This window comes from Bubalus kerabau, chromosome 23 (assembly GCF_029407905.1).
Source record: "Bubalus kerabau isolate K-KA32 ecotype Philippines breed swamp buffalo chromosome 23, PCC_UOA_SB_1v2, whole genome shotgun sequence".
In the NCBI taxonomy this organism is placed as follows: Eukaryota; Metazoa; Chordata; class Mammalia; order Artiodactyla; family Bovidae; genus Bubalus; species Bubalus kerabau.
This window is the reverse complement of record NC_073646.1, coordinates 19,197,668-19,341,846: the sequence shown is the minus strand read 5'-3', so window position 1 is coordinate 19,341,846 and position 144,179 is coordinate 19,197,668. Positions and strand designations below refer to the sequence as shown.

General features: G+C 40.6%; 1 protein-coding gene, 1 long non-coding RNA gene and 1 other non-coding gene across 4 annotated transcripts; 1 reads left to right on the top strand and 2 right to left on the bottom strand.

The window, feature by feature from the left end:
* Positions 1-18,506: 18,506 nt before the first annotated feature.
* Positions 18,507-20,856, bottom strand: LOC129638096 (uncharacterized). The gene is made up of 3 exons (XR_008707700.1): positions 20,766-20,856; positions 19,283-19,354; positions 18,507-19,133 (listed from the first exon to the last, which is right to left on the bottom strand). It is a non-coding gene; the product is annotated as an uncharacterized LOC129638096 (long non-coding RNA).
* A 17,813-nt stretch (positions 20,857-38,669) lies between these two features.
* Positions 38,670-126,014, bottom strand: ACSM1 (acyl-CoA synthetase medium chain family member 1). Of its 2 annotated transcripts, none has more exons than XM_055561541.1 (14): positions 125,917-126,014; positions 94,495-94,737; positions 60,080-60,290; positions 57,035-57,242; positions 54,555-54,695; positions 53,643-53,802; positions 51,685-51,764; positions 49,351-49,474; positions 46,864-46,944; positions 46,221-46,322; positions 43,376-43,503; positions 42,359-42,458; positions 40,405-40,524; positions 38,670-38,966 (listed from the first exon to the last, which is right to left on the bottom strand). In XM_055561541.1, exons 2-14 carry the CDS (start codon positions 94,684-94,686, stop codon positions 38,880-38,882), a joined length of 1,734 nt encoding a protein of 577 aa, XP_055417516.1. In that variant the 5' UTR covers positions 94,687-94,737; positions 125,917-126,014; the 3' UTR covers positions 38,670-38,879. The 2 variants fall into 2 exon arrangements, with proteins under 2 accessions (XP_055417516.1, XP_055417517.1); XM_055561542.1 differs by having other exon boundaries at positions 94,495-94,698; positions 125,917-125,999.
* TRNAG-UCC (transfer RNA glycine (anticodon UCC)) lies at positions 42,888-42,960 on the top strand. The gene has a single exon. It is a non-coding gene; the product is annotated as a tRNA-Gly (tRNA).
* Positions 126,015-144,179: the final 18,165 nt, after the last annotated feature.

The window sequence follows — 144,179 nt, the reverse complement described above, 5'->3', positions numbered from 1 at the left end:
CCCATGGGCTATACAATCCATGGAATTCTCCAGGCCAGAATACTGGAGTAGGTAACCTTTCCCTTCTCCAGGGGATCTTCCCAACTCAGGGATCGAACCTGGGTCTCCTGCATTGTAGGCAGATTCTTTACCAGAGCCACAAGAGAAGCTCAAGAATACTGTAGTGGGTAGCCTATCCTTTCTCCAGCGGGTCTTCCAGACCCAGGAATTGAACTAACTTGTGTCTCCTATATTGTAGGTGGATTCTTTACCAACTGAGTTATCAGGGAAAAGGGGAAATCCCTATCATATGTGGTTGCATTGCCAAAGGCCACAACACCGCATTTCTTTCTCAGGTCTCTTCTTGGGATTGGCAGAGCAGTAAGCAAGCAAAGCTCAGGGAGGGAGGACAGAGTCATGAGGACACAGATTCCCCAAAATACCCAAGACATTTGCATTATTCAAAATCCCCAACCAACCAATTGAGAGGATCCCAGTGCAGACTACATGCTCATGCAGAGCACTTTGAACAGATACAGGGTAAACCCTGGGAAAACCACAGAGGAAGCAATGCATATATGTGTTGTACAGATAAGGAAATGGAGATTTGTAGCGGCATATAAATAAATAAGTTCATGATTTCCCAATTATTTAGATAGCTTCTTCTTTTTTATCCCAATATTTTTCTAGGTTTTTTGTTTGTTTCGGATATTTTCCACTAACTGTATTAAAGCTTAAAAATTAAACCTTCTAGGAGTCCAACCTACCCAAGTTCTCTTTTGAGTTCTTCAGCTCAAATATAATTTAGGATATCTGCTCTCAAATGTTCAATTGATTTTTAATAAATTGGCATTCTATACGAAAATTATTTTTTATTTCTACTAATTTCATTTTTAAAATCTTTATATAGTGTTTGTTTTGAATTCCTTTTAATCTAACTCCAACATGTTAATCTATATGAGTCTTCTTTTTTTTTTAATTTTTCTTTTATTGATCATAGTTCTTGCACTTTGCACAGGATTGTATTTTTGATTGTGCGTCAAACATTCTGTTACGCTAGTCACTAAGGAAAAAGATCACAGATACACAGGGTGGTTTGTGGCTGGGTGATGGACATGCATGTATATGACTGACTGTACCTTGTCTCCATTTTATCCCTCTACCCCATGCCTCCCTCTCTCAATGTGATGTTCTGTGTAGATGCCGAGGTGTCAGATCATAATCGACACCCACACCTGCACTGTCAGGCAACTAAATTGACAGTGTCTGTGTGTATCTTGTGATCTGTGTATTTGATATGTTGCTTGGTAATGTGTGCACAGGTTTTTAGCTTTTTTATGATCAGAAGCAGATGCTCATTTCAGGATGGGTGTATGTGATGAGGGACTGGTAATGGAGAAAAGCATTGTAAACTTACTCAGCTTGTTCTAGAGAGTTGAAGTACCTGCATCTCTGCAGAAATGACACTGCTTTTTTCACCACTTTCCCATTCGAAACAGCAATTCATTGTAAGTGTTATGTCTTATTTGTCATGGAATAAACCAATGCAGTGCTTTATATTTCATAAAATTACTTATATTTTAAATATTGGTCATATGCATATTGGATTGAGGGGTTTTCCTATTATTTATGATGATACATGACTTAACACTAGTAGGGAGCCAATTTCCTGAGACAATGGTGCCTTATCAAGTCTTCCTTGAAACTTCACAGGAATGTTTATGTTCCAAAGGGACATTAAACTATTAACCTAAATTTCACTAAGATGATGATGTGGACCAGAAACACAGTTGACCTTCTGCAAATATGCAGTTTGTGAGAGAACTAAACCTTCATGCGGGAAGCCACTGAGAATCTGAATCACAAGTGAACACACTATAACCATGTCTGTCCTGAGTGATGCATGACTTAATGTCTTTGGAGGAGAAATTTTCCAATATAGAATCAACCATCTTCCTCAAAACCTCAGGGAGAGGTCATAGGAAGAGGATTGTAAAAGGTAGAATCCTTCTCCAAGGTAGACCTTGGTTCAAGGCAAAGTTATAGTACCCCCTCCCATGAGACCTTGGGAAATTCACAGCCCCTCTGTGTTGCCTCATCCACAAAATGGGTTATTGAGAGTTATGTAAATGCAACAGTGCACTTAATTTGGTCAATTTGCACATTATAGTGCTCAGTGTGAATCCACGATACATTTTATTTGATACTACTCAGTAATTTATTGGTGGTCCCAGCTCCTTAGGGTTGGAAGGAATTCCGGTTGACTGACAGTAAAGTGAAAGCAAAGTCGCTCAGTGGTGTCTGACCCTTTGCGACCCCATGAACCGTGTAGCCCACCAGGCTCCTCCATCCATGGAATTTTCCGGACAAGAATACTGGAGTGGGTTTCCATTTCCTTCTCCAGGGGATCTTCCTGACCCAGGGATTGAACCCAGGTGTGCTGCACTGCGGGCAGACGCTTTACCACCTGAGCCACCAGGGAAGCTGGTTGACAGTAAGAGACCCAGTATCTTTGAAGCCTGATAACCTCAGGAGGGATTCAATTCCATCCTTGCTAGTTCCAGGCTATGGATAGTGGGGCCAGCACATTGCCTCAAGTCAGGTTTTGAACAATGGAGGCCCAGCTGGTGCTGTGGGAAATGCAACATGACTAGGTATATGAGGAGTCAGGGTCAACTCCCACAAGCTAGACTCTAGGATTTATTGCTAAAAGGAAATTCTACTCCTGAAAGCTAATCCTTTGGAACCAGCAATCCCAAACAAAATGGAAGGTACAAATCTTTCCAAGTGTGATGATCCCTAGGAAGCTCAGCTTCAGGAAGGATGCAGCATCAGAACTCCAGAAACTGTGATGCCTAGGAATCTTGCCTTTTCTGCCTCCTCCACTCTCGGTCTTTTCACAGAGTGGCTTCAACTCTGGTCCATCATTCCCCACCACATACACTGGACTGGCCCACTCCTTCCTTTTTGCTTCCTCTCATCTCTGCTTCTCTCTACAATTGTTCCCTTCTGGCACTTTCTGTCACTCTCTGGGACTTGACTCTTACCCCTCTCTCTCAATCACTGTTTCTCTCCCTGCTTCTCCCTTCCTCTATCTCTCTCTCCGCAGGCCCTCAGGCACGCTGCTCCAGTCCATCACTATCGAGGCCCACAGGGCACCAATTCTCCCAGTCCTCCTACCCTCATTGGCAAGATTTGGCCCAGGCTCTGCTCATAGTGGGCGAGAATCTGTTTTAGAGACTGCTCATACTGATATTATCTGCTGCCCTGGGGCTCCCAGCTATTCCTGGGCAGCCCAGTCACACTTTGGACCTGTTGGTGGCCCAGCCCTGACCCCAGAGCTGCTGAAGGACTTTGGTGCCTCTGCCACCTGGAAGGAGGGGGGACCCTGCAGGCTCCAAGGGCTACTGGGGCAGGATGGGTTGGATTGGGGGACTTGAAGGGAGATAGATATTTCTACCCAACATCTTCTTCTAGACACTGATGGGGGTCTCAACCATCACTGCACATTTGCCAATAAAGAGATTGTGGGAGGCTTAAAGGAGCTCATGGGACTTACTAAGGAAACTTTTGCCATTACTCACCCCACTCAGAGCCACCTGGATTTGTGCTATTAGGGACAGCCGGCAGGGTGGGGGAAGAAGAGTACAAAGCCTGGATTAGTCAGGACCCCCGCATTGGACTCCCTCAGCCACTCCTGGCAAATCCTCCATTCCTCACAATAAGAAATGGCCACTTCGTGGGGACAGATGCCTGTCTCTCTGATGACCAGACACCCCTGTGACTGACAGGATCCGTGCACTCAGTGAGTATTTATAGACTGAATAAACACAACCATCCCTAGGTCCAGACATAGGATGTGTCCAGCACCCTGGAAGGATCTATTGGGCCCCCTTGCACTCAACACCACCTCTGCGGATGCCCCTGCTTCTGCCCCATTGCTGTAGGTCCTGCCTGTTTGTGACCTGGGTGTCAATGAACCACACCCCGTGTACACAATGGGTGTGACTCTTGGTCCTCCAGGAAGCACACACTGACACAGAGATAGAACTGTGGAAGGTTTATTAGGGCTGACAATGGAAGAGACAGTAGCGGAAGGGGCAGGGAAACATTCGGGCCAGAATGTAGACCTGACACCTTCTTTAAATATACAATTACCACAGTCTGCTTGTCATGGCTCAAAATCCTCTTCAAATTTAAACTGGTTCTCCTGTAAGGGAAAGACATTCAGATTTATTTCAATGTAATCTGATTTTTCCCTACACGCATTTTGCCTTCTCTAATATATCTGTGATCTCTGATGAACACTTTACTCTGTGGCTGCATCTATGACTCTATACGTAGTGAAAACAATTCTTGTCAGATCTCTGAATGTACACACACTCTTACTTTCTTTTTTAACGAGTGGGACATGAATTGTTATGGGGAAAGAGTGTCTTTGCCTTGTATTTTAAAGCACAGATTGCTAAGCTCTAGGCCTCAGGGCTTATATCCTTAGGTTAATTTAATGTATTTTCCAGGATATCTTTGATGATTCTGTGGGTAGACATTTTCTTTTAAACTACAAGAGCAGTGAGCGACAAACATGTCTCAGCCAGTCTGCAAAATTCTATATGTACTTGATCTCATCTTTCTCACGATGACATCAGAAATCAATATTATCCCTGTTTTAATGATAAAAAGCTCACACTCTGTCTAGGTCCCACTGAGTATTAGGGACTGAACAACAGGTATACAAGCAAAGAATCATGTACAATATACTGTGAGGAAAATGCGGGAGATGCAAAGCTGACAGTCAGGGGTGGAGACTAGAGGATGCAAGGATGTGGTGACAGGGGTCCTGCAGGAGTGGCCCTGGATCAACCTTGAATTCCCTGGGAAGAGCCTGCCTTATGCTGAAGGCTAGATCCTGACTGCATTTTCAAATCACCGGACCAAAAAAAAAAAAAAAAAACCTTCAGCCACACAAAATATTCTGAAAGAACCAAGTTAAACATCCCTGTTCCCCTGATATCCAGAGCCTTCTTTCAGCCATAATCAGAACTTTCAGAAATCCAATGAAAACAATAATCCTAATGAGACATTATTATCTAAGGGCTTTACGGCAACAATGGCGTCTAAAGGGGATAATGCATTGCCAGAACTGTGTCATTTCAACACACAGCGGCCCCGTGTGGACATCTTACTGCCTTCAGAGTTCCTGCCCAAACTGTTTGCCCTGCTGGGAATGGCCTTCTAGTTCCATCTAAGTGACACCACCTCACTTTTTACTTTTTCTTCTAAAACATCCCATGTTCCTGTGTGACTCACAGATTCCTCTTTTGCACTCTAGGGCCTTGAACTGGTGCTTCTGTTACGATGATCACAAATTCTGGGTCACTTATGTATCATTTATCTCTCTCTCTGCTTCTCTCGGGATATTTTAATTCTTGAAATTAGGCATGTGTCTTATGTTTCACAGAACCCAACAAGTGGTTTCTGTATGAGGCGAATCTGCAAAACTGGTATTTCTCTCATTCTCTAAAAAGCCTCTTTTCTTCTCTGCAAGGAACACCTGATGCCCAGCTCAGTTTGGGTGACCAGCCCATCAGTACATGTGAAGACCAGTCCATCATATGTATGTCCTGAGAAACTTGAGGAATAAATGTTACAATGACCTCAGTCAGGTTTGTCTTTGCATTACAAAGCCATCAGTATACATATCTGCATTGCCTCTAAAAACTCAAAAGAAAAATAAATGAACATGCTTCGCAAGTTAGCATACTCTTCAGATCATCTTACCATCTTAAAGATATGGAGGCATTGGGTGGGGTCCCAGAGGAAGCCAGGGTGGAGGAGGTGGAAGAGGCCCACAGCCCTTGAGTGGTGATAAAGGGCAGCCCATGGGGTAGGGCATGCAGCAGGGTGGTCATGGGAAAGGAAAGCGCCCTCTTGCATCCACACTGACCTGTAGAACAGAAGTTTAAAATATGTTGATATGACAGACAAAAGCCCCAATATCAACAAAAGCTGAAACCCAATGAAGCAGGTCCCAGCACCTGGTACCCTCCCCTCTTCCAGGTTCCAAGAGAGCAGCCTAATGCCAGAGAACTCCACACATCTTTCTAGGTCCTGCCCACAGCATTGGTTAAAAGGGTATAAAACACTGTTAACACATACTAATGCCTGCATCTGTAAATGTATAAAGTCAAGGGTCCTAGCTCAGAGGATTAACAGAGGAAATACCAAAGTGCTAAAGTAGCATATTCCTGACAGGAAGGCCTCCATGTGCAGAAGAACCCTCCACCACTCCTTCACTACCACCAAAGAAACTTGTTCTTTGTACACTAAAAAGAGAGAGAATGAAAGGAAATGAAAAGCCCATTCTCTGCACATGGAATCATAGCTACTCTTAGGAAAAGCTCTGCCTGCAAGATCATGCCCACATCCTCTGTGTTTCCTTAATGACAAAGGAGACCTAATCTCCTTGGACGTGCTGCCCGTGGGCACAAAGATGTCTAGGGAGATGGGGATTCCTGGAGTCCTGCAGGGGAGCCATGCATCTGTTTTAAGATTTCAGGGAATCCTAAACCGATAAACAGACAGGCCCAGTTTCATTTATCTTAATACATAGGAAATTCTGAACTTTAACTACCCTATGGGAAATGCATACTATGGAAAAAAAAGAGTTGAGCACTGTAAATAACAGAACTAAGTCAAATGTGTTTTGATTTCAGGTATATAAATCCTGTGATGTAAGATGAGAGAGGTGTCAGCTCTAACAGCTTAAAGGGCACGACACAACCTGCTCACATGAACACAATGTAAGGGCTTGTTGGAAATCACCCCAGCAGGTTATTATTGACCTTCACTACTCTGTTTAGTGTACATGTTCCACTAAAAATATAATATTTCTGAAAACTGAGATTTTTAAACCTAGTTGTCACTAGAATGATTCTGTTTAGCATATTTTCCAACAGAGATGGGGTAGCAATGAATTACAAAATTTATATTATCCAAGAAAGTTATGACCAACCTAGACAGCATATTAAACAGCAGGGACATTACTTTGCCAACAAAGGTCCATCTAGTCAAGGCTATGGTTTTTCCAGTGGTCATGTATGGATGTGAAAGTTGGACGGTGAAGAAAGCTGAGTGCCGAAGAATTGATGCTTTTGAACTGTGGTGTTGGAGAAGACTCTTGAGAATTCCTTGGACTGCAAGGAGATCCAACCAGTCCATCCTAAAGGAGATCAGTCCTGGGTGTTCATTGGAAGGACTGATGTTGAAGCTGAAATTCCAGTACTTTGGCCACCTCATGCGAAGAGTTGACTCATTGGAAAAGACCCTAATGCTGGGAAGGATTGCGGGCAGGAGGAGAAGGGGATGACAGAGGATGAGATGGCTGGATGGCATCATCGACTTGATGGACATGGGTTTGGGTAAACTCCGGGAGTTGGTGATAGACAGGGAGGCCTGGAGTGCTGTGATTCATGTGGTTGCAAAGAGTCGGACACGACTGAGCAACTGAACTGAAGTGAAGTACGTTAAATTTTCACAGAACACACAAAGGTACAAAATAACAATAGTAATATCACATTTCAGTAATCTAGTAACATTCCCAAATAAAGGAGATCAGGAGGGAGTCAACTGTGCCAGGAGACCTAAGTATGGAGCTATCTGTCATCCTCCTCACATTATTTCCAGGAACACACAGTGGGCAGGCCTCAGGAACACACAGTAGAAAGTTGGGCAGGCCTCAGTCTCTAAGCACTTATGGTTCTGGTTGTTGTTGTTGAGTCATTCAGTTGTGTCTGACACCTTGGGACACCATGGACTGCAGCACGCCATGCTTCCATGTCCTACACTACCCCCCAGAATTTGCTCAAACTCATGTCTATTGAGTCAATATTGCCATCCAACCATCTCATCCTCTGTCACCCCCTTCTCCTCCCACCCTCAATCTTTCCCACCATCAGGGTCTTTTACAATGAGTTGACTCTTCACATCAGGTGGCCAAAGTACTGGAGCTTCATCTTCAGCCTCAGTCCTTCCAATGAATACTCAGGGTTGACTTCCTTTAGGATTGACTGGTTTGATTTCTGCTGTCCAAGGGACTTTCAAAGTCTTCTCTAGCACCACAGTTCAAAAGCATCAATTCTTTGACAATCAGCCTCCTTTATGTCCAACTTTCACATCCAGTACATGACTACTGGAAAAATAATACTTTGACTATATGGACCTTTCTTGGCAAAGTAATATCTCTGCTTTTTAATACACTGTCTAGATTTGTCTTTTCTTCCAAGGAGCAGGCATTTTAATTTCACGGCTGCATTCACCATCTGCAGTGATTCCAGAGCCCACTGGGCCATGCTCAGTAAATCTTTAATCCGATTTTCTGCTGATGGGTAGGGTTGTGCTCCCTATCTCTAGTTTGGCCTTTCACCACCTGACTGGGTGAGTTTCATCCAGTTTTCACATCCCCAACTGGGTGTCATTTCTGCTTTGGCTCAGCCTCTTCATTCCTTCTGGAGCTATTTCTCCACTGTTCTCCAGTAGCATATTGGGCAACTACCTGCCCGGGGGGTTCATCTTTCAGTGTCACATATTTTTGCCTTTTTATACTGTTTATGGGTTTCTCAAGGCAAGAGTGCTGAAGTGGTTTGCCATTGCCTTCTCCAGTGGACCATGTTTTGTCAGAACTCTCCACTATGACCCATCCGTCTTGGATGGGCCTCCACAGCATGGCTCATAGTTTCACTGAGTTACACAAGGCTGTGATCTATTTGATCATTTTGGTTAGTTTTCTGTGATTGTGGTTTTCATTCTGTCTGCCCTCTGATGGTTGTGGATAAGAGACTTGTGCAAGCTTCCTGATGGGCAGGACTCTCTGTGGGGAAAACAGAATCTTGCTCTGGTTGGCAGGGCCATGCTAGTAAATCTTTAACTAATTTTCTGCTGATGGGTGGGGTTGTGCTCTCTCCCTCTATGGTTTGGCCTGAGGCGGCCCAGTCCTAAGGTCTGTAGTCTCTAAGGAAGGGCTATAGTCTTTGTGGTAAGCCTAATGGCAACCTCCTCTAGGAGGACTTATGCCAACATGCCATGCTTCTTAGGAATGCTGCTGCCGGTGCCCCTGACCTCATGACAGACTGCTGTCAACCCATGCTTATGCCGGTTCTGGGAGTGATACCAAATGTGACTAGCTGAAAACAGAGAAGCCCGTAGATTCTTGGGGAGGAGTTTGCTTTCCCAAGTAAAAATGACATGGTAGATATAGCAAAATCAACCACACAATCTAGAGATGAAGTCAAGAAAGGGTGTTGTATAAAAAGAAGTTTCCAGAAATAGTTGCAACCATAAATGACCACAGCATTTACCTGGCCCTTTTGTACATCCTTAGTAGGGAAAGATTGCTCTTTCTCATGGGAGCCATGCCAGGTCCTGTATCTGATAAAGGAGAAGTGATTGGAAGTTTATTCAAATTTATACAGATTTTGAGAAAGAAAAACAATCCTACGTACTTTCTTCCACCACCTTACAGTCTTTTCCACTCTCAGGTCCATTACCAGAGGTCAAGGGTTTCCCCTATGCCTCAAGTGATCCCCAGGAGGTGAGCAAGACCCTGACTTTTGAGGAAGACCACAGGGCCAGAGTTCATGTATTTTCATAACTAATCAACCAACTGTGGACGGTCTCAACTAGCTGGAAATCAACACTGAAGCAACCGTTTCCCAATATATGTCAGAGGAAATCCCAATTTAATCTCAGATTAGAAACTGAAATGAGAATATCCTTGGATAGGCAGAATATCAACAAACCCTCAACATGAACAGGAGTTCTTTTTTTGGGCCACAGGGGGATTTTTCAATTTTCCTGTCTCTGTATAAGTTGTCTTCTATATGTGACCAGGTATTACATAAATATTCATAAAGGGAAATAGACTAATTTTATAGTAATGAGAAAAGTAAAGCTGTGGAGATTCATCAGTGAAAGTGTCAGGTCATGGCGATGATGTTAGAGGAGTAAAATTACATAGAAATTTAATTTTTGAGTGGACTACCTAACCCATTGTAAAATAATAAAACAAATAGAATAAAGGAACCTCCAAAAACAGTAAATGAATGCCTATTTTGCTAATAAAAAGAATAAATTCTCTCCCATATTTTCAAGGTGGGGAAGCAAGCTTGGATCCACTTGCCCTCCAGGCTCTCTCTTTAGTTAGAGGAACCAAGGTTGGGGGCTAAGGGGATGGGGAGGGTCCTCGGTAAGTGGTGGGGCCTTAGCTCCACCAATCACAGGGCACAGGCCCAGAAAGTCATTCTGACTGAGGAATCTGAAGAAAACATATTCTGTCACTCCTTGAGACAACTTCTTGTCTTCAGTAAGCACTGGTTATTGTTCCCGGGCAACACGATCATCATTCACAGGAGAAAGAATGACATGGTGCGGTCTTGCAGCAGGAGTTAAGTTGCTGCACTTCACAATGTGCTCCCTACCTCTCCCTGGGAGTTTCTGTGTCTCAGGTCTTCCCAGCACCAGTTTCAGCATCCCGTGTTTCTCTTGCAGCCCCTTTTTTCAATTATTGCCAATCTTGAATATAGAAAAAGAATGGACTTCAGTGAGAATTCCAACACCAGTCCTTGACTAAACACTAATGGCTTAGCCCTAATACCTCAAAGACACCCTTAAAAACTGTACAGGAAATCCCATACTTGTGTCTCAAGTAGGCGGCTTCCCTGCTCTGCTCTGCCATCTCTCTCTCCAAAATCCGACCCTTGATCTGTGGGAGCAAAAGCACACCCAAGTTCATTTGTGGCAATGACAACATGAAAGAGAGAAAGAAAAAAAAACACTTACCCAGTTGTCCTGAGCCTTCTTCTCAAGAAGAGAAATCTGAAAAAGGCAACACATCAATAACCCCCGCCCAGGATTGGGAATCTAAGGACCCCTCTTCAGCAGCCTGAGGTGCTCAGTAACTTGGGTGGAGGCAGGTCACCTGGTGTCTAAAGCTGATCCTCCTCCTGCTGCAGTTCTTCTTGCATTTGTTCAATCTGTTGCCTGTGAGTTATGATACAATTGCTTTCATCACATAAAGCTTAACACTGAGCAGATTTTAATACTTGCCCAAGTTCCTGTTATCCTCATCTCTATCTCCAAATATAATTTAGGAATACATATAAAGCACTTTTCACATGATTAGAAAGTAACAGTAAGAACAAACCTACCATTAACATCCTTTGCTTATTTATTATTTTAGATAATGCCTACAGGCTTCTGAGTTGATATAATTCCCATACATTTCCAAAATTTCTCTCATTATTGTGTGATGAGTGACTGATCATAAAGCTTTTATTCTCTTTTTACTTATATTCTTACCATAATTTCCAGGGTTGCCAAAACTAGGTCCATTAGTGGCACTACTGTATTAGTGGATGCAGTTCTTCCTAAAACAAGGTTCATTCTCAAGTAACTTCAACTAAGTCTCCATACAGTCTGGCCAGCTTTGGGGATCAGTATATTTTTAGTGACTTAAATGGTTTGTTCTTTGTAATACTTATCTTTTCCCCATACATTCTCTATGTATATTTCTTCTGAACCTTTGGGCTAATTGTACAAACATTGTACAAAAGTTAAAATCAAAAACTCAAAAGTAATGTCATGAACCACTGGTATTTAGTATTTAGTATTTAACCTTACTTGTAATTGTGTGCTTCTGCTGAAACTAATTTCAAATTTCCCTCTGCAGCTGACAGCTGATTCTCCTTTTCCACCCACTCGCATTGTTTTTTTTTTTTCAGTTTCCTAAGATGGAAAAAGATATATACATTGTCCAGTAGCCAGTGTGAAATTCGGACTTCCTTATCTCCCAGAATTCTGAAGGTCTAGCTTCAAATGTTCCTCACCACCACCCCATCTGTGTGTAGACTGACAACATAATCCGATGAATGAACTGAAGTCCCCCATCGAGGATTAAAGTAAAACCAAACTCTGACCTGCTAGCAAGTCTCTCTGCAGTCTAAGTTTCTCTTTACAGTTCTTTACTCCTATTCATTCATCATAAAGTCTTATAAAAAACCTACTTGGTGCCTGCCCAGGGTCAGTCTTGCATTTGAGATGGTAAAGACTCAATTCGCGTCAATGTGGAAAATGATGCCTGACCAACTCATCCCAAGTAAACACATTATGATGAAGCAGGGGATCATAATTAGTTTTATGCCTCCATGGGGAGCCCTGATTCTTCATCCAGGCTGTGTATTGATGCAGACAATCAGCCAAAGAGAGTCTTCCATGATATGGCTTCATTAACACTCTCCAATAACTATCCAGAATTTCTATGGTTCAGGAGTGGAATCCCTACCTCTTTTTCTAAGGAAAAAAAAAAAAATCCTCCCCCCAAAAAAAAGATCCAAGAAGGAAAAGCAAATCTTAGTGCTGTGTTAAAATGATGTGCACCATCACACAGTCAGGGTGTAATCTCTAGGAGACAGATTTCAGATGGAAAACTAACAGCTCCAGGGTATTAACCTACTTTCATAAGACTGAGTCATTGATATTGAGAACAGTAAAGGTCAATGGCTTAACAAAGCCATTGCTGTTTTTTATCAGATTATTTTGTTCATGGTTCCAGTTCAAATGGTTTCAATCTGATATTTTTCTATGGGATCATATGCAAAATTCAAAAATTCTAGAAACAAGGATAAAAACACTAAGGAGAAAAATGTACCTGTATTTTTGTCTGGCCTCCCAGGCAATCTTTAAGCAAATGCTTTAGACTGGCTGTCATGTAGTGGTTGTATGGTAAGCTATTGAGTGCAGAATAAAGTGTGATTTGACAGAGGGTTGGGAGAACCAGACAATGTGCTGGGACTGAAACTTAAAGGACAGTGTAAATGGAACCAGAGGGGATCCAGGTATTAATTTAATTGATACTGGGACAATGCCTCTACTACCCAAAAAAACTATAAGAAAGAATGTGTGATGATCACTTAGAACAGAAAGAAAAATGTGGATTATGGAAATCAAGGTAGGATGAATGTGTTGGATGAATTTGGCAAAAATACCCTGGAACCTATTCTAAAAGAAATATGATTATCTACATCAGTTGACACATTCATTTATACAACAGTATTTGGAACATATGAACATCTTACTCTTCTGCAGCCATTTTTCTTTGTTCATAGAATTCAACAAGGAAGGCTTCCTTTCTCTTCAGCATTTTTAATTCCACTTCCTTCTCTGCTTTCACAGACCTCAGTGTATCACAGATGTCTTTTAGATTCTTTCTATCTTCTGTAAGGAAGGCATTTTCTTTGGGTGAGAAGTTGTTTGGGGTAGGGATAAAAGTGAGGCAGAACCCTGAAGACAAGAAGAATTCTGCACCTCCCCCCAGCAAACTTAATTCCATTATGTGGGGCCTTCCTCCCAACAAACAACATACCTACAAGTTGGCAGTTTTTATTCCTCAAGGCTCTCAGGTCCAAATTCTCAAGTTCAGCACTGGCATCTTGTAACTTTAAACAGACATGAAAAAAAAAAAAAAACAACACTCAAGAAGTAATGATCCACAACAATGTGAGTCTACTTAACACAGGAGGGTTGTGCACTTAAAAGGGTTAACATGGTTCATTTGATTTATGTGCATTACAGCATAATCAAAAATTGTTAAGGAAGGTATGGAAGTAAGATGGCAGAGGACAAGGACCTTGATGTCACCTCCTCTCACAAAAACATCAGAATCAAAACTAATTGCTGAATAACCATAGACAAAAATGACTGGAACCTAGCAAAAAAAAAAAAGGAAATCCACATTCAAAGACAAAGAAGAAGCCACAAGAAGACAGAATCAAGGCTGCAACTGCAAAATAATCAAGTCCCATACCCGCTGGATGCCTGCCTGCCTGCATGCATGCTCATTCATGTCCGACTCTTTGCAACTCCATGGACGGTAGCCCTCCAAGCCCCTCTGTCCATGGAATTTTCCAGGCAAGAAGACAGGAGTGGGTTGCCGTTTCCTTCTCCAGGGGATCTTCCTGACCCAGGGATTCAACCTGCATCGCTTGTGTCTCCTGCACTGGCAGGTGGATTCTTTACCAGCTGAGCCACTGGGGTGGGTGACCCTCAATCTGGAAAATAATTATATCACAGATGTTCTCCCACAGCAGTGACAGTTCTGAGACCCATGTCAGTTTCCCCAGCCTGAGGATCTGTCACTGGGATGAGGAACCCCTGGAGCATTTGGCTTAGAATGTCAGTGAGGCTTGATCACAGAAATGCCACAGGACTAGGGGAAAGAGACACTCCACGCTTGGAAGGTGCAATCAAGGTCTCATGAGCAATAGGACCCAGGGAAGAAGCAATGACTTCATAGGAGCCTGGGCCAGACCTACCTGCTGGTCTTGGAGGCGGCTCCAGGAGGTAGAGGCAGCTGTTGGCTCACTATGGGGACAGGGACACTGGTGATGGAAGTACTGTGAAATACTCACTGACATCAGCTCTCTTCGAGGCTGCCCTTTTGTCACCCAGACCTGGCCCCACTCAAGATACTGTAGGCTCCAGTGTTGGGATGCCTCAGGCCAAACAACCAGCAGGGTAGGAACACAGCCCCAGTCATCAACAGGCAGGCTGCCTAAAACCTTTCTGAGCCCAGAGCTATCTCTAAACATACTCCTTACCTTGGCACTGCATGCCAAAGGAACAAGACCCAGCTCCATCCACCAGTGGATAGGCACAAGGCGCTTACACCATGAGGCCTGCACAAGCCTCTAGACCAGCCTCACCCAGCAGAAGGCAGATTCCTGCAAGAAGAAGCAAGAGGAAGTACAAGCCTGCACCCTATGGAAAAAAGACCACAAACACAAAACGTCAGATGACAAAATGAGACAGCAGAAGAATATATTCCAGACAAAGGAATAAGTTAAAACCACAGATGAACAACTAAGTGAAGTGGAGGTGGGCAATCTACCCAAGAAAGAATTCAGAGTAATGATAGTAAACATGATCTAAGATCTCAGAAAAATAATGGAAGCACAGACCTAGAAGATACAAGAAATGTTTAACAAACAGCTAAAAGAAACAAAGAACAGAAAACAGTGCTGGAGGATACAATAACTGAAATGAAAAATACAGCAGAAAGAATCAATAGCAGAATAAATGATGCAGTAGAGTAGACAAGTAAGCAGCTGGAAGACAGAATGTTGGAAATTACTGCCATGAAACAGATTAAAAGGGCAAAAAAGAAAAGAAATGAACACAGTCTAAGAGACCTCTGGGACAACACTAAATGTACCAACATTTGCATTATGGGGGAGAGAGAGAACAGAGAGAGAAAGAGCCTGAGAAAATACTTGAACAGATAATAGCTGAAAACTTTCCTAACATGGGAAAGCAAACAGTCAGCCACATTCAGGAAGTTCAGAGAGTACCACAGAGGGTAAATTCAAGGAGGAATACACAGAGACACATATTAATCAAACTAACTAATGCTAACCCTAGCCCTAACCACCAAACCCACTTTAACATAGCAATGCCAAAGAATGCTCAAAGTACCACACAATTGCACTCATCTCACACGCTAGTAAAGTAATGCTCAAAATTCTCCAAGCCAGGCTTCAGCAATACGTGAACCGTGAAATTCTAGATGTTCAAGCTGGTTTTAGGAAAGGCAGAGGAACCAGAGATCAAATTGCAAACATCCGCTGGATCATGGAAAAAGCAAGAGTTCCAGAAAAACATCTATTTCTGCTTTATTGACTACGCCAAAGCCTTTGACTGTGTGGATCACAATAAACTGTGGAAAATTCTGAAAGAGATGGGAATACCAGACCACCTGACTGGCCTCTTGAGAAACCTATATGCAGGTCAGGAAGCAACAGTTAGAACTGGACATGGAACAATAGGCTGGTTCCAAATAGGAAAAGGAGTATGTCAAGGCTGTATGTTGTCACCCTGGTTATTCAACTTCTACTCAGAGTACATCATGAGAAATGCTGGGCTGGAGGAAGTACAAGCTGGAATCAAGATTGCAGGGAGAAATATCAATAACCTCAGATATGCAGATGACACTACCCTTATGGCAGAAAGTGAAGAGGAACTAAAAAGCCTCTTGATGAAAGTGAAAGAGGAGAGTGAAAAAGTTGGCTTAAAGCTCAACATTCAGAAAATGAAGATTATGGCATCTGGTCCCATCTCTTCATGGGAAATAGATGGGGAAACAGTGTCAGACTTTATTTTTTTGGGCTCCAAAATCACTGCAGATGGTGATTGCAGGCATGAAATTAAAAGACACTTACTCCTTGGAAGGAAAGTTATGACCAACCTAGATAGCATATTGAAAAGCAGAGACGTGTCTTTGCCAACAAAGGTCTGTCTAGTCAAGGCTATGGTTTTTCCAGTGGTCATGTATGATGTGAGAGTTGGACTGTGAAGAAGGCTGAGTGCCGAAGAATTGATGCTTTTGAACAGTGGTGTTGGAGGAGACTCTTGAGTCCCTTGGACTGCAAGGACATCCAACCAGTCCATTCTAAAGGAGATCAGTCCTGGGTGTTCTTTGGAAGAACTGATGCTAAAACTGAAACTCCAGTACTTTGGCCACCTCATGCGAAGAGTTGACTCATTGGAAAAGAGTCTGATGCTGGGAGGGATTGGGGGCAGGATGAGAAGGGGACGACAGAGGATGAGATGGCTGGATGGCATCACCGACTTGATGGACATGAGTTTGGGTGAATTCTGGGAGTTGGTGATGGACAGGGAGGCCTGGCGTGCTGCAATTCATGGGGTTGCAAAGAGTTGGACATGACTGAGCGACTGAATTGACTGAACTGATGGAGACAAAACAATCGCATTCCAAAAACTGTAAGATGCTGATGAAAGAAATCAAAGCTGACAGAAACAAATGGAAAGTTATACCATGTTTTCATATTGGAAGAATCAATATTGTCAAAATGACCATACCACTCAAGAATCAATGCAATCCTTGTTCAAATTATTAATGGTATTTTTTTTTGAAGACCTGACGAGAGAGCAAAGAGGAACTAAACAGCCTTTTGATGAAAGTGAAAGAAGAAAATGAAAAAGCTGGCTTAAAACTCAGCATTCAAAAATCAAAGATCATGCATCCAGTGCCATCACTTTTTGGCAACTATATGGGGAAATAATGGAAACAGTGACAGAATTTATTTTCTTGGTCTCCAGAATCACTGCAGATGGTGACTGCAGTCATGAAATTAAAAGACGATTGCTTCTTGGAAGAAAAGCTACAATAAACCTAGAAAGCATATTAAAAAGCAGAGACATTATTTTGCCAACAAAGGTCCGTCTAGTCAAAGTTATGGTCTTTCCAGTAGTTATGTATGGATGTGAGAGTTGGATGATAAAGAAAGCTTAGTGCCGAAGAATTGATGCTTTTGAACTGTGGTGTTGGAGAAGACTCTTGAGAGTTTCTTGGACTGCAAGGAAATCAAACCAGTCAATCCTAAAGGAAATCAGTCCTGAAAATTCACTGGAAGGACTGATGTTGAAGCTGATGCTCCAATACTCTGGCCACCTGTTGTGAAGAACTGACTTATTAGAAAAGATGCTGATGCTGGGAAAGATTGAAGGAAGGAGAAGGGGACAACAGAGGATGAGATGGTTGGATGGCATCACCGACTCAATGGATATGAGTTTGAGCAAGCTCCGGGAGTTGGTGATGGACAGGGAGGCCTGGCATGCTGCAGTCCATGGGGTCACAAAGAATCTGACACGACTGAGTGACTGAACTGAATTGAACTGACAGGGTCTAGTGAAATCCTACAACTCACAAGGAGAAACAAACAGCATTGTAAAAGTTAAACCAGAGCTGTCTTTTTGTATACAAACTGATGATGTTATTGTTTTGCTGCCTGGGATTATAAGCTGGAGCCCCCCAGACTGCAATTTGAAGTCTCACTCTTGGGGTGGAGCACCTCCCAGGATCATTTCCCAGTGGGGACTTCAGATTGTGGGGCTTCCCAGATGGTGCTAGTGGTAAAGAACCCACCTGCCAATAGTAAATGAGTGAAAGTCGCTCAGTCGTGTCTGACTCTTTGTGACCCCATGGACTATCCAGTCCATGGAATTCTCCAGGCCAGAATGCTGGAGTGGGTAGCCTTTCCCTTCTCCGGGGATCTTCCCAACCCAGGGATCAAACCTTTACAGCCAGGTCTCCCACACTGCAGGCAGATTCTTTACCAGCTGAATCACAAGGGGAGATGAAGACATGTGGGTTCTATCCCCGGGTTGAGAATCCCCTGGACAGAGGAGCCTGGAATCTCAAAGAGTCGGACATGACTGAAGCAGCTTAACATGCACACTCATACTTCAAATTGATATTAACAAAGGACTTTCCAATGTCGTTCAAGTCTGGATATAGGTCAGTCCAATTTGGTGATGTATCTGCTATTACTTTTCTCTGTTGTTTCTATTTACTATCTTTTAATGACTATATTGAAATTAGGTAAACTAATCTTCTATACAGAATCGAAACTTTATTTGTGTGTAATGAGTGGTTTATTTTGTTTGAATCCATTGAATTTAAAATGAAAGTAAAAACTTTTGGCAAAACATGCCATTTGCAGCAACATGGATGGACCTAGAGATTATCATACTAAATGTGGTAAGTCAGACAGAGAAAGACAAATATATGATATCACTTATATGTAGAATGTAAAAGAATGATACATATAAACTTATTTATAAGCCAGAAACAGATTCACAGACATAGAAAACAAACTTATGGTTACCAAAGAAGAATGGTAGGGGGATTAATTAGGAATTTAAGATTAAATATATACACACCAGTATATTTCAAATAGATAATGAGCAAGGATCTACTGCATAGCACCGGGAAATCTACTCAATATTCTCTAATAACCTATATGGGAAAAATCTGAAAAAAGGATACATGTATATGTATAACCAAATCATTTTGCTGTATATCTGGAACTAACACAACATTTTAAGTCAACTATATTCCAATATAGAATTTAAAATAATTGAAAAGGAAGTATCGATTTTTCAGTTTTCTGAATTAAACAGTCTATGGGAGTAAAACTTGTTACTTGATTCTTCTCAGTGTTGAGCTGAACATTCTGTTCATGCAGTTCTTCAGGTTTCACTTCCACTTCATTGACACAAGCTTCATTAAAGGCACTTTCACACTGAAGCAAAACATTCTCATCAATGACTTAATTCCCAAGAAAAACAATTCCAAGCAGATATCATTTTAATCTTCTAAGAAGTGAAAATCTGTTCTTTGTAAAAGCTAACTTATACAATGGAAATCCTGCAGCAAATATAGGTAGTTTACCTCTGAAATTCCGGAGGTGTTTGCTAAAATAGCATCTTTCATGTCCTCTGCAGAATTTTCTTTTTCCAGTATCTGCACATAGGATAGAAACAAGAAATATCCTGAGATGGACTGCATATCACTGAATGGACACACTCAGTGATATGCTGAAAAGTGGTAATATCAAACATAGAAACAAGAAATGTACTGAGATGGACTGTATATCACTGAATGGACACACTCATTGATATGCTGAAAAGTGGTAATATCAAACAAGCATATCCCAGGGTGATCCCTAAGTTTCATGTGATAGTAGATCCAGGGTGGGCCCAGGAAAAATGTCAAGCCCATAAAGAAATGCAGAACAAAGAAAGCCATGAAGGCACAAGTATTTCATAGCTTCATAAAATATCTTGCTCACTGAATAACAACAGAGATGACTGGATGACAAGGGTGGAAAATTGTCCATGTCAAACAGCTCATCAGTGGATGTTCTTGATGGAAAAGAAAGAAAACTTTCCCAAATTCACATTGAAAATTCTTTGTTCAGCAGAAAGAAGGGTAGGGCCCATACAACTTGGCTAGATATTTTCCTTCACCTCTCATATATTTCCTGGGATTGTCTATGCGAAGGCAGTGCCAAATAGTGAGAACACTCAGAAAATAAAAAGAAAAACAAAACTTCCTAGTCTCTGAAACTGGAAAAGTCACGGGGATATGAGTATGTGATATTCCAGATCATTGTTCAGAAGGAGGTTCAGCTCCCAAACACACACAATCTACGGTGGTGAATAGTAAGAGGAGATGGAGCCCTCAACTCACCCAATGCACAGAAAGCCTCAAAAGTTTAACTGTGATAAACTTAGCAGCCAAATTCTTACCAAGTTTGGTGTCTTGACATTCTGACCCCTCACAGATTGCAACCTAGCACAAGAACTTTGGAGGAGGTCATTCAGAGATTCAATCGTTTTGAATGTTATTCAAAACAATTGTTTTGATGTTATCTCAATTGTTTTGATGTTATCCTTTAACAAAACAAATTGAATCAGTAATAATTACTCATTACTTTTACTTCTGTTTTCAGAATGTAATCCCAGGTAGAGACGGGATTTTTAACTTAAATTTTAGTGCTTCATGAGAGAGCATCTTATTTTGTCTCCTAGTTTCTTGAAGATGTTTATTTGAGTCATTGATCTATGCAAATATGTGCAAAAGGAAATAAGCATCACAAATATTGATTACTGTGCCAGCCAAACCTATCTTTTGATTGTGAGTCCTTCTACAAATACAGAAAACAGTGCTTTACATCTATGGAGCTTGCTATGAACCTGGACTGTTTATGGAACATGAGAAATAGGATGGTAGGATGAAAGAAAACAAAGAAAAATAACTGAACTCTCAGAGGGGGAAGAAGCTGAAGGTAAAATCATGAAAAATAACAAAATAACAAAAAAAATAACAAAATAAACAAAATAACAAAAATAAAAAAATAACAAAATGATACCTTCTGTTCCATATTGGCTATATTTTCTGCAAGTTGTCTGTTGTCCTTCACAAAATTACTGATTTTCTCTGCTATCTGCTTCAAATTAACTAAAGAGAGATAAAACAATTTCTAAGATTTAGTAGAAAAACTCAGTTAAAATTGAATTATCTCAGTGTAAGCAGCAGACATATATTATCTTTTTCTTTTCTCTTTATATAACTTTTCTCTTTACTATCATGTCTAAAACAAGCAAATTTTAGCTAGCAGAATTTGAAACCTAAGAAACATTATTTCAATGAGATTCCTATGTAAAACACTTTCAAAGATGAATAAAAACATTAAATCGACTTCTAAATTCTCCTCCATCTATAAGTACCATTCTCAGAAAATTCAGTCACTTCAGCTAGCTGTGTTGTCACCAAAGATGAGTAGGAAAAAGAAAACATCCTGTCAACTTAAAATTCTTGCCTTCAATTACTAAGGTGAATATATATGTTGCTATAAGAAAAAGAAACTCCTTATTTCATCCAGCTTCAACCCACATCCAGGCCCTATTTGCAGTTCCACAGAAGGCAAGTTCGAAATGTTGACTGATAGGCTCTTGAAAGGCTTCCGATGTCTTCCTGATGCCCTGTAGATTGCCTTTCTCTTTGGAATTGAACACACTTGCATACAATGTGGGCTTCACTAAGTTGGTGCTAGAGGACCAGGATAACTCATAGTCCCTAAAAAATAGCATTTTCCTCCCAAGATGGAGATAATGTTAACATCAATTTTCAGGAAGACAGAATGCATAAAGCACCCAATCACAGGTGTATACACATGTATGAAGCCCCTGGTGGCTCAGACGGTAAAGAATCTGCCTGCAATGCAGGAGAGCCAGGTTCTATCCCTGGGTTGGGAAGATTCCCTGGAGAAGGGAATGGCAAGCCACTCCAGTATTCTTGCCTGGAAAATCCTATGGACAGAGAAGCCTGGGGGGTTAGAGTCCATGGGGTTGCTAAGAGTTGGACATAACTGAGTGACTAACACTTTCACTTTCACATGTATCAAGCTCAAGAACACAGCCTGCAGTTCCAGACTCCTCCAACAGACATTTAATTCCCTCATCGGATCACACAGTGCAAACTTATCTTCTGTTTGCCCATGGTGAAAGCTCAGATGCCGAGATCACTTTTATTACTGCCACCATTGCTGCATTCATTGTGATGAACACCAACATTTGAGGGCCTACCAAGTGCCAGCAGCCACCCTGCTCTCAACAGAAAGCCCATATAATCATCACTATCTATAAAGCACATACAGAATTCATTATCCCTATTTTGCATCATGTTCATTTCCACTCATTCTCCAGTGGCATGAATGTTTTCCTCCACTTCAGACTCATAACCCATGGCTTCATCCTTTGTTGTGACACACAATGCCTGGCAATATCTGCATTCTTCCTTAAACCTGAAGCTTCTTCACTATGGTTTTATCATCTTTACCTTTCACCAAAAACTGGGTCATGACAGGTACTCATTCCAAACTTCAGTCTCATCATCCCTTGCTTCCTAAACATTTATATGCAAAATTAAATTCATCCTATTCTCCCCACTCCCCACTCTTGTGATCTTTTCCTCATTCTTTTTTTTTTTTTAATCTCAATGAATGGCAATTCACTCTACAATAGCATTAGACTTCAACTCAGGAGGAGGAAATTTTTCAAGAGTAGCCATCAAAATATAAAGTAATATCCTCTAATTAAAAACTAAAAATAAAAATTATACTTAAAAAACAAGTCAATTAGACAAATACAAAAAGTCACTGTGTTTATTTCTAGCTGAATTAAAACTAACATCAAACACCAGTACTGAGAAAATATCACAAAGGAGTCTAAAGCTTAAACTCTTACCTTGAAATACTGGGGGCTTGACCTAGGGAAGGAAGAAACAAAATTAAATTTGATATCAAAACATATTATTTTAACAATCTATAGCTCCAGTAATTTGGCCACTTGATGCAAAGAGTCAACTCATTAGAAAAGACCCTGATGTTAGGAAAGATTGAAGGCTGGAGGAGAAGGGGGTGACAGAGTACAAGATGGTTGGATGGCATCACTCACTCAATGGACGTGAGTTTGAGCAAGAACCGGGAGATGGTGAACTACAGGGAAGCCTGGTGTGCTGCAGTCCATGGGGTTGCAAAGAGTTGGACAGGACTGAGTGACTGAACAGCAACAACAAATAGTTCCTGATAAAATATCAAAATAATAATCCCCAAAATTATAATAATTATTTTGATAGTGATAATGATTCATATGATTAAAAATAACAACAAAAAAGAATTTACTATTTAAGTCAGGCTACTTCCTACACAATTTCTGATAAGGAACACAATGGTAAATAACTTATTTTTGACCAAAAGGTCTTTTTCAGTGAGTAAGTGAGTGAAGTCACTCAGTCGTGTCCAACTCTTTGTGACCCCGTGGACTGTATCCCACCAGGCTTCTCCGTCCATGGGATTCTCCAGGCAAGAATACTGGAGTGGGTTACCATTTCCTTCTCCAGGGGATCTTCCCGACCCAGGGATTGAACCCACGTCTCCGACATTGGAGGCAGATGCTTTAACCTCTGAGCCACCAGGGAAGATAGGAATGGATAAAAGATCTTTTATATTCTACTAAATGAACACCTATCTATTTAATTTTGATAATGCCATGTATTTTGTTTTGATAATCTTTTATTTTTCATAACACAATGTTATAAATATACTAAAGCATTGTTATTTTCTTAAATGCAATATGTACATTGCAGTTCAGAACCTGGGATTATTTTAAAAGCTTCCAAAAGGAAAAGGCAAAATCTTTCTGCTGAGATATGCCTCTTATTTTTCTGAAATCTTTCAGGGAGTTGGCTGTTTGATGAATTGATATACACTGAAACATATCATGGTTTGAATTTTCCAGACCAATGAAAATAGAGGGTAATCTATGGGAAAGAAAGTGGGAGATGGCTAGAGGAAGAGCACAAGCAACAAAAGAAAGGACAATAACATTTCAAGAAAGGAGAAATGTGCTTCCCAGATATGAATTATAACCTAAGGAATTTTAGCTCAAGAAAATCCAGGCAGAGCTTCATTTTAATATTATGCAAAGATACATTTTCTTCACCTTAAAACATATTTCCTCATTCAAAATCATAAGCAATATTCAGATTGAGACTGAAAGCTTTCTGAGGCTAGCCCCAAGACTTGCCAAGATATTAGAATATCATTAACTTTACACACTGCACAGGAAAACAGTGAGCTTTACTGTCCTTTGTCACCTAATCCCCAGGCAGGGGCATGTGAAAAGAAGGATAGGGTCACCAAATACTTGATATTTATGTTTTCATCATGAAGAGAACGTTTTACAGATTGTCATTTTTCCACTGAGAATATAGTTCTTTGGCTCACTGAGTTCTTTAATAAAAAGATTAGAGTATTTTGCAAAGCATTTTCATTTCAAAGCTAATTTCTGTTAAAGTTTATACTCTAAAAGGAAATAAAGAGGAGAGTTGGACTCCTGGATTCTGGTCCAACTTGTAAGGAACTTGGAAATTGTCACTCATCCACAAACAAGACAAAAGCCAAAAGACTGGAAAAACACCAAAACTCCTTGTAGATCACTCAGAGAACTGAAGCCACAAGACAAATTCTTGCTAGAGAATTAGAGAAACTGACCTGCAGATACAGGCAATCATCACTGGAGCAGAGGCCCAAGGTCAGAATTCTCTACAGAACAGAACATCATGGGAGAGAAATCTATACTCTAATGGATGAAGTCCTGGGGGCTCTGTGTGGCCAAGTGCATGAAATTTAATAATGCCAGATTGCCCAGTGTTAGGGGATACCCTATGTTTCATCAGTTTTATCTTCGGGAATCCTAAAAGATATGTAAATATTGGGGGAAAATCTCCACATGCTGTTGACATGAGAGAGGGAAAAATAGTCATTTAAAAATAAACACTGTCTTCTTTTCTATTTTTAAATGGACAAAATATCAAACAAAAAAGGAAATTATAGGCCAGTATTACTGAAGACAAACATGCAAAAATCCTCGACAACATATTCACAAACCAAATCCAACAGTATATTAAAAGGATCATACTCTGAGATATGGGACTGATTTCAGGGATGCAAGGATGGTTCAATATCCACAAATCAATCAATGTAATACAACATATTCACAAATTGAAGAATGAAATCCCTATGATCACATCAATAGATGGAGAAAAATTCAGCACATATTTTATATATATATATATACAAAAATATACATAACTACCTCAGCATAATAAAGTCCATCCATGACAAACCCACAGCTAACATCATATTCAATAGTGAAACATTGAAAGAATTTCTTCTAAGATCAGGAACAAGACAAGGTCATCTACTCTTCACTTTTATTCAACATAGTTTTGGAAATCAGCAACAGCAATGAGAGACGAAAAAGTAAAAAGCAATCCAAATTGGAAAGGAAGAAGTAAAACTGTCACTATTTGCAGATAACATGATACAGTATATAGAAAATCCTAAAGATGCCACACAAAAACAACTTCAGTTCATTAATAAATTTTGTAAATTTGAAGCATGAAAAATTAATATACAAAAATCTGTTGGTTTTCTATATAATAACAATCAACTATCAAAAAAAGAAATTAAGGAAAAAATCTCATTTACACTTGCATTAAAAAAAAAAAATCTGTGTTCAGAAACCTATGAGTTTAAAAAAACCCCGTTCTCAGAAACCTATGAGACTGATGAAAGAAATCAAAGACATAGAAAGGTACACTGTGTCCATGGATTGGAAGAATTGATATTGTTAAAATGATCATACTACCCAAGGCAATCTATATAATCAATGCAATCCCTTATCAAAATAACAATGGCATTTCTCACGGAACACAGGAACCACCTGAAAGTGATCCCAATGTCCAAAGATGGAACTATTTGAGCAACAAAATGAAAGAGGATTGCATTATTCTAGAAAAATCAAAATACATTTCAAGAAATCCATATGGAAATATTTTCCTTAGAGGATGAATTCTGCATGATTAGGTAGATGCTCAGTTCTCCAAGATGTGAAATAGAACTCCCCACTCCTTGTGGTGTGCACACAGTAATTTCATCAGGGAGGATGTACACTGTGGCCAGCGGAGAAACATAAAAGGCACTGACTAAAGATCTTTTCTAATAATTTTAATAATACTTATAAATGGAGGAGTATACCATTTAAAAATTGTGAATCACTATGCTGTACACTTGCTGCTGCTGCTGCTGCTGCTGCTAAGTCGCTCAGTCGTGTCCGACTCTCAGTGACCCCATGGACTGCAGCCTACCAGGCTCCTCCACCCATGGGATTTTCCAGGCAAGAGTACTGGAGTGGGTTGCCATTGCCTTCTCCGAAACTTATATAATATTGTACATCAACTATACTTCAGTAAAGGAAGCCAAGCCCTCAAGAGAAACAATTTTACTAGAGTCTAAATGGGGTTTGGCCCAAAGACGAGGTGACATCGGCAAAGGGAAATGCCCAATTCCAACGCTCTCTCTCTCTCTCCTTCCTGTCTCATCTATGTTAAACTCAGCCTACCCTCTAGCCTGGTAATATAAAATCTTACATTAAAGGCCTATATATAATACCTCAGTTCCACCACAACAGGGCAAAATATGGAGCTAACAACAAATCCTTACAAGGCATACTAAAAGAAGAAATCACACAGTTTGAACTCAAAGTGCAAATATTTGAATCACACTTAATATGGAAGAGACAATCAGATCATTATCTCTGGGGATTTAAAACCTTAGAGAATGAAATCTGCATGATTATGTGATTAACATGGTAATGGATCCAATGGTAAAAAGTGGACAATATGCAAGAATAGATGAGGAAAAAGGATCCAAAGGAAAACGGAGGAATCAAGAACACTGTAACAGAAATGAGGAACATGTTTGATGGGTTTATTAACAAACTCAACATAGCTGAGAAAGAATCAATGAACTTAAAGAAACGTCAGTAGAAACTTAAACAGATGCAAAGAAAATAATAATAAAGCACAAATTACTCAAGACAGTGGGACAATTACAAAGGATCTAACCTAAACATAATAGCAATACCAGTAGAAAAAGCAAAAAAACTTTTGAAGCAATAATGACCAAGAAATTCTAAAATAATGATGATAATGATAATCACTGAGCCACAGATACAGGATGCTCACAGATTTCCAAGTGGGAATGAATACATACATATATATTTAGATGTTGTTTATATATTTATGTAACATATAAGAGAAAGAAAAACTTACGTAGAAGCCAGGTGTGGAGGGCATTGGAGTAATAATAACACCTTACCCAGGGAGCACAAAGATAGAAATACATCAGACTTCTATTCAGGAACCATGTAATCAAGAAGAAAGTGGAACGAAATATATTAAAAGTGTTAAAAGGAAAGAATCATCAACCCAGACTTCTGTAAACACTGAAATTAGCCTTCAAAGCACACTATGGAATAAAGAAAATTGTGAGAGATAATGAAGGGCATTACTTTAATGGTAAAGAGGTCAATTCTGCAAGAAGACATAACAATTCTTCATATGTATGTATTAGTAATAGTGTCAAGAATTGACAGAATTTCTAGGATAAATAGATGAACTCATTATTACAGTCAGAAATCAAAACATTTTATCAGTCATTGACAGATCCAAAATATAAAAATCTAATAAGAATATACTTGAACTGAACAACCAGCTGGGTCTAACGACATCTATAGAAGACTTCAACCAGTGACAGCAGAATACACATTCTTCTCAAACTCATACAGAGCATTCACTAGGACCATAATTCAGAGCCATAAAACACTTGACAAATTGAAAGTAATGGCATAGAAAGGATATTCTAAGACCACAATGGATCTGTAAGAAATCAATAATAGAAAGATAACTGGAAAATCACATGAAAAATGGAAATTAAACAACATACTTCTAAAGAAAACATGGGTCAAGGAGGACATCTCAACAGAAATTTGAAAATATGTCAATCCAACTGAAAATAAATACATTAAAATTTGTGGGATGCAGTGAAAGCACTGCTTGGAGGGAAATTTGTAGAACTGAATGCAAATAAAATGTCTGTGACTATAAACTTTCCCATCATGGATGATTAAAAGTACATTTATAAGGTACTTTAGTAATACTCACAGCAAGGATAGTCCTCCAGAAGAAAATGACAAACTCAGAAATTCCCAAGGAGGCAGTAACCGTTGTAAGCCTGCAAAGAACTTCATAAGCCTCAGGCCCAAGATGGAAATGGTCAAGCAGAATATGGGCCAGCTGAAATAATATTTGAGATGATAAGGAAACTTGAAGACAATTGCAGTGTATCTATCACAAAGAATCAACTTTAGAAAACATAAACCAATCTCCAGGAGGCACCTACATCCCTCTTATATATCCTCATGGAGGAGAGAGGGGACAGAAGGATTCTAAAGGAGCAGGAGGAAACTTTTAGGAGTGTTGTGTTTACAATCTTAATGTAGTAATGGTTTCATTGCTGCACACACATGTCAAATATCAACAGACTGTACTCATTAAAGAGGTGCTTGCTATCATAGATAAATTATACCACACTTTAGCTGTAGAAAAAAAGTCTGATACACAAACTGTTAGAGATTTTATTTTGCTAACAAACACATTGCAAGTATTTTAAAAACAGTCAGCAGACATTAACCTATGAATGTAGAAGACATCTTAAAATTGAAAAATAAGTGAATGCAAACAGAGTGGATGGGAAACCTATGCCTTCTGCTGTATCTTCATGAAGTACCTGGAAAAACTCCTACTGAACGTTTCCTAAAATAACTCCAAAATGTATAGAAGGATGGGGAAAATAACAAGAAAAAAGTATGTTAAAGATATAAATGAGAATAATAGAGAAATATTTATAGATATTGAAATAAGTGAGAAAGATTGGCAGCTTGTTATAATAAAACTGATTATTTTTTCAACCAAAATTAATTAAAAATTTCCATTTAGCCCAAGTTTCTAAAGACATTGAGGTTTTTTTTATGTGCACTTTGATTCTGAACCAGAGCACATAATGTCAGACTTCTGAAGTACATAATGATTTATACAATAGTATCATTTCATATATTATGATTAAAATTATAAGAATTCAATTTAGCTAAAAATACAATTCCAGTCAATAAAAAGAAGTCACTTTCAGTTTTCATAGCATTGCACCTAAACAATTAAGAGCAACCATGAAAATTAGATTATAAAAAAATCAAAGTTTCTGAATAATAAAAACAAGAAGAAAGCATATTTTCTTACAAAATCTAGCGATGTAAGTATTTTAGGAGGAAATAAACTCAATGTGATTCATACTAATCTACATACCAAGTTTCAGTTTTGTAAAAATAAAATCCCTCTACTCTAGAAAGTAGCTTCTGAAATGAACAGCATTTTCATCATCAACCCTCACAACTGAGGTCAGTAAAATGTGTGCTGTTAGGAATCATACACTGTCTTTGAGTAGACACTGTGAGAGATAAAAGGGGCTCTTAGCACAAAGGTTAAACACACAGATCGAATGCACAAAAAAAGACCAACCCCATCTGGTCAGTAACTGGTAAAACATCCTCAGGCGTGGGCACTCTTGTTCTGTATGGCAACTGCCTAAATGCTGACATCAGTAGCTGACTCCTACCTAGAATTGATCCAGTGGGGTCAATAAACTGAGGTTCTCAGAGTCAGTGGCCATGAGCAAGAGTGGAGGTGGCAAATGCAAGACAAGTTGCTTTATCTGAGTGCCCAAAGATGAGATAGGGGAAAGAGAACTTCACTAATCTATGAGAATACAGTCTCAATCCCTTTGAGGGAAAAAAAAAATTCCAACAAAGATTATCTAGACATTTCTTCCTTTGTAGGCTCAAAAGAAACAGGTGGAGGTATTCATGTCGCATGACTCTATCTCAATGCAAAGGTTGTCCCAGGTACTGGGCCTTTGCAGATCCTTCAACATCTGGTGCATGCCAAAGAGAACAAATCCATTTATCTCTTTGGGGTGTTCTCAGTTTTTATCTTTCTTTCCTGTGTGTGGAAGAACATTTTTATGGGGATGAAAACTTTCATAGTATGGTGAACCTGGCATTTCTTTATATTTGAACAATTCTAAGGACTTAAAGGACCTTTCTGTTTTGGGTAAATCAGCACTCTGTACATAGACACTTCATTAAAGAAAGGGCAATGACTCCTTCACCTTCAGGTTATGTCACTCCTAAGGAGTTCCCTGTTATAAGCATCCCAGCAGGGTGTAGCCACACTGACTGGGCTCTCAGGGCTCCCATCAATCTGGCTGGACAGAGTCCCTGAAGGCAATATTCAAAAACACAATGAAAGGGATGCCTCATAAGTTGATAAAAGTCAACAAACCAGAAAGCCCAGAGCACAAATGGCATGTCACTCTTTAGCAGACCAGTACCAACCCAGAGCTTAAATACCACAGTTTGCAGGACTGCCAAACTTCACAAATATGAAGGGTGTGCTTACAGGAAAACACACTCCACAGGGGAGGACCCTGAACTTGTGTAGCTTAAACAGGGATCTTGACAAGCTTTCCAGGGGCCAGTCTAATTTTGAGCCCAGGACTCCTAATAAATAAGAGTTCCTTACTTAAAAAAAAAAAAAACAACACTATTGAGACATAATTCATATATCATACAATTCATTCATTTTTGACATACGACTCAACAGCTTTTAGTACATTTCCACTTTCTTCTTTGACCAAATAAAGTTACTATTTCAGGTTTCATCCTGTCAAGCCTGCTATGTTTTGATTCCGGCGGCAGCGACAGGGCCAGGACAATGATGAGAACAGCTGCGGCAAGAGCTGGTTCAGGCTGGTCAAGAAACCTGCCCTGAGGACCTTGGTCTTCACGAAGGACTGAGTTCCCATTGAGGACACCAAGAAACATGCAGTTATTTAAGTTCAGTATGACAGAGCCCAATAAAAAGGAAGAAACCACTGGTGTTTGGTGTTTACTTACATGCATGTTTGGGAAAAGTGGAGACCGGAGTAGGAAGAGACAGAAAAGCAGTATCTCCATCCCCATACGCTGCTCCTCTCAGGGGCTCCGAGGTTGCCAGCTAAGATGTAGGATGGGGAGGGGAGGAGAGTGGTTGGATTTGGAGCTGGGGAAGGGATGGGGGGGTGGTGGTGTGGCAGGAAGTGGGTGTGGTTTCCTGGGAGGATTAGAAGGGGCTCCGGAAAAAGTACCAGGGGGTCAACCAAGTCCTAGAAAGGAGGAAGGAGTGTTCCGACACCTCAGTAGGCCAGCAGGTCAGGAGGCAACAAAAAACAGCTAAAGTGGAATCGCAGGAGCAGTTGGAGGGGACGACGGGGCTCCGTCTTCCTCCTAGTCTTCTCCTGTTTGGACGATGCCATAGCAACACGGATGCTTTCTACTTTCTCTCAGCCAATCACTTGCCTTAGCCTCTGATTCGTCATAGTGACATCCCTCGCGACCCCAGTTTTAGAATGCCCCTCCCCTTTCTGCTGACTCCTCAAGCGCCATTTCATCCTGGTCCTCTGGAACCTTTTCCGACCTTATGATTTCTCGTCCTCTTGAATCCAGGTTCCCTGTCCCCCACTTCTGGGTTTCCTTTGAGAACCCCCATGGGCAGTGCTAAAAACTGTATAAATCAGTTAATGACGGAAATATAAGAATGATCAAATATACAAGCAGACTGGGAGGTTTTCACACCCCTCCTCCAAAAAGTCATACAATGTGCACACAGGACATCTGTAAGGTGTAGAAGATCTATTAAGATCTTCTATTAAGTCAATCATTTTAATCATGATGGTTTCCCTGGTGGCTCAGTGGTAAAGAATCTGCCTGTCAATGCAGGAGACATAGGTTCCATCCCTGAGTTGGGAGGATCTCCTAGAGGAGGAAATGGCAACCCACTCCAATATTCCCACTCCAGTATTCTTGCTTGGGAAATCCCATGCACAGAGGAGCCTGGTGGGCTACAGTCCATGGGGTTGCATAAGAGTTGGATACGACTTAGCAACCAAACATTTTAATCATACAACTGTATCCATATATCCTTCAGTATCATATAACAACTATAAAGGAAGCATTAGTTTTAGACACATATAGCTTATTTACAAAAACTAACACTATTTATTTTGGCCACAAAGCAAATTTCAATGTATTTCAGAGGAGCAAATTCACACAGAGCATGTTTTTGGTAATGTAATTGTTCTAGAAGAGTCGAGAATGAAAGCTAACTAGTATTTCTCATGTTTGGGAATTCAGAAATACCCTTACAAATAAAATATGGGTAAAAAGCAATTTCAAAGGGAAAGATGCTACAGTTGAACTGAACTACACGGTCATGATAATATAGTAATAAAATTTTGTTTCCTTCTGGCCTGTGTATTCCACTTTGTGTGACAAGAGGGTATGGTCTGAAAATCATCCCTAAATAATTTAGACATTTTAATACCTGAAACAGGGGTAGATACATCCCCTGTTAGCATGGGCTTTAGGTTATGAACCTAAACAAGGGAAAAAAAGCCACTCTAAGTTCATCAATGTCTCTTCTGGGGGGATCTGAGGGCAACACCCAAACAGCTTGGCAATACCAGGAGTGCTGGGTGGGGAGAGCCAAGTAGGTGGGCAGGGGCCAAAGGACCCAGGTGGTTAGACAAACCCTACTGGTGATCATCTATTCTGGGCTATGCCCTGAGGTAAACTTCCTAAAGATACTTTTCTGCAGTGTTTTCCCAGTTCCTTCAGGCCCATGGCAGCTTTAAAATCGTTGCTTTAAATCTATAGCTTTTTATTATTATGGAAATTTATTGTAAACAGGAAGCATTCTATTAATGTTATAATGGAAAATCAATGCATTTTACTATAAATACAAAGAAATGATAAAGAAAAGCAAAACAAAAAACAGATCACAAAACAATAATGTTTAATTTTCTTTAGATGCATTAGCCTGCCTTCTAGGCTCCACAGTTGGGCTATCTAGTTATGAAAAGGCAGACTAGGCACAGAAGGGGGTGGGACTCAGACTAGACCAGAAGTGAATGGGAGGCCTATAAAGGACTGAGGATTCACCCTAGTTATAGCTCAAGCAAGGACGATAGAAAGAAGTGAACAGAGTTAAGGGGCCTGGAAACTGTGAGACCATTTGTGCAGCTGAGGAAGCATCTCCAAAGCCCGTTCAGCCTCTCATCCAGGAGAGCCCTCCATGGCCCCTGGAGACAGGGCCAGGAGCCTAGGGCTTGAGACCCAGCTGTGCTGCTTCCCTGTAGCGGGACCCTGGGTGGGTTTCCTTTCCTAAAATGGGAGTGTCCCCTCCTGCATCCAAAAACTGTCATGAAGATAAAGGGGGGCGATGTGCTGAGCACCTGTGCATGTTAGCATCATCGTCTCCCCAAGGGCAACTTGACAGCTTAGGAGGTGTGAAGCCTCTATAGGTCTCCCCTGTTACCAGCCTGTGCAAAGCACTGCACTTTGCAGGCATCTTTTTATGGTCCATACCATCTGTATCCTCATTGCACAGATACAAAATCAGAGTCAGAATGGTCAGGGAGATGTGTTTTACCCAGGCTGAGAAAAGGGTCAGAGGGGACTTAAGTCTAGGAGGGAATGTTGGGAGAGGAGGAAGCTGAGGCTGGAGTCTCCAGAGAAAGAAGGGGCCAGAAAAAAGCTTTACCTGTAGTCCAACTTTGCTCAGGGTCAGCCTTGCTTTGAAGATGAAGCAAACCAGGTAGCCATGGTCATACCTGACTCTTCCACCTCGGGCTGATGGTCAGCCATTGCTGTGGTGATCATAATATTATTATACAATAGTCTTGATGATGTCTTTACTATTATTGTGTTTTTGTAGAAGAGCACAGCTCACTCTGACACATAGCAGAGGTTCTGGGGAAACTCCCTTCTTTCCCTCTCTTGACCTTGGGATCTGTTAAACCCCATGCAACACTCCCACTTCAAGTGCACATTGTCCCCAGAGTATGTCCTGTTCCCAGAGCCACCCTATGCTGGCCACTCTTTGGCATCTCAGGACGTAGGCACAGTCCTCTGAAAGACCTTGCCATGGGACAGAAGCCTAGCACAGCATTTGAAGCTAGGAAAACACCTACTTCTGAGAGGGTAACAGGCAGGAAGGCTAGGGGTCCCCAAGTGCCAGACTTTTTTTTTAATCTCTCTCTTAAGTGGCAGGAGGAAACAAACTACAAGCGCCAGACTTTTTTTTCCCTTCTCTATACAAAATTAGAAAGTTTCTTTTAAAATTCTCTGCTGCCATGATGACATCTGGTTCTACCTGAACTTAACATTTCTCAAACCTTGAGCTAACCAATGTGTTTTTCTTATGGAAATATTTTTCTTAAGCTATATTAATGAACTATGTATTTGCTTGGAAATCTGCCTTTATTCAAGATTCATGTCAATTGCTTTATGGCCCAGGATGACTCACATTGTGCCAATGCTATCTGAAAAGACATGTTGTGGGTGAGGGGCCTGGTGACACTTTCTCAGTTTTGAGGCAATTCCTTTCTCAAATTAGCATCAATAAACTGTGGAAAATTCTGAAAGAGATGGGAATACCAGACTACCTGACCTGCCTCTTGAGAAACCTGTATAAAGGTCAGGAAGCAACAGTTAGAACTGGACATGGAACAACAGACTGGTTCCAAATAAGAAAAGGAGTATGTCAAGGCTGTATATTGTCAACCTACTTATTTAACTTCTATGCAGAGTACATCATGAGAAATGCCGGGCTGGTAGAAGCACAAGCAGGAATCAAGATTGCCAGGAGAAATATCAATAACCTCAGATATGCAGATGACATCACCCTTATGGCAGAAAGTGAAGAGGATCTAAAGAGCCTCTTGATGAAAGTGCAAGAGGAGAGTGAAAAAGCTGGCTTAAAGCTCAACATTCAGAAAACGAGGATCATGGCATCTGGTCCCATCACTTCATGGCAAATAGATGGGGGAACGGTGGAAACAGTGGCTGACTTTATTTTTCTGGGCTCCAAAATCACTGCAGATGGTGATTGCAGCCATGAAATTAAAAGATGCTTACTCCTTGGAAGGAAAATTATGACCAACCTAGACAGCATATTAAAAAGCAGAGATATTACTTTGTCCACAAAAGTCCATCTAGTCAAGGCTATTATTTTTCCAGTAGTCATGTACAGATATGAGAGTTGGACAATAAAGAAAGCTGAGCACAGCAGAATTGATGTTTTTGAACTGTGGTGTTGGAGAAGACTCTTGAGAGTCCCTTGGACAGCAAGGAGATCCAACCAGTCCATCCTAAAGGATATCAGTCCTGGGTGTTCATTGGAAGGACTGATGTTGAAGCTGAAACTCCAAAACTTTGGCCCCCTGATGCGAAGAATTGACTCATTTGAAAAGACCCTGATGCTGGAAAAGATTGAGGACAGGTGGAAAAGGGGATAACAGAGGATTATATGGTTGGATGGTATCACTGTCTCAATGGACATGGGTTTGTGTAGACTGGCAGTTGGTGATGGACAGGGAGGCCTGGCGTGCTGTGGTTCATGGGGGTCACAAAGAGTTGGACACAACTGAGCCACTGAACTGAACTGAACTGATAGATAAATAACTTCTTGCTACAAACTAGCAAGGGGGCACTCTTTCTGCCCCCTTCGGAGGTCTATGTCAGAAGCTTTCTCTATCTCTTTCATGCTTTAATAAAACTTTATTACACAAAAGCTCTGCGCGATCAAGCCTCATCACTGACCCCGGATCGAATTCCTCACCTCTGGAGGCCAAGAATCCTAGCATTGTTCATGGCTTGTAGCCGCAACCTTTCCTTCCATGACAGTTTGGATGGGGCAGATCATGCTGATCTCCAGAGTGCAGTGGCTTGAAGTGGGATCTTAGTTTCTTGACTGGGAATCAAACCCAGGCTGTGGCTGTGAAAGCACTGAATCTTAACCACTAGACTATGAGGGCTATTGGGCTTGAAAAAGGAGTTCGGCCCTTGTCTTCTTTGTAGAAAAAATTAAGCAACTACAGAAGATAGTGAAGCAGCTACAGCTTATTAGGAGAAAAGTACATGTGGAAAGCTAGAGTCACGTTTTAAAAGTGGCTTAAATTGCTACATGGGGGCAGTTCTCCAAGTTCCCTCTAGCCAGTCATCTTGCTTTGTTGTGCTTTTTGCCCATATTTGGCCTGACTCAGGGTTCTCCTCAATGTGCCCACACATCTTTTAACAAAGATGGATTCCAGCATGAGTGTGACTGTTATATACGTCTGCATGGATGGACCTGTATGTCTGAGTTTCTGCATCTGTGAGTATATCGATTGTGACTATGAATTTTCCATTGCACAACTATTATTGAGTGTCTCTCTGTTTTTCTCTCTATGCACTTGTGTGTTTGCATTTTTGTCACGAATTGAGTGTACATTGGTTGTGTAAATCTGTGTGTGTCTGTGACTCAGGCCTTACATATTAGATATGTGTGTATGTGTCTCAGGGCATATGTATCCTTGGAGTTGTGTTTGTATTTTATATGTATGGGAGTGTGTTGTATGTGAAGTTGCTGTTCCTTTGGATGCTCCTTTTTGTATCTGTCTGTCTTCTTCTTTGTATCTATTTGCATGTGTCTATGTTCTGTATTTGCATCTGTCTCTGCCTGCATGTCGGAGAAGGCAATGGCACCCCACTCCAGTACTCTTGTTTGGAAAATCCCATGGATGGAGGAATCTGGTAGGCTGCGGTCCATGGGGTCCCTAAGAGTCGGACACGACTGAGCGACTTCACTTTCACTTTTCACTTTCATGTATTGGAGAAGGAAATGGCAACCCACTCCAGTGTTCTTGCCTGGAGAATCCCAGGGACAGGGGAGCCTGGTGGGCTGCCGTCTATGGGGTCGCACAGAGTCGGACACGACTGATGGGACTTAGCAGCAGCAGCAGCAGCAGCTGCCGGCATGTTTGTTTTGTGCCTCCATAAAATATGTGTGGGTCTGTCCTATGCGATTATTTCCCATGGCCCTGAGTATGTGCACCTGTGTGTGTGTGCGTGTGTGTGTTCCCCTCAGAGTGTTGTTGCCTTTGTTGGTCTGCATGTAAGCCATACATGAGCCCACCACCTGAGTCCCCAGGGGAGGCTGGGGGGATTCTGTGCCTAGTGTCTCCATGTCTGTGGTGTCTGTGTATTTCCTTATGAGTCTGTATATCTGTGCACCTCAAAAGAGGGCAGCTGCAGAGGGGATCTGCCTATCGGTGACCCCCAGGAATGGGTGAGAAGGGTGACAGTGTGTGCTTTCCTCACTCCCAGATTCAACCTCTTCTTCCTCCATTCCTTCTGCCTCCCACTTGCTCCTTGAAAGAAAAGCTATGGCCAACCTACACAGCGTATTAAAAAGCAGAGACATCACTTTGCTGACAAAGGTCTGTCTTGTCAAAGCTATGGTTTTTCCAGGAGTCATGTATGGATATGAGAGTTGGACTATAAAGAAAGCTGTGTGTGAAGAATTGATGCTTTTGAACTGTGGTGTTAGAGAACTCTTGAGAGTCCTTTGGACTGAAAGGAGACCAAACCAGTCAACCCTAAAGGAAATCAGTCCTGAAGCTGATACTCCAGTACTTTGGCCATCTGATGTGAAGAGCTGACTCATTAGAAAAGACCCTGACTGGGAAAGATTGAAGGCAGGAGGAGAAGGGAATGACAGAGAATGAGATGGTCCACCAACTTGATGGACATGAGTATGAGCAAGCTCTGGGAGTTGGTGATGGACAGGGAAGCCTAGCGTGCTGTAGTCCATGGGGTTGCAAAGAGTTGGACATGACTGAGCGACTGAATTGAACTGCCTCAACTCCTTCCAGCCTCTTGGTGGTTCCGTCTCAGTCTGCATGGATGAATGGAGTGAAGGATTAGTTCACAGAATCACAGGCCAAGGGGATCAGAGGGCCCTGGATGGCATAATAAGGAGGGATGTCTGGGGAGGATTTTGGGCCCCTGGGCAGAGGCTGGGGAACAAAGCTCCTGGGTCCCTTGGAAGAGCTGGTGGAGTCCTGCAGGACTCCTGGGTCCCCAGAGGGTAGGACTCTCACTCACCTGTGCTGACCCCAGCTCAATCTGCAAGCACCAACATCAGCATTATCAGTCGGGGGAGAGGCAGCGGATCCACTGGATGGTGGCAGATGAGAAGTGTAGCCACCAAGCTGGGCTGCCCTCCCCTCTACTCCATTCCTTAGACACCACAAATGCCCTGCCTCCTGCCTCACTCTCTAGTTGGGCAGAGGCAAGCCAGACCCCTGGGGCCCCACAGATTGTCCTCCTAGACCTCCAGCTCCTGGTCATTGAATGAGTGTGAGGGGTCACCCAGAGTCTCTGGAACTAGGAGGGAGAATCAGGCCCTGGGGGCAATCTTTGATGGGGATTCTGGGAATTACAGAGGGCCAGCACTTAGCTATGGTGTTAGAGAAGACTCTTGTGAGTCCCTTGGACTGCAAGGAGATCAAACCAGTCAATCCTAAAGGAAATCAGTCCTGAATATTCATTGGAAGGACTGATGCTGAGGCTGAAGCCACCTGATGCAAAGAACTGACTCATTGAAAAAGACCCTGATGCTGGGAAAGATTGAAGGCAGGAGAAGAAGGGGATGACAGAGGATGAAATGGTTGGATGGCATCACTGACTTGATGGACATGAGTTTGAGCAAGCTCAGGGAGTTGGTGTTGGACAGGGGAGCCTGGCATGCTGCAGTCCATGGGTCGCATAGAGTGGGACATGAGTGAGTGACTGAACTGAACTGAGCATTTAGCACAAGATTTCTCAAAATAAACACACAACAGAGTCACTGTTGATGTTAACTCAAATATTTTATTTCCTTTCTGAGTGCTCACCTGGGAAATCTGAGAGGAACAGGGAACTTGAAGAAAGGATAGTGATTGATATTAATTTAAAAGTGCCAAAATGCTGGAATGTTGGCCTTCCTGGTTCTCTTTCAAGTCACCGCTCTCAACATTCCTCTCCTCATCCTCACTATCATGAGGAAACTGAGGCAGTTAGGAATTTGGCCAAGATCACAGGATGACTTCAGAGCTTATTGCCAACTACTTCTGACCAAACTCCTTCTTCCGAAGCTCACTTCTCTTTATCTTGCCAGTGATGGTTTTGGGCAGCTCTGAGACAAACTCCACCTGGATGAAGATAAAGCAAACCCATTCCAATTGAGTTCCCCTGACCCCCATCATTTTCTATCAGTTCCCAGCAGCTCTCCTCCTTTGCCCCTTCACAGACCCCCAGACAGGTGGACACCATGGGACAGTCTGGTTCCACCATTTTTGGGGTCCACCATTTTTGTCAAATTCTTCTCCTACCCTCTGAAGTTGGATGCAGCCCTTTGATGTACTTTGGCCAATGAAATATGAGTAGGAGTGAAGTATGCCACCTCTAATAAAAAAGTTGGGAATCATTGAGACAGGCCACCTTCTCTGTGCATCTCTTCTAGTACTCTGGCAGGTACCTACAAGGCAGTTGCTCCTTTATCCTGGTCCCAAGATGAGAAGATGTGGAACAAAGGCCCCAGGAAAGCCATGGTGGACAAGTGGCATGAGCAAGAAAGACATCCTCCTTGTTACAATCCACTACAAATTTGCGGCTGTTTGTTACCCACAGTAACATCTAACCCTTCTTAACTGCTGCTGCTGCTAAGTCGCTTCAGTCGTGTCCAACTCTGTGCGAACCCATAGACGGCAGCCCACCAGGTTCCCCCTTCCCTGGCATTCTCTGGGCAAGAACACTGGAGTGGGTTGCCGTTTCCTTCTCCAATGCATGAAAGTGAAAAGTGAAAATGAAGTTGTTCAGTCGTGTCCGACTCTTCATGACCCCATGGACTGCAGCCTACCAGGCTCCTCCGTCCATGGGATTTTCCAGGCAAGAGTACTGGAGTGGGTTGCCATTGCCTTCTCCAACAAATAGTATAGTATTATATATATTCTTTCATAGCCTGCATTTTTATCTCAATAATATATTGTCATGATATTTTTATGTTAAAAATAAAAATCACATTTTAAGTTGCAGAATAATATTAAATTTCTTGAATAATTTAATCCTTTCTCTATTGTTGAGCATTTTTTGTATGTTGTTCATGGCATTTAAAACAAATGAAGTTGAATAAAAAGTATCAGAATGTATTACATGTTGTTAGGATAAATATCGTTTTGCTAATTTTTCTTTGTTATGTATGTATATGTATACTGGATTGCAATATAAAATGTATATTTCACTACAAATAATGTTTTTCAAAAGTTTGGAAGTTGCTGATTTGGATGTCTTTTTCAAATTTTGAAAGATTATAAATAATTTACGTGGATATCTTTGGACAATTGTCTAATATTTTTTCTTTAGGTTGACATGCCAGCAATGGATGAGTTTCTGACACAGGATAGAGGTTCTATCCAATTAAGTGGGCTCCCCCACATGCATAAACTGAAAAGCTTCTTCTGTAGGCAAAACTTTTAATTCTCTTGGGTGCTTATGCTTCACCCCAGCTACACTACATCCTATGAGACTGAGGCAGTGGAATCCCCAGAAGCGCTCAAAGGGACCAGACCCCATCCAGCTGCTCTCACTCACCTTCCTCGGGTACTTGTATGGGGCTGTCACTGACTTCACATGCTGCTGCAGCTCCTTGGTGAGCTCGTCTGGGTCACGGCACGAGAATTCTGAGTTCAGGACAATAAATGCTTTCACTACCTGTAGTAAAGAACCAGCGTGGAGACTCAGTTCAAAAAGTAAATGCTTGGCACTTCCAGGGGTTAAGACTCTCCTCTGAAGCAGAGGGCAGTGCTCCATCCCTGGTCAGGGAACTAAAATCCCACATACTATACCGCACTGCGTGGCCAAAAATAAAACAAAGGGTAAATGCTCATTGCATTAATGGAAAAACAAATGGACAGTTGAGCTTTTAGAAATCTGAATACTTCTGATTTCCACTTTTTGCCCTGGAAAAGTCACTTAACTTCTCTTAATCTCAATTTCCTTTCCTGTGAAATGGGGAGAGAAGAGGTTCATTCTTCATCAGGTTTATCTAAAGATCCCATGAGATAATGCATATAAAACATGAAGGTAGTTTAAATTTATCTGCATGCCTCTCATTGTTATCACCATTTTCACTAGGTAGGTAGAGTTCTATGGACATTTAATAATTGTTAAAACTTGGCACTTAATAAATGTTGGTAATCTACTAGTTTCATATTATTACTTATGTCTTCATTTAATTTCACAGGGATTGTACACAGAAGGTGTTCAATGAACACTTGCTGAATCAATGAATGTATCCTCTAGACCCAGAGTCCTCAATTTCCCTTTTGACTCTACCACTCATTAGCTGCGTAATCCAGACAAGTTATTTAACCTCTTCATGCCTCTGTTTCCTTCTCTGTAAAAAGGTATGACGAGTCCTTAATTCATTGTGCTCTGTGAGGGATAAATAAACTGGTGCATAGAAAGGGTACCATTTCATACCAGTCAGAATGGCTGCGATCCAAAAGTCTACAAGTAATAAATGCTGGAGAGGGTGTGGAGAAAAGGGAACCCTCTTACACTGTTGGTGGGAATGCAAACTAGTACAGCCACTATGGAGAACAGTGTGGAGATTCCTTAAAAAACTGGAAATAGACCTGCCTTATGATCCAGCAATCCCACTGCTGGGCATACACACTGAGGAAACCAGAAGGGAAAGAGACACGAGTACCCCAATGTTCATCGCAGCACTGTTTATAATAGCCAGGACATGGAAGCGACCTAGATGTCCATCAGCAGATGAATGGATAAGCAAGCTGTGGTACATATACACAATGGAGTATTATTCAGCCATTAAAAAGAATACATTTGAATCAGTTCTAATGAGGTGGATGAAACTGGAGCCTATTATACAGAGTGAAGTAAGCCAGAAAAAAAAACACCAATACAGTATACTAACGCATATATATGGAATTTAGAAAGATGGTAACAATAATCCTGTGTACGAGACAGCAAAAGAGACACTGATGTATAGAACAGTCTTATGGACTCTGTGGGAGAGGGAGAGGGTGGGAAGATTTGGGAGAATGGCATTGAAACATATAAAATATCATGTATGAAATGAGTTGCCAGTCCAGGTTCGATGCACGATACTGGATGCTTGGGGCTGGTGCACTGGGACGACCCAGAGGGATGGAATGGGGAGGGAGGAGGGAGGAGGGTTCAGGATGGGGAACACATGTATACCTGTGGCGGATTCATTTTGATATTTGGCAAAACTAATACAGTTATGTAAAGTTTAAAAATAAAATTAAAAATATAAAAAAAAAAAAAAAAAAAGAAAGGGTTCATTAACTCCTAGATGGCATCAGCAGCTGCATTCCCTATCAGCATCATTTCAGTCACAGATGAGGCCACAGTGCCCCCTGATGTCCACATAGTGTAAGTGCACATGTACACTGCCCTCCCTCCACCCAAGGCTGGGTAGGTATGGGCCTGGACCATGCATGGACATGTCTTCCCAGTCCCACACCCAGCCACGATGACCCCATGTCTTCCTCCTCACCTCCCCTCGAAACGGGTCCGGGCTGCTCACCACAGCAGACTCAGCCACCGCTGGGTGCTCTGCCAGGGCATTCTCTACTTCTGCGGGCCCAATGCGGTATCTGCAGGACCAATGGTTCCTTCTGAGCAAATTCCAGGGCTAGGGTGACCCAGGCCCTCAGGTCTCACCTTTTGGAGAGATACATCTTCCCCTGGCACAGAGGGGAACTATCACAGGGAGCCAGAGGCCTGTGCAAAGGCTGTGTCAGAGGACTGAAATGTGGATTCCTGAAGTCGAGCAGCTTCCTCTGGCATGAAAACTCTTTATCTTCAACATTTGTTGAAATTTTACATCCTGTTCCTAAACTATTAATGTGTCATTTTATTTCCTTTATAAATTATTTAAGACTTAGGAACAACAGAATTGGAGTCAGACCGTTTTAGTTTAAATCTGGGCTGCACCCTCTACTGTCTTGGAAACTTCAGGCAAGTTTTTTTCCACTGGTCACTGATTCAGTTTCCTCAAGTAAAATGAGCATAATCAAGGGAATTCCCTGGTGGTTCAGTGGTTAGGACTCTGTGCTTCCACTGCCAAGGGCATGGGTTCAATTCCCACTCAGGGAAATAAGATCCCTCATGCTGCACAGTGTGGGCCTCCTCCCCTAAAATTAAAAAAAAAAAAAAAAATAGAATGGGCATAGTCACATCTGCCTTCTGGCATTGAGAAGTGGATTGTATAAAACATTGCACAGAGCGCTGTCACATAATACATATTCCATAAAGGTGAATTTTATTATTGTTGTTGTTACGTTTTTTTTGTGGTGTGTGCTTCATCAGAGGAGCACACAGAATAAGCTCCCTCAGCAAAGAGGGACCAAAGTAAAGTTTTCCTTCCCAGTCCCTTTAAATTGCATGATGACTTACCGTGGTTCAGAACTAGTCTGAGAGTCCACCACCAATGCATGAAGGATCTGGGCAAGCTAGATCCCACGAGGCATATGAGAGTGATACCTTCTGGCTCAGGGTCAGCTACACCTACCCAGATGCATTGATGACATCGTCACTCCTCCCAAGGAACCAGAAGTAGCCCTCTTCGTCAATAGTTGCTCTGTCCCCAGTGTTATAAAAGTCCCCACATTCCACTTCAGCTGTTTTCTTTGGGTCATTCTGCAAAGAGAACAGCACTCCTTTGTTGAAAGCAATGAGTTTAGAGATGATGAGCCTCAACACAGGGTTCAGATACTGGCTTCAAATCCTGCTCTACCTGACTTGGGCAGTTTTTATATCTCTCTATTTTCATTGCATGCAAGCACTCAATGCATGCTACTGGTAAAATAGTGAACAATACTAAGCAAATTTTAAGAGCATTAAAAAAAATAACAACTCAGTTTTGTGTGGTACTCCAGTAGAATAAAATTTCTACTAGAGTATAATTCCATTTATTTTATTCACTCTTATAAGTTCAGCATTCACAGTGCCTGGACAGATGGGAGGTGTCAATAAATGTTTGCTGAATGAATTTTCTTCTCAAAATATTACCTATTTGAGCCTCACACAAAGACTATGAAAATGGTGTCTTAATTAAACTTTGAAGATAATTGTATATTTGCATGCAGTTATGAGAAATAATTGGGTTTCTCTGGTGGCTCAGATGGTAAAGAATCCACTTGTGAAGTGAGAGACCTGGGTTCGATCCCTGGGTTAGGAATATCCCCTGGAGGAGGAAATGGCAACCTACTCCAGTATTCTTGCCTGGAGAATCCCCATGGGCAGAGGAGCCTGGCAGCGTACAGTCCATGGGGTTGCAAAGAGTTGGACACAACTAAACGACTAAGCACAGCATAAGAAATAATATGGGCTTCCCTAGTGGCTCAGATGGTAAAGAATCTGCCTGCAATGTAGGAGACCCAGGTTCAATCCCTGGGTTGGGAAGATTCTCTGGAGAAGGAAATGGCAACCAGCTCCAGTATTCCTGCCTGAAGAATTCCATGGACAGAGGAGCCTGGCGGGCTACAGTCCATAGGGTCCCAAAGAGTTGGACATGACTAAGCAACTAACACTTTCACTTTCATATGAAATAATAAGAGCGATCTTACCTACCTTTACATGGTTTCTCCCCATAGTAACATCTTGCAAAAATAATGTTCACTATCACAACTAGGACATTGATATTGATCCCATCCACAGATCTTACTCAGATTTTTTATCTGCACTCATATGTGTGGAAAAAGATATTCCTTTCAATTAGGAGCCAAAAGAGAGCTGAGGTAGCTATCTAATAGTAAACAAAGTAAACTTGAAGTTAAATGTGTTACAGGTGATAAGAAAAGGATATTATATATTGAAAAAAGGGTTAACTCACCAAGACTATATAATGTTTAGAAGCAAATACACATTTAACAGCCTAGTACCAAATATTTGATGCAAACACTGACAGGGAGAAATCAGAATTATATAAAGGGAGAAATCAGAATAATATAAAGTAAACATTGACAGAATTCAAGGGAGAAATACACAGTTCTATAATAAAAATTGAAGAGTTCAATATATTACTTTCAATAATGGATAGAACAACCACATGGAAGGGGAGTAGGGAGCTACAGTTCAGTGGGAACAGAATTTCTTCTGGGGATGGTGAAATTTTTCTGCAGATGCATAGGGGTGATGGTTGTGCAATATTCTAAATTTTACTCAGTGCTACTGAATTGTATGCTCAAGAACAGTGAAAAGAGTAAACTTTATGTTACATGTATGTATATATTTTACTTCAAGAAAAAGGAAATGAAAGAACAGAATATAAACCAACAAATCTTAATGGAACAGTGATGTCTCTTTGCCATGAGAACATGTGAAATGGGAGAGATCGATGTGGCCATATGTGAAGACATTTTTGCAAAATAAAATACGTCATGTACAATTTTTTTAAAGTAATTTCTCTTGACCACCCCAGTTCAATTTCACAAGAATCTCTGTGGTTGGATCCTACCATTTAAAAAATATTTCCTCAAATCATTCTAACTTGTAAACAGGATTAAGAACTGATGATCTGTATGCCTGTTACTCTGTGGTTCTCTTTTATCCAACCTTTAAATTGTGCTACTGAGAATAAGGCTAAGACGTGCATATTTGCTTCTCAGCATAGGCCCATGAGAGAACCAGGATTCCCTTCCCACTTCAGGCCATAAGACGCCAGTGGCTGTGACTTTACAGAAAGGAGATGGAGGCTGAGATCAGTTTCAGGGCTTGTCTACACTTCCACAGTCAATCTTGGAAGCTAAGAATTTCCTTTCGGTGGCCACTGCTAGCCAGAATTTGTCTGATGAAGAGTTATAGCAGGTTTCCTTATATTTATTATAGATTCCTTTATTGTAGATTTCTCTAATCTCTGAATTTCTCATTTAGAGTTTGGGGCCTAAAACACAACACCTTGAACTCTAATCCTGCCATTTATTTTGTCTTGGGGAAAACATGTCAAGTTTTCAATATGCAGTTTCTTCCTCTGAAATAGGGGATAAAGACACCCCTGGAGGCTCAGCAAGATTTAATAGATTTGTGTCCATCCTGTTGGTAGTAGGCTGGTATGATTTGAACCCATTCAAAGGCAACATTCTTAACTGTAAGAGTTGGACTTCAAGTCTGTTGGTTCTGAAGTTAAGCTGTTTTCTACTCCATTAGTCATCCTGTAAGTGTCAGATGGGTTATGATAGAAAGGGATGTGAGATTAAGAGCTTTGAGATTAATTAGAACAGATTTCATTGACCTGGCGTGAATAAAGGAAGATGGAAGACGTTTCAGAATGCAGAGTTGAGTTTAGTCTGTTATCACCTACACAACTCCCTGTGAGGATTCTTGGAGCTATTTGGAAGCAGATGGTGTGTTCTTACCTCATAGTACATGAAGAGGCCTATGGGCCTGGTGGGCTTGATCCTGATGCCAATGTTTCCTTCCATGTTGGGAGGCTGGATATTGCCCTTGTCATCAATGATCTAGAGCAAGAGATCTGTGAATCCCACCCTGCAAGGATCCCCAACATTCCTGCCCCACTCAAATATTGCCTGGCCTATTCATGTGACACAGTAGGGGTAACTGGGGAAAGGGGTTGTGATACAGGAGCCCTCTCAGAAAATAATAAAACTGTCAGAAGTCTTTGAAGCCAGCAAATGGAGAAATCCAAGTCATGGGTGAATCTATTTGTTTCATAGATATATACACATCCCAAATGTGTCTTCAAGCTAGAAAATATGGATCAGGAAAGACTAAAAGCACCAGTAGTGGAGAGAGCCTCCAGCGCTACAATAAGTACTCTTTCTCCAGGCTGGGTGAGCGAGGCCTCTGGCCATCCTGGAAAGCTGCACTCATGCCCAGGACATTTCTCATCAGAAACCTCCCCAGGAAATTAGAGGAAATGTAGGCAGAGAGTAGAAAGGACAACTGGGAGGCATGGCTGGTTCTGTCATCTCCTGCCACACAATGGTCTAATCTTAGCCAAACACTAACTGCTCTCTGCCAATATCTTTCCCATCAAACCTGAATGTCAAAGGGTGGGATGGCCTTCCCCATGGAACCTGGCTTGATCTTCATCCCCCGGAGAGTGCCACAGCTTATTCCCTGTTTACAAAAGAAGAGAACTGGAGTTGGCCAAGAGTCTAGGCTGATCACAAAGCTTCAAGAATCAAACACAGCATCCATGCTCACAAATGTCATTTAATGCTGTGCAAAGAGCCCTTGTTGGGAAGCTGGAAGGCATTGACCCAACTCTAGTCAGCAGGCATTCACTGCATCTGACATGAACTGGGACTGAGCCTGATGCTGGGTCTGATTCCAGTGGGAGAGGCCAAGAAGAAGCAGAGGAGTCAGCTCCAGGCTGGGGGCATGTAATGTAGGGTGTGGAGTTCACACTTTATAATGGACATGTATCAGTGTCCCAGAGGAAGGCCATGAACCCATTTACTTGGAGCTGCCTCAACTACTCTTCAGAGTTGTGTTGAAATTATTCACATTGTTCACATTGTCCCCTTTGCACTGCCCTACTCCTTCGGTCTTCCTGATGAAGCTTTTTCCTTCTTAACGGTTCTCTAAAATATTATTTGGGCTTCCCTGGTGGCTTGGAGGTTAAAGCATCTGCCTGCAATGCGGGAAATCTGGGTTCGACCCCTGGGTCAGGAAGATCTCCTGGAGAAGGAAATGGCAACCCACTCCAGTATTCTTGCCTGGAGAATCCCACGGACGGAGGAGCCTGGTGGGCTACAGTCCACGGGGTCGCAAAGAGGTGGACACGACTGAGCGACTTCACTTTCGCTTTCAAAATATCATTCTTCCTAGAGTTAAGAGCTTTATATCCAGATAGACCACAGGTTGAATCTTGACTCCACCCTTCACTAGCCACATACCAATTAATCCCCCTTGATGTCCTCTCTGTCAAAAGAGGATAATTATAACATTTATCACTTTGAGTGCTTTTGAGTGTGAGCCAGGCACACATCAAGTATTCAGTAAACAACTACTTCTAACTATCATTCAGGTCCCAAGAAAAGTAAGTTGGAAGATTTTCTTTCTGTAGTATTTTCCCCCACACTTCCATTGTTGCCAATAGGGCATTAAGTTTGTTTTTGTTAGTCTGTTTCCCTCAGTAGATAATGAGCATTCACAGAATAGAGATGTCCCACCCATCTTTGCACCTCCAGCATCTAAACACAATATCTACCTAAAAACCAACAATGAAAACCATAAATGCAGTAGGAGTTCAGCACTGTGCCCAGAAATGTGTATAGTTTCTTCCATTTACCTTATCACAACCTGGCAAGATTGGCATTGCATTTCCATTTCAGAGATGGGAAAGCTCAACTCTGCAAGACTCGGTAATTTGCCTACAGTCTTGAAACCTGTAACTGGAAGGCTGAGATCTGGACTGGGGTCTGAGCTCCTGGAAGAGGAAGCATTTTCTCCTCTGCTGTCACTACTCACACTATAGGCATGTAGAAAATGTTGCACAGATGCGTGGACAGGTGTGAAAATGTTTGGTGAAATAAAGCACCATCTAGGTATTGGAGAGTTTTCTGTTATGAATCATTGAGAAAAAGGGTCAAGTGTCATGAGTGTGGTGTGTAGTTCTAATCTCATTCTCCTTGTCCGAATATAAACTGTAAATCAGCAAGGACATACCTAGAGTCTTAACATTTCTTGGACCTGGAAGCAGACCCCAAAACTGATTCTTTAATTTTTGTTTTGGAGAATAATGTCAGACAAGTGAATTGGGTCTAGAGCATCTATTTTGCTACAGGTCCTGAGATGACAGTCATCCCTCTGTCACCTAAAGGGATGATAGGGAGGTAGGGGAAAATTGCTTGGTCCAGCAAGGAAAATGGATTGAGAAAGTGTTGGAAGAAAGCTACCTGCTCACACTATCATGGATAAAGTCCTTGAGGTTAAGACACGCATGATACTATGAAGACCCTGCCTACCTGACTGCTAAGTGATCCTTTTGGGGATTACATTGTGTGTATATGGGGGTGTATATAGAAGTCTCTCCCCGTGCTAGTGTCTCCCAATCCAAGCTGTATGTTCTCTAAACAGGCAGAAATGAACTAGTGAACTTCTAGTACCAGTTCCTGCCTGCTCCTCTAGTTGCTGCCTAGGAAGGGATGGTGAAGTGGACAGGCTCTGTGGTGATGGCCTGCATGTTTCTGGAGAATGCCATCTGTCCCACTGCCCCTCCTGGGCTCCCTTAAACCAATTATCACAGGTACAGTGGCACCATGCCCTTAGACCCTTTTATAAGTCTTTGTCCAGTAGTTTTCAGCACGTTGGTCTTTTGACAAATGGATGAGCTGTGAATTGTCTTTTCTGTCAATTTGTTTGGGATAAATTAGCTAAGAGCTCTGAAGCCTCCCACTGGCTTTGAGCAATGCTGTGCACACATTGGTGCCTTTGCACATCCTCAGCATGATGCAACTTATCTTCTGAGGTCAGTGGATAAGCACATCTTGACTGGTCCAGAAGGGACATTTCACCTACCGTTTCTGACTGTCCATAGGCCTGGTAGAGCAGAACACCTGTCTGTCTTTTCCACTGTTCTTGCTCCTCGGGCAGCAGGGCTTCCCCACCAGTACAGCAGTGTTCCAGAGTGGGGAACCTAAGACTGAGCGGAAGGCAAAGTGTCAACAGAGTCTCAGATTAGGCTTGGGTGCTCTACTTTAGGCCCAGGATGTTAAGAGCACTGTCATCTGGATCATTCATCCTTCTACTTCTTCACTTTCTTACTTGCCTTCTGGGTATTTACTAATGGTCAAATCCAAGTGGAAGGCACTCATTTCCTTTTGGTCCCTGTTAACTCCTCTAGAAGAAAGTAAGTGGTGGTTGTGGTGAGTCTAATGGGTTAAATCACAGAGATCAGGATTGAATTTGGAGGTTGATCTAATGGGGGTGGGAACTGTGCTTAGAACTCATTCTAAACATTCTGTGTAGCTAAAGGGATATTTTATAAACCATAAGGACTGAGGGATAAGACCCCAAGGGTATGCTAGGATGATAATAAAACTATACTGCCTTCAGTGGACTTATATGAATTGAAGAGCTTTTGTTTATTCTCTGGCTGGAGAACACAAATTAGGGGTTGGAAAAGAATTGCTCAGGACATCAGGAAGATTGAGCTTTCTGTAAGAAAAGAAAAGGATCACAGGTAGCAGTACTGAAGGAATTCTGGACTGAACAGAAATGTCTGCTGTGAACGTTTGTGGTACTTTGCCAGGTACATTGTGTGTGTAAATCCTCTCCTCCATTTCTCCATGAAAATGTCCATAAATGACACAGAAACTATCACAAAATGATGGAGTCCCTGAAGGAAGTGGGTAAATGTGATTGAGGTCTTAGTACCAGTTGGCATGGTGCTGAGCTAGGACAGCTTCTAGGGATGAGGGAGGTGGCAGACTCCCTTATCACTCTCTCTTGGTACAAACAGAGCCAGTAGTAAAGGACAGGATGACTGGTTTCATTGAGTACATGTTTCTCATTCTTATTGAGCTTTATCTGAAATACATAAAATGGGCAGAGTGTCCAGTGGAGTCAATAGTTAAGCCCTGGTTGAACTTTAACTAGGTTTGGTCACCTTCTCAGGGTTGTCGCAAGAAGAGACTGTAATATAAGATTTGAAGTAAAGTTGGAAACATATTTCAACCAGATTGAGGGTTCATGAGTAAAATCAAGCTGTATTTCAGTTCTCTTAATAAATTGAACTCCTTAATATTTTAACTCTTAAGTCTAAAACATATTAGCTCTGATTTTGAAGTAGCCATTTCACTTTCAGAGTTATGTAAGTTATATAAGAGTTATATAAGTGACCATAAGGTTCAAAGAACAGATTTCAAGTTAGTTAAAAAATAATCCACAAACATGTGGAAATGAAAAACAAAACCAGAGAATACAAACACATTAGGTTGGCAAAACTGAAAACTTTGACAATAACTAATACTACCAAAGATATGGAACAATAGGACTTCTCCTACCTTCCCAGTGGGAGCATACATTGGTTCAATACTTTGGAAAACAAAGTAGTAGCGTGCGATGTCAGTGTGACCTAACAATTCCTTTCCCAGAGAAGTTCTACAGAAATGTGTGTTTATGCATCACTATACATGTGCAAGAATTCGATGTAGCATTAATCAATAGCCCCCAAATGAAACATATCCAAATGTCCATTAATAGAATTCATTAAAAATGTGGTACTTTTATAAAATGTGATATTTTACAGTAATGAAAATTGACTCCACTATCAGGTAACAATGCAGACACATCTTAGAAACATAACAGTGAAAAACTAGGCCAGATACTATAGAATAATGCATAATTACAGGAAGTTCAAAAGCGGGTAGAATAGAACAATTTTTCTGGGGTTATTTCCTTAGGAGGTAAACTAAGGGAAAAATAAGGAAATGAACACCATAAAAGCCAAGATAGTAGATTCCTTTTGGGGAGATGGGGAGGCATGAGAAGGGCTTTGGGGTGCTGGCAATGTTCTCTTTTTGTGACTTCAGTGAGTAGTTACATAGATGTTTTGTTTTCAACAACTCAATAATCTGTAAATGTGTATCTTATGTATTTTTCTGTATGTTTATTTCACAACAAAAGTGCTTAAAAAAGAAAAAGAAACAAAATGATGAAGGTTCACTGAATGTTTCATTTGGGTAGACTGGCTGCTAATTATCACCACCAACACTTACCACACACACACACACACACACACACACAGAGTATCCGCAAAGAACCATAGTTAAAAACAGACTTCAGTGTATCAGATTACTTAAAATGGTACCCAGATATTCTTGTTACCAGCCACAGCCACTTCTACCTTACCTGGTGTAATTCTGCTGCAAAATCATTCGATATACAGAAGGTGCAGCAAGGCATTGGGTAATTGGATATTTGAAAAATGTCTAGAAAGTGAGGAGAGAAGAAACTTTATTTTCACAATTAAGGTTTAAAATACAGATCTGTTATTAGCATTTTAATTCTGATCTTTCCTCTAGGGGAGCCAATTTATTCATTTGTTAATTCTTTCAATATATAAATTGAGCATGAATTTCATACATGGCACGTGTCAGGTACTATTGGGGGAACACAAGAAAGCCTAAGTTGAGGTGTTGGTCAGAGAATTGATGGAGGGAAAGTTTTGTTTTGTGAATATGAATAGTAATATTTTAATTTCATATCTTTCGTTTTAGTCACGATCTCCCATCTTCAGTAAGAGAGATTGAAACTATTAATAAATAAATTCAAAAGCTTATTATTAAACATTTGTGAAAGTAACAAGTATAAAATATAGTAAACAAACTTTCAAATGCAGTTTGGAGTAAATTTGTAGAATTAATACTTCGGAATAATTCAAGTCTAAAATACACTGAGACTTTAGGGACACCCCTTGTAGGGAAAGGAGAATAGGACCTGGTGGGGGATTCAGGTCATTTGTGCGGCTTTATGCCTCAGAGACTGGTAGAATGAAGGCAGAAAATAATGAAGGAGAGGCAGATATTGATATAGGATCAGGGAAGGAGAAATGGAAGGTACAGTTTCAGCTGCTGAAGGGATGATCAGATAGACCTAACCAACCAGCAGAAAGATGTGGTGAAATTACCTGGGAGAGAAAAGACGAGGTAATTTCAAGAGCCACCTGAGTAGAAGCGTCTGCTGGAGAAATTGAAGTGAAGGAAATTACTTGGAAGGGAGGGAAAGCTGAGGGCAGAGTCTTGGAAGAGTGCAATGTTCAGGAGTAAGCTGGGTAAAGAGGCTGTGGCTGTCGCAAGTAGAGAATGTTCCATGGAACAATTTGACATTAAGGAAGGAAAGACAGGGTTGGTCCAATGTGTACCAAGGTGAAGGGAAGATATTTTTAGGATGAGGAACTTTGAATACATTTATTGACTGAGGAGTAGCGTCAATGAAAAGCGAAAGATTGAAAATACATGAGAAAAGGTTTAGTGAGTTTAAGATTAATAGAGAGGGGCTCCAAACAGACGGCAGGGAAAAGAACAAGACTGGCAGCAGGTGTCAAGTGGGAGCTGGACTTTGAGAGGTGAAGAGGCATGTCTGCCTCTGACATATAAAGCAGGGGAGTGAGTGGAGACACAATTTTCAGGTGAGGAGAAATACAGTGAAGGTGTTCATGCAGGTGACCTTGATTACTGTCATAAGGTATACTTAACAGCAACTGCTACCATTTATTGAGTATTTTCTATGTGCTACTTTCAGGGCTAAGCACACATAATCTCATTAATATTCCCAACAATTTTGGAGGTAGCAACCACTAAAACTCCCACTTTACAGATAAGGAAACTGAAGCTCAGAGTGCCACTAATAAACGTCAAACATGGGATAAGTAACTAGATCTGCCACATTCAAAGGCCTCTGTTTCTAAACACATCATTAAATTGAGTATATACACACACACACACTCACACACCCACAGGCATGCACACACATTCACATGCCAGCTACCTGGCCCTGGTAGAGCCAGGATCCATGAGACCTGAGCTTGCTTTCATTTCTCAGAAATTATATTCTGGTTCCCAAGTCCACAAAGTCTGATCCATAGGTATAGGGAAAGGTTTGGAATGTGTGTTTTCTTCAAGGTTACATCTTGATGTAATTCTGATACAATGATTGATTTAGTGCTTCACACTTTAGGAAACCCAGAGCCAGGGTTGTGTTAAGAGACTTCTTTGCTAAATAAAATATTTCTCAATTGGGTCCAACTTTTGAGCTTGAAATGACTTTCTTCTGGGAGTTTGTTGATGTTGAAAGGTTAATATTCTTACCTCTACAATGACTTTAGGGTCAAACTGAGGCAGCTGATGAGCAAAGACTGTAGACCCCGCTGTCCATGGTTCAAGCAGGGACCCCAAGGCAGCCAGAATCCAGCCTGTGTCTGACAGGCACCATAAGACATCAGACATCTTCAGCTGCAACAATTTCCTGCTATCTCCAAAATACAGTTGGCCTCAGATACTATTGTGACTACTATCCTCCCCTTCTTTACACCCTCATTCCTCAGGGTTTTGCTACTCAGTATTTATCATTAGTACAGATATCAACTGTCTCCAAAAAACCCCTGGTTTGGTTGAAAAGTTAGAAAATATATAGGACATGGTTTGGTTTGAATATTATTAGTTGGAGGAAGGGAAAAAGAGGGAGAAGAGTTTGGCTTAACATTGACTAAATAGTTATCCCAGCTTCAGCTCTGTGTTTGTTCCCCGATAGGGAAGTGGCTTAGTGTGGCTTAGTTTCAGATATTATTTTCCCTAAGAGCTCATGATTGGGCTCCATGCCCAGTTTGTCCACAGTTGAGGAGGGAGAGGATCTGCCACGTAAGGTCACACTGCTGGCGCATTTTATCTTTCCCACCAAACCCTGGAGCCACTGACAGGGACACAGAGGCTTGTCATTTGTGTGGTTTTCAGAATGCCTTCTGTTTCCACTCACTCCTTTACATGTCCTCTGAAGGTGCTTAGGTAGGACCCAAAGGTTCCTCTTTTGATATTCAGAGGTCTCTGTCAGCAAACACTCATACCTAGCCTATACTCACACCTTCAGGGGTGTGAACCAAAGACAGCAAAAAGAATAAACAGGACGCGGTCAATTCCACCTAGAGTTCCTTTCCCAGCACATACAGATGCACACTCCACCCCATATCTGTGGCCCAGCTTCTAAGTTGGTGCCCTCTTTCCTACCATGCAGGGAAATAGGATCGTAAAGCGAATCCGTGGCTGTGCTTTGCCATCTTGGGGAGGCCCGTGGTCCCACTGGTGAAGAAGATGACCATTGGGTCCAGGGTCTTTGACTTAATACAGATGTGATTTGGGGAGGCTGATCTGCAAAGGAGTTCAATACAAAAGGACAGAAGTCATGTTTCTTACTATTTCATTCTCTGGGGAAGCAAAAGAAACAATATGAGGCTTTGAGTTAGAAAAACGGGGTTTGTAACTCCCAGTATTAGGCATCAAAGAAAGTTTATGGGAGGCTCAGATAGGTGACCTGACATTTCTGCATTTTAAAAAAATGGGGAAAATATTATGGATTATTTCTTAATTTAACAAACACTGAAATAGTATTTCCTATGATTCTGGACAGGGCTCTATATGATTTACAAGTAAGAATTCATTCACTATTCAGAGCAACCCTAAGAGGTAAGTAATGCTTTTATGCACCTTTTGCAGATGAGGAAACGAAAGCTCAGAATGATTAGGTAACTTACCTAAAGACGTATAGCCAGCAAGTTGCAGAGCCAGGGTTCCAACTCAGTCTGATGCATACACTGTGCTTTTAGTCACATTGCTAACCTTGTTTTTCACACAGACTAGCTTTGTTGTTGTTTAGTTGCTGAGTCTTATGCGTGCTCAGTCGTGTCTAACTCTTTGTGACCCCATGGACTACAGTCCTCCAGGCTCCTCTGTCCATGGGATTTCCCAGGCAAGAATATTGAAGTCAGTTGCCATTTCTTTCTCCAAGCGATCTTCCTGACCTAGGAATCTAACCCACGTCTCCTGCATCTCCTACTTCGCAGGTGATTTCTTTACCACTGAGCCACCTGAAAAGCCCCACAGACTACCTTTATAGGAATTTAACCTCATAAACTTGGTGTTGAGGGGTGGGGAAGAAAAAGCTAGGGAGAATGGAAGTGATATATATATATACACACACATATATATATGGGAGAAGGCAATGGCACCCCACTCCAGTACTCTTGCCTGGAAAAGCCCATGGATGGAGGAGCCTGGTGGGCTGCAGCCCATGGGGTAGCTAAGAGTCGGACACGACTGAGTGACTTCACTTTCACTCTTCACTTTCATGCATTGGAGAAGGAAATGGCAACCCACTCCAGTATTCTTGCCTGGAGAATCCCAGGGACGGGGGAACCTGGTGGGCTGCCGTCTATGGGGTCACACAGAGTCGGACACGACTGAAACGACTTAGCAGCAGCAGCAGCAGCATATATATATGACCTGGCATGAGTTTGAGGTGGTTGGGGTTAGGGCTAGGTTTAGGGTAGGCAGAATCTGTGCTGTGCGCTTAGTTGCCCAGTAATGTCCGACTCTTTACAACCCTATGGACTGTAGCCAGCCAGGCTCCTCTGTCCATGGGGATTCTCCAGGCAAGAATACTGGAGTGGGTTGCCATGTCCTCCTCCAGGGGATCTTTCTGACCCAGGAATCAAACTGGGGTCTCCTGCATTGCAGGTGAATTCTTTACCAGCTGAGCTACCAGGTTCCTTCATATCCCACATATCACTGCTTTGGTATGTGGGAGCTTCTCTGAGACTGAGAGTCTCTTTCTTGAGCCTATTATGATGGTAAATGAAAGTTTCCTTGCAAGTATTCGATCAGAGAGACTGCAAGTAATCCCAGTGCTGGGGGAAGCACTGGCTCTCGTGGAGAAATGATACCATACTGACTTTGGGCAATTTAAGGGAGTTCAAATGAATATTCTTTGTTTAAGCTATTTTCATTTAATTTTCTTTATAATCTAGCATAAGATGTGTAGTATATTTCACTAGTATATTTGCCTTTTGTGGTTTAAGTAAAGAGCTTTAAAAACTGTGGAGTTACTTTAAGAAAACAAATCCAGCATGATTTGTGTGTGATATGAAAAATGCCTGAAGGCTTGCAGAATCAGTTTTGAGGGAGTCTTTGTTACCTCCAACACTTTCCTAACTTTTTCCTCAAGCTGTCCCTATTGCCACCTACCCTAAGAGATGGAAAGTGTTTGCTCCCAAAGCTGCCTGTCAGCCACAGCCTCATTCTTCACTGTCTCAAGTTTCACCTTAAAAATTCATCTTAACTTTTCATTCAACTCCTGTAAATGTTAATTTTTATATAAAAATATTTCAGATTCTCCACCTATAAGGAAAATGAAACACAATAACCCTCTGACTCTATGTATCTCTTTTGCACAAGAGTATATATTATTAGTATATATATATTAGTGAGAGAAGCATAGAAGTTAAATTTCCCCATTTTATAGATAAAAACACTTGCAGCTAAGAGAGGTAAATGAACTAACTGAGGGCTACTTAGCAAATCAGTGACATAGCTGGGGAGAGAAGCTCAGACCTGGTGAGTTTCCTCCCACTGGCTAATTTTCTACCAGCACTTGGGAGTGAAGGGCCTTTTGCCATTCCTCAGAAAGTACATTCGTCAGAACAGAAACTTACTTAACCAGTGATCGGAAGTCCAGCCACCCTTCACGGCTGTGGTCAGACACCAGGAGCTTGGTTTTCAGAGAAGGACACTCAGGTGCCACAGACTCCACCTCTGGGGCAAGGGTATCTGTGGTCACGATGGCTTTGGCTCCAGACACTTGTAGTCGGTAGAGAATGTCCTTGGCCTTCATCTGGGTGGTCCCTGGCATGAAGATGATCCCTAGGTATGAAAAGGAAACTGCTTGTTTTTGTTTTGCTTTCACAGCTAGACAGCCATGGGCTTCAGGCCTGGTTTATCTGCATAGAAACCCGCTGGCCTCTGTTATGCAAAGTATGGTCCAGAGCATCAGTACCACCTAGGACACAGAATCTGACACCCCACCCCAAACTTACTGACTCAGAATCTGCATTTTAACAAGATCTCCAAGTGGTTTCTATGCACATTAAAAATTTGAAAAGCCTATCCTAAACTTTTCTACTGTAGATGGATCTAGTCATCTACTGAGTCCTTCTTTACACAACTATCCATGGGATCTGGGAAAGATACAAGTAGGACAGTGTCCCTGATGCTGCATCTCTGCCCCCATTTTTTCTCCTCTCCTTTCCTTCTCTGTCCATCTCTTGTGTCACCTTGAATTTCTTCTGTTTCCTTCATTCCTCATACTCTAAGTTAACCACACTGTCCTTTCAACTTTCCTACCTTCCTTCTCCCATCACCAACAATTAATTCAACTTTTGTGTGCTTCTATTGGACTCTAATTTTTCCATCAAGCACCCTTTTCTGAGTCTTCCTATTACTCACCTTCCATATTACTAGCCTGTTTATGTTCCACAGAACACTGACTTTTTCTCCTTCATAATTCTTCTCTTTGCTAACACCTGTGCCCTCTCTCCAGGAAGACCCTCTGCGTCATCCTGACATTGGAGTGAGCACTGCTCACGCTTCACCTTTCTCTCACACAACTCTATTCTCTATTTCAAAATGACCATTCTTCATCTAGGCTACTCCTGACTCAAGTATTTTCATGTACTATGCCTCTTAGAATTTTCATCCTTTACTTCTATTCTTCTTTAATTCTTTTTATACCAGAGGTCTCAACTCATGTCTTGGATTTCTCATGTGTCTTGGATTTCTCATGGGTGGGGAGAGACCAAATTAGCCAAGACGGTGTGTTCAGGCTCTCTTGCCCCACGTTTTGTAAATAATGACTGTGTAGCAGCTGAGATCATTCATAGCATGGCACATGTGCATCACGAGGTACCCATTTGGTCGGGGATTCAGTGCTATATGCAGATAGGAGCTCCACCTAAAAAGCAGCAGCATTACTGCTGGATCACAGCTGTGTCCAGCTGGGTCAGCCATGAGAGGAGAGAAAATAAGCGTGTCTGCTGCTACAGCTGCTGTGCCAGGCAGGAGAGAGGTTGTGCTGTGTTAGGTTATGCTATGGCTGCTGCGTCAGCCAGGAGAGAATAAACGTGGCTGCAGTTCCTATGGCTCCTCCAGCCTCCTTCCAGCCTCAGCTCGTGCCTTGCCTACCCCAGGTTCAAGGAACAGTGTGGACAGTGTGAACAGGATCAGATATAAATCATGGAACATCTTTTAATGATACAGATGGCATGGCATCTCCATACTCACTCAGCCATTGCTGTTAATTCTTGATCTTGATGGATTAAACAACTATTTGTGAGGAAATATGAGAGAGACTATATGAACAAGAACATGACATACTATATGAATATGCATGACAGAACTGAAGTTGATTCAAAAAAGAACCCATGAGTCTCATACTAATTATATAGGTCAATGCATAGACAAGCATTAAAGGGAAAGGAAAATCTCTACAGAAGAGTGCTGGCTAATAAGTGTAAAGGGTATGATATAAATAGAAATACCTAATATAAAACCACCATTAAAATATTTAATTCAGTCAAGACTCTTCAATGAATTTTCAAATCATAAACTGAAAGACAGTTGGGGAAAGGATATTCACAAAGTCCCATAATATTACATGACAGATTACTTACTAACTACAAAGGGAAAATGCACCTTTACAAACGTGGATGCTACCTTTCTAAAGTGATAAAACAATGTCATTGATGTTAGGACAAACCAACTGTATATATCCCCAATGTGGTGCACCAAGAAAGACACAAGTCCTTCTAGTACTTGTGCAAAGAATGTTCATCCTGAATATAATCATAAAGAAGGAAACAGAAATACAAATTTTGAGGGATATTCTGCAACACATCTGGCTCGGGTACATCACACTGTCATTGCATTGTCACATAGACAATATAGTATGTAGAGAAACATTCTATATTAAAGAAGGCTGTGGCGAGACAACAACTAAATGCAACACATGATCCTCATTTGGATTTTGTACAGTTGTTTAAAAAAAAAACAACAGTTGGCTGTGCGGTATGGCACATGGGATCTTGGTTCCTTGAAGACATGACCCCTGCATTGGAAGCATGGGATCTTAACCATTGGACTGCCAGGGGAAATCCTGGGTTTTTGATCTAAGCACAAAAATAATCCTATAAAGGACATTATTGGGATAATTGAGGAATTTTGACTCTGGATGTACATCAGGTAACTATATGGAATCAGAGTGAGACTTCTTGTGTGGTTATGTGAAAGAAATGTCTCGAATCTTAGCAGATACATATTTCAGTGTTTATCTGGTGTTTATGGATGTCACAGTATCTGCAACTGATTCTTTAATGACTCCCTTGGAGAGAGGGGATCCAATATGGCAAAATGTTAATAACTGATGAATCTTATAAGGAAGTAAGAATGTCTGAGACTGTGTAAGATGAAGTATGTGTGTGTGTGTGTGTGTGAGAGAGAGAGAGGGAGGAAGGGAGAATTATGACATTGTGCTTGATAAGGTGTGAGTATAAGGGAAAGAGTGAATGAGGAGTAAACTAGTATTTAAAGGAATTTGACAGAAGGAAAGACTATTAAGAAGGAAAAACTTAGGGGAAGAGGAAGCACCTAATATTTCAGGACCAATTAGCTCTAGGCCTATCCTAAGGTCTCTTTGGGTCACTAACCTGTTCGGATGCAGCCCACAGATACAAGCCACCACTCAGGCACTCGAGGCAAAATCAAGGCTAGACGGTCTCCAGTCTGAAGGCCACACGTCTGTGTGAAAACGTTGGCTGTGCGACAGGTTAAGTCTGTCATCTCTCTGAAGCTCCACTTCACTTCATCCCCTTGATCGTTCACCCACCACAGGGCTGGGTTTGGACTTCTCTTGCCCTCCTGGTTAAGATCATATACCACATGTTAGTTCCTGCTTCAAAGGAAAGGGACACCAATTTGGTCAATCCACTACCATAGTTATATTCCTGTGTGAGTGTAGCTCAAGGTCTGAGATCCCATGTTAAGACATTTGTAGAGCCAGGAGAAGTTGGGGGGATGTGTGATCCAGCCAACTCCTGGTTTACTGTAACCCTCTCCTCTTAAATCACATAAAACCATGAATAACCTTCATGTCACTTATTGAAGACTTAAAATTTTATTCTCCCATGTGTCTGCCTTTGTTCCACATGGACAGTAGGTTACTCTCTGTGCCTCAGTTTTCTCTTCTGTGGAAAGGGTAGAATAATACTACCCAGAATATAGTAAAGTTTAAATTAATTATTTTAGAAGGAAAAGTGCCTGGCACATAGTATGTGCTCAATAAAATTTGTTGTTGTTGTTTAGTCGCGAAGTTATGTCCAACTCTTTGTGACCCCATGGACTGCAGGGTGCCAGGCCTCCCTGTCCTTCACTATCTCCTAGAGTTTGCCCAAGTTCATGTCCATTGAATTGGTGAGGCCATTCAACCAACCCTAAACTTCATTACCCCTAGACTTTCCCTGTAAGAAACGCTAAGAGGATCCCGGCGGAGGAGGTAGCAGCACGCTGAGCTTCCGCAGCGGTGCGTGAAGCCGAGCACCCCGGGTTGCGCCTCCCGCTGGTGGAGCCCGGCACTTCGGGTTCCCCAACGCTCTCGCTGCCGCCGCGGGGCTCCCCACCTCCTCCGGCCATGCGCCCCGGGTGGCGTGCCTGGGGCGCGGAGCCCACCTGGCGGCTTCTGCCGCCTGCCCTTGCCGCTGGCATGCAATTAAAAAAAAAAAAAAGAAATGCTAAGAGGAGTTTAAGTTGAGATGAAAGAACTTTAGAGAGTAACTTAAATACAAAAATATAAAATTATTTAATAGAGATAGATATACAGACAAATATAAAAGAAGTATTGTTATAATTTTGGTTCATAGCTTCACTTTTTATTCTTTCACCATATGTAAAACACAAAAGCATAAAAAATAATTATAAACTATGTTAATGGGTGCACAATATGTAAAGACGTCTTTTGTGAAATCAGTAACATAATATGGGAAGGTGTAAGGGAACTGGAAAAGAGTAGGGTTTTGGATGTGAATGAAGTTAAGTTGCTATTAGTTTAGAATAAATTGTTATAACTTAGAATGTTATATACAATCTCTATGGTAATCATAAATAAATTATCTATAGAATATACACAAAAGGAAATGAAAATCAAAACATATCACTACAAAAAATCAACTAAGTCATCTTTACCTATAATTACTTTAAATGTAATGAATGAAATGCCCTAGTCAAAAGATCTAGGTTGGTAAACTGGATAAAAAAACAGAATCAAACTGAATACTGTTGACAAACTTGTTATTTTGAATACTGTTGATAAAATTGTTATTTCTATGTAATGGGATATGATAAAACCAAACAAAAATGCTTTCAGAATGTTTCTGCAGTAAAAATCATACAATACAATATCAATGTAGAAAAGTAAAATCATATTTACGTTGAGTCTAAAGTTCTATAATAGTATCCATCCATTCATTCATTCATTTACTATATATCTGCTAAGTTCTCACTGTTTCTTTGGCACTGTTCTTAAGCCAACATGATACAATGGTGTACAAGACATCCATCTGCACATGTAAGTGAATGGTTTTAAGTGTTTATGAATAATTTTCATTTTCTTAAGTCAAATCTTTAACTGTACCTAAGTAAAATGATTTAAAAAATTTTTTAAAATTCCCCAAAGAAAACATGTTTGGAGTAAAAGTTCAGGCAACACACAATTTTACTAACAGAAAAATTTCTTTAAATTCCTTATCACAATTTCAGTCCCTGAATGTCAACACTGAAAATTGCTTGATGTATAGTCTTCCAGCAATTCTTGGCACAAAAGTGCAAACCTGATTGTATCAGTTTGGCCTCATATACTTGGAACAATAGAGTGTGGCTCACCTGATATAAGATTTATATACATACATGCACACACACATACCTATATAAATTTATATGTGTGTGTATATATATATCTATACACACACACACACACACACACACACATATATATGGAAAAATCGGTGCTAAAAAAAAAAACCGCTCTTGTCCATTGGGTTAAGGAATGTTAGCAAATATAGTTGTGCATTCTCTGTATAATGGGAACAGAGTATGTAACATTTCTGTAAGATTTTATAAAATAATAGAAGTTCTGGGTTATCAAAGTGAAAACAATAGTTGTTTTAATTCAGACAGAAATTCAGACTGAATTCTAGTAACTTGAAGATCTTGATTAAACAGTTGTGGGGTTTTGTGCTCAGAATTAATCTGATAATATGATATTAAGATTAACATGTTATCAAGAAGATAAAACACAGCCTTTAAACTTTATATGAGATTTAAATCTTTATGCAGTGAGATTTGAAGCCAAGGGAAATTGAGAAATAGATTTTTAAAAAACCTACTAACTCAGGAATAAAAATTAATGAAGAAGAAATACACAAAGTGATATAGATGAATCTGAAAAACACATGGAGTAAAAGAAACCAGACACAAAAGAGTACATCCAATTTATTCCATTTCTATGACATCCTAAGAAAGAGAAATATAATGCTAGTGACTGCAAATCAGTGGCTACCTGGGGCTCCAGATAGGGGTGGGTGGATATTGATTAGAAAAGGACAAAAGGAAATGGTAGTGATAGAAATGTTCTAAAACTTATTAAAATCTCATTTTAAATGTTTGAATTATATTATAGGTAAATAATAGATTTAAAAGAGTTGATTTAAATAAATAAATAAATAAAAACTTACTCCTTGTTAATCTCTAACTAGAATATAATTTGAATAGGAAAATTGGAAAGGTAGACCAATTACTCATGTGCTTGATGAATGATATGATTCTTTCTGAATGTTAAAACACATGAGTTTACTGAATATAAAAAGACTTGTCTCAGTTTTAATTAGAATAAAATAAAAGTAGAATTTCTATAAATTAATTATAGAATATGGTAGATTTCATAGAATTTGAATCCTAATTCATATAGATATACATTTCCCCAACAATGATATACTTTACATTTTCTTCCATTGCCTTTGGAATGTTTACTAACAACCAGAAATTTCAAAAGTTTGAGTATGTGGTTTGACTACAATGGAATTAAGCTAGAAATCATTACCAAGAGGAGTAGCTCATCTCAACTATCAGGAAACTAGCCAATAAAAAGGCTAATAAAAATATTTTGACCTAATGGTAATGAAATATGCCATATCAAATTTGTATAATGTACCCCAAAAGAGTGTGCTTAGTGGGAAATTTATATTTTTAATGTATATATTAGAAAAGAGGAAGACTGAAAGTTAAGGACATAATCTTCCAACTCAATAAGCTAAAAAATAAAAAAAAGGATTATAAAATTAAATCAAAGGAATGCACATGAAAAGAAATAATAAAGACAAGTGTAAGTATCAATGAAATGGAAAGGAAATACAGAATACCAGTAAAACAAAAACTGGTTTTGAAAAGATTAATAAAATTGGTAGATTCTTAGGAAGACTTGTCAAGGAAAAAAAGACCATAAAAATATTAAAAATAACTAGGAATAAAAAGTGTACATTATTACAATACTTATGACATTAATATTAATATTTATAACCTCACATCTATTTTAAAAGTTAAATACATTACCAAAAGCTTTCTTACAATGAAAACACCAGATTTTACATCAAAATATTTTGCTATGCATATTAGTGTGTTAATATTTTGACTTGAAAAACTGCTGTGTTTTTTTTTTTTTAAGAAAACAGTGATTATTATATTTCAATCCTATCTCAATAAAACAACAAAAATTAGTGATAGCTTAAATTCTTTAACAAAGCACTTAGAAGAGCATCTGGTGTAAAGCAAATGTATTGAGTGAATAAATTAAAAAAAATTCTGGAATATAAATAAAGCATAATGAGGAATTTCAGGGTTAAATTAAATCTAAAGATGACCACAGTCAACAGTAGGCCAACACCATCTCCAGGTACTCCCTGTTGGGCACCTGAAGCTATCCCAGGATCCAGGTTGACCCACCAGTGTGCCAAGATCAGCCCTGGAACATGCTAGGTCACATGGCTAACAACACCAGAAACCTGCTCTGCCTACCAGTTGGCAACCACTACATGTTACAGGCAATGTCAGCCAACAAGTCTAGGGGCCAACCTTGCCTACCAGCATACCCACAGTAGTTTGCCATGCCTTAACAGAAGAGCCCACATGGCCCGCAGAGGGGATAACCATAGAACATATAACTCTAGTGACCAGAGGGGAGTGTGCTGCTGAGCCCATAGGAGGTTTCCTACATTAGGTCACTTCACCAAGAGCAGAAACCATTTGTAAAGCTAGGCAGAAGGTTAAAAGGCAAAACAATAAAATCATCTATATCCACAATAAGTAGTTAAGAGATATGTAAAAGAAAAATATGTAAAATATGTCATAAAAAACAACAAACATTGGGGGAACAGTAAAAATGCAGGGTGATTAGAAAGCATCTCACTTTAAGGGATCATCAACTTTATATATATTGATAACCACAAGCCAAAAACCTGCAATAGGTACACAGAAAAGAGAAAGAAATTCAAACATAACACATCAAATCATAAGGGAAGAGAGCAAAAACAGAAGGAACAAAAAAGGCATTACAAACACAACCAGAAAACAACAGAATGTCAATAAGTACATACCTAGCAAAACTTACTTTAAATATAAATGGATTAATATTCCAATCAACTGGCATAGAGTAGCTAAATGGATTAAAAAAAAAGCAAAAACAAAAACACAAGACTGATTATATCCTGCCTACAAGAAGACTCATATCAGATTTAAAGTCACACACAGACTGAAAGTGAGGGGATGGAAAAATGCTTTCTATATAAATGCAAGTGAAAAAAAAATCTGAGATAACCATACACTTATCAGGCAAAATAGACTTTAAAACAAAGTGTGTAGCAAGAGACAAAGAAGAGACATCATTTCATAATGATGAAGGAATTGCTCCGACAAGAAGATAAACATATATGCACCCAACATGCTGCTAAGTCACTTCAGTCGTGTTCGACTCTGTGCGACCCCACAGACGCACACCAGGCTCCACCAGGCTCCCCCGTCCCTGGGATTCTCCAGGCAAGAACACTGGAGTGGGTTGCCATTTCCTTCTCCAATGCAGGAAAGTGAAAAGTGAAAGTGAAGTCGCTCAGTCATGTCTGACCCTCAGCGACCCCATGGACTGCAGCCTTCCAGGCTCCTCTGTCCATGGGATTTTCCAGGCAAGAGTACTGGAGTGGGGTGCCATTGCCTCCTCCAATGCACCCAACATAAAAGTGTATAATTCATGAAGCAAATACAGTAGACCCTTCAGCAACACAACTTTGAACTCTATGGGTCCTGTTGCATTTCTATACACTAATAACATACTCTCAGAAAGATAAATTAAGAAAACAATCCTATTTACAACTGCATCAAAAAGAAGAAGACCTCTAGAATGACTCTAACCAAAGAGGTAAAAGACTTGTATCTTGAAAACTGTGGCATATTGATGAAAGAAATTGATGACAACAAAAACAAATAGAAAGATACTGTGAACATGGATTGGAAGAATTAACATTGTTAAAATGACCAGAACCCCCCAAAATCCATAGATTTAATGCAATTCTTATGAAAACATCAGAGCTTAAAAAAAATTATAAAATTTTCTAGATAGCCAAAACACTCTTGAAAAAAAAAAGAACAAAGCTATATCATACTCCTATGATTTAAAAGCATACTACAAAGCCATCGTAGTCAAAACAATATGACATTGGCTCAAAAGCAGACACATAGATCAAAGGAATAGGATAGAGTCCAGAAACAAAACCACACTTACATGGTCAATTAATCCACAGCAAAAGAGACAAAACTATGGAATGCAGAAAAGACAATCTGTTCAATACATGGTTTGAAAAAACAGGACTGTTATGTGCAACAGAATCAAACTAGAGCAATTTCTTATGTGATATACAAAAATAAATAGCATGGAACTAAGACTTGAAAGTGAAAGCGGAGAGTGAAAAAGTTGGCTTAAAGCTCAACATTCAGAAAATGAAGATCATGGCATCAGGTCCCATCACTTCATGGCAAATAGATGGGGAAACAGGGGAAACAGTGTCAGACTTTATTTTTGGGGGCTCCAAAATCACTGCAGATGGTGACTGCAGCCATGAAATTAAAAGACGCTTACTCCTTGCAAGGAAAGTTATGACCAATCTAGATAGCATATTGAAAAGCTGAGACATTACTTGGCCAACAAAGGTCCATCTAGTCAAGGCTATAGTTTTTCCTGTGGTCATGTATGGATGTGAGAGTTGGACTGTGAAGAAAGCTGAGCGCCAAAGAATTGATGCTTTTGAATTGTGGTGTTGGAGAAGACTCTTGCGAGTCCCTTGGACTTCAAGGAGGTCCAACCAGTCCATTCTGAAGAAGATCAGCCCTGGGATTTCTTTGGAAGGAATGATGCTAAAGCTGAAACTCCAGTACTTTGGCCACCTCATGTGAAGAGTTGACTCATTGGAAAAGAGTCTGATGCTGGGAGGGATTGGGGGCTGGAGGAAAAGGGGATGACAGAGGATGAGATGGCTGGATGGCATCACTGACTCGATGGATGTGACTCTGAGTGAACTCCGGGAGTTGGTGATGGACAGGGAGGCCTGGCGTGCTGCGATTCATGGGGTCGCAGAGAGTCGGACACAACTGAGTGACTGAACTGAACTGAACTGAAGATCTAAATATAAGGCCTGAAACCAGAAAAGTCCTAGAATAAAACACAGAAAAGTATGCTATGACACTGATCTGAGTAATATTTATTTGAATATCCTTATGCCCAGGGCAACAAAACAAAAAGTAAATAAATGGGATTATATAAAAATAAAAACCTGTTGCACATTGAAAGAAACCTTTAACAAAACAGATGGACAGCCTATTGAATGGTAAAATATATTTGCCAAAGATAAATCTGAAAAGATTGATATTTAAAATATACAAAGGGCTTATACAGCTCAATAACAAAAATAAAATAATTAAAAATGGGCAAATGACTCGAATAGACATTTTTAAAGAAAACATACAGGTGATCAATAGATACATAAAAAGATGCTCCACATCAGTAATCATCTAGGAAATGAACAAACATCAAAAGCACAATGAAATATCAACTCACACCTGTCAGAATGGATATTATCAGAAAACAACAAATAACAAGTGTTGGCAAGGATGTGGAGAAAAAGGGACCCTCATGCACTATTGATGGGAATGTAAATTTGTGCAATCACTATGGAAAACAGTATGGAAGTTTCTCAAAAAGTTAAATATAACTACTGTACTATCTAGCAGTTATAGTTCTCAGTGTTATCTGAAGAAAAAAACACTAATTTGAAAAGATATGTACATTACAACACTATTAACAATAGTCAAAATAAAGGCATCACCCAGAAGTTCATCTATAGATGAATGGAGAAATACATATATATATATATATTGTCCTGGGTTCAATTCCTGGCTCAGGAAGATTCCCTGGAGAAGGGAACAGCTACCCATTCCAGTATTCTGGCCTGGAGATGCCCATGGACAGAGAAACTTGGTGGGCTATGGTCCATAGGGTCACAAAGAGTCAGACATGACTCAAATGACTTAGTTCATGTGCATATGTAGATATGGATATGTAGATGATATAGAAATAGATAGATAGATATAGTTGTTATCTAGTGACTAAGTCATGTCCAATTCTTTGAGACCCTATGGACATGCCAGGCTTTTCTGTCCTCCCCTATCTCCCAGAGTTTGCTCAAATTTATGTCCACTGAGTTGGTGATGCTATCACATCATCTCATCCTCTGACACTCCCTTCTCCTTTTGCTTTCAATCTTTCCCAGAATCAAGGTCTTTTTCCATGAGTGCATCAGGTAGCCAAAGTATTGGAACTTCAGCTTCAGCATCAGTCCTTTCAATGAATATTCAGGGTTGATTTCCTTTAAAACTGACTGGCTTGATCTCCTTGCAGTCCAAGAGACTCTCAAGAGTCTTCACCAGCACCACAATTCAAAAGCACCAGTTATTTGGTACTCAGCCTTCTTTACAATCCAACCCTCACATCCATACATGACTCCTGGAAATATCATAGATTTGACTATGCGTAATTTGTTGGCACAGTCATGTCTCTGCTTTTTAATATGCTGTCTAGGTTTGCCATAACTGTTCTTCCAAGGAGCAAGCATCTTTTCATTTCATGGCTTCAGTCACTGTCCACAGTGATATTGTAGTCCAAGAAAGTAAAATCTGTTACCATTTCCAACTTTTCCCCTTCTATTTGGCATGAAGTGATGGGACCAGATGCCATAATCTTAGTTGTTTAATGTTGAGTTTCAAGCTAGCTTTCTCACTCTTCTCTTTGACCCTCATCAAGAGGTTCTTTAGTTCCTCTTCACTTCTGTCATTAGAATGGTATCATCTTCATATCTGAGGTTATTAATATTTCTCCCAGCAATCTTAATTCCAGCTTGTAATACATCCAGCCCAGCATTTCACATGATGTATTCTGCAAAGAAGTTAGATAAGCAGGGTGCCAATATAAGCAGGGTGTCTTACTACTTTCCCAAATTTGAACCAGTCAGTTATTCCATGCCCAGTTCTAACTGCTGCTTCTTGTACTGCATACAGGTTTCTCAGGAGACAGGTCAGGTAGTCTAGTACTCCAATCTCTTTAAGAATTTTCCACAGTTTGTTGTGATCTACATAGTGAAAGGCTTTAGCATAGTCAATAAAACAGAAGTAGATATTTTTCTGGAATTTCCTTGATTTTTTCCATGATCCAGTTAGTGAAGTGAAAGTCACTCAGTCATGTCCGACACTTTGCAACCCCACAAACTGTAGCTAGCCAAGCTTCTCTGTCATGGAATTCTCCAGGCAAGAATATTGGAGTAGGTAGCTGTTCCCTTCTCCAGGATATCTTTCCAACTCAAGGATTGAACCCAGGTCTCCCACATTGCAGGGGAATTCTTTACCATCTAAGCCACCAGGGAAGCCCGTCATTGAACTCCATGATCCAATGAATGTTGGCAACTTGATCTCTGGTTCCTCTGCCTTTTCTAAACCTAGCTATATGTCTGGAAGTTCTCAGTTCACGTACTGCTGAAGCCTAGCTTGAAGGCTTTTGAGCATAAACTTGCTAGCATGTGAAATGAGCACAAGTGTATGGTAGTCTAAACATTTATTGGCATTGCCTTTCTTTGGGCTTGGAGTGAAAACTGATCTTTTCCAGTCCTGTGGCCACTGCTGAGTTTTCAAATGTGCTGATATATTTAGTGCAGCTCTTTAACAGCATCATCATTTAGGATTTGAAATAGTGCAGTTGAAATTCCATCACCTCCACTAGCTTTGTTCAAAGTAATGCTTTCTAAAGCATAGTTGACTTTACACTCCAGGATATCTGGCTCTAGTTGAGTGACAACACCATCATGGTTATCCAGGTCATTAAGATCTTTTTTATATAGTTCTTCTGTGTATTTTTGCCACCTCTTCTTAATATTTTATGCTTCTGTTAGGTCCATACTGTTTCTCTCCTTTATCATGTCTATCTTTGCATGAAGTGTTTCCTTCATATCTCCAATTTTCTTGAAGACATAGATCTCTAGTCTTTCCCATTCTATTATTTTCCTTTAATTCTTGGCATTGTTCATCTAAGAAGACCTTCTTATCTCTCCATGTTATTCTCTGGAACTCTACTTTTAGTTGGGTATATCTTTCCCTTTCTCCTTTGCCTGTCATTTCTCTTCTCAGCTACTTGTAAGGCTTCCTTCAGTTCAGTTCAGTTCAGTTCAGTCGCTCAGTTGTGTTCGACTCTTTGTGACCCATGAATTGCAGCATGCCAGGCCTCCCTGTCCATCACCAACTCCCGGAGTTCACTCAAACTCATGTCCATCAAGTTGGTGATGCCATCCAGTCATCTCATCCTCTGTCGTCCCCTTCTCCTCCTGCCCCCAATCCCTCCCAGCATCAGAGTCTTTTCCGATGAGTCAACTCTTTGCATGAGGTGGCCAGAGTACTGGAGTTTCAGCTTTAGCATCATTCCTTCCAAAGAAATCCCAGGGCTGATCTCCTTTAGAATGGACTGGTTGGATCTCCTTGAAGTCCAAGGGACTCTCAAGAGTCTTCTCCAACACCACAGTGCAAAAGCATCAATTCTTTGGCACTCAGCTTTCTTCACAGTCCAACTCTCACATCCATACATGACCACAGGAAAAACCATAGCCTTGACTAGATGGACCTTCGTTGGCAAAGTAATGTCTCAGCTTTTCAATATGCTATCTAGGTTGGTCATAACTTTCCTTCCAAGGAGTAAGCATCTTTTAATTTCATGGCTGCAGTCACCATCTGCAGTGATTTTGGAGCCCCCAAAAATAAAGTCTGACACTGTTTCCCCTGTTTCCCCATCTATTTGCCATGAAGTGATGGGACCAGATGCCATGATCTTCGTTTTCTGAATGTTGAGCTTTAAGCCAACTTTTTCACTCTCCTCTTTCACTTTCATCAAGAGGCTTTTGAGTTCCTCTTCACTTTCTGCCATAAGAGTGGTGTCATCTGCATACCTGAGGTTATTGATATTTCTCCTGGCAATCTTGATTCCAGCTTGTGCTTCTTCCAGCCCAGCATTTCTCATGATGTACTCTGCATAGAAGTTAAATAAGCAGGGTGACAATATACAGCCTTGATGTACTCCTTTTCCTATTTGGAACCAGTCTGTTGTTCCATGCCCAGTTCTAACTGTTGCTTCCTGACCTGCATATAGATTACCATTTTGCTTTCTTGCATTTCTTTTTCTTTGGGATGGTTTTGTCAGTGCCTCTATACAATGTTGCAAACCTCCATCCATAGCTCTTCAAGCCCTCTGTCTACCATATCTAATCCCTTGATTTTATTCATCACCACCACTGTGTAATCCTAAGGGATTTGACTTAGGTCATTCCTGAATGGCCTAATGGTTTTCAATACTCTCTTCAATTTAAGCCTGGATTTTGAAATAAAGAGCCATGGTCTGTGCCACAATCAGCTCCAGGTCTTGTTTTTACTGACTGTATAGAGTTTCTCCATCTTTGGATGCAAAGAACATAATCATTCTGATTTTTGTATTGGCCATCTGGTGATGTCCACGTGTAGAATAGTCTCCTGGGTTGTTTTGAAAACGGTGCTTGCTAGATTGTAGCATGTTTTCTTGACAAAATTCTCTTAAACTTTGCCTAGCTTCATTTTGTACTACAAGGCCAAACTTGCCTGTTATTCTGGGATACACACACACACACACTCTCACACATGGAATATTACTCACCTATAAAAAATAATGAAATCTTGACATTTTGACAAATAGATATCTAGGGTATCTTACAGTAGTCAGAGAAAGTAAATACCATATGGTTTCTCTTACTTGTGAAATCTTAAAAAAACAAGTAAATGGCCCCAAAATAACAAACATAAAAAAAAAACTCAGTGATGAAGAAAACAAACTGATAGTTGCCAATAGGGGGGGACGAATGAAATACTTGAAGGGGATTAAGAGGCACAAACTTCTAGCTATAAGATAAATGAGTCACAGAGATGAAATGTGCAGCATAGAGAATATAGTCAATAACATTGTAATAGCTATGTATTGTGACAGGTTGTAAGTAGTCTTATCATGGAGATCATTTTTAATATATGAAAATGTTAAATCAGCTATGTTGTACAGCTGAAACTAATATAGTATTGTAAGTCATCTATACTTCAATATAATATCTAAATATAAGATTAGACTTTATTTCTTTATATAAAACATAATTTATTTTTTAAAATTTCACAGCAATTAAATTTTCTGTAGGTAGATTATGGCAAACTATTTATTTTAAATATTGTTACATATCAGATTGATTGTAATTTAATAAACAAAGAAGGTGGTTTAAGTATAATTTAAAATCATAAGTGCCATGTTATGCTTTTGTAAATTGTTGTTGACAATAAGTATGCAATGAGTATGCCCCTTACAGACTCATCAAATGATCAATATGTGATGTGATATGTCAAACTAGGAGACACAGTCATGGAGTATCAATTTCACATGCATTAACTAATTGATTGATATACAGACTTTAAACAAATTTATAAAAGAAGATTAAAGTTCTGGAAGTTAAACTTTTTGCATTGTTTAATTTGGAAATAATATGTATTACACCAGTAGTATTTAGATAAACTGAGACAATCATGTTTTTATCCCAGAAGTTGTAAACACAGAGCCTATAGAAACTAAACAAATTACAAATGAGATAAGTCTGCCAGATTCCTCTGGGGGCAAACTGGAGAGCCATGTGTCTCCCAAGGAGACAGTAACCATTAGTTCTATGATTGCTGCCATATAGGCTTTGTATTGTTAAAAAAAAAAAAATGAACAGAACTTCAATTAAATAGAGTTAAGAAACCAGCTTTTGGGCTTCCCAGGTGGCACTAGTGGTAAAGAACCCACCTACCAATGCAGGAGACATGAGATGCAGTTTCCATCCCGGGGCCAAGAAGATACCCCTGCATGAGGGCATGGCAACCCACTCCAGTATTCTTGCCTGGAGAATCTCTGGACAGAGGAGCCTGGTGAGCTACAGTCCACAGGGTCGCAAAGAGTAGGGCATGACTGAAGTGATTTAGCATACACGCAGGTAGGAGAAGAGACAGGGGAGCTCTCACATGCTGCAATGATAAGAGAGTCCAAAAGGGAAAAGAAAGCCTCTTCTTTCTACACAAGGACTCAGCTGAAGCCATGGACTCTTTTGCTATAACCCTATAAATCCTTTTCCTTTCTAAAAAAGAGTTTTCTTCCCTTGCTGTATGGGGGCTTGCACACAGAATTAAATTCAAGAGCCAGAAAACACGGACCTATTGGCTCAAAAACAAAACAAAACAAAACTAGGCAAACATGACCATGGTATATTAAGAAATTTAGAAATTTCTTCAACAATTTATTTGGGGAGATATTATAGGACAAAGAGCCAGATATTATGTGGCAATGACATTCGGCTGTTGCTTTCTTAAGCTTTGTGGTTAATAGATATTTGAATATATTTATTGAGCAATGTGTTTAGTTGCTCAGTCATGTTTTTGCATCAGGAGTTAGTAGGAAGAATTTGCTCCTGTCATGATTTTGCCCAAACAAACAAAAGTCAATGTTGTAGATGTTGTATTCATCTCTCCTGAGACATGATGTGGAGAGTCATACTATCAAAATAGGAATGATGGAGAGGTGTATGTTGTTTACTTTTCTATCTGAATACATGATTTTGGACATGAATGTGACCTCTCATGAATAGACTTGGGAGGCTGCTCCAGCAATCAATTGGAATGTAATATTCTAGGCCCCTAGGGAAAGATAGTAATATAAGGTTTAATTTCCAAGGATAGTTAGGAGTTATAAATGGTCTGAATGTGACTATATTCCATTACTGGACCTATGTTGCCTGACTTAGGCTAAAAAAATTACATTAAAATGTTAGATTTCTAACAACATTTTTATAAATAAAATGTGTTGAAAATTGAGTCAAGTTTTGCCAAAGAATTGGTGCTTTTGAACTATGGTTTTGGAGAAGACTCTTGAGAGTCTTCTCAAAGGAAGTCAGTCAAAGGAAGTAAGTCCTGAATATTCATTGGAAGGACTGATGCTGAAGCTGAAGCTCCAATACTTTGGCTACCTGATGCAAAGAACTGACTCCTTAGAAAAGACCCTGATTCTGGGAAAGACTGAAGGCAGGAGGAGAAGGGAATGACAGAGGATGAGATGGTTGGATGGCCTCACCCACTCGATGGACATGAGTTTGAGCAAGTTCCGGATGTTGGTAATGGACATGGAAGCCTATCATGCTGCAGCCCATGGAGTCACAAAGAATTGGGCACGACTGAGCGACTGAACTGAACTGAAGAATATCAACAAAAATCTTGAAAAAATCTAATTATTATTTAAATGAGGTAAAAAAATTTTTAAGCAGTTACTTCAAATGAATAAAAAAAATTCTTTGGATGGTTGTTTAAAATGGGATAAATAAAATAGACATTAATGTGATTAAACAAGATTTGATATTACTACATTACCTAATTGAGCCAAGAGGGACCTCTTATTGATCCCCAACGTTAACAGCCAAACAAGTCTGTTATGTTTAAAGTTTGAAGTTATATATTTAAGGGTTAGAAAAATTTAACCTGGGATATCTGACCAACAGTTACATTTGGACAGTTAGGTCAAAGGGCCTGACTTCCTCAATTCTGTTCAGATATGGGGATCTCAGAGCCTTTTATATAAAAGTAGGTAAAACAAACAGGGAACAAAAATAAAAAGCTTTCTAAACTCTTGAAAGAGTCTTTGGGCCTAGAAAAGAAAACAACAGTCTCAAAGGCCCTTGCGATCTAACTTCCGAGAAAACAAAACCGAACTTTCGGTCCCGCCCTGATGCTTCAGGCGGTTGTATCTATCTGGGACTTATCACCCCCTGTCCAGAAGGCTTATCACCCCCTGCCCAACTACAAATGCCATCTCAACTAAAGAATACCTCAAACATCCCACCTGACTTATCCCTTATCGCTTCCACAAACCTCCCTTTAAATATGAAGCCTCCCTGATCCTCTTGCACTCAGCCTGGTCATTAGGCTGACTGTCGCCCCTCCTTGCCTAAATAAAGGTAACCTACTTCCGTTGAGGTAGTCTCTCCTTCTTTTCTGCCTCGGCCCGAACTGTACCTTACCACTCTTCCAAAGATCAAAGCTTGTTGATTGGATCTTTAGGAAAACTAAAGTTCAAGGTATAGACACTGGTGGAATTTAGATAAAGGTAGATGCTGGGAGGGATTGGGGGCAGGAGAAGGGGATGACAGAGGATGAGATGGCTGGATCACTAACTTGATGGACATGAGTCTGAGGGAACTCTGGGAGTTGGTGATGGACAGGTGCGGGGAGCCAGCACGGGAGTTCCTACCAATGACAAAGGTCATGCAGAGAGGCCTGATATGCAAAGGCGAGTCAGGGCTCGAGGGGCCCCCCTGGTTCTGCCTGAGCATCTACCCCAAAACCAGAATCTGTTTGTTTTACTATTTTACGACTTTCACCAACTCCTCTGACATTAACGGGGGGCTATGCTCGATCGCCTTTCTCTGAAGGAAATCAACTTAAAGCTCTAGTTAATAAGCCTCCTGGGCATAATAGGAGTGTTTCAATCCAAACCCCTCAGATGGCTCTCTAACTTGCCAGACAGGTTTACCTGGACTCCTACAGCTACGCATACAATTGTTTACAGAGGCATGGGAAGCTTAAGATATTCAAATAGTATAGAGCCTCTTGGAGAGTTAGAAATTGTCAGAATAGAACTAGTAGAAGATTTCATTGTTGAGCCAATGCTTGCTGCCAAGTTTCCACATCCCCTGTATTGTGTCCTTGGAAGTGTATTAATTAATATAGTTGGTATATAAAAAAATAAGTAGTGGCCTTGGTGTTAATAACTTTAGACCCTTAAGGTAATAAATTCTTTCCTTTGTTGTAAGCCCACTGCACCTTTGCCCTATAGGAATGCAACTTTATCTAACACCTTTGGAGGATGGCGCCAAAATTTAAAATAATTACTCTTAGAGAAAATAAGTCTTATGGTTGACAAACCTTTATCAGAGTCATAAAATGTTAATAGGCCTTCTGGCCAGAAGATGATGTAAATCACCTAAACCGTTTGTATATGAAAAGTTTGCAGAAAAGAAAGCCTAGTCTCGATAAGGATCAAAGACTGCTGACTTTGCATGATTTCACACCCCGTATTATCCTCTATGCACAACTTAAGGTACATAAGCTCCCTTTGAAAATAAAGCTATGGGCCTTGCTCAAAGCTTGGTCTCCCTGTGTCGTTCTTTCTTGTTTTCCTTTCTCTCCTTTTCTTCTCTACTCTTATTTCAGGCCAAAATAATTGGAGCACGGGGGTCCTCTGGGACCACTTACTTGCCTGGGCTTCTAAGACCCACTCTAGAAGGTGCCTAAGGTGGGGCACCCTCAGCGATTTGAGAGGGCGCCTGTGACCTCCGTGGTCAGAGCAAACCTGGTGTCACAGGTTATATTGATTTCTCATGTAAACCAGTTATTAAGGAGCCTCTAAAATCTCTCAGCCTTTGCTATGATAATCGCCAACGCCGTCATCCTTAGGGAATCCCTGGATCCAACTGGGGCAGGACCCCGGTAGACAGGCAGGCCTGGCGTGCTGTGATTCATGGGGTCGCAAAGAGTCGGACACGACTGAGTGACTGAACTGAACTGAACTGACTGATATCAATTGATATTTTAAAATGGGTTTTCTTTAAGGTGGTTACAATTCTTATTTAATTATACTGTGGGATAAATAAGGCATATATATTGCCACTAAGTAAATATTAACTAAATGTACTGAGGAAACCGATAGTTAGTTACCTGAGTCATACAAAATAAGTAAATGGGGAACTAACATACAAAGATTAATTTAAAAAATAGTGATTTTGTTTTGGTTTAATTTATAGACTCAGAAAGGTCTTTGCTAAATGCATTGTACAAATCTTTGAAGACATGATAGATTAAAACTTTAAAGTTACAAAACATAGAACTTTGTAAATTAAATTTCAGTTTGATTAAAAATCTTGCACTGATTTTAGTAACTTTAGGTGACAAAACTGTTTTTTGAAAAACTGAGCAATTGCCTTTGTCTCACAAATGTCTAAACCAGAATATGAATACAGGCCTTTAGGAGCTGAGACTAAGCCCAATTAAACAGGCAAGACCTGGGAAACCTAAAAAAGAGCTGGGGGGGGGGGGGGGGGAATGGCAGTTTTAAATCAAAACTGCAGAGAATGTTCCCTCAGCCAAAATTTATGGACAGTAAGCCATAATCATCTGAACAAGCAACTTTATAGTATTCCAACTGTTTGTTAACTAGAGACTTTACATCAATATTGTACTTCCTGATTCATAGCTAGTGAATGAAAGTTGCTCAGTCGTGTCCAACTCTTTGTGACTCCATGGACTACGTAGTCCATGGAATTCTCCAGGCCTGAATAATGGAGTGGGTAGCCCTTCCTTTCTCCAGGGGATCTTCCCAACCCAGGGATAGAACCCAGGACTCCTGCATTGCAGGTGGACTCTTTACCAGCTGAGCCATGAGGGAAGCCCAAGAATACTGCAGTGGGTAGCCTATCCCTTCTCCAGCAGATCTTGCAGACCCAGGAATCAAAATGGGTTCTCAGGTTCATATTTCAGCTTTTAGTAAAGCTGTTAGGGGAAGCACACTGATTGAAACCACCCACCCTAGCCAGGCACTATAGTAACCATTTGCATGAGGTGTTTTATGACAGGCGGTCCTAGCAAGGAACACGGAACTAATAACCCTCCACCAACCGGAAGAGTTTGGAAAAGGTCAAAAGGAGACACCACTTGCCTGACCACCTCCCAGAATCCTTCTCTCTGGCATCCATCTTGGCTGAACAAGGCATGCACCACCGGGAAGGACTCTGAGTCAGAATGATTGGCTAAATATTACCCAGAAACTAATTCCATCACCATAAAACCTGAGACCGCAAGCCATGTGACAGAGCTGTTCTCCTGGGTTCCCTTACCCTACTGCTCTCCACTCGGGTGCCCTTTCCCAATAAAATCTCTTGCTTCAGCACATGTGTCTCCTTGGACAATTCATTTCTGAGTGTTAGACAAGAGCCCAGTTTTGGGCCCTAGAAGGTATACCCCTTCCTGCAACAAAGCAATGAGATCTCCAATTTGCTTATGTTTGTATACACATTATACATATGAGATATCTCTACTTCTAAAGGTATCATTAGAATTGAATTTATAAAGAACTCTACTTAATTTTAATAAAAATCACTACATTTAAAGAAAACTGGCCAAGATGACTTTCAGGTTCAGGTAAACTGGAAAATATTCACTGTTAACCTGATACCTGATATTAATGTTAAAGTTTGTGGATCTAAATTAATATAGATGTCATGGGCTTCCCTTGTAGCTCAGTCAGTAAAGAATCTGTAACCCATTCCAGTATTCTTGCCTGGAGAATTCCATGGACATAGGAGCCTGACAGGCTACAGTCCATGGGGTCACAAGGGTCAGACACAACTTAGCTACTAAATCACCAGGAGTCATCAAAATTAAGTATCATACTCTATGTTACCTAGGTTTAATAAAGACATTACTAATCTCTTGCAAGAAAATAACTGGACATGATGAAGATTCAAGGTAAATGTAAATGAGATTAAAAACTTTGGGATAAAAGTTTTAAAGTAATCATATTTTAGAAATGTTTGCTTAAAATGAAGTTGTTTGGTAACAAGATTCTAAAGCTGTGCCGATTTAAGCCATGTGATGAAAGTTTATTTAAAAAATACTGAGACATTAATTACTAGGTAGAAAAATTAAAGGTGTTTGAAAATATTAATGAAAATGGTATTACCTAAGATGTTTTCTATAAAAAAGAAATGTTTTAAAAATTATTACTGATGTTTAAGCTCACTAATTTATAAAATGCCAATGTAAAGACAGTGCATAATTGCTTACTTCTTAGTTTTACTAAAATTAAGGTTTTAAGAGTTCAGCATTCTAATTTATATTTGAAATTAAGGCTATTAGAAATAATACTGTAACTTTTCAGAATACAGTAGGAAAGATAAGTTTTCAATAAAGAAGATATGAAAAATGGAATTACAATTTAGTAAGGAAAAAGAAAAATTGAGCTGGTTAATTTTACTTGGATGAAAAAGGAAAGACAAGCTGGATATAAAAAGGGATGAGAGATTATGAAGAGAGCCCTGAGAAAAAAGCTTTACACATAGTCAAGAATTAATGAAATTTAGATTGATGTTAACTAAGCGTTAGGTAGTTAGAATAGGAAAAAGGAGTCCAGAATGGTGGTGGCTAAAATACAAGGAACGGAAAAGCCCGCAAAAATAGAACAAAGGAAGGTCCAAGGACCAGAGTGAGGACGTCAGGTAGAACAAAAAGCAGTCCTGGCTAGCCTAATTTACATAGGGCAGACCTGGGAGGGGAGGAAAAAACATATAAAAAGAGGAATCAAAAGGCAGGGGGTCTCTCTCCCATGCTTGCACGCCCTCTCTGTCTCTCTTTCTCCCTCCCTCTCTCTCTCTCTTCTCTTTGAGTCTTTTGGTTCGGCATGCCCTCACACCTTGAAGATGTATTTTCCTTATATTTTCTAAATAAAACTGAACTGTTACACAGAGCTGTAACATTAATCTGTCCAAGAGCTATAATACGGTCTGTCCAAGAGCTGAGAGCTGTAACATGAACTGTCCAAGAGCTGTGACGTGCTGAGGGCTTTAACATCCGTCGCTTCAAATTTTTGTTGTGATGAGACAGAACTGAGGAAATTACATGCTCCCCACACATTTACGTTGCCTTGACTCCGATTTAACCTGGCTGAAACAACCTTGGCATGGCCCCCTCAAGGAGGAGGCCAAGCACAGCAGGAGTCCGACTCAGCAAAAGCTCCCACGGTGGAAGCAGAACACGAAGAAAACCCAGCACAGGGGAAGTGACAAGAAGCCCATTGTGCTGGAAACTGGGACAGTGAAGAACTAACTCAGCAGAAAGCTCACGTGGCTCAGTCTCAGGTTCGAGAAGACCTCCGGTTTAGTTAGGAGGGCCTCTCTCTTATGGCTGGAGGGACATATGCCTGATGAAATTTTAATTCCTTTACAATCTCTCGTTTCTTGTTTCCTCAAACACCCAACAAACAGGCGAGTGGCAGTGGGCACAACTGAGGGACTCTGGAGAGGTTACTCCTCGGTATGTCCCAAAGGCACTATCTGCTGAACCCCAGTTGAGTTCAGTTCAGTTCAGTCGCTCAGTCATGTCCGACTCTTTGCGACCCCATGAATCGCAGCACGCCAGGCCTCCCTGTCCATCACCATCTCCTGGAGTTCACTCAAACTCACATCCATCGAGTCAGTAATGCCATCCAGCCACCTCATCCTCTGTCGTCCCCTTCTCCTCCTGCCCCCAATCCCTTCCAGCATCAGAGTCTTTTCCAATGAGTCAACTCTTCTCATGAGGTGGCCAAAGTACTGGAGTTTCAGCTTTAGCATCATTCCTTCCAAAGAACACCCAGGGCTGATCTCCTCTAGAATGGACCGGTTGGATCTCCTTGCAGTCCAAGGGACTCTCAAGAGTCTTCTCCAACACCACAGTTCAAAAGCATCAATTCTTCGGTGCTCAGCCTTCTTCACAGTCCAACTCTCGCTGTTGCCCAAATTGGTGGGGGTTCTTCTGTCCTTAATCTTTGTGCCAAGGACCAGGCCAATGAAAACTCTGAGCACAGGTCAGGTATTTAGCAGATTTTCTGGCAGGCTATGAAGGGGATTCCTTGGCACGTTTTGCCCACTGCTTTTTCCTCCTGTCCTTCAGCTCCCCTCTCCTGGGACTTGAGCCCAGCTAAAACCAATGATGCCTGGCTTCAGGACCTAGTGAAGTTCAGGCTCTGATGTCTCATTGCAAAAATTCAGTGTGAGACACAGTGAAAGGTAAGATGTGGATTTGCTAGGATTCAGAGAGAAGCACACTCTGCAGGGTGTGGGCCATTGCAGAGGGCAAGGGCTTAGGCCATGGGCTTAGGCCATGGAATGTGGTCTGGGTAGGTTTTGCAAGTAGGGTGGTGAATTCATATGCTAAGGAGTGGGAGGATCATTTCAACCACTGGGGAACCACCTACTCCTCTGTCTTTTTGACAGCGCCTTGGAGCAGTCCTGTCACATCTGGGTGTGTCACTTAGCTTACAGATCAGAGATTAATGTTTCCATGAAGCTGACTTGTCATCTTGTCAACTGATTTTAATCGGTTTATGTTAAGGCTTTGTGCTGTGTCATTCTTTCAAAAGTTGTGCCCTGCCCCCTTCCCTCCTGTTCCACACTCTTTTCCTGAGCCCCGTCCAGGCCCCCAATGTTGCCTCTACAATCTTCTGGAGGGACAATCAGAAAATAGCTGGCCCTTGGGAGGGAAATAATGTGTAATATCCAATCCCTTTAGATATTCAGGCCTTCATCTTCCATGTTTCCTACAATATGTGCAGCATCAGCATCTCTCAGTGAACCCACTAGGGCAGGCAACAGGCACACAGTGTCTGCTAGAAGTCCATCAGTTGGCATCCCTTCAAAGGCAATTGGTTTCTGGGGATAATATTTGCCCCTTTAGGAGTTGGCCCTGCAGGCCGCTTGGGCCAAAACCCTTAGCACCCTTCTCTGAAGGTTACAAACATACCCCAGGGTCAAATCTCCTCTTCACTTTTATAGAACATCTGATCTGTTGTCTCTTACTAATTTGTTCTTGAGACACTTACTAACTCCTACAACCAGGACCCTGCCCTCTTGTAGGCAACATTGCTCCATCCAGCCTATTATTAAAACATTTTAATGCCCCTAACAGGGCCAGATAACCCACTCCTTTGTCATTGCTTCTGTTATTATCTAAAGTGGGCCTAGGACAATGAAATGTTTACCATTGGAGTCACCCTAACCTGCTCTTATGGAGAACTAGGGGAGGAAATCAGTGACTTACAATCCCTTAGAGCAGTAAGAGGATAAGGCTATGTCCACTTCACCAGGTTCCCAGTCTCAGGGCACAGGCTTGGATTGCTTTACATCATGATATCTGTTCCCATCTGCAGTGAACAAACTGGCAATGAGTTAAAATTACAACCCATTAATCCTATCCAGCACTGATCATGCTGGAGACCTTGGGGACGTCCAACTCCATTCATGGACTGCCTTGACCTGCCTAGGGATCTGGTCCTCAAAAGTTTGTCATGCCTCAACCTGCTCAGGGATCTGCCAGTCCAGGGGTCCCAGAAGGTTGTCACGCCTCGACTTGCCCAGGGACCCAGTTCTCGGGAATTGGGCTGACCTACCTCAACCTGCCCAGAGATTCGATCTCCAGGAGGCTGTCACGCCTCAGCCTGCCTGGGGATCTGCACCCTGACCCGGGGACGCCTGACTCTTAGGTTGCAACAGTACTGGATAGGATAAGCTTCAGAAAGACTCACCCCTAAGGAAGTCCACCCATGGAAATAGAAGGAAGCTTATTACTTGTGGGACTGTGCCCAGTCTCAGCAGTAACTCAGGAGCCCAGTGAGAACCCCATTTCCTTTCTGGAAAGTCCAAAATAGGCCCTCCAAAATTTTACCAATCTGGACTTAGACTCTTAGGAGGGGCAGGTGGTTTTAAAGGACAAATTCCTGTCCCAATGTGCATCAGATATCAGAATAAAGTTACAACAACTACAGCAGCAGGACCCTGCTTCATCTTTTGATGAGATGGTCCAGACAGCCCCCAATACCTTTTGTAACAGAGAACAGGAGTAGGAGGCCAAGGCCCAGGAAAGGGAGAAAAGGAAAGAGACAAGGCATGCCCAGATGCTGGCCGCCTTCCAGGGAAGCCATATGGCAAACCCCGAGTCCTTGAAGGACAAGGCACGAACAAATGCCTACTCTGTAGACAGGCGAGACATTGAGCCAAAGAGTGTCCAAACCGTGACAAGTCTCCTAAAATGGCTTGCTATAAATGCCATCAGCTGGGACATTGGGCAGCACTCTGCCCTGGGGACCCAAGAGCCTCAAGGTCAAGCGCCAAGCCTTCCCTCATGATGGTTCAACAGGACTGAAGCAGCCCTCTCCAGCCAGCCCGCCTGTCGCACATAACCGTCATGGGGCTGGAGCCAAGGGTGCAACTGGATGTGGCAGGTAGGTCTGAGAATTTCTTGGTTGACATGGGGGCTACCTACTCTGTCTTGATCACCTGCTCTGGAGCCTTCTTCTCCCAAACCTGTACAATTTTTGGGTGCTACAGGAAAAACAACTACTAAAAGATTCACCCAAGTGCTTCTTTGTTGCTGGGATCGACAACTATTTTCTCACCAGTTTCTGGTGGTCCCCAAGAGTCCTACTCCCTTACTGGGAAGAGATATACTCACTAAACTGGGGACCACCTTTGTGATGGGAAGCTTTTCAGCCCCTAGAGCCCTACAGCTTCTGGTTACTACTGAAGAACCCATTATACCCTCTCCAATAGAGAGGGACTAAAAACTCTGGGAGGTCAAAATTAAACCCCAGGTGTGGGACCAGGGGACTCCTAGAAGAGTCCACTAAGCTGAACTGGTCATCATTGTCCTCTGAGATGCCACTCGGTTTCCTAACCGGAAACAATATCCCCTCAGAAGAGAGGCTTGGGAGGGACTACTTTAATAAATAAATTCCTTGCTTGTGGGCTATTGGTTCCCACCAATTCACCGTGTAATGCCCCAATCCTCTCAGTAAGGAAAAAGGATGGAATCTGGTGAATGGTTCATGATCTCTGGATCATAAGTGAAGCTGTAGTTCCTACATCCCACAGTACCCAATCCCTATGTAATCTTGGGGGGAAAATCCCACCCAGTGCCAAGTGGTTTACAGTCTTGGATCTCAAAGATGCATTCTTTTGCACCACTGGCTAAAGAATCCCAATATCTTTTTGTCTTTGAGTGGGAGGCCCCAGAAGAAAGACACCAACAGATGACTTGGTCAGTATTACCTCAGGGGTTCAGAGATAGCCCCCACCTGTTTGGACAGGCCCTTAGCCGGGATCTCCTAGATCTGGACCTGGGATCTAATGGGAAAATAGTACAATACGTAGTTCAGTTCAGTCACTCAGTCGTGTCCGACTCTTTGAGACTCCATGAATTGCAGCACGCCAGGCCTCCCTGTCCATCACCTACTGCTGGAGTCTACCCAAACCCATGTCCATTGAGTCGGTGATGCCATCTAACCAGCTCATCCTCTGTCATTCCCTTCTCAATATGTAGATGACCTACTAATCTGCTCTCCAGATGAAAAAAAATGCCCAACAACTTGCAATTCAGGTTCTAAGCTTTTTGGCGGAGAGGGGATATGATGGCACAGATGATCGAGACAAAGATCACTTACCTGGGAGTTCAGATTACACACGGGTCCAGGAGGCTGTCCTCTGATCTGGTACAAGGAATCCTCCAGTTGCCCTCCCCCACGACTCGAAAACAATTGGGGGCTTTCCTGGGGCTAACTGGGTATTGTAGAATCTGGACACCCAACATATGGTCTAATTGCCCAGCCCTTATATGAAAGCTTAAAGGGACGGGATGATTCAATCCCACTGATGTGGGGAACTCCTCAAAAGAAGGCAGAGGCTACACTGAAACAAGCCTTAACTCAAGCACCCACCTTGATGTTGCCAGACCCAGAAAGAGCATTCCAACTTTATGCCCACGAAAAAGAGAGAATAGCCTTGGGAGTGTTAACTCAAAGGTTGGGATCTGAGCCCCAGCCTGTAGCTCACTTATCCAAGACGCTAAACCCAACCACCTGAGGCTGGCCTCCCTGCCTTCGAAATCTTGCAGCTATTACAATCCTGATAGAAGATGCTTTAAAACTCTCTTTTGGGTGCAAACTAATTTTTTACCAGCCACCAAGTGAAACAACTCCTAAATGGGCGAGGCCATTTATGGATGTCTGATCAAAGAATCCTCAGGTATCAAGTAGTGCTGATGGAAAATCCAGGCCTCACTTATATCCCCTTATGAGATTCTTAACCCAGCCACCCTCCTGCCTACCCCTGAGGGCTCTCTCCCCTTTCATTCTTGCCTAGAAACCTTGGACCACTGGACAAAACCCCGAGAAGGATTGTTCGAAGATCCTCTGACCAATCTTGAGGAAATCCAGTACACTGATGGAAGCAGCTTTGTCTTGGATGGAAAAAGAAGAGCCAAATATGCAGTAGTCTCCAATTTTGAGACCACAGAGGCTAAGCCTCTGCCACCAGGTACTTCAGCCCAATTAGCTGAGCTCATAGCCCTTACTCAAGCTTTAGAGCTGGGAAAAGGAAAGAGGGTAGCCATTTACACTGACTCCAAGTCTGCCTTTCTGGTGCTACATGCACATGCTGCTATTTGGAAAGAAAGAGGCCACTTGACTACCCGAGGGTCCCCAGTGAAATATGGTGATCAAATCCTTAGATTCTTGGAGGCAGTCCATCTGTGTGCTGAGGTTTCTGTCTCCCACTGTTAAGGACACCAAAAAGGGAGCACAGAAATGGCACGAGGGAACCAAGCAGCTGATCAGACAGCTAAGAGAGCAGCATTACAGAAAAATGACCTAACAGGGGTTGCCACCTTAGTTCCACAGACTAATTTGCCAGAAACTCCTTCATATACTGAAGGTGAGACTCTTAAAGCTAAGAATGAGGGCTTTCAAGATCATATGGGGTAGTTCCAAAAGGAGGGACTCCTTTTTCTGCCTGGGAAACTCCAGTGGAAGTTGGTTAATGCCTTACATGCCACCACTCATTTAGGGGAAAAGGCCCTCCAAAGATTACTAGAAAGGGCTTTCAGAGGAACAGACCTCCAAATGACTATAAGGCAAGTGGTCTCCTCTTGTCCCACTTGCCATTTAAACAACCCCCAAGGAGCTCCTGGTGGCTCAGACGATAAAGCGCCTGCCTGCAATGCAGGAGACCCGAGTTCGATCCCTGGGTTGGGAAGATCCCCTGGAGAAGGAAATGGCAACCCACTCCAGTATTCTTGCCTGGAGAATCCTGTGGACAGAGGACCCTGATAGACTACAGTCCATGGGGTCACAAAGAGTCGGACACGACTGAGCGACTTCACTTCACAAGGAGCTCAAAGACCCCAGCTGGCCCAGCCTGTCCAACGATGTGGGATTTACCCAGGAGAGGACTGGCAGATGGACTTCACCCAGATGCCAGTTTCTCAAGGGTATAAATACCTATTAGTCACGATAGATACATTCACAGGATGGATTGAAGGCTTTCCCGCCTGGACCAAGAAGGCTGAGGAGGTGGTAAAAACAAAACAAAACAAAACAAAAAACAAAACTGCTCCATGAAATCATTCCGAGGTTTGGTCTGCTCAGGTCATTACAAAGGACATCATTTACTTCTAAGGTCACTCAGTTCAGTTCAGTTCAGTCGCTCAGTTATGTCCGACTCTTTGTGACGCCATGAATCACAGCATGCCAGGCCTCCCTGTCCATCACCAACTCCCGGAGTTCACTCAAACTCATGTCCATTGAGTCAGTGATGCAATCCAGCCATCTCATCCTCCATCATCCCCTTTTCCTCCTGCCCCCAGTCGCTCCCAGCATCAGGGTCTTTTCCAATGAGTCAACTCTTCACATGAGGTGGCCAAAGTACTGGAGTTTCAGCTTCAGCATCAGTCCTTCCAAAGAACACCCAGGACTGATAACCTTTAGGATGGACTGGTTGGATCTTCTTGCAGTCCAAGGGACTCTCAAGAGTCTTCTCCAACACCACAGTTCAAAAGCACTTTAGGGGTCTCTAAAACATTGGGCATTACTTATTATCTCTATTCTGCCTGGAGGCCTCAGTCTTCAGGAAAAGTATAAAGAGCCACCCAATTCTTAAAATCAGGGATAAAACAGATAACCCAGGAGAACTCTCTGGGATGGAAGGAGGCTTTACCAATAGCTCTCCTCTGCACCTGTATTGCCCCTAAGGAACAGGTTGGTCTTAGCCCTTATGAGATGCTATATGATGTGAGAGTTGGACTGTGAAGAAAGCTGAGCACCGAAGAATTGATGCTTTTGAAGTGTGGTGTTGGAGAAGACTCCTGAGAGTCCCTTGGACTGCAAGGAGATCCAACCAGTCCATTCTAAAGGAGATCAGTCCTGGGTGTTCTTTGGAAGGAATGATGCTAAAGCTGAAACTCCAGTACTTTGGCCACCTCATGAGAAGAGTTGACTCATTGGAAAAGACTCTGATGCTGGGAGTGATTGGGGGCAGGAGGAGAAGGGGACGACAGAGGATGAGATGGCTGGATGGCATCACTGACTCGATGGACATGAGTTTGAGTGAACTCTGGGAGTTGGTGATGGACAGGGAGGCCTGGCATGCTGTGATTCATGGGGTCGCAAAGAGTTGGACACGACAGAGCTACTGAACTGAACTGATGGGAGACCTTTTGTTTATGTCAATGATCTCTTCCTAGATCCAGAGTCTCAGACCCTCCAGTTTCCTACCATGGCCATTGGGCAATTCCAACAGGATATACGCTTGTGGGGTGTGAACCAGTACCCAAAAGTTTCTAAGGGGTCACCACTATATGCTCCAGGGACTCAAGCCCTAATTAAAATCTGCAAAGATGGGTCCCCAAAGGCTCAACTCCAGCCCATGTGGGAGGGCCCCTACCCTGCTAATACTTTCTACCCTCACACCGGTCAAGGTACCAGGACATGACTCCTGGATTCAGTACTCATGAGTCAAGCTGTGGAAGAAAACAGAGGAAGACACTCAGTACACCCGTGGGCCCCTAGGAGATCTCAGATACCTATTCAGAACAACAAATGAGTGCCATTCCAATGAACACCCCCCAAATCTAGTTTCTGTGGATATTTCTCAGGACAGCTCTAAAGAGCCAACACAGCTTGGCAGGGGCTGTACTCCAAAATAGACAGGAGATAGATCTTCTGATCCCTGAAAAAGGAGGGACTTGAGCCATCCTGGCGAAGGGAATTTGGAGTTGGCTAATGCCCCTACTAGTCCTTGTTATGCCATATTGATGCTGCTTATGATTGCTCCATATATTATCAATTGTCTAACCCATTTTGTCTCTGCCCAGGTCAACAAACTACAACATGCAGTGCCAGTTCAAGCAAGGATATATAAAACTACAGGTGACTACAGAAAATAACACTCACCCTTAGATGGACACCACTATAAGGACTCTGAGGCCTGAGACTAGCAAGAGGGGGAGGCCCAATGCCCCTCGCCATCCCAGTTCAGTAAGAAGTAGCCAGAAAGACCTCAAAGCCCCTATTCCCAAAGAATTGGGCCTCCCATATCTTGAGGGGGTAACGTTAGGTAGTTAGAATAGAAAAAAGGAGTTCAGAATGGCGGTGGCTAAAAGACAAGGAAGGGAAAAGCCTGCGAAAATAGAACAAGGAAGGTCCAAGTACCAGAGTGAGGACCTCAGGTAGAACAAACAGCAGTCCTGCTAGCTCAGTTTACATAGGTTAGGCCCAGGGGGAGGAAAAAACATATAAAAAGAGGAGCCAAAGGGCCGGAGGTCTTTCTCCCTCACTCATGCGCACTCTCTATCTCTCTTTCTCCCTCCCTCCTTCCCCCCGCCACCCCCACCCCTCTCTCTCTCTTCTCTTCCTGTCTTTTGGTCTTTTGCGTCAGCATGCCCTCACGCCTCGAGGATGTATTTTCCTTTTATTTTCTAAATAAAACTGAGCTGTTACACGGAGATATAACACTGATCTGTCCAAGAGCTATAATACTGTCTGTCTGAGAACCAAGAGGTATAACATGGTCTGTCTGAGAGCAGAGAGCGGTCACACAGACTGTCCGAGAGCTGTGATATGCCGAGGGATTTAACGTCTGTCATTTCAAATTTTTGTTGTGACAAGACAGAACTGAGGAAATTACCCATTCCCCTGACAAAAGTAAATTGTTTTGTTAAGTGAGCTAATGAAAGACTGGAAATTTTATCCCTGTTATAAATGTTCCATTTGATAACAGGTTGTGTGAGTTTCTGTGCCCTTAAATGTTCTATATTTATTTTCTTTGTGACCTTCATTAAATGAATAGGTATTGTTTCAGTGATCTGTGATCCTGTGTTTTAAAATATTTTTTATATTTCTAACAAATTTCCCCAAATCAAAACATAACTACGCTTTTTAGCCTCTAGCTGACTCTGCGATGGATTCTTCAAAGAAACTTCTCTGAGGAACCTCAGAGATGAACGTTAAGCTAGCTTATGTGGTATTTTTGATTGAAAAACATTGTCAAGTGATTAAAAATGAACTTTAGGCTACAATGTATAGATAAATATCACTAATACAGATATTCCAAAAATTTTATGGAATCCCTTACATCTGATATGTCTTGATATAATGTTATCAGTCATAATTCTAGTGATTATACTAAAATTTTATATGTTGCAGAAATACCCAAGTTTCCTAATTATGTTGTACTCAAATCTTTAACCATGCAGAAGGGCCATGGCACAATCAGTAGGGAAATTTAGAAACAGTGATTTTAGAACGAGTGATTCCTTTCTGGATAATCCCTTTTAAACTGCATAGTGACAGAAGGACCAATTTTACTGGACAAATTGTTAAGGAAATTTGGCTGATTATGCAGAATTCCATTGTGCCTATCACCCCTAGTCTTCTGGGTTAGTGGAAAAAACAAATGGAACAATTAAAACTCAATTGGCTAAAATAACAGATGCTGTTCTTTGGCCTAAGTTTCTCCCATTGGTTCTCCTCAGCATCAGATCCACTTCTTTTGGCAAACATCATTGTCTCCCTTACACGGAGACCAATGAGACTGGATAAAGGACTATATGATCCTGTATTACTTAAAGGAGACATATTATTGCAAGTGTTTAACCAAAGTATCGACAAGGCATTCTAAACTTGTTTCTGAAACTTAACACTCTGGTTAGTATGGAACAGATTGCATCAGAGACCAGAAATATACTGGCTGGCACCTAATGGGACTCAATGGCTTTGTGGGTCCAGTCTATGGCCTTGGCTTCTGCTGAGATGGCTAGGAAGGTGAACTTTAGGATTCCCTTGGGCTCAAGGCTACTTTTGTACAAACAAACTTATATGTGACTCCAGCAAATTTACCATCAATATGAGCCTGATGGACCAAGAGATATGTACTTCACTGATATGATAACTTAGCAGCTATTTTTGGGCCTTCAACAAGATTGGAAAATATTATTTCTCACTTTAAAGCCTTGGCAAAATTCACTCATAAGGCCTTAAATGATAGCAACCAGGCTAATTCTGAGGTCTCTATGATATGAAAAGCGGAATTGCAAAATCATATGGCCCTTGATATCCTTACAGCATCTCAAGGGGGCAACTGTGCTATAATTCAAACTAAATGTTGTGTTTATATACCACAATCCTCTGTTACACATTTAATGACTCATATGAAAAATCAGATTGCTGCCTTAGATGATCCACTTCCTAGAGTTGGTGATCTTTTAGAAAATAATTTGGTTCTGAGAGGGTAATAGGCAGGAAGTCTAGAGGCCCCAAATGGCAGAAATAGGCTGCAAGTGTCAGATATTTTTTAATCTCTCTCTTAAGCGGCAGGAGGAAACAAACTACCAGTGTCAGATTTTTTTTCCCTTCTCTATACAAATTTAAAGGAGGTTTCTTTTAAAATTCTGTGTTGCCATGATGACACCTGGTTCCACCTGAACTTAACTTTTCTCAAAGTTAACCTAAGGTTTCTCAAACCTTTAGCTAACCAATGCATTTTTCTTATGGATACGTTTTTCTTAAGCTATGTTAATGAACTATGTGTTTACCCTAGACTCTGTCTTCAAGTTGGTTCCACCTAAAGACTCAAACAAATGTGTATGTTTTACTCATGCGAATAATCTCTTAAGCTATGTTAATGAGACTATGTCTTTGCTTAGAAACCTGCTTTTCTTCAAGATTCATGTCAATCGTTTTATGGCCCGGGACAACTCACCTTGTGCCAATGTTATCTCAAAAAGCATGTTGTGGGTGAGGGGCCTGGTGCCAGTCTTTGAGTTTTGAGACATTTCCTTTCTCTAATTAGCAGACTGCTAGTAGCCGACATGACTGAAGCGACTTAGCAGCAGTAGCAGCAGCAGTAGCTATATAACATCCGGTTAAAGACTAGCAGGGGGGCACCCTTTCTGCCCCTTTCTGATGTCTATGTCAGAAGCTTTCTCTATCTCTTTTATACATTAATAAAACTTTATTACACAAAAGCTCTGAGTGATCAAGCCTCGTCACTGGCCCTGGATTGAATTCCTCTGCTTTGGAGGCCAAGAATCCCGGTGTCTTTTATGGCTCAGCAGCAACCTTTCAGTTCTGGAAGCTTATGGCTTAAGTCTCTACTGGTAACTAACATTGTTAGCTGTATTGCTTGTAATTTATTTATTTTACAAGATTGTTGTCTCTTGTGTTACACGATGTATAACCAGGCCCCTGCCCAAATTAAACACAGATAAATATCTTGAAGAAATAGACTACATTTATAACTTAGAATAATTGTAATAGTATGATTCTAGGTATAAGAAGAAGCAACAAAGGAAATATCTCCTGGATCCTATTAGGTTAGAAGATAGACAATCCAGATCCATTTATTATCTATCAATGGGCCTAGTCTGGAAATTAACACCTGGAGTAACATATCGATAAAGAACTTTCACCTGATCTGAGATGAGCCTCCAAGCACCATGGGACAAAAGGAAACAATGGTCATGAAATGTCTCCCAATAAGGTTTAACTTCTGACCACAGGGAGGGACTGTAAAATGAAATATTTTCTTCTCTGTGGCCTTCTAGTAAACAAGCCTTTTCCAAATGCAAATTTATGAGCCCCAGTGAAACAAAGCCATCTATTTGGAAGCCATCAGATACTTCCTTCCTGGTAAGCCCCGAGGAGCTGGGGGATGTGAGAGGCAACCATCTGCCACATTCACCATCTCTTGTGGTAAACAAGAAATTTGTATGTTAACAATAAAGAAAACAGGATTGGCCCCAGAGAGCAAGCCTGGACACATAGAAGATTGCTAAATCTCTTCATGTGAGAGATTTATTCAGACATATTCCAACTTTTATATAGCCTGGCTTCTCCCCTGCCTCCATAAAGTCAGCTCTTTCAGGGTCACCTGAGATACTGTCTCCTGGGCTCGAGTCCTAACATTCCCACCAAATAAAACCTAACTCCCAACGTTTAGGTTGTGTGTATTTTTTTAGTTGACAATATAAAACCCAACAAAGGTGGGGCATTCCCTGGGCAAATATTTGCTGCTGCTGCTAAGTCACTTCAGTCGTGTCCGACTCTGTGTGACCCCATAGACGGCAGCCCACCAGGTTCCTCCGTCCCTGGGATTCTCCAGGCAAGAACACTGGAGTGGGTTGCCATTTCCTTCTCCAATGCAGGAAAGTGAAAAGTGAAAGTGAAGTCGCTTAGTCGTGCCCGACTCTTAGCGACCCCATGGACTGCAGCCTACCAGGCTCCTCCGTCCATTGGATTTTCCAGGCAAGAGTACTGGAGTGGGGTGCCATTGCCTTCTCTGGGCAAATGTTTACATGGTGATAATCTCCATGGGTTGATGTGTGAACTAACAAAGAATTTATGAAGATAAATGCAGAATAAAAACTACGACATTTTCAGCCCATCTTGTGATTCAAAAGATCTTAACCAGATTTTTGATCTGGGCAGTGATGAAAGTCAGTTTGTAGTCTGAAAGCAGAGATGTTTTGACATCATCATCTCATGAGACCAGGTTAAAGAGTGGCTTATAGAATCAGACAGTCTGAACACAAATCCTGCTCCTCCACTTATTAGATAAGCAAATTCTGTAGGTTTTTGAACAATTGTAACCTCAGTTTCCTCATCTCAAAAATGGGGATGATTAAAGTGTCCATTTTATCAGAATAATATGCACAAAGTGCTTGGCATAGCACATAAACAAAAAGGGCTCTCCAAAAGTGAGGGCTGTATTTTCCTTGGAGTTTTTTGGAAATTCAGAAAAAGGAAAAAGATGGAGATAGGATAAAAGTCCTCATAAAAGGCATATAAGTTCTGAATACTAACATATTGAGAGGGTTAATAGTCACGTAGGAAGGCCAGAGCTCCCCAAGCAACAGGAGGAAATAAACTGCAAGTGGCAGACTTTTTTTCTCTTCTAATCCTGTGTTGTCATGAGGACACTTGGCTCTGTCTGAAGGTAACCTTGAGCTGCTAATGGCTCAGCAAACCAATGCATTTTTCTTATGGAAATGGTTTTCTTAAGCTATGTTAATGAAACTATGTATTTGCTTGGAAATCTGCCTTTCTTCAAGATTCATGTCTATTGTTTTATGGCTGGAGATGACTCCCTTTTTGCCATTCTATCTCAAAATGCATGTTATGGGAGAGGGGCCTTAACTCTCTCAGCAACTCTCTCAGTAACCATAACTCTCAGTCTTGAGGCATTTCTTTTATCAGATTAGCAGCTTGCTAACAGGTATATAATGTCTAGCAAGGGGGTATCTTTTCTGCCCCCTTCTGATGTCGATGCCAGAAGTTTTCTCTACCTCTTTTATACTTTAATAAAACTTTGCTACACAGAAAGTTCTGAGTGATCAAGCCTCATCTCCAGCCCTGGATCGAAATACTCTCCTCTGGAGATCACGAATCTTGGCATCACTCACAGTAGCCTTAACCTTTGCAGCCTTAACCTTTCAGTATGAATGTATGCTCATGGTAAATTAAAAATACATCAACTCTTTGACTCCATATCAGGTAAGTTCTTTCTTCTGAACAAATACAGTGTTGAGTGGGCTTTCACAATGTGGAAAATTCGAGCAGGAACTTTGTAGCTGAAACACCCCCCATTGTCTACCCAACTCCTAGTGTCACCACTGTTCCTCTCTTAGGAAAAGAGAAACCAATCATGTGCATTTTTTTTTGCAGATACCACTGGGATGGATTTCTCTGGATATACCCCAAAGCCACGTTCAAGTAGGTAGTTGATAGGGAGGACTCCAGCTATACCTGCCATCCTCATAGGAAGACAGATGGCATGATTTAGTTACCTGTGTCAGATGTTCATGTGCACTATCCAGGTTACACCCTCCCTCTGGGTGTAACCTAAAGTCAAGCCCATGCTTTATGGATGAATTCTAGTTAGACTCACAGTCTCATTAGTTGAAGATGAGAATTCAGACCAACATCAACTTGCTGACCTGTGATTAGAACTTGACACTTGGTCATGATTACCTGACTGAGTACCAGCTACTTGCACCTGCTATCTTGTTTCTTAAATGAGATTATCCCCGTTTCATAGATAAAGCCACTGGGGCTTAGAGAATAGAGGAAGTGTCCAGGCTGAGAACTGAACCCCCAAACATATGCTTTTCCCATGAAAATTGTAGACTTAGTCAGAAGCCCTTTTAGTTCTGTGTCCCTCTTCCTATTAGGAGAAGGAGGTGAATCCTGTTCTCGCACACAACACAGAGGCCTCCTTACCTTCTCCATTTGAGTCCAGTGGTCCAGTACATCACTTGCAAAGTTAAATTCCTCAGGTCTGTCATAGTCATTCCAACTTAGGGTTCCAGCTCCTGATAAAGATTGGCAGCGCAGGTGCTGAGGGGCATGGTGGAAGCCAGGGCAGGACATGTGGATGCCCCAGAGGACCCGAAACTTCATCAGCCTTTGCATAGTGGAGCAGTCCTCAGGAAACAGACACAGAATTCTCAGGTCACTACCTGTCTTAAGAAGAGATGGCTAATATGTTGGTCATTGGAGCAGAAATTCATTCCACAAAATGAAGGCACATTGCTGGCTAATTACTAGAGTAATAGCTTTGTTTCAGTTCACTGGAATTTGGAAGGCACAACTAATAGCTCACTGAAATTTGAAGGCATAGCTAAACTGACTTAGCTGAGAATTTCTCTTTCCAAATGAAGAATCACAAGGCAAAAATTATGAGGAGGGGCTATAGCTACTAGATGAGGTAGGCACATATTCCTGAGGGTCTTCTCCTTCTCTTTTAAACCCCAGGGATGGAAGCCAGCCATGTGGCCACGTTTTTTTTTTTTTTGGTAGAAACAGTATTTTCAAAGTCCTGTATGTCATGCTATCCTTGCTCTGGAAACATCTCTTCCTACTGAGCCCAAATATGTGGTTCTCATGAAAACTGTCATAGTTTAAGATGATCCCATCGCATCCAAATTTGATTGGTCGATCATTTCCCATGATATATATATATATTTAAATACAAACTGGGCTAATCATAATCCCTCTCCAAAATTGTGTATGTGTGTGTGTGTTACCAAAGCCTTAGTGGAAGCCATGAAAATATACACTTTGGAAATTGTCAGTGGCTATAATTCCTGTAATGTGGCAATAACTGCTCTGCATAAGAGAAGAAAATTTGGAAATTTTCAGGGGCATGGAAATAAGGGGTAGAGAGAATCTTGGAGGCATGCAAGTCTCTGGTTCATAACTATTGCTCCTGAGGCATGTCTGCATCTCTATCCCTCTCTTGTTAATATCCTGTCCTGAATTCTATGGACCAACAATTTTTCCTGTCTGATATTGCGTTTCTGTTACTTGATATTATAAGAATACTGACAAATATGCACCACCACACTCAGACAGAAGAGGCTAATATCAGAGCACTCTCCCTACTAAACAGGGATCTGGCCTCAAGGTCTTCCCCAGGACAGCATTCAGGTACCTATTACCAATCCATCATTTGACCTATGAAATAAAAATTTTTTGCCACTCCAGATCCAACAAATGCTTCTGACATGGGGCTAGAATGCTCATTTACTAGGATACTTTTCGAAGTGTGATGGTGGCAATTGGCTTAAGCAAGAACTTCTGTTATATGAGCAGAAAGCCACTTCACAAATAGCTTTGAGGTTTAAGCAGTTTATCCCTGCAAATAATTAAGCCCTCTCCCCCTCAGTTACAGCAACAAGATAATACTGTTTGATGATAGACTCATGAGAGAAATCAATAAAACATGACTCCATTTTCAATCTGTTTAGACTTGAGTGGGTTGCCATTTCCTTCTCCAATGCATGAAAGTGAAAAGTGAAAGTGAAGTCGCTCAGTCGTGTCCGACTCTTAGCGACCCCATGGACTGTAGCCCACCAGGCTCCACCGTCCATGGGAGTTTCCAGGCAAGAGTACTGGAGTGGGTCGCCAGTGCCTTCTCCGTGGAATAACCTAGCCCCAATTAATTTTGGTGCTGCCCTCAGAACCCTGCTACTGCCTACAGAGAAGAGTATTGACTTAAAAAATAGTCACAAACTAAAAGTTGATAGTTATGTTTTATTCAGTGGGAATTTTTAGGACTTCAATCCCAGGAGACAGCGTCTCAATGACTCTGAGAGAATTGCTCCAAGGAAGTGAGAGGAGGAACCAGGTTAAAGTTTTGCAACAAAGGATAGATAGACTGAACATCAGAAGATTATTGTTAATTAAAGGAAGCAAGGTAAAATTAACCTTCAATCACTTGCCAAATCTTCTGAATGCCAAATAAACTTAGTTTAACATTCTTCTCTGAGATGTCCCAGAGGTTTTTATTCAAAGCATCCCAGAGTCAGCAGGAAGCTAAAGAGCTTTAGTTAGATTTTGATATTTGAGATGTTTGTTAGAAATGTCAACAAAGATTTAAAACACAACAGGATCATAGGTCACTGAAACAATGCTTATTTACTTAACCCAAGTAAAAGAGAAATCAAATTCCAATTTCTTATTAGCTTATTTAGCCAAATCCATTTAGTTAATGTCAATCTAAATTTAGTGAACCTTGACTATGCATAAAATTTTTCCTCCTCAGGGTTGCTTTTCACAGTTTCTCATCACTTTCTGTATTTAGTCTCATTTCTTATACAAATAAAATCAACAAGCTCATTCTTTCTTTTTTCTCAATAAAGTGCAATTTTATTCCTCATAACTTCTTTACTGAAAACACATTTTATGTCCTACTGTATACTAAAACGTTACTGTATTATTTCTAATAGCTTTAACTACATATTTAAATTAGAAATTTCAACTCTTAAAACCTTAATTTTTAGTAAAAGATAAGAAGTAAGTAATTATGAACTGTTTTTTACATTGGCATTCTATAGACTGTTGAGCATAAACAACAGTGATAATTTCTAAAAGCACTTGTTTTCTTATAGAAAACATCTTGGGGTGACATTGAGCATTTTCATTAATATTCCTAAATACTTTTAGTTTTTTTCTTTAGTAATTTATATCTCAGTATCTCATTAATGAAATTATCTAGTTATTCAATAAACTTTTATCATTTAACTTAAATTAGCCCAACTTTAGAATTTTAAGTTACCAAATATCTGGAAAGATTATTTTAAATAATTTTTCTAAAATAGAAAAGAGTTTACCTCAAAGCTCTTATCTTATTTACGTTTATTTTAAAGTTTCATTGTATCAATAAAATATAAATCAATGGTGGTGGTTTAGTCTCTCAGTCATGTCCAACTCTTGTGACCCCATGGGCTGTAGCCTAGCAGGCTCTTCTGTCCATGTGATTCTCCAGGCCAGAAACTGGAGTGGGTTGCCAATTCATTCTCCAGGGGATCTTCCTGACCCAGGAATCTAACCAAACTCTCCTGCATTGCAGGCAGATTCCTTACAAACTGAGATAGTGGGAAAGCCCAAATCTGCCTGTGAATCTGCCTGCAATGCAGACCTGGGTTTGATACCTGGATTGGGACAATCCCCTGGAGAAGGGAAAGGCTACCCACTCCAGTATTCTGGCCTGGAGAAATCCATGGGTCCTTGGGGTCACAAAGAGTCAGACATGACTCAGTGACTTTCAATTTCACTTGTTGTCTAGTTCCCCTACTTCTTTCCTTATTTGGGGCTCTCTTGTGGCTCAGCTGGTAAATTAATAGTGATTAAAACCATAGATATGCAAGAGCCTTCCCCATAAGAGAGTGGGGAGGATGTAACCTAAATTTGGAGAAAGTGAAAGTTGTTCAGTTGACTCTTTGAAACCCCATGGATTATACAGTCCATGGAATTCTAGAGGCCATAACACTGGAGTGGGTAGCCTTTCACTTCTCCAGGGGATCTTCCCAACCTAGGGATTGAACCCAGGTCTCCTGCACTGCAGGCAGATTCTTTACCAGCTGAGCCACAAGGGAAGCCCAAGAATACTGGAGTGGATAGCCTATCCCTTTTCCAGGGGATCTTCCCAACCAAGGAATTGAATGGAGTCTTCTGCATTGCAGGTGGATTCTTTACCAAGTGAGGTATCAGGGAAGCCCAAATTTGGAGAATTTACTCTCAAAAACAGTACTGTATTGTGTTACTCGATCAGTCATGTCCAATTCTTTGCAATTCCATGGACTGTAGCCCACCAGGCTTCTCCGTCCATGGAATTCCCCAGGCAAGAATACTGGAGAGGGTAGCCATTTCCTTCTCCAGGGGATCTTTCTCACCCAAAGACTGAACCTGGTCTCCTGCATTTCAGGCAGATTCTTTACTGTCTGAGCCACCAGAGAAACCAGAAAAATAGCAAAGGCCATGTCAGGGAGTGTAATTTCTTCAGTTCCATCTCACCACAGCAAAGATTTGAAACTGTGGACCAGTGTCACAGCTCAGTTAAAGCTCAGTTTTATTTGGCAAGCAAAGGAAAATACATCCTTGAGGCATGAGGGTAGGCAGACCCAAAAGAAGAGAGGCTCAATTTTGGCTCCTCTTTTTATATGTTTTTTTCTCCTCCCCCTGAACGTGCCCTGTGTAAGTTGGGCTAGCCAGGAGGGCTGTTGGTTTCACCTGAGGTTCTCACTCCAGTCCTCAGATTTTCTTTTGTTCCATTTTTGTGGATTTTTTTTCCTTTCTTTGTCTTTTAGCCACCACCATCTTGGACTCCTTTTGCCTATTCTAACTACCTAACAGACCAAGTTTTTAAAAACATGAACAAACAAAACATACCAACACAGAATGTCCTAGGAAGAACAGGTAGAACATTTACATCTCAAAACCCAAGTTTCCTCCTGAAGGCCTTTGTTTAAAGTCTGAAAAGATATTTTTACTAAGCTAGCTTTTAACCTTAATGTAACTTAACTGTGTAAGCAATGAAAGAGCCTCCTCAATTTTTAGGGTGAGATTTCCCTTCAATTTCCACTTAAGTAAATACTTATAATTTTTGTATGTACATTTACCCAGCTGGGATGTTAGCTGGAGGCTGGCAATCTGTTGTTCCTTTTCTTTTATTTTGAAACTTTTATTTTCCATATTGAAGTCAGTTTGTTGAGATAAAATTGTGATGATGATTGTGTGCTGGGCCAGCATGTGCTTCTTGGGAGTGCCACTTCTCTGATTTTGCCCCAGAGTTGTTTCAGCCCCATCTTACATGTCTCCGGTCTCCCATTGGAGTGTAAGACTTGCACAGGTGCTCAGGTCACAGAATGGCCAATTCTTATGTGCATCCTTGGTTGGGCAGTTTGTTAATTACATGACTGGGTTTCCCTATAGGGATAAGGTGGGCTGTATGAGGTCTCTCCTCTACCACTTCTGCAGGTTTCTCAGTCCCCTGAGAAAGCCATTGCCAGCCAGGAGGAGAGAGTCCCTTCTTCGGAGCTCAGAAGCTCTCATAAGATTTTAGTTTTATTTCAAGAAACTTTATTAAGGTAGCCAATAAAAGGAAAAATGACAGGTCCATCTTCCCCCTAATAACTCCGTCCCACCTTACTCAGTGTTTAAGCTAAGTCTTCCTCTCAGTCTCTAACTGAGGATAGCCAACCACTCAGTATCCAAATTGAGTCTTCCCAGTACCTTTTACACTGAGGATAACCTTCTCAAACAAAATCTTCCCAGTGCATTTTATACTGAAGACAACCCACTAAGCACCTAAACTGAGTAAAATCTTCCCAGTCTTTTGACTGAGGATAACCCACTCAATATCTAGACTGAGCAACCCAGGTACCTTTTCTTAAAACCAAGTTTCAAGGATAACCTCTTCTCCCACCGAATAAAACTTAGGATCATCAACTAATAAACAGGAGATCCTAGAACCAGGAGACACTCATTCAAATTTGTCTGGACTCCTCAAGAAAGTGGATGGGCACAAAGGGCCTCTGCTGCTACCAAGGCTCTGGATACTCACAGGGTTCAGGTGGAGAAGAATTTGGCCAGGGTCCCTTCTTTGCAGTCACCATAACTATCACTATAAAAAATATTCACAACCTAGAAGTCAACAGTTGTTTTATTTGGTGGGAAAATTTAAGACTTTGATTACAGGAGCAGTTTTCTCAGAGTCACTTGAGATGCTGTCTCCTGGGCTGAAGTGCTAAAATTTTCCACCATATAAAATGTAATACTCAACTTTTAGGTTGTGACTATTTTTTAAGTCAACAAAAATAGATACGTGAAAGCTTCATCTTGTAGTTTGTCAGTGTGGATCCTTGGGCCATGTGAACTAAAGTATGTCCCCTTCCTTTTTGGTGTCTGTCAGTCAATAATTCTTGCTGAGTCCTGTCCCCAGGCCACAGGTGCAAGAAGCAACAGGTACCACAGAAGAAGAGCCCAGAATTAAGGTCACCTCAGAAGCAAACTGAGCCCCTTTGTAATGTTTCCAAAAGCCCCCCTGATTATCACCATCAGGTTTCCTGACCCATATTAGCCAAAAATGTGTACCCTAGTGCTCACCCTATACTGTCCCACCTAATTACCTAATGCCAACCACCCTTATGGCAGAAAGTGAAGAGGAACTAAAAAGCCTCTTGATGAAAGTGAAAGTGGAGAGTGAAAAAGTTGGCTTAAAGCTCAACATTCAGAAAACGAAGATCATGGCATCCGGTCCCATCACTTCATGGGAAAGAGATGGGGAAACAGTGGAAACAGTGTCAGACTTTATTTTTTTGAGCTCCAAAATCACAGCAGATGGTGACTGCAGCCATGAAATTAAAAGATGCTTACTCCTTGGAAGGAAAGTTATGACCAACCTAGATAGCATATTGAAAAGCAGAGACATTACTTTGCCAACAAAGGTCCGTCTAGTCAAGGCTATGGTTTTTCCTGTGGTCATGTATGGATGTGACTGTTGGACTGTGAAGAAGGCTGAGCGCCGAAGAATTGATGCTTTTGAACTGTGGTGTTGGAGAAGACTCTTGAGAGTCCCTTGGACTGCAAGGAGATCCAACCAGTCCATTCTGAAGAAGATCAGCCCTGGGATTTCTTTGGAAAGAATGATGCTAAAGCTGAAACTCCAGTACTTTGGCCACCTCATGCGAAGAGTTGACTCACTGGAAAAGACTTTGATGCTGGGAGGGATTGGGGGCAAGAGGAGAAGGGGACGACAGAGGATGAGATGGCTGGATGGCATCACTGACTCAATGGACGTGAGTCTGAGTGAACTCCAGGAATTGGTGATGGACAGGGAGGCCTGGTGTGCTGTGATTCATGGGGTCACAAAGAGTCGGAGACAACTGAGCGACTGAACTGAACTGAACCTACATATTGGGGAACCAAGAAAAATGGCCTGTTAATGGCACAGTAAATTACATGATCTCTTTTGTTGTTCCCTATGGCATTCAGTCCCAGTCCTCTTGCCTGGAAAATCCCATGGATGGAGGAGCCTGGTAGGCTGCAGTCCATGGGGTGGCGAAGAGTCCGACACGACTGAGTGACTTCACTTTCACTTTTCACTTTCATGCATTGGAGAAGGAAATGGCAACCCACTCCAGTGTTCTTGCCTGGAGAATCCCAGGGATGGGGAAGCCTGGTGGGCTGCTATCTATGGTGTCACACAGAGTCGGACATGACTGAAGCGACTTAGCAGCAGCAGCAGCACGGCACTCAGTCAGAATTTGGATCTAAGGGACTCATGCTACATATAACTTTCTGTTGTCGCCTTATCCCCTATCCTCCTATGTCTCTCCCTCCATCAGATGTCCTAGCCCATGACTTTCTCCCATGATCATAAACATGAAAAGGAAAAAAACTCCAAAAATTGTAAAGAATCCCCTTCTAACTCCTCCTGTCTCTTGCAGGGGGTGGCAGGGGGAGGGAAGAAATTTCTCCCATTCCTTCAAATTCCCTTACTCCTTCATATTCTTCTGACCAAAGACCCCATCTCCCCAAAGGAACAATCCCTACTAGGATGATATTTTATCAGTCAGTTTGCTTCTGTCATCAGAACCAATTTGAGCACTATTTGATCTATATTTTAGCTCTGAAATTATGACTACAAAAAGGAGTATGACATTTTTGACACAAGATGGCCATGATATTCTTTAGAGTCTGGATAAAACTGGTTAAAATGAAATCTTGTTGAAATTTCAAGATTTGTTCTTTTTGCACATGCAGTTAGACAAAACTGGCTTGTTGAAACACGTTTCTTTTTGGAGTGCCAATCCTGAGAGAAGCAAAAATATGTCTAGGAAAAATTCTGAAGTTAACTCTTACTATGTCCTTGAGATACAAAGCCTGCTCTGCCTGAGACGTCAGCCTTATGTTAACTAGTAGAACTTCAAGCCAAGGAAAAAAGAGGCAAAGAGACATTTTAAATCTTAAGCAGAAAATTGTGAGATCTGTGTCTGTTTGGATATATATGTATGTCTCAGTGTGTGTCTCTGTCTTTGGGTAATATTGCTAAGGTTAATTTGTAAATGAGCTCTAATTAAATTGGACTGAAGAAAAGTAAGTACTTACAAATCAAACAGCTCTAAATAAAAGAGAAATGGTTCACATGAACTAGGAAAAAGTTCACTATTAACTGGTATTAATATTTGTTAACCTAATTAACATAGGCATATCTTAAGAACAGCATCACTGATTCAATGAACATGAACTTGGGCAAACTCCAGGAGATGGTGAAGGACGGGGAGGCCTGGTGTGCTGCAGTCAATGGGGTTGCAAAGAGTCGGACATGACTGAGCAACTGAACAACAACAACATCTTAAGAACACACTGTAAAGGAACTTTTAAGAAAATGCAAATAATATAAGAGCTTTGGGTGATTTATGTTTTCTAATCTACAGAATAATGTTATAAAGGACAGTTTATGGTTGCTGAAGGAAAGCAGGATGTGTGTTTTTAATAAAAAAAAGTATAAGGAATGGAATTACATTTTATTAAGGGAAAAGGAAATAAGTTTGATTTATAGGTGGCAAACTTATACATTTTGACTTATAGGTTCTCTGAATGGGCAAATAAAATGATGGAAATGAAAGTGAAAAAAAGATTTTTTGGGACATGGACCCCAAGAAGAGAGTTTTGTGCATGGTACAAGTTTCTTAAGACATTAAATTGCCTTTGAAATCTTTTATTATTACTTTAGCTAAATGAATAAATTTTGTTTCACAGTGAATATAAGCTGGTACCAAACTGGAATTTGGCTTTCTCTCCTTGTTAAAAGAACAAACTTTTCTTGGAATGCTGCTTTTGATAGTGGACTGTGTGAATGTCTTTGCCTTTAAGTGATTCATTTTTTTTTTTTTTTTTTAAATTTTATTTTATTTTTAAACTTTACATAACTGTATCAGATTTGCCAAATATCAAAATGAATCCGCCACAGGTACACATGTGTTCCCCATCCCGAACCCTCCTCCCTCCCCCCTCCCCATTCCATCCCTCTGGGTCGTCCCAGTGCACCAGCCCCAAGCATCCAGCATCGTGCATCGAACCTGGACTGGCAACTCATCTCATACATGATATTTTACATGTTTCAATGCCATTCTCCCAAATCTTCCCACCCTCTCCCTCTCCCACAGAGTCCATAAGACTGTTCTATACATCAGTGTCTCTTTTGCTGTCTCGTACACAGGGTTATTGTTACCATCTTTCTAAATTCCATATATATGCGTTAGTATACTGTATTGGTGCTTTTCTTTCTGGCTTACTTCACTCTGTATAATAGGCTCCAGTTTCATCCACCTCATTAGAACTGATTCAAATGTATTCTTTTTAATGGCTGAATAATACTCCATTGTGTATATGTACCACAGCTTTCTTATCCATTCATCTGCTGATGGACATCTAGGTTGCTTCCATGTCCTGGCTATTATAAACAGTGCTGCGATGAACACTGGGGTACTCGTGTCTCTTTCCCTTCTGGTTTTCTCAGTGTGTATGCCCAGCAGTGGGATTGCTGGATCATAAGGCATGTCTATTTCCAGTTTTTTAAGGAATCTCCACACTGTTCTCCATAGTGGCTGTACTAGTTTGCATTCCCACCAACAGTGTAAGAGGGTTCCCTTATCTCCACACCCTCTCCAGCATTTATTGCTTGTAGACTTTTGGATCGCAGCCATTCTGACTGGTGTGAAATGGTACCTCATAGTGGTTTTGATTTGCATTTCTCTGATAATGAGTGATGTTGAGCATCTTTTCATGTGTTTGTTAGCCATCTGTATGTCTTCTTTGGAGAAATGTCTATTTAGTTCTTTGGCCCATTTTTTGATTGGGTCATTTATTTTTCTGGAGTTGAGCTGTAGGAGTTGCTTGTATATTCTCGAGATTAATTGTTTGTCAGTTGCTTCATTTGCTATTATCTTCTCCCATTCTGAAGGCTGTCTTTTCACCTTGCTAATAGTTTCCTTTGATGTGCAGAAGCTTTTAAGGTTAATTAGGTCCCATTTGTTTATTTTTGCTTTTATTTCCAATATTCTGGGAGGTGGGTCATAGAGGATCCTGCTGTGATGTATGTCAGAGAGTGTTTTGCCTATGTTCTCCTCTAGGAGTTTTATAGTTTCTGGTCTTACGTTTAGATCTTTAATCCATTTTGAGTTTATTTTTGTGTATGGTGTTAGAAAGTGTTCTAGTTTCATTCTTTTACAAGTGGTTGACCAGAGTTCCCAGCACCACTTGTTAAAGAGATTGTCTTTAATCCGTTGTATATTCTTGCCTCCTTTGTCGAAGATAAGGTGTCCATATGTGCGTGGATTTATCTCTGGGCTTTCTATTTTGTTCCATTGATCTATATTTCTGTCTTTGTGCCAGTACCATACTGTCTTGATAACTGTGGCTTTGTAGTAGAGCCTGAAGTCAGGTAGGTTGATTCCTCCAGTTCCATTCTTCTTTCTCAAGATCGCTTTGGCTATTCGAGGTTTTTTGTTTTTCCATACAAATTGTGAAATTATTTGTTCTAGCTCTGTGAAGAATGCTGTTGGTAGCTTGATAGGGATTGCATTGAATCTATAGATTGCTTTGGGTAGTATATTCATTTTCACTACATTGATTCTTCCAATCCATGAACATGGTATATTTCTCCATCTGTTAGTGTCCTCTTTGATTTCTTTCACCAGTGTTTTATAGTTTTCTATATATAGGTCTTTAGATTCTTTAGGTAGATATATTCCTAAGTATTTTATTCTTTCCGTTGCAATGGTGAATGGAATTGTTTCCTTACTTTCTCTTTCTGTTTTCTCATTATTAGTGTATAGGAATGCAAGGGATTTCTGTGTGTTGATTTTATATCCTGCAACTTTACTATAGTCATTGATTAGTTCTAGTAATTTTCTGGTGGAGTCTTTAGGGTTTTCTATGTAGAGGATCATGTCATCTGCAAACAGTGAGAGCTTTACTTCTTCTTTTCCAATTTGGATTCCTTTTATTTCTTTTTCTGTTCTGATTGCTGTGGCCAGAACTTCCAAAACTATGTTGAATAGTAATGGTGAAAGTGGGCACCCTTGTCTTGTTCCTGACTTTAGAGGAAATGCTTTCAATTTTTCACCATTGAGGATAATGTTTGCTGTGGGTTTGTCATATATAGCTTTGATTATGTTGAGGTATGTTCCTTCTATTCCTGCTTTCTGGAGAGTTTTGATCATAAATGGATGTTGAATTTTGTCAAAGGCTTTCTCTGCATCTATTGAGATAATCATATGGTTTTTATTTTTCAATTTGTTAATGTGGTGTATTACATTGATTGATTTGCGGATATTGAAGAATCCTTGCATCCCTGGGATAAAGCCCACTTGGTCATGGTGTATGATCTTTTTAATGTGTTGTTGGATTCTGATTGCTAGAATTTTGTTAAGGAGTTTTGCATCTATGTTCATCAGTGATATTGGCCTGTAGTTTTCTTTTTTTGTGGGATCTTTGTCAGGTTTTGGTATTAGGGTGATGGTGGCCTCATAGAATGAGTTTGGAAGTTTACCATCCTCTGCAATTTTCTGGAAGAGTTTGAGCAGGATAGGTGTTAGCTCTTCTCTAAATTTTTGGTAGAATTCAGCTGTGAAGCCATCTGGACCTGGGCTTTTGTTTGCTGGAAGATTTTTTATTACAGTTTCAATTTCCATGCTTGTGATGGGTCTGTTAAGATTTTCTATTTCTTCCTGATTGAGTTTTGGAAAGCTGTACTTTTCTAAGAATTTGTCCATTTCTTCCTCGTTGTCCATTTTATTGGCATATAATTGTTGATAGTAGTCTCTTATGATCCTTTGTCTTTCTGTGTTGTCTGTTGTGATCTCTCCATTTTCATTTCTAATTTTATTGATTTGATTTTTCTCCCTTTGTTTCTTGATGAGTCTGGCTAATGGTTTGTCAATTTTATTTATCCTTTCAAAGAACCAGCTTTTGGTTTTGTTGATTTTTGCTATGGTCTCTTTTGTTTCTTTTGCATTTATTTCTGCTCTAATTTTTAAGATTTCTTTCCTTCTACTAACCCTGGGGTTCTTCATTTCTTCCTTTTCTAGTTGCTTTAGGTGTAGAGTTAGGTTATTTATTTGACTTTTTTCTTGTTTCTTGAGGTGTGCCTGTATTGCTATGAACTTTCCCCTTAGGACTGCTTTTACAGTGTCCCACAGGTTTTGGGTTGTTGTGTTTTCATTTTCATTCGTTTCTATGCACATTTTGATTTCTTTTTTGATTTCTTCTGTGATTTGTTGGTTATTCAGCAGCGTGTTGTTCAGCCTCCATATATTGGATTTTTTAATAGTTTTTCTCCTGTAATTGAGTTCTAATCTTACTGCATTGTGGTCAGAAAAGATGCTTGGAATGATTTCTATTTTTTTGAATTTACCAAGGCTAGCTTTATGGCCCAGGATGTGATCTATCCTGGAGAAGGTTCCATGTGCGCTTGAGAAGAAGGTGAAATTCATTGTTTTGGGATGAAATGTCCTATAGATATCAATTAGGTCTAACTGGTCTATTGTATCGTTTAAAGTTTGTGTTTCCTTGTTAATTTTCTGTTTAGTTGATCTATCCATAGGTGTGAGTGGGGTATTAAAGTCTCCCACTATTATTGTGTTATTGTTAATTTCTTCTTTCATACTTGTTAGCATTTGTCTTACATACTGCGGTGCTCCCGTGTTGGGTGCATATATATTTATAATTGTTATATCTTCTTCTTGGATTGATCCTTTGATCATTATGTAGTGACTATCTTTGTCTCTTTTCACAGTCTTTGTTTTAAAGTCTATTTTATCTGATATGAGTATTGCTACTCCTGCTTTCTTTTGGTCCCTATTCGCATGGAAAATCTTTTTCCAGCCCTTCACTTTCAGTCTGTATGTGTCCCCTGTTTTGAGGTGGGTCTCTTGTAGACAACATATGCAGGGGTCTTGTTTTTGTATCCATTCAGCCAGTCTTTGTCTTTTGGTTGGGGCATTCAACCCATTTACGTTTAAGGTAATTACTGATAAGTATGACCCCGTTGCCATTTACTTTATTGTTTTGGGTTCAAATTTATACACAATTTTTGTGTTTCCTGTCTAGAGAATATCCTTTAGTATTTGTTGGAGAGCTGGTTTGGTGGTGCAGAATTCTCTCAGCTTTTGCTTGTCTGAAAAGCTTTTGATTTCTCCTTCATACTTGAATGAGATCCTTGCTGGGTACAATAATCTGGGCTGTAGGTTATTTTCTTTCATCATTTTAAGTATGTCTTGCCATTCCCTCCTGGCTTGAAGAGTTTCTATTGAAAGATCAGCTGTTATCCTTATGGGAATTCCCTTGTGTGTTATTTGTTGTTTTTCCCTTGCTGCTTTTAATATTTGTTCTTTGTGTTTGATCTTTGTTAATTTGATTACTATGTGTCTTGGGGTGTTTCGCCTTGGGTTTATCCTGTTTGGGACTCTCTGGGTTTCTTGGACTTGGGTGATTATTTCCTTCCCCATTTTAGGGAAGTTTTCAACTATTATCTCCTCAAGTATTTTCTCATGGTCTTTCTTTTTGTCTTCTTCTTCAGGGATCCCTATGATTCGAATGTTGTAGCGTTTAATATTGTCCTGGAGGTCTCTGAGATTGTCCTCATTTCTTTTAATTCGTTTTTCTTTTATCCTCTCTGATTCATTTATTTCTACCATTCTATCTTCTAATTCACTAATCCTATCTTCTGCCTCTGTTATTCTACTATTTGTTGCCTCCAGAGTGTTTTTAATTTCACTTATTGCATTATTCATTATATATTGACTCTTTTTTATTTCTTCTAGGTCCTTGTTAAACCTTTCTTGCATCTTCTCAATCCTTGCCTCCAGGCTATTTATCTGTGATTCCATTTTGATTTCAAGATTTTGGATCAATTTCACTATCATTATTCGGAATTCTTTATCAGGTAGATTCCCTATCTCTTCCTCTTTTGTTTGGTTTGGTGGGCATTTATCCTGTTCCTTTATCTGCTGGGTATTCCTCTGTCTCTTCATCTTGTTTAAATTGCTGAGTTTGGGGTGTCCTTTCTGTATTCTGGCAGTTTGTGGAGTTCTCTTTATTGTGGCGTTTCCTCGCTGTGTGTGGGTTTGTACAGGTGGCTTGTCAAGGTTTCCTGGTTAGGGAAGCTTGTGTCGATGTTCTGGTGGATGGAGCTGTATTTCTTCTCTCTGGAGTGTAATGAAATGTCCAGTAATGAGTTATGAGATGTCTATGGTTTTGGGGTGACTTTGGGCAGCCTGTATCTTGAAGCTCAGGGCTGTGTTCCTTTGTTGCTGGAGAATTTGCTTGTTATGTCTTTCCCTGGAACTTGTTGGCCCTTGTGTGGTGCTTGGTTTCAGTGTCGGTATGGAGGCGTTTGATGAGCTCCTGTCAATTAATGTTCCTTGGAGTCAGGAGTTCCCTGGAGTCAGGGTTTGGACTTAAGCCTCCTACTTCCAGTTATCGGTCTTAATTTTACAGTAGTTTCAAAACTTCTCCTTCTATACAGCACCACTGATAAAACATCTACGTTAAAGATGAAAAGTTTCTCTACTGTGAGGGTCACTCAGAGAGGTTCACAGCATTACATGGAGAAGAGAAGAGGGAGGAGGGAGTTAGAGGTGACCTGAATGAGATGAGGTGGAATCAATAGTGGAGAGAGTGGGCTAGCCAGTAGTCACTTCCTTATGTGCACTCCACAACTGGACCGCTCAGAGATGTTCACGGAGTTATACAGGGAAGAGAAGAAGGAGGCAGGAGACAGAGGTGCCCAGAAGGATAAAAGGGGGAAATGAAAAGGAGGGAGACAGATCCAGCCAGTGATCAGTTCCTTAAGTGTTCTCCACCGTCTGGAACACACAGAAATTCACAGAGTTGGGTAGATTAGAGAGGGGTTAGGGAGGAGATACAGGTGACCTGGTGGAGAAAATGGAGAGTCCAAAGGGAGAGAGAGCAGTCAAGCCAGTAATCTCGTACCCTAGTGAAAAATGGGTCCTGAAGATTGGGTTCTTAAAGGTACAAAATTGGTAACAAATACATAAAAACAAAAATTAGAAATCTAGAGTAGAGTTTGGAATTTCAAAAATGCGATGTTAATGAAAAGAAGAAGGAAAAGAAAGAGAGAAAAAACGAACAAAGAAAAACAAACAAGGTCGTGAAAGTAATAAAGAAACTACAGGTACAAAATTGATAACTAATACCAAAAAGCAAAAATTAAAAATCTAGAGTAGAGTTTGGAATTTCAAAAATACAACGTTAAAAAAAAAAAAAAAAGAAGAAGAAGAAGAAAAAAAAATAAAGAGAGAAAACAAACAAACCAACAAAAACAATGTCGCAAAAATTATAAAGAAAATACAGGTACAAAATTGATATCAAATACCAAAAAGCATAAATTAAAAATCTTGAGTAGAGTTTGGAATTGCAGATATACGATGTTATGTAAAAGAAGAAGAGAAAGAAACAGAGGGAAAAAAAAGTCACAGCAATTATGAAAAAAACTATAGGTACAAAATTGATAACATATATCAAAAGGCTAAAATTAAAAATCTAAAGTAGAGTTTGGAATTTCAAAAATACAATGTTAAAGAAAAGAAGAAAAAGAAAAAAAAAAAAAAAAACCACGGTCAAAAAATTATAAAATATATATATGAAGTTTGCTGAAGAAGAAAAAAAAAAAATAGGGTCTTTTTTTTTTTTGCAAAGTACTAGTTATAAAAGTGAAAATTAAAGGACAATAGAGGACTTAAAAAAAAATTTTTTTTTTTAATTAAAAAAAAAAGAAAGAAAGAAAGATTGATCGTAAAAATAGTAAAAATATATCTAGGTCTTTCTCTGGTTTTGTTGTGAGTATATTGTGGGTTCAGTTCATTTTTGGCAGTTCCTTAGTCCGACTTATATTTCTCAAGATCTATAGGCCCCTTCCTATGTAATCCGTAGTAACCACAGGGTTTTAATCTATGGCCTGTAGCTTCCAAGGCGTTTCCCTCTGTTATAGCTTCTTCTGTTTGCTGGTCTCTTCAGTGTCTGGTTCCCGCCCTGACACAAAGGGGATGGTTGAGGACACTATTTTTTTTTTTTTTTAATTTAGGCTCACTTGTTCAGCCGCGCTGTGGGGAGGGAGGGAGGGATGCTGCAATCAGATAACACTGGCGTGCGCTCGCAGTGCCTCAGCCACACTGGGTCTGCCCCCGCTCACGGCGCATGTAGCCTCCCTGCCCACACTGCTTGGGCTCTAGGTTGTTCCGCCGGGAACAATCAGAGGCCGGCCCTGGGCTGAGCTCCCAGATCCAAGCCGCTCAGGTTCAGGTACTCGGGTAGTCCTCAGAGGCGCAGACTCGGTTGGGCCTGCGTTTTGTGTTCTTCCCAGGTCCGAGCAGCTCAGGTGATGAGGTGTTTGGCTGGCGCCAATGCTGCGACTTATCACCTCCCCGCCACTCGGTTATCTGGGTGTAAAACCGGCGCACCTTCTCAGGCAGCTGTTGACCATCCAGACCCCCAAGAAGTTTTAGTTAGCAAAGAAGCCTGCTTACAGTTTTATAGATAGTGTCTCTCTGGGGCTGCGATTGCCCCCTTCCGGCTCTGGCTGCCTGTCACCGGAGGGGGAAGGCCTGCAGCCGGGTATCTCTGTTCAGTCCTTTGTTCTGTGCGCGGGCCTGGCGGTGTCTTAGGTTAGGGCTGGCTTTTCGCGTGGTAGATATCCCACAGTCTGGTTTGCTAGCCCAAATTATTTCGCTCAGATAGCGCTCAGGACATTCGGCCCGATTCTTACTCTAAGGGACACAGGCCGCGCCGCGCTTCCCTGCCCAGCCCCCGCTTGCTAATGCCGTGTGCAGGCGTCTGCGCTGCTTCTCCGCTGGGGGAGTTACCGTAGGGCTCACAATCCGCGATTTTTAATTGTTTATATTTTTTTCCCCCTCCCTTTTATGTTGCCCTCTGTGCTTCCAAAGCTTGGCACAGATTCGGCAGTGAGAGGGTTTCCTGGTGTTTGGAAACTTCTCTCTTTTTAAGACTCCCTTCCCGGGACAGAACTCCGTCCCTCCCTCTTTTGTCTCTTTTTTTGTCTTTTATATTTTTTCCTACCTCCTTTCGAAGAGTTGGGCTGCTTTTCTGGGTGCCTGATGTCCTCTGCGGGCATTCAGAAGTTGTTTTGTGGAATTTACTCGACGTTTAAATGCTCTTTTGATGAATTTGTGGGGGAGAAAGTGTTCTCCCCGTCCTACTCCTCCACCATCTCGGCTCCTCCCCCCTAAGTGATTCATTTTTAAAAACATTGTTACTGTGATAAAATAAATATTACTTCACAATGATCTATGAAGGTTATGGCACACATAGACAAAGCTCATTCTGCTTCTACAAAAATTAACCCCTCATCTACTCCTAAATCAGGGAATTTAAAATGGATAAACAATGGCTGTAAGTCAAATAGTCAGAGTCATGGGGAGTCCAAAATGGCTGCTTGACTTTTCCTGGCTCTTGATAAACCTTATTTTTTTTTTCATTTAATGGGGTAAAGCCTTTCCTGGCTGCAAGGTTGATGTTCTCACAATGGAGGAAAAAAAAAATGTTTAAAATGTGTCTTCCACTAAGGTCTATGTTTTACAATCTCCAGTGATCAAGGCATCCACTTCACTGAACAAATCATGCAAGTCTGAATAAAAGCTTCACAGACTTCTTAAAACTATCACTGTCACTATCATCCTCAATCATCAGGAAAGGACAGAAGAACAGAAATTCATTACATAGGTTTAAATAAATAAATATAATTATAAGTTTCATGACTTTTTGTCTGACATATTACTTGGCTTCTAATCTTTGTTTTCAGATATAAAGAAGCTCTTCTCTTCAAGCAACTTATGGTTCAAAATAATTTGGTAATTTATACTTGTGGGTAAAATTAAAACATTTTTCTTTTCTCTCTGCCTTGTCCCTCCAGAAATTGGAGACACTTGGGTTCTGAAAAGCCTTACTAGGTAGGCTTTAAATAAAAACTAGGTAAATAAAAAGACGGTCTCTTCAATGTACAGAAATCTCAAAGTATTTTGGGGACCTCCAAAAGAGAAAACAATCCACTGTAGCAAAATGAGAGGCCTATGGCATCTATAGTCAATGGACCAAATTTATTTTAAAAATAAATTAGTCTTGGCTGTGTTTAATAAAAATGGGGGTAACTTCAAAAAATTATGTTTCAGTAAATGGTAAGTACTAGTTTTGTTAATTAAGGTCTGTATTTACTAAGACTCACTTCCCAGTTAGTCCCTTGCTACAAGATGTTATTCTGCTACAAGATTTAATTGAATTAATAGAAAGATGTTCTAAGTTTGCTTCTGAAGCCTAAATTTATAATCAATCTTTGGGTAAAGATCAGATGCTGCATGATCTACAACCAGGAGATTAACACCAGGCCATAGTCATTTAACACACTAAATCAGACAACCTGGGATATACTGGACTGCATCTGATAAAAGTGCTTAAATTTTTACTTGTAAACTTACTATTACTGCTACCTATATTGTTTGCTATACTGCCTGTTTCAGAAAACTGCTGTCTCTTACACAAAATTGTCGTCTCTTAAATTATCAAATGTGTGACTGAGTCTCTAAAAAAATGATATATAGTTTCATATGAGATCAATGATTATAATAATGTAGCTGTAGATATGGGAAGAATCAACAAGAGGGAATGTTTTCCTGGACTATAAGAGACTACTAGTAAGGCAGGTATTGGCCAGATCTTTTACTATTTTCATGGTCAAGTCCAACAATAGCATATTAAGTGACCTATTAGAAAAATCTTCACCAGACCTGGGAATGAGCATTCCTATCAATGTGGGATGAAATGATCTTAAAAAGCCCCCAAACCAAGGATCAAATTTATAGCCATGAAGGGCCCTGCTGACTGGAAACTGGCACTTGCCATCTGCCTCTACAAAGATTAAATCAGAAGCGACTGGAACTGCTGAGCTTCACCACCCTCTGAAAGGAGTTCAGGGTAGAAATTAAAAATAAGGCGTTCTATACTCTGGGGAAAACTGGCAGGACAGGCTTTCAGATAGACATTTTCAAGAAAATATGTTCATGAACCCCAATTCTTGCATCTCCTCATCCTAGAGAAACACTAACATCCCAGGCCGATGTCTTGTCCTGGTGTTCCTGACTATCCCCTCTTTTAGGCCCCTTGGCAGCCTTTCTATTTCTATTAATCTTTGGGACATGTATCTCTAATTTTCTTATAAAGTTTGTTTCTTCTAGAAAACAAATAAAACTCCAGTTGATGCTACAAGGATATCAGCTGGTTGGCACATGGACTACACTGGAACAAGCTGCTTTGTCATTCCATGGACTCTTATCTCCCTGGGACCCCATGAAGACCCTGTCCAGCAGGAAGAAGCCAGAGATGGTCTCCATCTCTTTCCCAATGACCTGTGTCCTCATAACCTGAGAGTTAGATGGGCAGCTAGTTAGACATGAGCAGAGTGTTACGGGGCTGAAGACTTGTCTTACTGATAAGAAGAGCAGGGGATGTTGAGTCCTGTCCCTAGGCCACAAGTGTGAGGCTGTGTACCAAGGCCACGGAAGTGGAGCCCAGAACCAAGGTCATCTCCAAAGCTGACTGAGCCCCTTTGTACCATTGCCAAAGCCCCCCTGATCATCACCAACGGGCTTCTTGACTTCTATTAGGCAAAAATACCCACCCCAGTGTTCACTTTATAGTGCCCTAACCAATCATCTATACCAACCTTCCAGCAGGAATTTTTTGGTTTTGTTTTGAGGCATAAAAATTGGCTACTAACCCACGGAAACTGTTGACTCTCCCTAGTCTGTTAGGAGTTGTTGGCCCACTGTGCTTGTAGTGCCCACTTTATCTTTGTTCTTAATAAACTCACTCCTGTGTGCAATACTCTGTGTCTAGAAATTCTTTTCTACTCCGCACTTGTACTGCCTCAATAGCACTCTTTTTTTTTTTTTTCTTCTTTTTTAAACAACACTGTCTTTTGTTTTATCAGAACACTTAAGCGAAGAAAGACCCAAAGATGTCAACTGACCCAGATATTTGACTCTCACCCTTTGGAGAAAAATAATTTGAATTGCCAATATGTAAACACAGAGAGATTTCCCTTAAAACATGAATTGAAGATTTCTCTTGAAAACTTAGAAGGCCTGGAAAACTTTTATTTCAACCTGGCATCAACTGGCAGGAGCTGAAAATTGTCTGTGTGCATGCTAAGTCATTTCAGTCATATCCAACTCTTTGAGACCCTATGCACTATAGCCTGCCAGGCTCCACTGTCCGTGGGATTCTTCAGGCAAGAATACTGGAGTGCATTGTCATACCCTCCTCCAGGGGATCTTCTGTGCTGCCTGCATTGTAGGTGGATTCTACCCACTGAGCCACCTGGGAAGCCTGAAGATTGCCTGCTTCATTTAAACGAAACGTTCTTCAATTCAACATAGTTTCCATCACTCTTTATTTTGCCACAGCTATCTGCTTCTCCACTGATTCTACCTATCTAGTATTTGTTGACACTCTAGACTTTATTTTTGGGGGCTCCAAAATCACTGCAGATGGTGATTGCAGCCATGAAATTAAAAGACACTTACTCCTTGGAGGACGGGGAGAACACTTTCTCCCCCACAAATTCATCAAAAGAACATTTAAACACAGAGTAAATTCCACAAAACAACTTCTGAAGGCCGGCAGAGGACATCAGGCACCCAGAAAAGCAACCCAAGTCTTCGAAAGGAGGTAGGAAAAAATATAAAAGACAAAAAAAGAGACAAAAGAGGGACGGACGGAGTTCCGTCCCGGGAAGGGAGTCCCGTCCCAGGAAAGGAGTCTTAAAAAGAGAGAAGTTTCCAAACACCAGGAAACCTTCTCACTGCCAAATATGTGCCGAGCTTTGGAAGCACAGAGGGCAACATAACAGGGAGGAAAAATAAATAAACAATTAAAACCCGCAGATTGCGAGCCCTACGGTAACTCCCCCAGCGGAAAAGCAGCGCAGACGCCTGCATCCGCCATTAGCAAGTGGGGGCTGGGCAGGGAGGCGCGCGCGGGCTGTATCGCTTAGAGTAAGGACCTGGCCTGAATACCCTGAGCGCTATCTGAGCGAAATAATTTGGGCTAGTAAACCAGACTGTGGGATATCTACCACGCGAAAAGCCAGCCCTAACTTAAGACAACGCCAGGCCCGCGCACGGAACAAAGGACTGAACAGAGATAGCCGGCTGCAGACCTTACCCCTCTGGTGACAGGCAGCCAGAACCGGAAGGGGGCAATCGCAGCCCCAGAGAGACATTATCTATAAAACTGTAAGCAGGCTTCTTTGCTAACTAAAACTTCTTGGCAGTCTGGATGGTCAACATCTGCCTGAGAAGGTGTGCCGGTTGTACACCTAGATAAACGAGTGGCGGGGAGGCGATAAGTCGCAGCAATTGCGCTCGCCAAACACCTCATCACCTGAGCTGCTCGGACCTGGGAAGGGCACAAAATGCAGGCCCAACCAAGTCTGCGCCTCTGAGGACTACCGGAGTGCCTGAACCTGAGTGGCTTGGACCTGGGAGGTACAGGCAGCCCAGGGCCGGCCACGGATGGTTCCCGGCAGAGCAACCTAGAGCCTGAGAAGTGTGGGCAGGGAGGCTACATGCGCTGTGAGCGGGGGCAGACCCAGTTTGGCTGAGGCACTGCGAGCACACGCCAGTGTTATTTGCAGCATCCCTCCCTCCCTCCCAACAGCGCGACTGAACAAGTGAGCCTAAAAAACAACAAAAAAAAGTATCCTCCACCATCCCTTTGTGTTAGGGTGGAAACCAGACACTGAAGAGATCAGCAAACAGTAGAAGCTATAACAGAGGGAACCGCCTTGGAAGCTACAGGCAATAGATTAAAACCCTGTGGTTATTACCGACTACATAGGAAGGGGCCTATAGATCTTGAGAAATATAAGTCAGACCAAGGAACTAGCCAAAAATGAACTGAACCCACAATATACACAACAAAACCAGAGAAAGTCCTAGATATATTTTTACTATTTTTACGATCATTTTTTCTTTTTTTTTTAATTTTTTTAAAAAAAATTTAAGTCCTTTATTATTCCTTTAATTTTCACTTTTATAACCTATTACTTTGCAAAAAAAAAAAAAAGGCCCTTTTTTTTTTACAGCAAACTTCATATATATATATATATATATTTATAACTTTTTGACCCTGGTTTTTTTTTTTTCTTCTTCTTCTTTTCTTTAATATTGTATTTTTGAAATTCCAAACTCTACTCTAGATTTTTAATTTTAGCTTTTTGGTATTTGTTATCAATTTTGTACCTATAGTTTTTTTTTTTATAGTTTCTGTGACTTTTTCTTTTTCTTTTTCTGTTTCTCTTCTTCTTTTATATAACGTTGTATATCTGAAATTCCAAACTCTACTCTAGATTTTTAACTTTTGCTTTTTGGTATTAGTCATCAATTTGTACCTATATTCTCTTTATAATTTTCGCGACCTTGTTTGTTTTTGTTTGTTCGTTTTTTCTCTCTTTCTTTTACTTCTTTTCTTTAACATCGTATTTTTGAAATTCCAAACTCTACTCTAGATTTTTAATTTTTGCTTTTATGTATTTGTTACCAATTTTGTACCTCTAAGAACCCAATCTTCAGTACCCATTTTTCACTAGGGAGCGAGATTACTGGCTTGACTGCTCTCTCTCCCTTTGGACTCTCCTTTTTCTCCACCAGGTCACCAGTGTCTCCTCCCTAACCCCTCTCTACTCTACCCAACTCTGCGAATTTCTGTGTGTTCCAGACGGGGAGAACACTTAGGGAACAGATTACTGGCTGGATCTGTCTCCCTCCCTTTCATTCCCCCCTTTTATCCTCCTGGCCACCTCTGTCTCCTTCCTCCTTCTTCTCTCCTCTGTATAACTCCATGAACATTTCTGAGTGGTCCAGTTGTGGAATGCACATAAGGAAGTGATTACTGGCTAGCCCACTCTCTCCTCTATTGATTCCACCTCATCTCATTCAGGTCACCTCTAAATCCCTCCTCCCTCTTCTCTTCTCCATGTAACGCTGTGAACCTCTCTGGGTGACCCTCAAGGTAGAGAAACTGTTCATCTTTAACGTAGATGTTTTATCAATAGTGCTGTATAGAAGGAGAAGTTTTGAAACTACTGTAAAAATAAGACCAATAACTGGAAGCAGGAGGCTTAAGTCCAAACCCTGACTCCAGGGAACTCCTGACTCTAAGGAACATTAATTGACAGGAGCTCATCAAACGCCTCCATACCTACACTGAAACCAAGCACCACACAAGGGCCAACAAGTTCCAGGGCAAGACATACCAAGCAAATTCTCCAGCAACAAAGGAACACAGCCCTGAGCTCCAAGATACAGGCTGCCCAAAGTCACCCCAAAACCATAGACATCTCATAACTCATTACTGGACACTTCATTGCACTCCAGAGAGAAGAAATCCAGCTCCACCCACCAGAACACTGACACAAGCTTCCCTAACCAGGAAAACTTGACAAACCACCTGTACAAACCCACACAGAGCGAGGAAATGCCACAATAAAGAGAACTCCACAAACTGCCAGAATACAGAAAGGACACCCCCAAATCAGCAATTTAAACAAGATGAAGAGACAGAGGACTAGCCAGCAGATAAGGGAACAGGATAAATGCCCACCAAACCAAACAAAAGAGGAAGAGATAGGGAATCTACCTGATAAAGAATTTTGAATAATGATAGTGAAATTGATCCAAAATCTTGAAATCAAAATGGAATCACAGATAAATTGCCTGGAGACAAGGATTGAGAAGATGCAAGAAAGGTTTAACAAGGACCTAGAAGAAATAAAAAAGAGTCAATATATAATGAATAATGCAATAAATGAAATTAAAAACACTCTGGAGGCAACAAATAGTAGAATAACAGAGGCAGAAGATAGGATTAGTGAATTAGAAGATAGAATGGTAGAAATAAATGAATCAGAGAGGATAAAAGAAAAACGAATTAAAAGAAATGAGGACAATCTCAGAGACCTCCAGGACAATATTAAACGCTACAACATTCGAATCATAGGGGTCCCAGAAGAAGAAGACAAAAAGAAAGACCATGAGAAAATACTTGAGGAGATAATAGTTGAAAACTTCCCTAAAATGGGGAAGGAAATAATCACCCAAGTCCAAGAAACCCAGAGAGTCCCAAACAGGATAAACCCAAGGCGAAACACCCCAAGACACATATTAATCAAATTAACAAAGATCAAACACAAAGAACAAATATTAAAAGCAGCAAGGGAAAAACAACAAATAACACACAAGGGAATTCCCATAAGGATAACAGCTGATCTTTCAATAGAAACTCTTCAAGCCAGGAGGGAATGGCAAGACATACTTAAAATGATGGAAGAAAATAACCTACAGCCCAGATTATTGTACCCAGCAAGGATCTCATTCAAATATGAAGGAGAAATCAAAAGCTTTTCAGACAAGGAAAAGCTGAGAGAATTCTGCACCACCAAACCAGCTCTCCAACAAATACTAAAGGATATTCTCTAGAAAGGAAACACAAAAACGGTGTATAAATTTGAACCCAAAACAATAAAGTAAATGGCAACGGGATCATACTTATCAGTAATTACCTTAAACGTAAATGGGTTGAATGCCCCAACCAAAAGACAAAGACTGGCTGAATGGATACAAAAACAAGACCCCTACATATGTTGTCTACAAGAGACCCACCTCAAAACAGGGGACACATACAGACTGAAAGTGAAGGGCTGGAAAAAGATTTTCCATGCAAATAGGGACCAAAAGAAAGCAGGAGTAGCAATACTCATATCAGATAAAATAGACTTTAAAACAAAGGCTGTGAAAAGAGACAAAGATGGTTACTACATAATGATCAAAGGATCAATCCAAGAAGAAGATAAAACAATTATAAATATATATGCACCCAACATGGGAGCACCACAATATGTAAGACAAACGCTAACAACTATGAAAGGAGAAATTAACAATAACACAATAATAGTGGGAGACTTTAATACCCCACTCACACCTATGGATAGATCAACTAAACAGAAAATTAACATGGAAACACAAACTTTAAATGATACAATAGACCAGTTAGACCTAATTGATATCTATAGGACATTTTATCCCAAAACAATGAATTTCACCTTTTTCTCAAGCACACATGGAACCTTCTCCAGGATAGAACACATTCTGCGCCATAAATCTAGCCTTGGTAAATTCAAAAAAATAGAAATCATTCCAAGCATCTTTTCTGACCACAATGCAGTAAGATTAGATCTCAATTACAGGAGAAAACTATTAAAAATTCCAACATATGGAGGCTGAACAACACGCTGCTGAATAACCAACAAATCACAGAATAAATAAAAAAAGAAATCAAAATTTGCATAGAAACGAATGAAAATGAAAACACAACAACCCAAAACCTGTGGGACACTGTAAAAGCAGTCCTAAGGGGAAAAGTTCATAGCAATACAGGCACACCTCAAGAAACAAGAAAAAAGTCAAATAAATAACCTAACTCTACACCTAAAGCAACTAGAAAAGGAAGAAATGAAGAACCCCAGGGTTAGTAGAAGGAAAGAAATCTTAAAAATTAGAGCAGAAATAAATGCAAAAGAAACAAAAGAGACCATAGCAAAAATCAACAAAGCCAAAAGCTGGTTCTTTGAAAGGAAAAATAAAATTGACAAACCATTAGCCAGACTCATCAAGAAACAAAGGGAGAAAAATCAAATCAATAAAATTAGAAATGAAAATAGAGAGATCACAACAGACAACACAGAGATACAAAGGATCATAAGAGACTACTATCAACAATTATATGCCAATAAAATGGACAACGAGGAAGAAATGGACAAATTCTTAGAAAAGTACAACTTTCCAAAACTCGACCAGGAAGAAATAGAAAATCTTAACAGACCCATCACAAGCATGGAAACTGAAACTGTAATCAAAAATCTTCCAGCAAACAAAAGCCCAGGTCCAGACGGCTTCACAGCTGAATTCTACCAAAAATTTAGAGAGGAGCTAACACCTATCCTGCTCAAACTCTTCCAGAAAATTTCAGAGAAAGGTAAACTTCCAAACTCATTCTATGAGGCCACCATCACCCTAATACCAAAACCTGACAAAGATCCCACAAAAAAAGAAAACTACAGGCCAATATCACTGATGAACATAGATGCAAAACTCCTTAACAAAATTCTAGCAATCAGAATCCAACAACACATTAAAAAGATCATACACCATGACCAAGTGGGCTTTATCCCAGGGATGCAAGGATTCTTCAATATCCGCAAATCAATCAATGTAATACATCACATTAACAGATTGAAAAATAAAAACCATATGATTATCTCAATAGATCCAGAGAAAGCCTTTGACAAAATTCAACATCCATTTATGATAAAAACTCTCCAGAAAGCAGGAATAGAAGGAACATACCTCAACATAATAAAAGCTATATATGATAAACCCACAGCAAACATTATCCTCAATGGTGAAAAATTGAAAGCATTTCCTCTAAAGTCAGAAACAAGACAAGGGTGCCCACTTTCACCATTACTATTCAACATAGTTTTGGAAGTTTTGGCCACAGCAGTCAGAGCAGAAAAAGAAATAAAGGGAATCCAAATTGGAAAAGAAGAAGTAAAACTCTCACTATTTGCAGATGACATGATTCTGTACATAGAAAACCCTAAAGACTCCACCAGAAAATTACTAGAACTAATCAATGATTATAGTAAAGTTGCAGGATATAAAATCAACACACAGAAATCACTTGCATTCCTATACACTAATAATGAGAAAACAGAAAGAGAGATTAAGGAAACAATTCCATTCACCATTGCAATGGAAAGAATAAAATACTTGGGAATATATCTACCTAAAGAAACTAAAGACCTATATATAGAAAACTATAAAACACTGGTGAAAGAAATCAAAGAGGACACTAATAGATGGAGAAATATACCATGTTCATGGATTGGAAGAATCAATATAGTGAAAATGAGTATACTACCCAAAGCAATTTATAGATTCAATGCAATCCCTATCAAGCTACCAATGGTATTCTTCACAGAGCTAGAGCAAATAATTTCCCAATTTTTATAGAAATACAAAAAACCTCGAATAGCCAATGCTATCTTGAGAAAGAAGAATGGAACTGGAGGAAACAACCTACCTGACTTCAGGCTCTACTACAAAGCCACAGTTATCAAGACAGTATGGTACTGGCACAAAGACAGAAATATAGATCAATGGAACAAAATAGAAAGCCCAGAGATAAATCCACGCACATATGGACACCTTATCTTTGACAAAGGAGGCAAGAATATACAATGGATTAAAGACAATCTCTTTAACAAGTGGTGCTGGGAAATCTGGTCAACCACTTGTAAAAGAATGAAACTAGAACACTTTCTAACACCATACACAAAAATAAACTCAAAATGGATTAAAGACCTAAACGTAAGACCAGAAACTATAAAACTCCTAGAGGAGAACATAGGCAAAACACTCTCTGACATACATCACAGCAGGATCCTCTATGACCCACCTCCCAGGATATTGGAAATAAAAGCAAAAATAAACAAATGGGACCTAATTAACCTTAAAAGCTTCTGCACATCAAAGGAAACTATTAGCAAGGTGAAAAGGCAGCCTTCAGAATGGGAGAAAATAATAGCAAATGAAGCAACTGACAAACAACTAATCTCAAAAATATACAAGCAACTCCTACAGCTCAACTCCAGAAAAATAAATGACCCAATCAAAAAATGGGCCAAAGAACTAAATAGACATTTCTCCAAAGAAGACATACAGATGGCTAACAAACACATGAAAAGATGCTCAACATCACTCATTATCAGAGAAATGCAAATCAAAACCACTATGAGGTACCATTTCATGCCAGTCAGAATGGCTGTGATCCAAAAGTATACAAGCAATAAATGCTGGACAGGGTGTGGAGAAAAGGGAACCCTCTTACACTGTTGGTGGGAATGCAAACTAGTACAGCCACTATGGAGAACAGTGTGGAGATTCCTTAAAAAACTGTAAATAGAACTGCCTTATGATCCAGCAATCCCACTGCTGGGCATACACACTGAGGAAACCAGAAGGGAAAGAGACACGAGTACCCCAATGTTCATCGCAGCACTGTTTATAATAGCCAGGACATGGAAGCAACCTAGATGTCCATCAGCAGATGAATGGATAAGAAAGCTGTGGTACATATACACAATGGAGTATTACTCAGCCATTAAAAAGAATACATTTGAATCAGTTCTAATGAGGTGGATGAAACTGGAGCCTATTATACAGAGTGAAGTAACCCAGAAAGAAAAACACCAATACAGTATACCAATGCATATATATGGAATTTAGAAAGATGGTAACAATAACCCTGTGTACGAGACAGCAAAAGAGACACTGATGTATAGAACAGTCTTATGGACTCTGTGAGAGAGGGAGAGGGTGGGAAGATTTGGGAGAATGGCATTGAAACATGTGTAATATCATGTATGAAACGAGTTGCCAGTCCAGGTTCGATGCACGATACTGGATGCTTGGGGCTGGTGCACTGGGAAGACCCAGAGGGATGGAAAGGGGAGGGAGGAGGGAGGAGGGTTCAGGATGGGGAACACATGTATACCTGTGGCGGATTCATTTTGATATTTGGCAAAACTAATACAATTATGTAAAGTTTAAAAAATAAAATAAAATTAAAAAAAAAAAAAAAAGAACACATTTGAATCAGTTCTAATGAGGTGGATGAAACTGGAGCCTGTTATACAGAGTGAAGTAACCCAGAAAGAAAAACACCAATACAGTATACTAACGCATATATATGGAATTTAGAAAGATGGTAACAATAACCCTGTGTACGAGACAGCAAAAGAGACAGTGATGTATAGAACAGTCTTATGGACTCTGTTGGAGAGGGAGAGGGTGGGAAGATTTGGGAGAATGGCATTGAAACATGTGTAATATCATGTATGAAACAAGTTGCCAGTCCAGGTTCGATGCATGATACTGGATACTTGGGGCTGGTGCACTGGGACGACCTAGAGGGATGGTGTGGGGAGGGAGGAGGGAGGAGGGTTCAGGATGGGGAACACATGTATACCTGTGGCGGATTTGTTTTGATGTTTGGCAAAATTAATACAGTGTTTGAGGTTTAAAAATAAAATAAAATAAATAAAATAAAAGACACTTACTCCTTGGAAGGACAGTTATGACCAACCTAGATAGCATATTAAAAAGCAGAGACATTACTTTGCAACAAAGGTCCATCTAGTCAAGGCTATGGTTTTTTCAGTGGTCATGTACGGATGTGAAAGTTGGACTGTGAAGAAGGCTGAGCACCGAAGAATTGATGCTTTTGAAGTGTGGTGTTGGAGAAGACACTTCCGAGTCCCTTGGACTACAAGGAGATCCAACCAGTCCATTCTAAAGGAGATCAGTCCTGGGTGTTCTTTGGAATGACTGATGCTAAAGCTGAAACTTCAATACTTTGGCCACCTCATGCGAAGAGTTGACTCATTGGAAAAGACTCTGATGCTGGGAGGAATTGGGGGCAGGAGGAAAAGGGGACAACAGAGGATGAGATGGCTGGATGGCATCACTGACACAATGGACATGAGTTTGAGTGAACTCCGGGAGTTGGTGATGGACAGGGAGGCCTGGTGTGCTGTGATTCATGGGGTCGCAAGGAGTCGGACACGACTGAGTGACTGAACTGAACTGAGCTTAAAATCTTTGCCATAGGGCCAGATTCCAAGACAGATATGGATTTCCGCGAAGTTGCAAGGCAAATTTAGTAGCAGAGATAGTTCTAAAATCCTGCTCTTCTTTCCATTTTTTCCAACACATACTTCTCTTCACACGCATGAACCCACTGGAGCAAGAACACCAGACTCAGTTGCTAATTTTATACACAGGTGTTTACATGACCACAGGATTGTCCTTAAAATACTCAAGGACAATCCATAAAACCCCTTAATAAGTGGCTAAAACCAAGACAACAGAGAAATCATGAGGAAATTAACTCTTTAGTATGGGCTGAATTGTGCCCCCTCAAAATTTATGTGTTCAAGTCCTAACACTCAGTTTCTCAGTGTGTGACTATATATAAGACAGAATCTTAAAACAGGCAATTCCGTTAAAATGAGGTCTTTAAAGAGGTAATTCAGTTAAAATGAAACTTAACCTCATATGACTTGTTCAGAGTGCCTTGATGAGTTCTTACAACAGAACTTTGATTTCACAAGCATTTGGACTGAAAAAGCTATTTGTTTTATGAGGCAACATTTTTAGTGCATTATAGAGGATCGCAGCATTACAGAGCCAGGTTTGGCTCCACTTGGTACCAGGTGAATGATCTCGGCCATCGTTTATGTCTCCAGACTTGGAGGGCATAGTAGTAATACTCACTGTGTACAGTGAGTAAAAATACTCACTATGCTTTCGTACCGAGAAGGCAATGGCACCCCACTCCAGTACTCTTGCCTGGAAAATCCCATGGACGGAGGAGCCTGGTAGGCTGCAGTCCATGGGGTCGCTAAGAGTAGGGCACGACTAAGCGACTTCACTTTCACTTTTCACTTTCATGCATTGGAGAAGGAAATGGCAACCCACTCCAGTGTTCTTGCCTGGAAAATCCCAGGGACGGCGGAGCTTGGTGGGTTGCTGTCTATGGGGTCGCACAGAGTCGGAGACGACTGAAGTGACTTAGCAGCAGCAGCATGCTTTCGTAAGGATTAGTGAGATAGTCAATATAATCAATTTCTCAGTGCTGTGTCTGATACAGAATAAGGGCTTAATAAGTGTTGAGGTGTCTTCTAACTCCCAGAAAATACTGAAGCCAATCCCTACTAAGTTAGATATTTAAAAAATATGTTGTTAATAAAAGGCATTCACCTTAAGTGATTTGAACAAACTTTCACATAATGGAGCTTTTTTCTCAATGTTTTAACTTCTAGGTCTTTTTTACTCCCGTCGGCACCCTCCTCCCACAGCCTACCACATTCAAATATCTGACATTAAATCAATCACCAGTATACCAGTCATGGTGCTGGGCATACCACGTATTCCCTCTGATCCCTTTCTCTCAGTTTCACCATCCTCACTTGGCAACAAAGGAAATGTGTCAGAGAAGAGACTCGCCCCAGGTCTGTAAATGACATTGCTAGAATTGAAATTGCGGCTTTAGATTTCACGTTCAGGGCCCTATATACTTTACTGCCCCGTGGCAGACAAACACACACAGACACATACACCCAAAGAAGCAGTCCCTTACCTGGTACTGTCTAGAAAACCCTTGGGTTATGTCTCGGATGGGGACGTTGCAAGTTCAGTTCTCTTCCGATTAGAAGTTCAGTTCTCTCTGTGTTTATACAACAGAACTTGATTCCTGACTACAGCAGGGGTGGAGAACTTGGCAGGAATGAAATGATTCAAAAGGGGGAGGAAATTCTCACGTGTAACAGGGCAGGAAGCAATCATAAGCCCTCATGGAGAGAAAGCCAGTTAGAAAAACAAACTATATAATGTAATTTCCAATTATTGTGGGCCTGCCTTGTGGTTTGAATGAACGAATAAAGCCAAATAGAGCACTTTCACAAGTTCTCTGTGGATAACCTGCTCCCCTTTCCCAGTCTTATGTCCCCAGTGTTCTCATTTAAGTGACAGCCAGGTGGCAGCATCAACTAGTAGTTAAACCTGTGCTTGGTTAGGGGCAGGAAGAGTAAGGCTCAAGATGGAAGGGAGATATATATATATATATATATATATATATGATAAAATTGTGACTGATTTGCATTGATGTATGGCAGAAACCACCACAACATTGTATAACAATTATCCTCCAATAAAAGATAAATACATTTTAAGAAAGCCTGTGCTTGGAGGCAGAGAGATTTGGGCTTAAGGGTCAGGTCTGCCTCTTACCCTTTCTTTTACCTTTTTGGACATCCTTTTCCTACACTTCAGTTTCCTTATCTATGAAATGGGAGTGCTAATGGTGACACCTCTCTCCTATGGTTTCTCTTTGTGGTTGTCATTATTAGTATTACATGAAATAATTCATGAAATATACATAGCACAGTGCTTGGCATAATCAATGTTGGCTGCTCTTATGAACTTAGGATTCTGACAGAAATAGCTTAATGTGCTAGCAAGATGTAAGGTCTTTGGAATCCCAAAGTCTTGAGCTTAAATCCTGGCACAGCCACTTATAAGATGGTCCGTGGCAGCACTTTGTCTCTAACATCTCAAATGTAGAGGAGTCAGTGGTTGTCAGTAAGATTTATCCCATGAAATCTTTGAAAGTTTTGCACAATGTAAAGTGTGTAGAGTGCCTGGTCCAGGGATGTAGACCGTGGGTTGATACTGATGTTGCACTAGATAAGCACGGATTGTCATAGGTAGTCTCTTGTTCTGTTGGTTTTCCTCTAGAGCCATTTTGCAGTGTCATTAGGGAACAAGCGATGTCTAGTATCCTGGCCCAAATTTCCCAGCACTTTCCCCCTCCCAACCTGCATTGAACCAGGGGGGAAAAAAACCTCTGCTCAAAGCCACCGCCAAAGACTGCCAGAGACAGCTAGAACACCCTGATAGGCCTGAGGGGAAAGCCTGGCTTCTGTGAGATGGGTCTTGCTCTTCCTGGCCGATGCATTGATGATGAATCCTTGCTCAGGATTAACTCTTATTTTATGGAGAGGAGGAAATAACTCTGGCCATAGTAAGCTAAATATTATGAAGTAAAAAATACCCTATTACTCAAGCAGAAGAGGCAGTCACTTTTGAGGATAGAATGGGGACAGGAGGATCAGTGCACAGGCAATCTCTGGATCTCAGTACATCTCCCTTGTGGAACTATAACACTAGTGTTGTGGTCAAAAAGACAGGTTCTGGGGCCAGGCAGTCTCAGTTTGCATCTAGCTTTTACCAGTTACCAGCTCTGGTACACTGAGTGGGTTTATTAATCCCTTTGTACCTCAGTTTTCTCATCCTAACAATGGGTGAGTGACAGAGACAGTAGAATTCTCAAAAGATTCCATGTGCACATTTCTCCTTCTCAAGTTTCTTCTGTAGTTAGGGTGAGGTGATTGAATTCCACTTTAGGACAATGAACTCCAAGTGGAAGTGACAAAAGTCACTTCGGGTCTAGGGCATTTAAGAACTGGTTTGAGTTCTCTTCTCTGTAAGCTTCTCCTGACTCAGTAGTCCTGGGAACCATGTGGGGAGATAGTATCAACAGCATCAAAATATGGCAGAAATTCTATCAGCCTAGTTCTCTGTAAGGTTCTTTCTGCATTACAGGTTTCAGATATTACATTCTCTCAGAGCTTCTGCGGGGCTTTTTCTGGGATATCTGGACCTCCCAATCAATTGTGGGACAGGCTCTAGATCCAGCTTACAGCCTCAGGGTCTGCCACTTACCCTCTTACTTACTTGCCTATTTCTCTTCTCTCAGGACCCTCTTGCTTTCAGAGTACCTGGGCCCTGAAGGGACATGGACAATAGAAGAGTACTCATGAGTGGGTAGAGGAGAATGACTGAACAAAATCATGACTTCATCAAAAAGCTAGATGTTAGATTCAGAAAATAGTTTTGCTCTTCTGAGCAAATGCCCTTTCTCTGCTCTCTTCTTCCCTCTATCTCTTCTTCTGTAGGCAGACTGGTTCTTTTGGTGGACTGAAGATTTAGTTGCTGTTTAGTTGTGAAATGGTGTCTGAATCTGTGTCCCCATGGAGTCACTAGGCTCCTCTGTCCACGGGATTGTCCTGGCAAGAATACTGCAATGCATTGACGTTTTCTCTAGGGCATCTTTCTGACCCAGAGATCAAACTCATGTCTCCTGCATTGCAGGCTGATTCTTTACCACTGAACCACCTGGGAAGCCCAAAGATTTAGTTAAAGATAGTTAAAATTAAACACTAATGCTAATCAGCTCTTGCATTACTCTCTTCTAACTTTCTGTTATCATATCCTACCTTTTCTGAGTCTTCTTTCTCAATATTAATCATAGGATTCTCTCCCTTTTCTTCTCTTAATATATTATTGTTCTCCAAGGACTCATCCATAGCTAAAGCTCTTCTCATTCCATTTATTCTCTCTCTGTCTTGCTGTCTCTCAATAATTTCCTAAACACATTAAAAATGTTTACTTCCCTCTAGTTCAAATTTACATATCCAGCTGATCACTAAAATATGTCGTAACCCCTGTATTTCATAGATAGCATGAATAAATTAATATCACCACAACTGAATTCTGTGTCCCCACCTTCAAACCATTCCTCTCAGAAAACCTTACAATCACCTATCCCAGTTTACTTAATCAAAAGCTTAGACATCATCTTTCTGTGTTCCCTTACCCTTAACCTGATCTGCCTTATTTAGTCACTAAGTTACCAAGTTCTGTGAAGAAGGAACTTTTTTCCTAAGCATTTCTCAAATTCTCCTTTGATACACATACCATTCAGCTACCAAGGTAATCATTTAGAAATAAATTGCTGACTGAGTTCATTACTGGCAAGATAAAGTCCAAACTTTTTATCATGTGATATAATGACCATCCCTTCTGATATTTTGCAACCTGAACCTGATGTTGAAATAATATTGAATTTAAGTGATGTGACCCTGTCCTTTTTCAGGTAAGTTCTTTCTTCTATCCACAGAACAGATAATTGCCACAGTCTGGGGGCAACTTATGCCATCAACACATACACAGGAATACTCTGTGTATTCTCTAAAGCTAATGATTGTCCAGGAAAGTTATGCACAATCTGTACTGGGTCACAGGGACTTGATAGTCATTACTTCTTGGTTCTGAGGGTTACTAGGGCATCTAAGGACTTTGACTAGACAAAGACATGAAGGATGAGGTAGTGTATTTTTATCTCACCTTGAACAAAACAAGAGACAGTGATGTCCTTGTGCAGGCATATCTTGAAGATATTGCAAGTTCAGTTCCAGACTGCTGCAATAAAGTAAATATTGTGATAAAGTGAGTCACACAAATTTTTCTTGGTTTCCAAGTCCATATAAAAGTTACATTTATAATACACTGTAAGCTATTGTGTGCAGTATCAATATGTCTAAAAAAAGTACATAATTTATAAAAATATGTGTGTGCTCAGTTGTGTCCACTGTTTGCAACCCCATGGACTGTTGCCCACTAGGCTCTTCTGCTCATGGAATTTTCCAGGCAAGAGTACTAGAGTGGATTACTATTTCCTCCTCCAGGGGATCATCCCAACTCAGGGATCAAATCCGCATCTTTTGTGTCTCCTGCACTGACAGGTGGATTCTTTACCACTATGCCACCAGGGAAGATCCAGTTTAAAAATACTTTATTGCTAAAACAGCTAACCATCATTTGACAATTCAGAGTTGCCCAATCCCCTCAATTTTAAAAACCAGAATATCTGTGAAGCACAGTGAAGTGAAACAATAAAATGAGATATGCTTGTAGTTACAGTGAGCCAATCTGAAAGTACTGGCTTAATACGTGATTTCTATATACAAGCCAAATGGAGAAGGAGATGATGTGGAAGGGAGAGAGGCAGATTCTGTACTTTGGGTAAGTTGTAGATTTTCCCTAAAAGTATGAGATCTCAACATCACTTATTCCAGAGCCTGGAGAAGCATGGGACATGCACTGAGTAAGGAGATATGGTCAAAATCATTCTCACAATAGGATAAAGAACAGCAAAAGTGTCAGAATGATCAATCTACTGGATTTAAAATTTTTGGAAGCTAAATGATATTCCCTTTTGCTCTTTGATGAGCAGGTTGTGTTTCTCTACTAGGGCAAACATAAAACTGGTGAATTTGGGGGCACTCTAGGAAAGGAGTAAGTCACAGTATATTCACATTCTGGTGAATGTTTTATTATTGAGTTGTAAGTAAAATATAATATTATATTAGCTTCAGGTGTACAACAGTGAATTGATATTTTTATACATTATAAAATGATCAATGGAATAAGACCAGTTAACATCATCAACATACCACACTGTTACAATATATTGACTCTGTTTCCTATATGTACATTACATCCTTGTGACTTATTTATTTTATACCTGGAAGTTTGTACCTATAATTCTCTTCACCTGTTTTGTTCATCCCCCACCAATCCCCATCCCCTCTGGCAGCCATCAGTTTCTTCTCTGTATGTATGAGTCTGTTTCTACTTTGCTTTGTTTGTTCATTTGTTTTGTTTTCTAGATTCCACATATAAGTGAGATCATGTGGAGTCTATTCTTTCTCTGATTTATTTCACTTAGCATAATACCCTCTAGATCCATCCGTGTTGCCACAAATGGCATGCTTTTGTGCTTTTTATGGTGAGTAATATTCCATTGTGTGTGTATATATATATATATATATACACCACATCCACTTTATCTATTCATCTATCAGTGGATATTTAGGTTGCTTCCATATCTTGGCTATTTTAAATAATGCTGCAAAGAACATAGGGAGTACATATATCTTTTTTAAAATTAATTAATGTACTTTAATTGGAAGATAGAGACTTCCCTGGTGGCTCAGACCTTAAAGTGTCTGACTACAATGCAGAAGACCAGGGTATATTTAACAATATTGTGATGGTTTTTGCCATACGTCAACATGAGTTAGTCACAGGTATATATGTGTCCCTCGCATCCTGAACCCCCTTTCCACCCTCCAGACCCTATTTCTCTGGGTTGTCCCCAAGCATGGGCTTTGGGTGCCCTGCTTCATGCATTCAACTTGCACTGGTCATCTATTTTATATGTGGTATGCACATGTTTCAATGCTATTCTCTCAAATCATCCCACCCTTGCATTCTCCTGATGAGTCCAAAAGTCTGTTCTTTACAACTGTGTCTCCTTTGTTGCTCTGTATGTAGTATCATCGGTACCATCTTTCTAAATTCCATATACATGGAGTTAATATACAGTATTTGTCTTTCTCTTTCTGACTTACTTCAGTCTGTATAAGAGGCTCCAGATTCATCCACCTCATTCAGATCAGATCAGATCAGATCAGTTGCTCAGTCGTGTCCAACTCTTTGTGACCCCATGAATCGCAGCACGCCAGGCCTCCCTGTCCATCACCAACTCCCAGAGTTCATAGTGCTGTAATGAACTTTGGGGTACATGTGTCTTTCAATTCTGGTTTCTTCTGGGTGTATGCCCAACATTGGAGTTGCTGGTTCATATGGCAGTTCTATTCCCAGTTTCTTAAGGAATCACCACACTGTTCTCTATAGTGGCTGTACAAGTTTGCATTCCAACCAGCAGTGTAAAACAGGGTTCCCTTTTCTCCACAACCTCTCCAGCATTTATTGTTTGTAGACTTTTTGATGCTGGCCACTCTGACTGGTGTGAGATGATACCTCATCATGATTTTGATTTGCATTTCCCTAGTAATGAGTGATGTTAAGAATCTTTTTATGAGTTTATTAGCCATCTGTATGTCTTCTTTGGAGAAATGTCTGTTTAGGTCTTTTACCTACTTTTTGATTGGGTTTGTTTTCTGATATTGAGTTGCATGAGCTGCTTGTATATTTTGGAGATTAAGTCTTTGTCAGTTGTTTTGTTTGCTATTATTTTTTTTTCATTCTGAAAGCTGTCTTTTCACCTTGCTTCTAGTTTCCTTCATTGTGCAAAAGCTTTTATGTTTAATTAGGTCCCATTTGTTTATTTTTATTTCCAGTCCTCTGGTAGTTGAGTCATAGAGGATCTTGCTGTGATTTATGTCAGAGATTGTTCTGCCTGTGTTTTCCTCTAAGAGTTTTATAGTTTCTGGTCTTACATGTAGGTCTTTAATCCATTTTGAGCTTATTTTTGTGTACGGTGTTAGAAAGTGTTCTGATTTCATTCTTTTACATCTAGTTAACCAGTTTTCCCAGAACCACTTGTTGAAGACACTATCTTTTCTCCATTGTATATTTTTACTTCCTTTATCAAAGATAAGGTGTCCATAGGTGCATGGATTTATCTGTGAACATTCTGTTTTGTTCCATTGATCTATATTTCTGTCTTTGTAGCAGCACTATACTCTTGATGACTGTGGCTTTGAAGTATAGTCAGAAATCAGGAAGGTTGATTCCTCCAATTCCATTCTTCTTTCTCAAGATTGCTTTGGCTATTTGGGGTCTTTTGTGTTTCCATACAAATTGTGAAATTATTTGTTCTAGTTGTGTGAAAAATACCGTTTGTTGTTTGGAAGGGATTGCATTGACTCTATAGATTGCTTTGGCTAGTATACTCATTTTTCCAATCCAAGAACATAATATTTGTGTTCTCCATCATTTCTCTATTTGTGTCATCTTTGATTTCTTTCATCAGTGTTTTATAGTTTTCTGTATACAGTTCTTTTGTTTCTTTAGGCAAATTTATTCCTAAGTATTTTATTCTTTTCATTGCCATGGTGAATGGGATTGTTTCTTTAATCTTGCTTTCTGATTTTTTATTGTTAATGTATAAGAATGCAAGGAATTTATGTGTATTAATTTTTATATCCTGCAACTTTACTATATTTATTGATTTATGAATGTTCATTGATTAGTTCCAGCAATTTTCTGGTGGCATCTTTAGGGTTTTCTATATAAAGGATCATGGCATCTGCAGTGAGAGTGTTACTTCTTCTTTTCCAATCTGGATTCCTTTTATTTCTTTTTTTTCTCTGATTGCTGTGGCTAGCACTTCCAAAACTATGTTGAATAGTAGTGATGGGAGTGGGCATCCTTGTCTTGTTCTTGATTTTAGAGGAAATGCTTTCAATTTTTCACCATTGAGGATAATGTTTGTGTGGGTTTGTTGTATATGATTTTTATTATGTTGAGGCATGTTACTTCTATGCCCACTTTCTGTAATTTTTATCATAAATGGGTATTGAAATTTGTCAATGGCTTTCTCTGCATCTATTGAAATAATCATATGGTTTTTATCTTTCAATTTGTTACTATGGTGTATCACATGGACTGATTTGCAAATATTGAGGAATCCTTGCATCCCTTGAATAAAGCTTACTTGATCATGCTGTATAATCTTTTTAATATGTTGTTGGATTATGTTTGCTAGAATTTTGTTGAGGATTTTTGTATCTGTCTTCTTGAATCAGTGTTGTTTTCTTCAGATAAATACCCAGAAGTGGAATTGTTAGGTTGCATGGTCATTCTCCTGGCAATCTTGATTCCAGCTTGTGATTCACCAAGCCCAGCATTTTGCATGATGTACTCTGCATATAAGTTAAATAAGTAGGGTGACAATATACAGCCTTGATGTACTCCTTTCCCAATTTTGAAAAAGTCATTTGTTTTACAGCCAGTTCTAGCTGTTGCTTCTTGACCTGCATACAGGTTTCTCAAAAAGCAGGTAAGGTGGTCTGGTATTCCTATCTCTTTAAGAATTTTCTACTGTTTGTTGTGATTCACACAGTCAAAGGCCTCAGCATAGTCAATGAAGCAGAAGTAGATGTTTTTCTGAATTCCCCTGATTTTTCTATGATCCAACGAATGTTGGATGCCAGGCTGGATGAATCACAAGCTAGAATCAAGATTGCCAGGAGAAATATCAATAACCTCAGATATGTAGATGATACCACCCTTATGGCAGGAAGTGAACAGGAACTAAAGAGCTTCTTCATGGGGGTGAAAGAGAAGAGTTAAAAAGCTGGCTTAAAATTTAACATTCAAAAAATGAAGGTCATGGCCTCTTGTCTCATCACTTCCTGGCAAATAGATGGGAAAACAAACAATGGAACCAGTGATAAACTTTATTTTCTTGGGCTCCAAAATCACTGAATGGTGGATGCTGCCATGAAATTAAAGGTCCTTGCTCCTTGGGGAAAAAGCTATGACCAACCTAGACAGCATCTTAAAAAGCAGAGACATTGCTTTGTTGACAAAGGTCCGTCTAGTCAAAGCTATGGTTTTTCCAGTAGTCATGTATGGATGTGAGAGTCGGACCATAAGATGTCTGAGTGCTAAAGAATTGATGCTTTCAAACTGCGGTGTTGGAGGAGACCTTTAAGAGTCCCTTGGACTGCAAGGAGATCCTATCAGTCCACCCTAAAGGAAATCAGTCCTGAATATGCATTGGAAGGACTGATGCTGAAGCTGAAGCTCCAGTACTTTGGCCACCTGATTCAAAGAGCTGACTCATTAGAAAAAACCCTGAAGCTGGAAAAGATTGAAGCAGGAGAAAAAGGGGATGGCAGCAGATGAGGTGGTTGGATGGCATCACCAACTCAATGGACATGAGTTTGAGCAAGCTCTGGGAGACAGTGAAGCACAGGGAAACCTAGCGGGCTTCAGTCCACGGGGTCCCAAAGAGTCAGACATAACTGAGAGACTGAACAATATCAACAACAATGGTCTTTCTATTTTTAGCTCGTTGGGGAACCACCATGTTGCTTTTCCGTAGTGGCTCTACCAATTTACATTCCCACCAGCAGTTCCTGAACGTACACTTTTCTCCACATTTTTGCCTGTTTCTTGTTTATTTGAAAATAGCCATTCTGACAGGTGTTAGGTGATATTTCATTGGAGAATTGATTTTCATTTCCCTGATGATTAGTGATACTGAGTACCTATTCATGAGACTTTTGAACATCTTTAAATCTTCTTGGAAAAGATGTATATTAAAGTCTTCATCCCATTTTAAAATCAGGTTTAAATTTCTTTTTATATTGAGTTTTATGAATTCTTTATATATTTTGTTTGTTAACCCTTTACTGCATATATCATTTGCAAATATTTTCTCCCATTCAGTAAATTGCCTTTCTAATTTTGCTGGTGTTTTCCTTTCCTGTGCAGAAGTTTTATAGTTTGATGTAGTCCCAATTGTTTGTTTTTGTTTCTATTTTACTCACCTGAGGAGAGAGGTGCTAAAAATATTGCTAAGGCCAAAGTCAAAGAGGCTATTTCCTATGTTTTCTTCTAAGAGTTTTATGGTTTCTGATCTTACACTTGAGACTTCAATATATTTTGAGTATATTTTTCTATTATGGTGTAGGAAAGCTATTGAGTTTATTCTTTTGTTCAGTCCAGCTTTCCCAATGTCATTTATTGAAGATTGTCTTTTCCTATATTGTATATTCTTGCCTCCTTTGTCATACATTAATTGATCACATGAGGGTGGCTTTATTTCTTGACTCTATGTCTCTTCCATTGACCTCTCTTTTTGTGCCAGTATCATACTGTCTTGATTACTGTAGCTCTGCAATAAAATTTCAAGTCTTGGAGTATAATGTCGGTAGCAACTTTTTTTCCTCAAGATTGCTCTGGCTAGTTGGGGTCTTTTGTGTTTCCATAAACATTTTAACTTATTTATTCTAGTTCTGTGAAAAATGCCATTGGTATTTTGATAAGGATTGTATTGAATCTGTTGATTGCTCTGGATAGCATAGACTTTTTAACAACAATGATACTTTCAATCAATGAGCACAGCATATCTTTCTATTTTTTCAGACATCTTTAATTTCTTTGTAAAATATCATAGTTTTCAAAAAACAGGTCTTTCACCTCCTTTATTAAATAAATTTAATATAATTTAATGAATTTATACATACATAATAAATATTATATTATAATATAAATTCATGAAATTATAAGCAAGATTGCTTTTTTTTGCTGAGACTTTGTTATTAGTGTATAGAAAATCAAGAGATTTTGGTGTATTGTTTGTATGTTGCAACTTTACTGAATTCATTTATTAGTTCTAATAGTTTTTTGATGGCATCTTTGAAGTTTTCTACATTCAGTTTCATCGTCCACAAGTGGTTAAGTTTTATTTCTCCCTTTCCAGTTTGGATATTTTTATTCCTTTTATTTTCCTAATTGTTGCAGCTAGGACTTCCAATACTATGTTGAATACAAGTGGTGGGTATATGTATGTTTGTCTTGTTCCTGACCTTAAGCTTTTCCTTTAAAGGAAATTTTCACCATTGCATCCTATATAGCTGTGAACCACATATGGCCTTTATTATGTTAAGGTATGCTCCTTCTGTTAGTTAGGAAGTTAGGCATGAGCAATGAGGGGTACCCTAGCTGAAAAGAATGCAAACTGATCGCTAAAACCCATTCCAGACACACCTGGGAGAGATCACAGATATGCTACAAAATAACCACAGAGACTTTTCCAAATCCTGCACATGTGCCCTGGGCACACAGTGGATACAAAATAACCACAGGACCTTCTTCAAGTAACTTTAGGCATCTAGGAGCCCATTTCAGTTCAGTTCAGTCACTCAGCTGTGTCCGACTCTGCGACCCAATGGACTGCAGCACGCCAGGCCTCCTTATCCATCACCAGCTCCCGGGATTTACTCAAACTCATGTCCGTTGAGTCGGTGATGCCATCCAACCATCTCATCTCCTGTTGTCCCCTTCTCCCGCCTTCAATCTTTCCCAGCATCAGGGTCTTTTCCAGTGAGTCAGTTCTTCACATCAGGTGGCCAAAGTATTGGAGTTTCAACTTCAGCATCAGCCCTTCCAATGAATATTCAGGACTGATTTCCTTTAGGATGGACTGATTGGATCTCCTTGCAGTCCAAGGGACTCTCAAGAGTCTTCTCCAATACCACAGTTCAAAGGCATCAGTTCTTCAGCACTCAGCTTTCTTTACAGTCTAACTCTTATATCCATACATGCCTACTGGAAAAACCATTGCTTTGACTAGATGGACCTTTATTTTAATGTCTCTGCTTTTTAAGATGCTGTCTAGGTTGGTCATAGCTTTTTCCCAAGGAGCAAAACCTTTTAATTTCATGGCTGCATTCACCATTTGCAGTGATTTTGGAGCCCCCCCAAAATAAAGTCTGTCACTGTTTCCACTGTTTCACCATCTATTTGCCATGAAGTAATGGGACCAGATGCCATGATCTTAGTTTTCTGAACATTGAGCTTTAAGCCAACTTTTTCACTCTCCTCTTTCACTTTCATCAAGAGGCTCTTTAGTTCTTCCTCACTTTCAGCCATAAGGGTGGTGTCACCTACATATCTGAGATTATTGATATACTTTATCCTGGCAATAGATTCCACTTTGTGCTTCATCAAGCTCAGCATTTCTCATGATGTACTCTGCATATAAGTTAAATAAGCAGGGTGACAATATACAGCCTGAGTACTCCTTTCCTTATTTGGAACCAGTCTGTTGTTCCATGTCCAGTTCTATCTGTTGCTTCCTGACCTGCATACAGATTTCTCAGGAGGCAGGTCAGGTGGTCTGGTATTCCCATCTCTTTCAGAATTTTTCAGTTTGTTGTGATCCACACAGTCAAAGGCTTTGGCATAGTCAATAAAGCAAAAGCAGATGTTTTTCTGGAACTCTTTTGCTTTTTTGATGATCCAACAGATGTTGGCAATTTGACCTCTGGCTCCTCTGTCTTTTCTAAATCTAGCTCAAACATCTGGAAGTTCACGGTTCACATACTGTTGAAACCTGGCTTGGAGAATTTTGAGCATTACTTTGCTAGCCTATGAGATGTGTGCAATTGTGTGGTAGTTTGAACATTCTTTGGCAATGCCTTTCTTAGGGATTAGGACTTCCCTGGTGGCTCAGAGGGCAAAGCGTCTGTCTACAATGTGGGAGACCCCTGTTAGATCCCTGGGTCGGGAAGATTCCCTGGAGAAGGAAATTGCAATCCACTCCAGTACTATTGCTTGGAAAATCCCATGAACACAGAAGCCTGGTAGGTTACAGTCCATGGGGTCACAAAGAGTCGGACACAACCGAGCGACTTCACACAACCGAGCGACTTCACTTCACTTCACTTTACTTCTTAGGGATTGGAATGAAAACTGACCTTTTCCAGCCCCACCCATCAACAGAAAATTGAATTAGAGATTTACTGAGCATAGCCTCTCCCATTAGAACAAGACCCAGTTTCCCCCTCAGTCAGTCTCTCCCATCTGGAAGTTTCCACAAGCATCTTATCCTTCTCCATCAGAGGATGCTGCTGCTGCTAAGTCACTTCAGTCATGTCCTACTCTGTACAGCCCCATAGACAGCAGCCCACCAGGTTCCCCTGTCCCTGGGATTCTCCAGGCAAGAACACTGGAGTGGGTTGCCATTTCCTTCTCCAGTGCATGAAAGTGAAAAGTGAAAGTGAAGTCGCTCAGTCATGTCCGACTCTTCGCGACCCCCTGGACTGCAGCCTAGCAGGCTCCTCGGTCCATGGGATTTTCTAGGCAAGAGTACTGGAGTGGGGTGCCATCGCCTTCTCCGCTATCAGAGGATAGACACACTGAAAAACCACAATCACAGGAGCCTATTAGGGGTTCACAAATATTCTAGATCTGATTATAACAGACTGAATTATGGGAAGACATAAACAACACAGCCTGCTGTTATATACAGAGAAGGCAATGGCACCCCACTCCAGTACTCTTGCCTGGAAAATCCCATGGACAGAGGAGCCTGGTGGGCTGCAGTCCATGGGGTCGCAAGGAGTCAGACACGACTGAGCGACTTCACTTTCACTTTTCACTTTCATGCATTGGAGGAGGAAATGGCAACCCACTCCAGTGTTCTTGCCTGGAGAATCCCAGGGACGGCAGAGCCTGGTGGGCTGCCGTCTATGGGGTCGCAGAGAGTCAGACACGACTGAAGCAACTTAGCAGCAGAAGCAGCAGCAGCTGTTATATAACTTGTCAATCAGCCTTGAGCCTATGCCCATTTGCATTCTTTTTCATTGATTGGTGGTGGGTACAAGCCCTGTTTTGCACAGGACATAACCAAAAGGAGGAGACTGGAAATATATAAAGGTGGAAGGTAAGAGAGAGAGAGGGAGGACTTCTTTGGGGTCAGCCTGTTCCCATGTCTTGGCGGTATCAGTCTAATAAAAGATCTGTTTGCTTGAGCTGAGTTGAGCTGAGCTGAGCTGTATCTTGTCCGTTGTTTTAAACCCTTTATTCCATCACTCCAAATTTTTATTGTGATGAGACAAGAACTGAGGAAGAGAAATAAACCAACCTGAGATTTCTATACCCACTTTCTGAAAAAATTTTTTATTATAAATGAATGTTGAATTTTGCTGGATGCCTTTTTTACATCTTTTGAGATAATTATATAATTTTTATTCTCAATTCATTAACATGTTTTATCACATGGATGGACCTATGCATATTAAACTACCTTTGCATTGTGGAATGAATCTCACTTGATCATGGCATATGATCCTTATAATGGGCTGTTGAATTTTACCCACTAATATTTTGTTGAGGATTTTGTGTCTCTGTTTATCAGGGATTTGGGCCTGTAATTTTCTTTTTCTTTCTGATATATATATATTTCAAAAGAATTTCACTTGTTTATTTTTTGGCTGTGCTGGGTCTTCATTGTTGCATGGGCTTTTTTTCTAGTTGGGGCGAGAGTGGGGTCTACCCGCTAGTTACAGTGCATGGGTTTCTTGTTGCGATGGTGTCTCTTGTTGCGCAGCATGGGCTGCAGTGCTCATAGGCTTCAGTAGTTGTGGCATGGTGGTTCAGCAGTTGCAGCTCCCAGGCTCTTAGAGCACAGGTTCAATAGTTGTACAGTTGCATGCAGACTTAGTTGCTCCAGCATGTGGCATCTTCCCAGACCAGGGATTGAACCTGTGTTTCCTGCATTGGCAGATGGATTCTTTATCACTGAGCCACCAGCGAAATCCTCTTTGAGAGGTTTTTGTTTCAGGGTAATGTTGGCCTCATAAAATGAGCTTGGAATTATGCCTTCCTTTTCAATTTTCTTTGTAATAATATGAGAAAGGTAGGCTTTAACCCTTCTTTAAAGAGTTTATAAAATTCCCCTTGATGTCATCTACACCTGAACTTTTGTTTTTGGATTTTTATAAAATTACTGACTCAATTTTGTTATTAATAATCAGCCTAATCAGTTTTTCTATTTCATCATGATTTAATCTTGGAAAATTGAATGTTTCTAGGAATTTATACATTTCTTCTAGACTGTCTAATCTGTTGGCATATGATTATTTTAGCATTCTTTTATGATCCTTTGTATTTCTGTGGTGTCAGTTGTAATTTCTCCTCTTTCATTTCTAATATTATTAATTTGGGCTCTCTTTCTTTTTTTCTTAATAAGTCTGGCTAAAGATTTTTTGAGTTTGTTTATCTTTTCCAAAGATCAACTTGTAGTTTCATTGACCATTTCTAGTGTGTTTTTAGTCTCTATTGCATTTATTACTATTCTAATCTTTCTTAGGAGAAGGCAATGGCACCCCACTCCAGTACTCTTGCCTGGAAAATCCCATGGACAGAGGAGCCTGGTGGGCTGCATTCCATGGGGTCGCTAGGAGTCGGACACGACTGAGCGACTTCACTTTCACTTTTCACTTTCATGCATTGGAGGAGGAAATGGCAACCCACTCCAGTGTCCTTGCCTGGAGAATCCCATGGACAGAGGAGCCTGGTGGGCTGCTGTCTATGGGGTCGCACAGAGTCAGACACAACTGAAGCGACTTAGCAGCAGCAGCAATCTTTCTTAATTCCTTCCTTCTACTGACTTTGGTCTTTGTTTCTTATTTTTTTATTCCTTCAAATGTATATTTACATTCCTTATTCAGCATTTTTATTTCTTGAAGTCCAGTATCACTATGAACTTCTTTTACTGTTTCTATTTTCATTTACCTCCAGGTTTTTTTTGTTCATTTAGATCTCTTCATTAACACATTGATTGTTTATAAGCATGTCATTTATTGTGGTTATGTTTTTTTTTTCCCTAATATTTTGTGTAGTTGATATCTAGTTTCATACATTTATAGCCAACAAATATGCTTGATATGATTTCAATCTTCTTAAAAATAGTGGGTTTGTGTGTGTGTGTGGTCTATCATGTCCTTGAGAATGTTCCATGTGCACTTGAATATGTATTTTTCTGGTTTTAGAAGGAATGTTTTATATAAATATATGTGTGTGTGTATACAGACACACACACACACAACAAGGTCCAATGTGTCATTTAAAACCAGTATTTGCTTACTTATTTTCTATATTACTATACACATTATTACTATATATAATGTGTATATATATATACACACACAACAAGGTCTAATGTGTCATTTAAAACCAGTATTTACTTACTTATTTTCTGTATGAATGATCTACCCATAGATGTATGTTGGATATTAAAATCCCCACTATTACTGCATTGTTGTCTATTTCTCCCTTATTGCTATTAATATTTTTTATTTATTAATTACAATATCATGATGGTTTTTGCCATACATCAACATGAGTTGGCCATAGGCATACATGCATCCCCTCCCTTCTGAACGTCCCTCCCCCTTCTTCCCCCCACCTCATTCCTCTAGATTGTCACAGGACACCAGTTTTGGGTGCCCTGTGTTGTATATCAAACTCCCACAGGCTATCTATTTTACATATGGAAGTGTATATGCTTCAGTGCTATTCTCTCAAATCATCCCACCCTCTCCTTGTCCCACTGAGTCCAAAAGTCTGTTTATTATGTCTCAGTGTTCCCATGTTAGACGCATGAAGATTTATAAAGGTTACATCCTTTTGTTGGACTGACCTCTTTATCATCATTAATGCCCTTTCTTGTTCCTATTACAGTCTTGTTTTAAAGTCTATTTCATTTAACCTGAGTATTGTTATCCCAGTTTCCTTTTATTTTCCATATACATAGAATATCTTCTTCCATACCTTCACTTTCAGTCTGTGTGTATCTTTATATCTGAGAGGTGAGGTTCTCATAGGCAGTATATACATGGCTCTTGTTTTTTGTTTTTGTTTTGTTTTTAATATCCTTCCAGCTACCCTATGTCTTTTGATTAGAGCATTTAGTCTATTTACATTTAAAGTAATTATTGATAGATATGTTGCTAATTGTCTCTCAGTTGTTTAGTAATTCCTGTTTCCTTCTCTTGGTCTCTTCCTTGTAGTTTGATGGATTCCTTTAGTCTTCTGTTTGGATTCCTTTCTCTTAATTTTTGTGTATCAATTGTAGGTTTTTTTGTTTGTGGTTACCATGAGATTCATCTATATCAACCTGCATATTTAACCTTCTGTTTTAAGCTGACAGTTGGTTAAACTCAAAAGCATTCTAAAAGCACTACATTTTTATCCCCATCCCATATTTTATGTTTTTGATGTCTTATTTTATATCTTTTTATTTTGTATATCCCTGAATTACTTACTGTAGTTATAGTTGATTGTACTACATTTTTGTCTTTTAAACTTCATACTAGATTTTTAAGTGGCTGATACATTGCTTTTACTATATATTTGCCTTTACCAGATAATTTTTTCCTTTTATATATTTTCTTATTTCTAGTTGTGATCTTTCTTTTCTGTTTATAGAAAACCTTTTAACACTTTTATAAGGCCAGTTTAGTGGTAATAAACTCCTTTAGTTTTTGCTTCTCTGGAAAACTCTTTATCTCTCCTTTAATTTTTAGTGCCAACCTTGCCAGATAGAGTATGCTAGATTGAGTTTTTCCCTTTCAGTACTTTAAATATATCTTGCCTGTAAAGTTTCTTCTGAAAAATCCACTGATAGTCATGAGGTTTCCTTGTATGTGATTAGTTGTTTTTCTTTTACTGCCTTTTAGATTCTCTCTTTATGTTTGATTTTTGCTATTTTAATATGTCTTGCTATGGATCTCTTTGGATTCATTTTGTTTGGGACGCTCTGCTTTTCCTATATCTGGATGTCTATTTCCTTCCCCAGGTTATGAAAGCTTTCAGTCATTATCTCTTCACATAAATTTTCTGTCCCTTTCTCTTTCTCTTCTTCTGGGACCCCTATAATACAAATGTTAGAATGCTTGAAGCTATCTCAGAGATCCCTTAAACTCTCATCATTTAAAAATTTTATTTCTCCTTTTTCATGTTCGAATTGAGGGATTTCCACTATTCCATCTTCCTGATTTTTCATTCATTCTTTTGTACTCTTTACTTTGCTATTGATTATCTTCAGTATATTTTAAATTTCAGTTATTGCATTCTTTGTTTCTGATTGGTTCTTTCTTATATTTTCTAAGTCTTTGCTGAAGTTCTCACTGAGGTTCTGCAATCTTTCCTAAGTTCAGTGAACATCCTCATGATGATTTCTTTGAACACTTTATCAGGTAAATAACTCATCTCTGTTTTATTTAAGTTTTTCTAGGGTTTTATTTTGTTCTTTCATCTGGGACATATTCCTCTGTCTCCTCATTTTGTTTGACTTTTGTTTCTGTGAATTAATCAAAAGACATACCTCTCTTTTTCTTTAAGGAGTGGCCTCATATGGGAACATCTCTTGTGTAGACTACTTTCACCTGGCACCTTTCACAGGTCAGCTGGAGCTATATTTGACCTAGGCCAGAAAAGTCACTGGGGAATGCTAAACCCAAGGTCACCTTGGTAAGGTGACTAGAGCTGCAGCAGAGCATGGTTAGGTATAGTTCCTGGGTCAAGGCTGCCTTGGCAAGTGGCTGGAGCTGGAACAAGCATGGGTTGTTACAGGGAGTCATAGGAGCAGTGGTGCTTATCAGCACCTCTGACCCTGGAGAGGGCTCCAGCTCTTTCCTGTCATTTTGGCTGGTGGATCAGATGGTAAAG

What these genes read in the sequence shown, in the direction of transcription:
- ACSM1 (XM_055561541.1), bottom strand. Translation starts at nt 94,686, where the DNA reads ATGCAAAGGCTGATGAAGTTTCGGGTCCTCTGGGGCATCCACATGTCC. An exon ending in TTGCAGCAGAATTACACCAG is followed by an intron (nt 49,475 to 51,684) that starts GTAAGGTAGAAG and finishes CCTTCCGCTCAG; the next exon opens with TCTTAGGTTCCCCACTCTGG. An exon ending in GCCTCTTCATGTACTATGAG is followed by an intron (nt 43,504 to 46,220) that starts GTAAGAACACAC and finishes TTCTCTTTGCAG; the next exon opens with AATGACCCAAAGAAAACAGC.